Source organism: Helianthus annuus, chromosome 11 (genome assembly GCF_002127325.2).
Source record: "Helianthus annuus cultivar XRQ/B chromosome 11, HanXRQr2.0-SUNRISE, whole genome shotgun sequence".
Classification (NCBI taxonomy): Eukaryota; Viridiplantae; Streptophyta; class Magnoliopsida; order Asterales; family Asteraceae; genus Helianthus; species Helianthus annuus.
Window position 1 is genome coordinate 141,990,794 of NC_035443.2, and position 144,179 is coordinate 142,134,972.

At 37.5% G+C, this 144,179-nt stretch overlaps 11 protein-coding genes and 2 long non-coding RNA genes across 20 annotated transcripts in view; 4 read left to right on the forward strand and 9 right to left on the reverse strand.

The window, feature by feature from the left end:
- Positions 1-2,159: 2,159 nt before the first annotated feature.
- LOC110890645 lies at positions 2,160-7,370 on the reverse strand. 6 transcript variants are annotated; one of them, XR_004871023.1, is made up of 11 exons: positions 7,089-7,369; positions 6,255-6,410; positions 6,096-6,167; positions 5,835-5,985; positions 5,433-5,520; positions 5,173-5,348; positions 4,391-4,435; positions 4,190-4,322; positions 4,007-4,096; positions 3,380-3,573; positions 2,160-2,904 (listed from the first exon to the last, which is right to left on the reverse strand). It is a non-coding gene; the product is annotated as an uncharacterized LOC110890645 (long non-coding RNA). The 6 variants fall into 6 exon arrangements; XR_004871021.1 differs by having other exon boundaries at positions 4,190-4,435; positions 5,433-5,540; positions 7,089-7,370; XR_004871022.1 differs by having other exon boundaries at positions 4,190-4,435; positions 6,267-6,410.
- A 695-nt stretch (positions 7,371-8,065) lies between these two features.
- Positions 8,066-10,707, reverse strand: LOC110890646 (two-component response regulator ORR9). Its single transcript, XM_022138264.2, has 5 exons — positions 10,415-10,707; positions 10,233-10,327; positions 9,071-9,148; positions 8,849-8,919; positions 8,066-8,726 (listed from the first exon to the last, which is right to left on the reverse strand). The coding sequence occupies exons 1-5, from the start codon at positions 10,521-10,523 to the stop codon at positions 8,360-8,362; spliced, it is 720 nt and encodes a 239-aa protein (XP_021993956.1). The 5' UTR covers positions 10,524-10,707; the 3' UTR covers positions 8,066-8,359.
- Positions 10,708-21,720: 11,013 nt separating this feature from the next.
- Positions 21,721-22,808, forward strand: LOC110888513. The gene is made up of 3 exons (XM_022136037.1): positions 21,721-22,105; positions 22,454-22,579; positions 22,627-22,808. Exons 1-3 carry the CDS (start codon positions 21,721-21,723, stop codon positions 22,806-22,808), a joined length of 693 nt encoding a protein of 230 aa, XP_021991729.1.
- A 1,186-nt stretch (positions 22,809-23,994) lies between these two features.
- On the reverse strand, positions 23,995-31,137 carry LOC110890647 (F-box protein At3g54460). Its single transcript, XM_022138265.2, has 9 exons — positions 30,506-31,137; positions 26,947-29,397; positions 25,923-26,136; positions 25,574-25,828; positions 25,422-25,481; positions 25,211-25,341; positions 24,723-24,837; positions 24,439-24,577; positions 23,995-24,267 (listed from the first exon to the last, which is right to left on the reverse strand). The coding sequence occupies exons 1-8, from the start codon at positions 30,988-30,990 to the stop codon at positions 24,440-24,442; spliced, it is 3,849 nt and encodes a 1,282-aa protein (XP_021993957.1). The 5' UTR covers positions 30,991-31,137; the 3' UTR covers positions 23,995-24,267; position 24,439.
- Positions 31,138-35,319: 4,182 nt separating this feature from the next.
- Positions 35,320-37,080, forward strand: LOC110888514. Its single transcript, XM_022136038.2, has 8 exons — positions 35,320-35,367; positions 35,443-35,499; positions 35,588-35,635; positions 35,718-35,774; positions 35,862-35,903; positions 36,019-36,075; positions 36,152-36,912; positions 37,009-37,080. Exons 2-8 carry the CDS (start codon positions 35,475-35,477, stop codon positions 37,078-37,080), a joined length of 1,062 nt encoding a protein of 353 aa, XP_021991730.2. The 5' UTR covers positions 35,320-35,367; positions 35,443-35,474.
- A 1,838-nt stretch (positions 37,081-38,918) lies between these two features.
- Positions 38,919-40,054, forward strand: LOC110888515. Its single transcript, XM_022136039.2, has 6 exons — positions 38,919-39,053; positions 39,172-39,252; positions 39,343-39,381; positions 39,476-39,659; positions 39,824-39,886; positions 39,982-40,054. Exons 1-6 carry the CDS (start codon positions 38,942-38,944, stop codon positions 40,052-40,054), a joined length of 552 nt encoding a protein of 183 aa, XP_021991731.1. The 5' UTR covers positions 38,919-38,941.
- Positions 40,055-56,436: 16,382 nt separating this feature from the next.
- On the reverse strand, positions 56,437-60,071 carry LOC110888516 (protein FAR1-RELATED SEQUENCE 5-like). The gene is made up of 6 exons (XM_022136040.1): positions 59,873-60,071; positions 59,620-59,700; positions 58,195-58,996; positions 57,858-58,116; positions 57,205-57,774; positions 56,437-57,105 (listed from the first exon to the last, which is right to left on the reverse strand). Exons 1-6 carry the CDS (start codon positions 60,069-60,071, stop codon positions 56,437-56,439), a joined length of 2,580 nt encoding a protein of 859 aa, XP_021991732.1.
- A 2,425-nt stretch (positions 60,072-62,496) lies between these two features.
- Positions 62,497-63,924, reverse strand: LOC110890648 (uncharacterized protein At3g28850). Its single transcript, XM_022138266.2, has one exon. The coding sequence runs from the start codon at positions 63,661-63,663 to the stop codon at positions 62,923-62,925; it is 741 nt and encodes a 246-aa protein (XP_021993958.1). The 5' UTR covers positions 63,664-63,924; the 3' UTR covers positions 62,497-62,922.
- An 11,090-nt stretch (positions 63,925-75,014) lies between these two features.
- On the reverse strand, positions 75,015-75,696 carry LOC110888517. Its single transcript, XR_004871024.1, has 3 exons — positions 75,542-75,696; positions 75,212-75,463; positions 75,015-75,144 (listed from the first exon to the last, which is right to left on the reverse strand). It is a non-coding gene; the product is annotated as an uncharacterized LOC110888517 (long non-coding RNA).
- A 6,552-nt stretch (positions 75,697-82,248) lies between these two features.
- On the reverse strand, positions 82,249-90,088 carry LOC110890649 (F-box protein SKIP5). Its single transcript, XM_022138267.2, has 5 exons — positions 89,829-90,088; positions 84,373-84,517; positions 84,212-84,290; positions 83,421-83,479; positions 82,249-82,729 (listed from the first exon to the last, which is right to left on the reverse strand). The coding sequence occupies exons 1-5, from the start codon at positions 89,935-89,937 to the stop codon at positions 82,375-82,377; spliced, it is 747 nt and encodes a 248-aa protein (XP_021993959.1). The 5' UTR covers positions 89,938-90,088; the 3' UTR covers positions 82,249-82,374.
- A 24,155-nt stretch (positions 90,089-114,243) lies between these two features.
- Positions 114,244-118,336, reverse strand: LOC118484091 (zinc finger BED domain-containing protein RICESLEEPER 2-like). Its single transcript, XM_035979983.1, has 4 exons — positions 117,850-118,336; positions 117,576-117,773; positions 117,398-117,509; positions 114,244-114,271 (listed from the first exon to the last, which is right to left on the reverse strand). Exons 1-4 carry the CDS (start codon positions 118,334-118,336, stop codon positions 114,244-114,246), a joined length of 825 nt encoding a protein of 274 aa, XP_035835876.1.
- A 9,078-nt stretch (positions 118,337-127,414) lies between these two features.
- Positions 127,415-130,979, forward strand: LOC110890650 (E3 ubiquitin-protein ligase DIS1). The gene is made up of 4 exons (XM_022138268.2): positions 127,415-127,687; positions 129,210-129,430; positions 129,540-129,926; positions 130,500-130,979. The coding sequence occupies exons 2-4, from the start codon at positions 129,218-129,220 to the stop codon at positions 130,818-130,820; spliced, it is 921 nt and encodes a 306-aa protein (XP_021993960.1). The 5' UTR covers positions 127,415-127,687; positions 129,210-129,217; the 3' UTR covers positions 130,821-130,979.
- Positions 130,980-139,361: 8,382 nt separating this feature from the next.
- The window catches only part of LOC110890651 (shaggy-related protein kinase eta), a 6,203-nt gene continuing 1,385 nt past the window's right edge, over positions 139,362-144,179 (reverse strand). For all 3 annotated transcript variants that reach the window (XM_022138269.2, XM_022138270.2, XM_035979150.1), the window contains exons 3-12: positions 144,079-144,138; positions 143,666-143,938; positions 143,463-143,537; positions 143,321-143,377; positions 142,606-142,746; positions 142,464-142,514; positions 142,293-142,388; positions 142,116-142,199; positions 141,853-141,954; positions 139,362-139,927 (exon numbers count right to left, since the gene is read on the reverse strand). In XM_022138269.2, coding sequence (XP_021993961.1) covers positions 139,820-139,927; positions 141,853-141,954; positions 142,116-142,199; positions 142,293-142,388; positions 142,464-142,514; positions 142,606-142,746; positions 143,321-143,377; positions 143,463-143,537; positions 143,666-143,938; positions 144,079-144,138 — 1,047 coding nt within the window. In that variant the 3' untranslated portion in view covers positions 139,362-139,819. The remainder of the gene's footprint in view (positions 139,928-141,852; positions 141,955-142,115; positions 142,200-142,292; positions 142,389-142,463; positions 142,515-142,605; positions 142,747-143,320; positions 143,378-143,462; positions 143,538-143,665; positions 143,939-144,078; positions 144,139-144,179) is intronic.

Sequence of the window (144,179 nt, forward strand, 5' to 3'; positions counted from 1 at the left end):
CTAGAATCTTTGTTTGTCCAGTTGTCCTCAAGAAAAATTCTTATATTATTGCTTACACTCCCAAATAGAATGGGTAGAAGAGAAGTTTTGGGTCTTGTGTATAGAGTGTCGGGAATCCAAGTTCATTATTTATTCTCGTTTTTATTTTATTTACAATCCTATTTGACATGATTTATTTGGAACTTTTTAAGAAAAATAATTATTTATAAGCATAACATATATTTTAAAATTTCATTAAACTATATTTACATTCACATAGTGGCCATTCAACACTCTAGCCGAAAATGTATAAGTGAAACACTCGGTCCCGGTACGGAACTTACTCCTACCATAAGCTTGACAATCAATCAAACCTCTTCCTTTTTGACTTAATCTTTGCAAATATCAAGAGGACTTTGAAATGGTAGGTTTTTGGTTAAGGGTAGGGAAGTTTTATTAAAAGTGGCTAAAAGCGAAAAAGGTTGGTTTTCTTTTGAAAATTTTATTTGTGACTCTATGAACTAACTAAGTGTTTTTAAGCAATATATTTGCTTATTTATTTCAAGCGCTTTAAAGGGGGTGACCTCGGGGAGGTCGACACCATACAAGTTGCTCTCATCAACTATCGGCACGATGTTGGATGTGAATTCTAACACATTTTAAAGTGGCAAATCATTAGGTTTTTTTATATAAGTTGTGCGTTTTTTAATTTTTATATTATGTAACTAGTTTAAGAACCCGCGAGGTTCGCGGGTGGACTAAAACACAAATGAATAAGTTTAATTTATTGAAGTAATCGTTTGAATTAAATAACCGTTCAAGTAATAATAAATTAGTAAACTACAATGAGACAAATAATGTAATATCTCGAGATACATGATGATGCAAATTTGTGTAATATTGTGTTTATGGAAGATAATGGATAGCGAATTATAAGTGAACGTACTGTTTATTTATGTAGAATTTTAGGTTAATAATTAAGTATGTGTATGAGTATACATGTTTTGTATTACATTAACAAAACTGATTAAAAAACAACAAAAAATAAACATTAAATGACTTCAAAAAAATGTTATGATGATTTTTAGGGAACAGTTACATGGAGTGAATGATCGAACGATAATTGAGTACATGGAGATCACAAGTCACGAAATACTTCTTTGTAAACTACATTTGTCGTTTTATTAGTAGGTTTGTCGTCATTGTCCAAAATCAGAAGTTTAACTCCTTGTCTGGTTTTTTATTTCATATAATTGGATAACCTCTTCATAATAACATTTTATTGGTTTTTGATATTTTTTTTTTAAAAAACACCACTTTAACGTCCTTTCTACCACGTGTTTTTCTTACCACGCCGCCTTGCTAACGTGACTGCTACGTGACGCTTAATGTCTCCTCTTTATACCCTCCCACGCTTAATGTTTGAACCTCAAAGCACACCCAACAGTTTATATACCCATGACCTTCACGGGTTATGGGCTATGTTAAAAAAATCTGTCTATAAAAGTATTTTTACTTATGATTTATAACCTGATATCTTTTTCATACTAACACCCATGTTTGGCAAACCTTACCAATAAGAAAAAAAAAACAAAAATTGAATTACTTAGGGCATTTACTTCAATATGGCAATAAGTAATAGAAATTGCAATACTATTAATTCTCTACAAAATACCTATTTAATATTAGATGGATACGGATCCGAACGAAACATATAATATCTACTGGCATTAAAGCCCATGTAGATCATTATTTTTGTTCTAGGCCTTTCCAAAGTTAGGCTTCACGTGTAAGGGTTTAAACTACATGATTAATTTAAACTAAGGTCCAAAATCTTTTACTATTTTCTAAAATGCTTTCAATATAAGATATAAAGCAAATGAGAACTTATAAGCAAACTCCCCTGCAAAGCATGATATAAACATGTAACAGAAAAAACAAAAATATAAAACCTTTTTTTTTAAGTAGTTAAACGGGTCAACCCAAACCCGGACCTGTTTTCAATACAGGTCAATCCGAACCCGACATGTTTTTTTAAAACGGGTTGTGTTAATTGACCCAAACCTTTTTCTTTCATGTCGGGTTTGTGGATCGTGTCAAGAATTGCCGCCCCTAAAACAATATGTGATACATAAGACATTTTATTCACCAGCACTATGCACAGGTGTTTAGTTCTTGAACAATCACAACCAAAAAACTAAAAGCATTTAAATGGGTAAGAAGCAAATGCAAATGTCAGTGTATTCCCAAATCTATATAGGCTACAAGTCAACCTAAAATCAATGCAACCAACCAAACACGATTACAAAAAAGACCAACATTTTAACACAATCATACCCTCAGAATCTGCAGCTTCGACGCAAAAGCAATGGCAACCAAATCCGGTTGCGAAGACGACCACTGCAACTGTTCAATCTCGGCACCCGCAGTACCCATTAGGGAGAATCCACTTTATCCATTTCAATCTCTGTCATCGAAGGAAAAAGGGCACGCCAAAACCGGATCCAACCCTTCTTCAACCGGCTGCCCCATAGAACTCAAATCCCAAATAAGCGCTTGTGAATCATCACCCGCAATACAAATATGACATGAAGTATGCGGCCCCCACGCAATCGCATTCACAACCGCCTGATGCCTCTGCAGCTCCACAACCGGCAACGTCGGAAACCAAATATCCAACACAGCCAACTTCGCGATATCCATTATAATCGTCGCCATATACCTCGGATCCTGCTTATTCCACCCAAGTCGAACAAACGGCGTATCCGGCTCAGAACTCTCGTAAATAATCGTCGAATGCTCCTAATGCCGTAAATCAAACACCCTCACTGACCCATCAGCCGAAACCGAGCCGAAAAAACTTCATAAAACCGGTTGTTGTTTCTTTATTAACACTTAACACTGGTGGAGGCCCTCGTGCATTCCCTATTCACAAACAATATTTTGAAACAATAAACTGAATTGTATAGAATACAAATTGTAAATGAAACTGAATTGATTAAAACTACCATCGAGCAAAGTCTTAAAACTTCAGTAGAAATTAGAAAACACTCTACACTTTGGAAAGGAGTGTAACCTGGCTTTTATAAAAAATATTTCGACCCATCTTGCAAAGAACAACCAGGAGCGACCCGTTTACCCATAAATGAATCAATCTAATACATATGTTATTGTCAAATGAACATCTTCATATATTGAAGGCATGTTGGGAGAAAGGCTGCAAGTTTGTGTACTTTGCTAGCAGAGCAGCTAATATGGTAGGACCAGATTGCATTCGTTTTGTGTTTGGATTCATAAAATTAAAATTGCAACGCTAAAATTACAACAATATCTTAAGTACCAACACAAATATATAACGTAAAATAATAGACATTATATTGATTATTAATATTATTATTACCTTGTCAAATTGAACGGGTATATTTTTCGTTTGTAATCTCTCGAGCATTTTCATCTCAGTATGCAAGAGAAATAAGACCGACCGCCCTACACAATCATAAAAGGCTGTGCGGCCTACTCTATGTATGTAACTTGCCGCATCCTCCGCATAAGAGAAAAAATAGATTTAAACCCCAAAAATAGTGCATGGTAAGACTGCAAATCAGATGTGAAAAATTCGAGGAATTAAGTTGCGAACGGCACAATGTGAGTCAGATATAAAAACCAGGCTAAAAGAGGAACGTGTCAAACAGACTGTTATTTGTGAGTCATCCAAGGTATACTTCTTTAAATTGTTATTGTAATATTTCTACTCAATTATAATGAACGGATTAACACACTAAACATTAAGAAAAAGTGTACATATGAACTATTTTCCGTTTTGACCCATACGAAAAAAACGTGTTTGAATCATTTTCTATGTGGAATCCTTCTCTTGTTCACAATGACCAAACCATACATGTGGAGGAACAAATGTGTCCTGCTATTATTTAGGCTTCATTATTAGAGACTTCAATATATTTGAATTATTATCAAACTAAATATAGTTATTTTGTTTTACGTATTTAAAACTTAAAAACAAAATTACCAGCTTTGTGAGGGAGAACAATCCAGATACATCTAGTAGCATAGTTTTCAATGAGGTTCTTGAGTTTTGCATCTTCTTCCAATGGCGGATCTAGAAAAACGTCAAGGGGAATGTTTCAAAAATTTCTTTTCTATAGAGGCAGCGAAATCGAAAAAACGTCATTTTTTCCAAAATTTACGCTACCGTTGGAGCGTCAAGGGGTAGCAGGGGCTACCCCTTGTGTCAAGCTATATACGCCCATGTCTTCTTCGGTAGACCAAGGACCCCTCTTTACATTTTCTTTATCATAACATGGAGCCCTGCCCATCTTTCACTTCTACAAAAGATAGCATTTCATATAATGAGGAGTTGCATTTTCATCTTCTCCGATAGCAAGGTAACAACCTGAGGATCTTTATGAATCAAGACCCCATCTTCCCCATATGCATCCTTCAAAAACACAACCCAATTTGAGAAATTAAATCATTTGGCGATACAATCGATGCAGAGATTTAACATAAATTCAAGCGAAATAATCAAAAGATTAACGGATTAGTACATAAATAGTGTTTCAGAAAAAGTAAAATTTAATTAATTAAAAAACAATTCCAATTTACCCATAATATGATAATCTAAGCTTTATAAAGTAAATAAAAGTAACAAATTGTTCATGTTTACATGTAATAGAAGAGGAAACCAGATAGATAAACTAATCTGTAGTCCTGTAGCAACATTTGACTTTTGAGGTTAAGTAGACAAATTTAAAAATTGTTATCTTCGTGCTTTACTCTCAAATCCTAAAAATTTTGTTCCTGTAATCAAGTAAGCAGGTCCTTAAATTCTTTAATGCAATCCTTTGTAGAACAAAATACACCTCAACCATTTTTCCATTTAATTTATAAACATCTTACATATTATGTACAATTAATTGCTCACTTTGATGTAAGGATCCACACTTTTCAACCATTTGCCATCTACTTTTTCAACCATACGTATTGGTAACCAAAGTATCACTCATATGACACAAAATAAAAAATAGACATGTAAAAAAACAAATAGCAATTTTCATGAGATGGAGATATAAGTAATAAAAATACAGGTAACCACAATATCACCCATATAACACAAAATAGATAAATCAAAAACAACTTATTTAAATGAATAGCCAATTAGTAGGTAGGTATCACCTTGATATGAATCTTTCTTTCAATGCTTTAAATCTTGTAAAAGCATAGTGCTTCCCAACTTTTGATGTCACTGTACCTTCAATACCTGAAAATAATTTCTTAGAGGATGATTAGAAAGGTTAAAAAGGTCACCAATACATTCCTAAACCTAAGGGGGCGTTTGGTTCAATAGCAGCCTGCAATCGATTGATCATAAATATTCAGTGAGTTACTCAACCATATGATAGAAATCATGTTATAAAGAAAGAAAAAGTAAATACATGGAATCTTCTTGATGGTAATTCGAGCTCGTTTAGCCCGTTTTAAACTTATATGAGCACTTCTTCCGCCACTGAATCGGTTTTGATCCTACAAAAAAGCAAAGCAAACTAAAAAACATAAACATATAATTTGTACATGAAATAGTAGCTTTAAGCATGAGGGCAGGGCACAAGCTATAGGTGGCAAAAAAGTATGGGCCAAACGGGTCAAAACAAATTAATACTCAGGACATTTTGTTTAGTCCTCATCCAAAATTTCATTTTAGATAATATAATAAATCTGATTTTCAAATACGCGTACTAACATATTTCTTCAATTGTTTTGAGCAGTAAAAACCACTATAGGGTGACTTTTAAACTGTTTGACCCGTTTCTTTGTGAGTTTTAAGAAAAGAAAAATACCATATTGTAATCTTCAAGCCAGATGTCCTCCTCACAAGCAGAGAGCCACCGATCTATGCGGTCCATGATTTCTTTTCGGCTCAAAGCTGCATTTGATACTTCACTTATTTGCGCTTCAATTTTCGCTAAAAGTTCACCCGGTCCACCAGCCCTAAAACACAAAACACTTGGGCTTCAGTTTTCTAACATTTAACAGGTATATTATTTGCAAAAATATAAAAAAAGGACAGAAGATATGTTTGCAGGCCCAAACAGCCCGACCTATACTAAAAGATTATTCATTTTCATCCTGCTTGTTTTGAGTTTATTGAGCCTCTCGACCTCTTGTGACGCCTGCCAAGATTGAGGTTTGTTTAATAATATAACCAATAAATATACAACAAAATAATAATTAAAAAAAACTGAGACATGGGTACGAACTTGTTTAATAACCTCGGTTGAAAGATATCCTGGTTCAACAACTTCGGCTTCCGACACTCGAATAATGGATGTTACTCTTGAAAAGTGTTGTTTTTCTTATCTTCTTGTGTTCATTATATTCCAAAGTTCAAATAGGGATGTTACAATATCTTTTAGCTGTATTTTATATGAAAACAGATTATTGTTTGCTATTGAAGTAAAAATATAAAAGCTAAAACTTTTATTCCTATCAAAATTATAACAAATGGATAAAAAGATGTTTTTTATGACCGTAGCCCGTTACCAGCCCGAAACATCCATCTTGCCACCTCTAATGAAAACTTCAACTAATGTAGGATCAAAGGGTTAAACAATACCTTCTCAAACCGGACTTTTGTCTCTGTTTGCTTTAATAAACTAATAAAGTATATATCAAACTACTTCCATCTCAACAGTCACTGCCAAAATACATCATTACTCCTAATCATATTAAAAACAATTATGTTCTTTATATTAATTCCTCTATTCCAGAAAAAAAAATATTGGCTTGTTTAGTTTCTATATGATCACAAAGACAACAGTAATCCACTATAAACTGTTTGCATATGCATAATAAAATAAGTACACATTTAAGCTACTTAAATTGTTGAAATGGCCAAACAATTGTCAAACAGAAACCAAATTTCCTTATAGTTATCTCTGAAACCCCTAATTCCCCGCTTGTTTCAGGTTTTCTTGTCTACTGAAACCACACAAATTGAACAAAAATAAATTGGTAAGTGCTTAAATCAACAAAAATCAAAACCCTAACCCTAGTTTTTGCAATCAAATAGGAAGCAAGAGAGATGAACTCACGGGAGTAATCCAACCAGCTCCTGAGGAATCCGTATTTATGCTTGAATCAACAAAATAAATACAATTTGTATTTTCTTCAACAAAACCCTAACGCCGCCGATTCTATTTGAAGATTAATAGAATTTATGCTTGGTCGGTGTATGGATCTGTAGGAATCATTGGGAGAAGGGTTTATGCGACAGGGGATTGAAGAAGAAGATCTAGCAATGAGGATGAATTCAAAGAAGATGCAGAGATAGATCTATGAGTATCACAAAGCGGCGTGAAGGAGAAGAATGAGACATTTAGGTTTTGAGAACAATTATATATGATCCAAAATCCGACCCGAAGAATCATGGATCCCGCGTCCCATATGTATTGCCGCTCAAATGAAAAAAAGAGGAGAGCATCAGAAGCCACGTGGCATCAAGCAGCCTAAGTACATGCCAAGTGGCACCAAAATGTATTGTTTTAATATACATAATAGATGTTTATTTTGTGTGTTTTTTAGTTTTAATTTTATGTAAGGTTTTTTTTTTTAATTTTAATGTTATGTAATGTTTATATATTAATGTTATTAGTTTAATTTCTAGTAATGTTTTTTTTAACAAAATTTTAATAGATTTTATAATTTGAATTATAAAATAAGCACAAAGGTTGTGCCACATGTCGAAAAACGCCAAGCATCAACGTCGCGTGCCACACCGTCGGTTTAAACACCACGCCATGTTATGAGGTTTGGTCCACGTGTCGCATAATGCCCCGTCTTCAAGCTCCTCCACACCGTGTGGTCTAAGAGGGGAGTTGACATGACAGGGTATGATTGGAAGGGATGGAAAGGTGACTCCTCCCCTCGAGGGGAGCAACCCTTACACCTTAGGGAACCATGACAACGTTTTGTTGAAACAATACAACTCTTCGTGAAAGCGTGTGTACAAAATAGGTATCTACATGAATATCATATCACAGAAGACTTGAAGTATAAAGCAACATATAAATTGTGGAACAATTATAAGATTGTATTGTAATCCAGGTGGTTAAAAGCAGCAGTAGCATGTAGAAATCTTAACAGTCTTATGGTGTTTTCCACTTTTCCTAGACCCGGACAAAAAGCGCGAAGCAAAAGTAATAACAAAACGTACGAATAACGAATAGTAGATTCAAAGTTCAAAATGACAACTTTTACCAGTTTCTTCTATAATAAGTTGTATAACCATAAATGTTCAAATATAGCACATCCATCAACTTCATGGAACAGCATCTTCTATCTTCAACATCTTATGGTCGCAATGTCAGCAAGATTGATCCTTAGAAAACCGCTGTGTTTGTTCATCTTCATCGGACCATGCTTCCACCTCATCATCATCATCTTTATGATCATCATTGTGCATTGCTCTAGAGATGTCGTTTAAAACACATTGTTCCTCAATTGTCTTCCTCAACATCTGTATTTGTTCATCTTCATCGGTCGATGCTTCCACCTCATCATCGTCATCATTATGATCATCATTGTACGTTGCTCTGGAGCTGTCATTTGAAACACATTCTTCCTCCTCGGTTGTCTTCCTCTCGTTCTTCGACAAATAAGGTTTCAGCTTCCCAACATCTGACAATCGCACCGGTTTGAGGAAGAACTCTTCAGCTCCTTCTTCTAAGCATCTGTCAAAAAGACCAAGTTACATAAGTTTCAAAATGACTAAAACACCCTTCAATGACGCCAGACTGACAAATCGCATGAGATTTCAAAAATGGAAATAGTTTGTATGGGAATCTTGATTCACCTATTTATCCTTGCCGGAATATTATCAGAAGACATGATCACAACTGGTATGTCTTTCAATGATTTTGATTCCTGCAAGTACCATAAACATTTTAAGGTTAGTTCATGTCAAGAACCGACAAGATTTTACTCAAATGGAAACATGATCTACGTCATCTACGAAAGATCTTCGAATAAGACGATTTTTTGACACAAATAGTAAGTAAACAAGATCAAATCTCACCTTGATCTTCTTCAAGAGTTCAAAACCAGTCATCCCAGGCATACAATAATCCGTAATAACCATGTTCACCTCCACTTCCTGGATTCATTCAAGAACATAACAAAACCAATATAAGAAAAAACAAAAAGACCCATGTAACAGATTCAAAAAAGAAAAGAAAATCGGATAAAAGGGTTCATTTTGACTTTTGGGAGTCAACCCTAGGCTTCAAATTCAGGTGTAATACAGGATTCTTTTTGTTTTTTCATTAATTTTTTATATTCCTAAGTGATATTAACAATTTTTCCTACAAAAACAATAATTCTTGTAGATCTTCAAGATGAAGAAACTATAATCATTTGAACATTAGAAGTCACATGTTGACTTGACTTCTTCTAGATTGTAGGTAAAGATTCATAGAATTCATATACAAGAACATGAAACAAAGATCATAAACCTTAACTAAAACATAGATAAAAAGAAGATCCAAAATTGAATGAAGATCAGAAAAAAGGGTTCATTTTGACTTTTAGGAGTCAACCCTAGGCTTCAAATTCTATTATAATACAGAGTTCTTTTATGTGTCTTTTACCTAAGTGACTATCAATTTGTAAATCTTGTAGATTTTCAAGATGAATAAACTATAGTCATTTGAACATCAAAAGTCACAGGTAGACTAGTAAAAAGATCCATAGAATTCATATGCAAGAACATTAAAAAAGACAAAAAAGATAATGAACTTTAACTCTTTAACAAAAAACTGAGATAAAAAAAAAAGATCCATACTGGATTGAAGGGACAAGAACATCAAACAAGGATCATAAACTTTAACTAAAACAGAGATTAAAAAAAAAGATTCAGAATTATAAGAAAATCATAAAAAGAGTTCATTTTGACTTTTAGGAGTCAACCTAAGGCTTCAAATTCTTGTATAATACAGAGTTCTTTTAGTTTCTTTTACCTAAGTGACATTATCAATTTGTCTTACATCAAACAATAATTCCTTGTAGATTTTAAAGATCAATAAACAATAAGCATTTAAACATCAAAAGTCACAGGTTGACTAGTAAAAGATCCACATATTTCATATGCAGCAATGCAAGAAAATTAAAAAAGACTAAAAAGATCATAAAAACATGAACTCTAACAAATTAAACAGACAAAAAAAAAAAAAGATCCATACTGGATTAGGAGAAAAAGATGAAATCTTTTCCATCTTTTCAACATCTTTGAGACCCAGAAACTCCAAAGCCTTACTTCCAGAATCCACAGCAGTAACTGCAACAAAACATCAGAAAAAAAAAACATCAAATCTGAATGTTTAAAACATACCCATTTGATAAACTAACAAATGTATGATCTTACCATGATAAGAAAAGGTTTTCAAGAGGCGCTCTATGAGCTTCCTGTCAAGATTGCTGTCATCAACAGCAAGAACATGAAGAGGTGTTTCAGAGATAGCAATGAGACCCATTTTGATCACTTTTTTGAAGAAAAAATGGGAACTTTGTGGGTTATAAAAGGACCCATTTTGATATTGTGATTTGTGGAGGTGTGATTTGAAGATTTTGACAGTTTGGAAAAGAAGATTTGGCCAGATATGATTTTCCGGATCGTTTTGGGATATTTTTTTATTTTATTTTATTTTTCAGTCATGGAGAACAAGCAAGGAAGTTTCAAATGTTTTTTTATTTGATTTGCATTTGCTAGTCATGTTTGATTTTTTGTCCAAATCAACCACTTACTTATGCTTTTCACCATTAAATTTAAATTTATGAACGTGATATACATCTAGTGTTAAAGAGAAAATTAGGGTTGTTTACGTATCTGGTTTTAGAAAAAAAAAATTAAGTTGAATTGTGAATTATGGTTTCAGAAAACAATAAATTATGGTTTCAGAAAACAATAAATTAAACATGTTATGTTTAGTTTGATGATTTGACTTGTTTTTCCCCTAAAAAATCGTAGTTTGTATTAGTTTTTTAAATGATATTAATCGATTGATAAGTGGGTCATACAAATTTCTATACGACTAAACTAATTGATTTATATCGATTAGAATGATAAGTCGAATTCAGTTGTTTATGAAATTTTGATGAAATCTTGATTTTTTTTTGATCGACAAGAAGAGAATAACAAGATAAATAAAGAGATACACTTGGGATTTGTTAAATACTTTTTTTATTATTTGAAATATATAATTAATTTTATTTTTTTAGTGACTAACTCATAAACCATCTAATTTACTTTTAAAGCTACACTTTGGGCGAAAATCTTCAACCAAATAATTTTTATACAATTTGATAATGCTAGTCTACAAGCCACTTTGTAGTACGTAATTAAAGAAAATCATTATTAATCAAGTATTTATTATCTAAATATCGAAGGGGAGCCCACTTCTAGAAAACGAGACCGAAGCCCTGATCCCGTAGAGGACGTCGGTCCTTCCTCGGGAAGGCGACAAGTAGATTCGGAAAGTAAAAATCTTGTGGTAGGCCCGTCACAGCAGGTTCCATTATCGGACTCAAGCACATGTAACAGTTTCGAGGAGCGTGTGCTTCTCGAGCCCATGCCGGATTCGTCAGCTTGCGAATTTGTGGCACCGTAGTAGAATCATTACCAATGGCACGCAGTGCGCCTAAGTGCGAAAAGACAGTGCAAGCTTTGTTATGCCGAAACCTAAATGTTAAGTCAGCAACACTTCCAAATGCCACTTCTTCCCGTCGCATCCGTCTTCAGGACGATCTAGTCACAGGTTTTCACTTCTCAGTGAGTGAAAGATTTGTCCCCGGGTCTACGTTGAAAGCTTCTATAGTAGAACTCATTCGGGAGGGCTTGGTGGAGAAAAACCTAATTTTTGGTTTGTTGAACCTAATTTTTGGGTTTTTTTTAATATTGTTAGTGTACTTTGGGAATTTAATAACGTGCTTTATCATTTTATCTACTTTGATCATCATACCTTTTTATGTGATTTGATTATTTAAGATATTATATTACAATGGAAATGGATTTATAAACGCACCATATAAAAATTTAAAATGCTAAACTAATCAATTTATATCGATTTGAATTATTGGACTAGTTAAAATTTTTATGATATATAGAGAAAATCTTGATTCTTTTCTACTCAATCCTTAGAAAAGAAGAAGAGAATAACAAGATCAACAAATAAAGATACATTTAGGATTTGTGAAATGCCTTTTTTAGTACGTAATCAAATAAAAATATTAATCAAATCTTTATTGTTTAAATAGACGTAAAAAATAACCTAATTGTGGTTTGTTTTTTATTTTTTATTTTGTTAGTGTACTTTATCACTTTATCTATTTTGATGATTATCCTTTTTTATGTGATTCGATAACTTGCCATTTTATTCATGATAAGAAAAATATTGAAAATCTCAACAAAACATAATAATATATCATAGAACACACTCAATACGCAACAAACACTATCCTCACCAATAGTTGTCTCCCCACTTTTGTTGTGTCATTGTATTTGCGTGTTTGTTAAATGTCTTGTTCTTTATGTGTGTTTTATTGAGTGTCAATTTGGTGTTTTGTGAAATCAACCTTTAAATTGGTAAGGACATTGTTTGAGAAAATTAATCTTAAACTCGTCCCTCACTTGTTAAATTTAATTGCTTTTCAAACATGAATCAACAAACATAATCAATCGTAATGTGTGACGATAGTTGCGTAATGGAATATTGATGAGTACAATGTGTGTTACTAGAGCCGACCCAGGGGACTATTTGAATGGGAGGGGCTAGGTGGGCGAATGTCCAAGGCCTGATCTCTCATGGGGACTATTTTTTTTATTATTTTTTATATTTATTTCTTATATATATTTTTTATAAACAAAACATAAATATAAATGTCCAAAGCGTATATGTTTTTAAACCCGTTAAGGGGCTGTTTGGCAACATCTGAATGGTTAAGTGCTGAACCAGTAAGATGTCTGAACCATTAAGTGCTGAACCAGTAAGAGGTCTGAACCATTAAGAGCCAGTATAATGTTTAATCGTTCAGATGCAAATGTCTAGCCAATTCAGATTTGAGGTCTTAACCATTCAGACTCTGTATAATGCTTAACCATTCAAAGGCAAATGTCTGAACCATTCAGACATCTGCTTGCGAAACAAACAGTCTGAACCATTATGTGACACCCCAGGAAACCACACAACATAACTAGCTTCCTTAGTGATTACGTGCTAGATTTCGGGACGAAATCCCTTTCAAGTTGGGGATGATGTCACAACTGAGCAAAACCCGCAACAACTCTGATTTCTTACTTCGTTTCTCTCACACTTGACGCTTGCCAATTTCGGGACGAAATTTTCTTCAAGTTGGGGATGATGTGACAACCCGAACTTTTAAGGTTAATCTCACTAACTTTGATTCCTCGTTATTCCTCCTTCACTTTCATTACGACTAGTAAACGCGTCACATTTATGTTTAAAGGTATTAGTGAAGCCTATCATGTGGCCTTTGTTAATCAGGCCCAACTCATGTGTTGTAATCTAAGCCGGCCCCAACTTGAGTATTAATCGGCCCACAAATGCTCATCAGCCCACATTTATATATATCGAATATATATACACTGTTAGTTAGGCTGTTTACTTGGGCTTGAGCCCATGACCCACAACCGGCCCCAAGACCCTTGTTTATTAGCTAATCAACCCAATCCCTTTATAATGTGATTAACCGGCCCAACACCTATACGAATTATAATCTAAGTCAAATCTAATCTAGTTTAAAAGCTATAACAAACCCCATATTCCTCTCTACCTCTCCCATACGTTCGGCAGCAGAAGATTTACCCACCCCCTCTCGACTTCTGTGTTCTTGGATACATTAATCAGGTTAGCATATGTTCTAAGTTAATTATATGACTGTGTGATTTTAAATGTATAAAGGTTTATGCCATGCTACTTGCTTGTTAAACGATGATTAGGGTTCATGCTAGCCTATGCGTAAATTATGAGGATGTTAGGGTGGGTTAAGTCAAAGGGGTATCTAGTAAATGGCGGCCATGTGAGGGTATCATACTAGTCAACATCTATTCATCCTGGTTGAATAATCGGTGGTCCATGCATCAATTAAATAAAAGTATTTGATAAAGGGTTTAGGGGGCTGTGTGTCATGCAAGGGTTGGACCGTTCAAGGGCCCAATGGGGCGGCTGGTCTAACCATGTGTGTGTAGTTTGTATTGTTTAATTATACATGGAAACAAAAGAATTAAATAATGTTGATATATATAAGTGTCTTAGAGGTCCAATGAATAGGTAGTTAAGTGATCTGATGGATTGGATAGTTGTATGTTAGATGGCGACATATGTATTTAAAGGATAGTGATGTTATTATGCATGGATGTGTGTGCTGTTTTGGAAAGTTTAGGCAATTAAATAAGGGACCTTCATAATTGGCGGCTGCATGTGTTAAAAGAATAGCATGACTACCCTGAATGTTCAGAACAAATGTCGGCCATAGTTTCTTAATATGAGTATTTTGGTTGTTACTTGGTTATTGTGAAAAAGAAAGAAACTTGTTTACACAAACTGATAAAATAAGTGCTCGGTCATATGCAACAAAAATAGGTGGTTATATTATTGTGAATTGGAATACATAGCAACCGAGAAATTATGTTGGGCCACGAGAATTGTTGCGGGGGCCCAAGTTCACAAACGTTAACAGGCCGCACAGTTGATTTGATTATATGTGTGTTATTGGGTTGTTAACTGTTAATGGTTTGATATATAACGTGTTAACTGTTAAGTCAAGAGTATGGGGCAATAAATACTAAAACATGTATACTTATTCATTTCTTGCTAAGTGGAATAAAACCTGTTGTGCTGATTAGTATGTGCAATTATCATAGGCCGTGGTTGACCAATTTCGTTTAACGAGTAAATTAATCTTACCGAGCAAAACTAAGGTGAGTTCACTGCACTTTTCTCAAGCATGCGTCCCGGTGGTTTGGGACAACGGGTAAACATTTGGAAGGGAAACATTGGGTAAACAACTTAATCGGTTTTGGTTATTGCCTGGAGGGCAATGGGGGTGATTAGTTGATAGCGCTATTAGGTGGGAAACCTCACACCGGGCCGTAAGGACGGGCGTGAACTAATTATCTGGGTATGGCTATGGTTGTTAGAGGCACACTCCTCGGATACATATGGGCACTCTCCCTAGGGTATCTAACGAAGGCAACATAGCAATCGGTCGTTAAGGGGTACCCACTCCCCGGATACACATGGGCACATTCCCTAGGGTATCTAACATGAGCAACATTGTAACGCAACATTGAATCGCATTAACATACATATGGTAACATAACTTGTTAACAAAACCTTGAACTCACCAGCGTAGTCTGACACACTTGTTTACATGCTTGTAGGTGATTACTGAAGGGACTTGGGAGCTTGCTGTCTGATGCTGTTGGAGTGGTTGTGGTCATAATAAACCGTTATCTTAATTTGCTTTTGATACATTACACATTGATACTTTTATGCTTCCGCTCAGTACTTGGTTTTGATTTAACTTTTCAGACGTTACATTAATTTCAATTGGGTATTTCAATACATTATAACTTGTGTTTGTTATGATTGGTGGCTCTTTGTGAATCGTTACACCTCCATCAGGGACACGCCTTAGGTGGTAATTTGGGGGTGTGACAGTTTGGTATCAGAGCCACTGGTTATAGAGAACTCGGTTTTAAAATGTTTTCATAAAACCAGACTATAACCGAATTGATCCAAACGATGACCATGACACTCAGCTTCAGACTGCAAGGTTCGTTCCTCCTTAGCTTATGCTTATATGTCTAGTAAACGTAACTATATATATAGCATGCACAATACGACATGGTAGACATCATGACACATTGATAGTGTAACATAACACTTACATCTAGTAAATTCTCATCTTGTTGGTAGTGCTTAATTTGTGTTGATTGGAGTGGGAGAAACTTCGAACATAAGTTAAGAAGCATTGAGAGGAGCATGCAAACCGCCTTATTATCATGGGTGCACACATAATAATAACGCGTGGTGCATGCAAATCCCAATGAGGCTTAACGAGTGTAAGAGGGGTTCTTCCCTGTTTGTGTACGAACATAGTAGTTAATCGCCCTTAACGTGATAACACTGAATACTTTTCTCGTTCTCGACTTCTAAATTCGTTCCCTTCTCCTATTATAGAAACATGAGTGGACGAGGACACGGTCGTGGTAGCATCAACATGACTCAGGCTGAGTTAACCAACCTGATAAACACACGTGTGGCTGAGGCTCTGGCAGCCTACCAAGCTGCGCACCCAAACAACCAGCCTGTCTGTACGTTCAAAATGTTTATGGATTGCAAGCCACAGACCTTCAGCGGGACGGAAGGGGCTGTGGGACTTATAAGGTGGTTCGAGAAAGCTGAGTCAGTGTTTGCTATGTGCAACTGCCCTGTGGGGGACCGCGTGAAGTATGCAACAGGCACGCTTGAGGATGGTGCCTTGACCTGGTGGAATGCCCAGGTCCAACTGCTAGGTATTGAGGCGGCGAACGCCACTACGTGGGATGATTTTAAAGAACTGATGAGAGAGGAATACTGTCCTCGAGATGAAATAGCGAAGTTAGAGAATGAGTACTATCATCTGACAATGGTGGGGTCTGAAATCGAGGCGTATGTGAAGCGGTCGTATGAGTTAGCTGATTTGTGTCCGAACTTGTCCCGACCCATGTCCCGAAGAATCGAGTTGTTTATTAAGGGGTTACCTCCACGGGTGAAGGGTTTAGTTACAGCAGCAAACCTCAATAACCTAACCCAGATCGTTAGACTGGCACATAAAATCGTTGACCAGGAGGTGGAGAGCGACTCACTGCCACCACGTATTTCTAAAGCTACTACTGCCGCCACCACCGCCACTACTCCTGTCACTGATAGTAAACGCAAGTGGGGTGAAATGGACAAAGCGCCCAACTCGGCTCAGCCCCAAAAGAAGACAGACACTGGCAGTACTCGCGGCTTTAGCCAGTCATCCTCAGTGAACCAAAGTCAGAGGTCTTATGCAGGAAAGAAGCCTCAGTGTGGCAAGTGCGGCTATCATCACTTCGGGCAGTGTGGACGAACATGTAACAGGTGTGGTAAAGCAGGCCACGAAGCCAAAGATTGTAGAGCCCCACAGCCCGGACATCAGCAACAACAGAACCAGCAGCAGCAGCAAGAGCAAGGCAACAGGGGATGCTTTCAGTGTGGTGCGGAAGACCATTTCAAAAGAGACTGCCCCCAGCTGAATCAGAATCAGAACAACAACAACCAAGGAAATGGGAACAACAATGGGGGTAACAACGACGACAATGGTGCTAGGGGACGTGTCTTCGTGATCGGTCAGGGTGAGTTTCTACTTGGCGACTTTTGTGTTACTGTTTTATTTTATTCGGGTGCCGATACTAGTTTCGTGTCTTTAAAGGTTAGTCAAATGCTTAATCGTGCCCCAACACTTTTGAACACCAAGCACATAGTAGAACTAGCAAGCGGTAAAAGTCGAGAGGCCACACACATAGTTTAGGGTTGCAATCTTGTTCTTGCTAATCAGACCTTTTCCATCGACCTCATTCTTATTGTTCTGCGGAATTTCGGGACGAAATTCCAAACCAACAGGGGGATGATGTGACACCCCAGGAAACCACACAACATAACTAGCTTCCTTAGTGATTACGTGCTAGATTTCGGGACGAAATCCCTTTCAAGTTGGGGATGATGTCACAACTGAGCAAAACCCGCAACAACTCTGATTTCTTACTTCGTTTCTCTCACACTTGACGCTTGCCAATTTCGGGACGAAATTTTCTTCAAGTTGGGGATGATGTGACAACCCGAACTTTTAAGGTTAATCTCACTAACTTTGATTCCTCGTTATTCCTCCTTCACTTTCATTACGACTAGTAAACGCGTCACATTTATGTTTAAAGGTATTAGTGAAGCCTATCATGTGGCCTTTGTTAATCAGGCCCAACTCATGTGTTGTAATCTAAGCCGGCCCCAACTTGAGTATTAATCGGCCCACAAATGCTCATCAGCCCACATTTATATATATCGAATATATATACACTGTTAGTTAGGCTGTTTACTTGGGCTTGAGCCCATGACCCACAACCGGCCCCAAGACCCTTGTTTATTAGCTAATCAACCCAATCCCTTTATAATGTGATTAACCGGCCCAACACCTATACGAATTATAATCTAAGTCAAATCTAATCTAGTTTAAAAGCTATAACAAACCCCATATTCCTCTCTACCTCTCCCATACGTTCGGCAGCAGAAGATTTACCCACCCCCTCTCGACTTCTGTGTTCTTGGATACATTAATCAGGTTAGCATATGTTCTAAGTTAATTATATGACTGTGTGATTTTAAATGTATAAAGGTTTATGCCATGCTACTTGCTTGTTAAACGATGATTAGGGTTCATGCTAGCCTATGCGTAAATTATGAGGATGTTAGGGTGGGTTAAGTCAAAGGGGTATCTAGTAAATGGCGGCCATGTGAGGGTATCATACTAGTCAACATCTATTCATCCTGGTTGAATAATCGGTGGTCCATGCATCAATTAAATAAAAGTATTTGATAAAGGGTTTAGGGGGCTGTGTGTCATGCAAGGGTTGGACCGTTCAAGGGCCCAATGGGGCGGCTGGTCTAACCATGTGTGTGTAGTTTGTATTGTTTAATTATACATGGAAACAAAAGAATTAAATAATGTTGATATATATAAGTGTCTTAGAGGTCCAATGAATAGGTAGTTAAGTGATCTGATGGATTGGATAGTTGTATGTTAGATGGCGACATATGTATTTAAAGGATAGTGATGTTATTATGCATGGATGTGTGTGCTGTTTTGGAAAGTTTAGGCAATTAAATAAGGGACCTTCATAATTGGCGGCTGCATGTGTTAAAAGAATAGCATGACTACCCTGAATGTTCAGAACAAATGTCGGCCATAGTTTCTTAATATGAGTATTTTGGTTGTTACTTGGTTATTGTGAAAAAGAAAGAAACTTGTTTACACAAACTGATAAAATAAGTGCTCGGTCATATGCAACAAAAATAGGTGGTTATATTATTGTGAATTGGAATACATAGCAACCGAGAAATTATGTTGGGCCACGAGAATTGTTGCGGGGGCCCAAGTTCACAAACGTTAACAGGCCGCACAGTTGATTTGATTATATGTGTGTTATTGGGTTGTTAACTGTTAATGGTTTGATATATAACGTGTTAACTGTTAAGTCAAGAGTATGGGGCAATAAATACTAAAACATGTATACTTATTCATTTCTTGCTAAGTGGAATAAAACCTGTTGTGCTGATTAGTATGTGCAATTATCATAGGCCGTGGTTGACCAATTTCGTTTAACGAGTAAATTAATCTTACCGAGCAAAACTAAGGTGAGTTCACTGCACTTTTCTCAAGCATGCGTCCCGGTGGTTTGGGACAACGGGTAAACATTTGGAAGGGAAACATTGGGTAAACAACTTAATCGGTTTTGGTTATTGCCTGGAGGGCAATGGGGGTGATTAGTTGATAGCGCTATTAGGTGGGAAACCTCACACCGGGCCGTAAGGACGGGCGTGAACTAATTATCTGGGTATGGCTATGGTTGTTAGAGGCACACTCCTCGGATACATATGGGCACTCTCCCTAGGGTATCTAACGAAGGCAACATAGCAATCGGTCGTTAAGGGGTACCCACTCCCCGGATACACATGGGCACATTCCCTAGGGTATCTAACATGAGCAACATTGTAACGCAACATTGAATCGCATTAACATACATATGGTAACATAACTTGTTAACAAAACCTTGAACTCACCAGCGTAGTCTGACACACTTGTTTACATGCTTGTAGGTGATTACTGAAGGGACTTGGGAGCTTGCTGTCTGATGCTGCTGGAGTGGTTGTGGTCATAATAAACCGTTATCTTAATTTGCTTTTGATACATTACACATTGATACTTTTATGCTTCCGCTCAGTACTTGGTTTTGATTTAACTTTTCAGACGTTACATTAATTTCAATTGGGTATTTCAATACATTATAACTTGTGTTTGTTATGATTGGTGGCTCTTTGTGAATCGTTACACCTCCATCAGGGACACGCCCTAGGTGGTAATTTGGGGGTGTGACACATTAACTGTTGAACCAGTAAGAGGTCTAAATCATTAAGAGTCTCATTAAGAGGTAAACAAACAACCCCTAACTTATCCTATTTAGTTTTTGCCTATATGGGAATAAATCCAATTCTCATTTAACCCAGTTAAACCCAGTAATGTTTTAAAATTTAAACACATTTTAAAACACATAAAAGGGTAAAGTCTAAAAATCAAAGCAACGGCAAATTGGCAAAAGGGGTGGTAATCGCCTGAGAGCTCATTTTTTTCCTACTCGCCTAGGGCCTAGAGATTCTCAGTGATAGACTTGTGTGTTGCATGATCTAAGATATGTCGATATGTGTTTGTTTTGTTATGGTAGCGGTAGTAACTAGTAAGATGATACTTATGCATGTAGCTTTTATACATGGTTAGCTAAAAGTACTATATTTTGTTAACAAGAACATGTTTGTTGATATGCTAGAATCGCAAGGATAAGACAAGTAGATGAAAAATATAATAAAAGTACACATTGGTAAAGAGAGAACATGCGGATGCAAATATAAAAGTAAAAAAGATCCAATCCCAAAAATTCCAAAGATGAGGGGAGATCCGAAAGGATTTTGTATATAAAAAGTAATGCTTTAAAAAAAGAACAAGAGGAGGCTATACATGGGACTATTATAATGACTGTTGGAGGTTTTGAAAAGCTAATTAGAAGATTTTTTCTAACAAAAACTTAAGATTGAAGATATTATTGAAAATGTGAAATCGCTAGGGTTTCTATGGTTCAATAATGGATAGAAATTCAAGTCCGTTCAATGGGACAAATGGCGTAAGTTAGTTTTGATGTAGGTCTTTTTGTTAGGGTCAGTGGTGTTTGTTTGGGTTTTAAATGGCTTTGTTAGCATCGACGATCTTCGAAGTTGACACTCTAAACTTGTTCACCAATGACCCTTCGAAGATGATGATGGAGACCAAAGAAAATAACATGAAAGCTAAAGTGGTATCATCTCATAAACTACGAGTAAGAAGAATTAGGTTAACGTTTGAGAAATCTAAGGGTGAAAGGAGTGGGAGCAGTGAAGCATGCGGCAAACGGTTTTACCGAAGGGGAACACCGCCGCAAATAGGCAACTCACCGTGCGGTGATGATTATATTGGTGACTACTCACCGCACCTCCACTTGACCGTTTGGAGAATTATAGCCGTTGGAATTGGTAGGTGGGCAACAGCTTTGTTGCCGTTTTTATAAAAAAAAATTAATTTCATATTTTTACACTATATAAACCCAACCCAGTTTTAAACCTCTCATTTCTCCAAAACTAATCTCTATACCTATTTTTATTTAAAATGGCGGATGAAATACCATTGTTTTTCCACCCGATAGCAGTGACGACGAGTTAGCTTGAACCGATAGTAGCATAATTTTTTTTCCAAAATCTCATCGAGCAAGCCGAACTACAAGACACGGGCACATCTAGCAAGAAACGATATGTTCGTCGTGATCGTGAGAGTGACCACGGAACCCTTATGGCGGATTATTTTGTCGAGGACCCGAAATACAACGATGATATTTTTCGTCATAGGTTCCTTATGTCAAAACGTTTGTTTCTAAAAATTGTGAGTGAAGTGGAAGCGAATAACCCGTGGTTTGAAGAAGGCGTGGATGCGAGAATGAAGAAGAGTTTTACACAGTTGCAAAAAGTTACTTCGGCTATTAAACAACTTGCAATCGGTAACCCTCCAGACGAGAACGACGAGTATTTACATATGGCCGAAAGGACTTCCCGCGAGTGTCTAGAATATTTCTGCGAAACGGTATGTAAAATATACGCTCCCGAGTTATTACGTAGACCAACAAGCCACGACATGGCGCTTTTGTACCAAGCTCATGAGGAGAAACATCACCTTCCCGGTATGGTCGGTAGCCTTGATTGCACCCATTTCGTTTGGAGAATGTGTCCCACAGAGTTTTGAGGCCAATATATGAGAGTAGATCACCAATACCCGACAGTTATGCTCGAAGCGATGACCTCTCAAGATTTGTGGGTTTGGCATGCTTTTTGCGGTCCTCCAGGTGCACAAAACGACATCAATGTGCTTCAGCAATCTCCATTATTTCTTACCGAATGAAATGGAACTGCGCCAAAATGTCCATTTTACGTTAATAACCACTTATACAAACGTGGTTATTATCTCGTGGATGGAATCTACCCTACATGGTACGTGTTTGTCAAATCATTTCCATATCTTCACCTACTAGACGAAAAGAAGTTTAAGAAGCAACACGAGGCGGCAAGAAAAGACGTGGAACGGACTTTTGGTGTTTTGGAGTCAAAATGGGGTATAATGAATTGGCCAATGCGTGCTAGGAGTGTGAAAAAAATAGGTATGTGGTGTATACATCTATTATTTTACACAACATGATTTTAAAAGATGACGGAAACGCGATAGCACCAGTACACATTCGGGATCCTCCAATCGAGTCCACTCTCAATGACAGTGTGTTAAACGAGCTTATGGATGAAGATACGCATTGGAGACTAAAACATGATCTCGTTGAGCATCTCGGAAGACTAGATTTACCCCATCTATTGGTGGAATCCGACAAAGAGTAGTAATTTTATTTAGTTTAATTAAATGTAATTTTAATTATTTTTAATTTAATATAATGTTTTTTTTAATTTATTGTACTTTATTTTGTTAAAAATATGTTTTATTTATTAATTAATAGTTTATAAAAAAGGATAAAAAAATTACCTCTACCCAAGAGAGGTGACCACCCTTATGTTTTTTTGGGAAGAGAGAACTTAAAGAGAGAAGTTGACATGACAAAAGATGATTGGGTGGGTGAAAAGGTTACCTCTTCCCATGAGGTGACCACCCCTTTCACCATAACAAGTATTTCACAAACACTTCGTCGACTTGAAATAAAGGATAAGATACTCGACATATCACACAAATCCCTTTATGGTTTCAAATCAACAAAAGTCGTAGTAGTAAATAGTGGTGCATGCTAAAAGCAAACATTTTATGTTACACATGTTTAAAATACGCTCATCTCCCTCCTGAAATGTCTTCCTTTGAAAACCCATCTCCATTAACATCGCCAGAAAGGTATCGATTTCATGTGGGAGGTAGCAGGATGTGAGAAAGGACGAAGGGGCAACAATCATTTTCTTCTTTTTTCTGTAGAGATGAGCTCGGTACCACCAAAAGTACCGATTCGGAAAACACCAAAAATGGGTACCGGTACCAGTACGGTATTTTAATATAAAAAGTGGGTAAAATATCGTACCATACCAAACGGAAAGTACCGACCCTGAAAAAATGCCAAAAATGGTTACCGAAATATAATCTGTACAATACAATTTGGTACTAGTGTTTTTCAGTGCCTAGTACCGATTGCTCATTCCTATTTTTCTCTGTGTTTTTTTTTAATTCGTTGCCATTTCATTCAAAAAACCATATGGGTTGGTGGTCTATTGAAAAACATTTAGCACAGTGCACATAAACTCAAGCTTCAAGTGTGTTTTATAGCATTTGTTGGCACTTCACCAAGAAAACCACATGGGTCAGTTGTATATAAAAAAACCTTATTTACCATAATAACACATAAACTCACACTTCATGTGCTATATCCGCATAAGAAAGAAAAAAAATGTACACGCCCACCTTAGAACATTTTTAACTTTTTATGAAAACATAAAATTACTTCATGGGTGTTTTACTTTTAGGGGGCGACATCAGGACATTGAAAAATGATAAAAGGGTCATATTGACTTCCGATGCTTCTCATTCATGAGATGTTTAACTAAAAGATGCAATTAAAATTTATAAAAGTTAACAATTAGTAGACCAAAAGTCATCCCGTTACATAAAGTAAAATGCTAGAGAGAAACAAAAATAAATGGTAATTATCATATGAGACTGCAGATCCATCAGGCAATACACAGTTTCAAGATTAAATCAACATAATCATCATCAGCCAGACTAGGATTAGCCAATAGTGCCCACTGAAGAATATTTCCACAATTAAACCACTGAGTCATGGGTTATTTACAGTTATTCAAGCGCCTGCAAAAGACGCACACAGTGAGGGTTGGGTAATGCAGATTCCATTTAAAAAAATGTTTTGTCCAATTAGAATTCAGTTGTTTGAATTCATAAAAACTCGTATTAATATATGGAAAATCATTTCAAACATAAGTGTGTATCACAAAAGCTAAATTTTAAAAAAAATAATACCTTAATTTTTACTACATTTTCGCACAAAACCGAGTTGAGCCAGATAATTGCTTTCAGCAAAATCATGTAATGTTCGTCGAGCTCGAGCACCCTCATGCACATACTCTTCCTTCAACAACTCTCCACATTCAGCAGTATCCTGCAATCAATACGCCATTGAAAATAAATGCACATAGCAGAGTATTAGCAACAAAACTTTACTTAAATTTCAACAACCCTGCCCCTCTATATGTATGGATTAAATGCAGAAAGTTATCATAAACTAAAAGAATTGTGGTTGGTACCTGCAAGAATTTCAACATCTGTTCTTCAATTGTACCATGCATAGCCAAAGTTTCTACATGGATAGGTCGTGTAGCACCCATCCTGTGAGCCCGACTGATCACCTGCTCTTCCATGCTGTAAAAATTCCAAAAGAATTACTAGAATGCTACTTCTTATAAGAGACACATTAACACTGCTTGAGCCAAAAAGCAAACATTTTTATTAACTTTGTACTGACTACTGATGCCTTGACTACCTGGGTGCAATTATAAAACTATACCATTAAAATAACAATCTACACTTTCTTAATTAAAATGTTTAATGAATTTTAATACAACGTGTTACATTGGCCCATTTCATATTTAGTTAAATCTTTAATGTGAACAGATTTTCATATAGGAGGAAAAAGTTTCCGTATGTTAAAACAAGGAGTTGCAACAATTTTGGGAAATTATATATTGCAAAATTAATACAATAAAATAGTAAGATTCTAAACAGAAACAGATACCTTTTATCCCAAATGGGCTCCATCAGAAAGACATGCGTCACAAAACTCAGATCAAGACCAAGCGCTGCACTTCCGTCCATCAGAAGAGCCAGACACTCATCATCATGCTGGAAGGTAGCCAGTGATTTCACCTACATACATGCAACTCACTTAAACTTTGTATTTAATATATAACTCCATTAAATAATGCATTAAATAACTAGATTATTACCTTGTTAACAGAATGCATTGGACTGTACATTCCCACGAATTTGATGCCAGCAACCATCAACTGAAGAATGATTTAAAAACATGATAAACATCACATTGTTTTTCAAGAATTTGAATTAAAAAAGTTTGTGCTCCATAGAAGTTAAGAATTACCTGCTGTTCAATAACATGTATATGCTCAAGAAACTGAGAAAATATTAGCACTTTCTCTAGAGATCTGTTGTTAGATCTAGCAGAAGCCTCGCTTCTCCTAACAGGAGACAGAAGTTCATCGATCTCTTTTGCATCGTTGTCCGCACTGATACGGTTCTCCGTTTTTTTATTAGCTTCCTGCAGATCTTTCAGCTTCTCCACTAGATATGAAACTTTACTGCTGGAGGTTGACTGCCAATCAGGATTCCAGTCGTCCTAGACGTACAGTTATAGTTACATAGTTCAGAACAGACGGTATAAACAATAATAATAACACTAACAACGAAACTTGTAGATAATGGAAGCTTGCCTGTTTGTAGGAGGGCTGTAACTCGATCAGATCCTTCGGAACGGGCCACTTTGGATTGGGGTTTTCAGGACGGGCTAACGTTTCGGGACTTTGCATCTCGTATAAATTGTCACAGCCGGGGAATGTACACTTTTCACTATTTAAAGCCACACAATCCAGACACAATAGATGCCTACATGGTGTTATGACAGGTAAGCGACACCACTCGTCACATCTGTAGAGAACGGTCAATCACGATAAACATTATCAGGTTAACGCTTGATCAAAGTGGCATGATAACCATGAACTAGATGCAGGAAAATGAGGTCACGCAGATTGAGTAACGGGTCAATGGATTAGGGGTTTGCAAACACATTCTGTAATTCTGTTCCAACTTTTTAGAGTAAAATGCCATTTTTGTCCCTGAGGTTTGGCCACTTTTGCGACTTTCGTCCAAAGGTTTTTTTTTCGCATCTGGATCCAAAAGGTTTGAAATTTTGCCATTTTCATCCGACTCATTAACTCCATCCATTTTCTCTGTTAAATCAGGGGCTTTTCCGTCTTTTTAGGCATTTTTATTAAAATAATAAACACTATAAGAAATAAAGATCCACCTCTGTTGGCTTTCTCCCCACCCAAACCGTTTAATCATCACAAAAATGTCTAAAAAGACAAAAATACCCTTGACTTAACGTTAAAAAATGGATGGAGTTAACGAGTCGGATGAAAATGGCAAGATATTAAACCTTTTGGATCCAGATGCGGAAAAACAAACATTTGGATGAAAGTCGCAAAAGTAGCCAAACCTCAGGGACGAAAATGGCATTTTACTCCAACTTTTTATATAAAGAAACAAAATAATAATAATATTATCTGATGATAAAAAAGTAATTTAATTATGATAATAATATATCTTTCTGAATAAAGAAAGTGGTGCAAGTGGTTGTATGCACTAAAAAAAACCCTTTGGGCATCCGTTGAACCCATTTCCATTATAACTTAATTGAGCCGTTAAAGACAAAAACATAAAATGAAAAAAACGTACCTCATACAGTTTCCACCGAATAAAATGTTATATCTTATGAAAGAATATTCCTCGGAAGCAGGATCCAAACCATTTTCCACCAAGATATCCATTGTTTCCTGAATATCTTGTCCGGCTTCGGTTACTTTTATATGTCCAGCAACACAGCAAGATAGCCGCACGTTTCTGATCGTAGTGCTTCTGAACTTCCATTGCTTCGGATTCAGCAAACTCTCAACATGTGAAGGATCATTCCAGTCAGCCATTAGTATATTCCTCCGCACCGTAACCACTAACTCATTGTAACTTTTCGCATGCTCTTCGTTAAAGTTAATAAAAGTAACCTTTTTAATGCAGGGAGGAATCATTCGTAAGTCTTTTTTTCTAGCACTTATCATGCACCGACTGAGTAACTGTAATAATCGCGTTCGACCCTCTTCCATTTTCGCCTCAAATGGCCTAAGAATGCCGGATTCCCACGAACTTTGATCCAATCCATACGCTTCTTCACGGAGGAACTTAAGCATGGGTTGAAGATTCGAGAGTTGACTGTTTGGAGTATTTGGAGTCGGTGTTCCGGTCAACAACCAACGGTTAGAAGCGGTCAAAGAAACCGATAACTGTAACTTGTTAGTCAAATTCAAACTCGACCCAAGTGTATGCCCTTCATCGAACATAACTCTGAGCCAGTGAACTTGCATCAAAACACTTCGCTTTTTCGGGCTCCACTCGGCGCTTAAACGACTGAAAGTAGTAATAACCACATCATAATCCCATGCGATATTATGCACCAAAGGCTTCTTATGATCAGCCCATACATACACACGCAACTGACCGGATTTCACATGCCTTTGAATTTGATTCTTCCAATGGTCAACCAGATTCGCCGGAACTACAATTAACGTTGCCCGGGATAAATAGAATCTGACCGAATCAAGCGGCTCACAGAGAGCGATTTTGAGTGCAGCTACATCGAAAGCTAGGTTGACTAAATTTTTCGGATAGTGCCAACTTATTGTTTCCTTGTATAACTTTTTTACTAAACCGAACGCTTTAAAAATTTTATGAAAACCGCGAACTTCGCCAGTGGCTAGCACGCGAGTTCCGGTTAAAGGGTGGACTAATCCAGTTGTTTCCATTTTTAAAAGTTTATCTTGTGTTAGTTTAGCCAACCAAAATAACTCCTGTTCAGTATCCTTATCAATCGATGAATAGTGCTCTTTCAGAACACTAGCAAAAAACGAAACGTTTTCCTCTTTCCCTTGTTTAGTACCTTTGGTGTAAAATCCAGGCAAGTATGTTACCGAATGATGAGTGTCAAAAGGCTCTTCGGGAACCTTACAACTCTGGTAAGAAGGATCGGTGTTCATACTACAAAACCACGCAGCCGAAGAATCTGTGAATTGTGAATCCACTAGCTTCCGCCATTTTCGACAAGCATCACACTGAACCCACATTTCGTTAAGTTGAACGTAGTCTCCAGTTGCCTTTTTATGTCTCTTTTGTAATTTTCTTGATAGTACAAATGATGGTGAATCATCATTGTTATCATCATCATATTCATTCAGAAGATTTCTCTTAACCGTCCAGCTTCGGGTGCACTGAACCGTACTAGATTCAGCTGTGAAACACAGTGTCGGTTCCTTCTCGGAAGAATTCAACTTCGATTCCTCCATACATCTAAGCCCTCTTCGACCAGTACGACCCGATGAGGTCTTTTTAGCGGTGAGCACACTACCACAGCTGACGCTATCACCGCCAAGCTCATAATAGCCACATTTCTGGTCATCTTTTTGCTTACACCAGATTATTTCTACCCCTTCTGGCGGGTCCGCAAGAGTTCCTAAAGTTTTCAAAATCAGCGACAATGCGGTAATAGTCTTACCTAGCCCGGGTTCGTCACAAAACATACCCCCGCGAAAGTCTCGAATCGTAGGAACGGTGCCGATTAGGATTTGTCCGGAAACGATGTTTATACTGAAATTAAATCCGTCTTTGGTTTCGAATTTCATGTACATCGGATTTGAAAAAGTTTCCGGGTCTCGCTCTCGTTTTAACATCCACTCGACTGCTGACTGTTGATGGGGATAAAGTTTAAGCTTCATAGACGGCATTATCGTTGATGCTAATAGTCTTAGATGCCTACAAGTAGAGGAAACCCTAAGAAGTTCAAGAGGGTCAAGTGCGGTTAAAATATTAATCAGAACATCATCTGGAAAAAGCCAAAAACCAGTTGTGGAACCGTCATCTGCGGGATTTACGCTGGAATGGACGAGATTTCCTTGCGTTGACACGCTAGGTAGACTGCTAAAGATCTCGTGAAGTTCGAAGAGTTTTTTCCGACTTGCATCGGGTGCATTACAATGCTGGTTGCATCCAAGAACATGGCAATCTGAAATATTCCATATACGATCAATATCGAGATCAGATTTGTCAAAATTCAACATCCTGTCCCTCGCTTGCCAATCACAACTGCAAAGGAACTCACACTAGGTTAGCATTCATCATACACAAATTTCAAATTTTAAGTTTCAAACTCAAGTGGCTTTTCGTTTTTCATAAATACACAAATTTCAAATTTTTAAGTTTCAAACTCAAGTGGCTTTTCGTTTTTCATGAAGGTAAGATGTCATTTAGTGTCTCTCTGTACTCAAGAAGATGTCATTTACTTTATGTCAGGGTCCTTTTAGTAAAATTAACAACTGACATTTTTGATCGAGTAGAAATTAGCAACACATTTTAACTTCAAATATATCACTTATTCCATATTTCCGTTCTTGTCAGAACTAAATAAGAAAGAAACTAATGCTCTTATGTTTCTTAAAATTTCACCAAAATTAGCAATTACTCTTCTTATTCTCAGTGAGATACTTGAGGTGTTGATGTATGCTTTGATTTCATCCTCTATGTTTTCATGATTTTAACCACTTACCAGAGATAATATAATTACATAGTTGCCCCTGCTTAGCAACCTAGGATTATGTGTACCGGTGACTACGTATGTATTATGTGTACCGGTGACTACTTACGTATGCGAGACAAAAACCACATTAAACTTGTTGTAATTTGGTTCATTTGCTACAATGCTGTGTGTAACCGACTAACGCCCACCGGCATACCTAAGGGTGTTTCCGGGGGCAGATCATGCCGATGAAGGAGGAGATTTGGTGGGCCCCAATGTAATCAACCAATCAAATCCTCCCATTTCTTTTTAATTTATTTCTTTAAATATTATTTTAATGGGTTGCGTGTAGTGAAAACTTGCGAAACCATTTCACATTAAAGGTGAAAAAAAGTGATTGAGAGCTCATGTCTATGTCGCAGTGAAAACAGATTAAACCAGTACACAGCCTAAGCTTTCACAAACTAACTAGTAACTACTCATTTTCACTAAATCCAATAGCTGGTTTACCCTCTATGGTACATTCTCCACCAAAATCAACATTATATAAGCACTTAAAAGTAACAAATAACGTCACCAGAACTCACATAACCACACGAAACCACAGTCCTAGGGCAAATCAATCAATGTAGTAAACTAATGCAGCATCAGATAACCAACATTATCGAAACTACTAACCTCAAATGACGAAACAGAGCTGCAGCAGTCGACTTCGACCGCGGAAACTGCCATCCGGACCACACCGCAATCGGCAAATACACATCAACCACCACCACAGCCCTAACCTCACCTCCACCATCTCGTTTTAAAACTCTCACCACTCTAGAAACCACCTCCACACACTTGCTATTCACCAACGCCTGAATCTGATGCACCACACTCACACTCCCCTGCACTAACCCTAACTTCCTCAACTTCTTCTCCGATCTCTGAACTTTTCGCTGCTGCTTACTCGTACCTTCACCGTCCGAATTTATCAACGACAGAACGACGCCGTTCGACGTTACAAAACCTAATTCCGATCCAACTCGTGAACTATCGATGCTTAGGGTTTGTGTAATCGCATTGTGGACGATCTGATTACGATTATCAGAAGGTGAAATTGAAAGAACAATGCATACATAACCGCAGAGCTTGTGATCCGGAATGTTGTGATCGTCCATTAATGGAAAATGATAATTGGGGGTTTTTCGGAATTGAAGGGTGTGAAGGCTAATTCATGATTTGGAGAATCGAATTTGTTATTGGATTGAGGTTCCTGTGGGTGGGTTTTTGTTACGAAGGCTATTTGGGAATTTGGGTTATAATATCGGGGATGTATGATATGATATATATGGACGGTTGGTTATTGTTTGTAAAAGTACAGAAACGGTCCTTGTGGTTAGACTTTTTTGTTAAATATGGTACCTACTATTTTTTTCTCACTTTTTTTAGTCCATGCTATATTGGGTAGTATCCTTTTAGATGAAACTTATTAGGTAACTTTTATATTTGCATCGAGATTTTTGCTGTTTATATCATTGATGCGAATTTATATTTATTTTCTTAATTTTTAGTATAATTACTATTTTATAAAAATTATATGAGTTTATCCATATTTTGATATAAATTATACTTTCTTAATCTTTCGTATAAATTTTATAAAAACAGAGCCATATTATGTTTAAAATTTATCAGTCGATATTTTTTTTTACTAACTAGAGTATTTATAAAATTTATATCGAATTGAAAATAAAAGTAAACATAATGTAATTGTCTTATTTTTTATAATTTATACTATATAATAAAAGAAACCATTTTAGGGACACGTGGCGCTCTATGAGATAGTCTTAATAGTTTTTCTAAATATTTATTATGGAAAATCAGTTATTGATAATATTAAATTTAAAATTTAAAATTTACAGAAGAGATTTTAATAATAAAGACAAAGATAACTGATAATAATTATAATAATTATAATCATATATTAATTATTAAAATCTAAAAAATATATTAGCGTTTTAAATATTTATAAAGATAAAGATTTTATTTAATTGGTAGTTTTAATTGTTTTTATATTTTGATAATAAGGACACGGATAACTGATAATCACATATTATAATAAAAAATTATTTTAATCAACTGTTTCGTTAAAAGGATTTATTCAATACATGTAGAACATATATATTTTTTATACATGTGGTATATTTAGAATCCTACTTTTAATAAAGGGTCTTATTATCCCGTTTTAACTCCAATGAAATAAAAATATTAAATCATAATATCCAGCTTATCTCTTGTATATTTAATATTTTTACTAAAATATTTCTTTTCTTTTTTTTCTGTTGATTATCCAACATCAGGTATTACGTAAGTTTCTAAACTAATAATAAATAAAAAAAACAAAGTAAAATGTTATAAACCATGTAATACACAACTCTCTAACCTAATAAAAAATAAAGTGAGACGTTACAATAAGTAAATATTACCTCAAGTCATTTTGTTAGAAAACACAATGTGATGACTAAATGTATTACCGGATTACATTATTCGTGTAAGACACGTGTTTATTCAAAGCGTGCAATACACGAGTTTTTAAAAAATGTAACTATTTTATTACTTAGTATATAAAATTATATTTATTCAACCCGTGTAATACACGGGGTTCTAACCTAGTGTATTATAGATTAAAGTTATAAAGAATATATATAGGGGAAAGTTCTCATTTAAACCTTCTCACATATGTATGTATGTATGTATGTATGTATGTATGTATGTATGTATGTATGTATATATATATATATATATATATATATATATATAGAGAGAGAGAGGGGCTCATGCGAGAACCACCCTTATTGTGAGAACCTTGAGAACCAATGTGAACACAACCTAAAATAGCTAAAAAAACCTAACCCCCACCCCCCAAAAAACAATAAAGGGTCTTATTATCCCGTTTTAACTCCAATGAAATAAAAATATTAAATCATAATATCCAGCTTATCTCTTGTATATTTAATATTTTTACTAAAATATTTCTTTTCTTTTTTTTCTGTTGATTATCCAACATCAGGTATTACGTAAGTTTCTAAACTAATAATAAATAAAAAAACAAAGTAAAATGTTATAAACCATGTAATACACAACTCTCTAACCTAATAAAAAATAAAGTGAGACGTTACAATAAGTAAATAGTACCTCAAGTCATTTTGTTAGAAAACACAATGTGATGACTAAATGTATTACTGGATTACATTATTCGTGTAAGACACGTGTTTATTCAAAGCGTGCAATACACGAGTTTTTAAAAAATGTAACTATTTTATTACTTAGTATATAAAATTATATTTATTCAACCCGTGTAATACACGGGGTTCTAACCTAGTGTATTATAGATTAAAGTTATAAAGAATATATATAGGGGAAAGTTCTCATTTAAACCTTCTCACATATGTATGTATATATATATATATATATATATATATAGAGAGAGAGAGAGAGGGGCTCATGCGAGAACCACCCTTATTGTGAGAACCTTGAGAACCAATGTGAACACAACCTAAAATAGCTAAAAAAACCTAACCCCCACCCCCACCCCCCAAAAAACCTAAACCCCCCCCCCCCAAAAAAAAAAAAAAAAAAAAAACCTAACCCCCCCCCACCCCCACCCCCTCCCCCCAAGCTAAAATGCTAAAAACTAAACCCCTAAAAAACTTAAAAAAAATCTAATTTTTTTTTAAATATTTTTTATGCTCAAATCGCTACTTTTAGTGGCAAAATTTTTTTTTTTCCTTTTTTGGCTTCGAAAAGTAGCGATTTTTATATAAAAAATATTAAAAAAAAACTGTGTGATTTTTAGCTATTTTTAGACATTTTTAGTGTGTTCACATTGGTTCTCGCGGTTCTCACAATAAGAGGTGGTTCTCGCATGATCTTCTCCCTATATATATAGAGTAAGGTTAACATACAAAAAGCCTTATCATACATCACGTAGGAGACAATGGTAACCGTTAGATCAGGGGTATAATCACGCATGGGACCACATAATCACGCATGGGACCACATAATCACGCATAGGACTATAATCACGCACGTTCTATGATAATAACGCACGTTATATTTTTTGTCATGTATGTTAATGTAGGTTAAGCCTTGAAGTACATTATACTTTCTCTATATATATATATATATATATAGGGCAAGGATAAATCGAAAACCCGGTTGAGTTGACTAAACCCTGAAAACCCATTAACCACCATTGATTAAGCTTGATGGATGGTTGAGATTCATTTTGGGCACTAGTGAAATTTGAATTCCTTTGTGACTATTTTTTAATATAAATCATGTACCTAGAGGGGTAATATGGGAAAAGCTTAATATACTCTCGTAGAAGAGACAAAAGTCTGCATGAGTGTAAGAAGCTTTACATCAATCAGCTGCATCATTACACCCCTAATCCTAAAAACCCTACATCAGTCTACAATTTCAAAAACCACAAAATATTACCAGAGACTCACATAACTCTCTCATACTCTTCAACAACCCCTCTCAAATTAACACCAAAATCACCGGAGAGTCACTCTCTCTCATCATCTTCACCGGAGAGTCGCTCTCTCTCATCATCTTCATCAAGCGTATAACTTCATCGACGAAGATATTCAACAAATCACCGTAGAATTTCAACGTTCACCGGAAGAAAAAAATCAGGCTAAAAACGAGAGGGGTTCAGGTGCGTCGCTCTCTTGGTTGACTAAAATCATCAACTTTGTTTTAGCTATTCAGAATTAGGGAGTTTTATAATAGAGATTATAGGGTTTTTTAAGACTTTTGAAAATGCTGGATTGCTTTATACCCATTTGGGTTTTTCTTAATTACAGGTACCATTAGGGGTTTTTGTTGGTTTTAAATAATCTCACTTGTTAAAAAAGAAAGTTGAAAATTTTAAGTAGTTATGAATTTTCTTTTAGAGATACAGAGCTGGGATGTGTGAAAATAAAGAATATAAACTTTTAAACAGTTTTCAAAGTGCTCGGTTTCTTCATACATCTGGCTTTTCTGTTAATGACAGGGTAACATTAGGGGGTTTTGGGGATGAACACATGATCAATTTGGGGGTGGGGTGGGGGTGGGGGTGTGGTTTGTGGGTTAATTTTGATTGAGAAAAAAAAATTACACTGATAGTGTGTACTTGTTCATTCTAAGGAAACAAAACTCTGCTTGCTATAAACTGATCTGGGCCATAGTGATCTACTGTTGATTGGAGTCCTATATTTGTTATCTACTGGTGATATGTGTCTGTTAGAAAAGTCATGTGGTCCATATATTGACTGCCTCTTTATCTCATACTTTTGCAGGAATCCGTTGTAACAGCTAAGAATAGCAAAACAAATCCAACCAAAAAAATGACCACATGTGCTTATAAATTACAAAAACTATGATCAATTATGCTTACAGATTAAAATCCATTTGTCTTTATTGATGTTGATTACAAATAAAAAATGCAGCTAAAAAGGTTCGTGATACCCCAGTGCTTGAGAAGCGCAAAAACAGGCAACAAATATGTACGTAACTACTTTTAATTCATTACATGTTTGTTGTCATGTTATGTCTAATTTCCATAAGCTTTCTAAAAACAGTGACACCGGATACTAATACATGCGGACCAGCAATGCGGACAAGGGGGGCTAAAAAAGGTTTAAATTTAGTCTTTTTTTTGTTAAGAAATATTTTGGTAAAGGTTGTTAGTAGTTCGTGATCTATATAAAACTTGTACAAATGTAGTTAAGGAAGCACATTGTGAGGAGAAGGTACGCAGAAGAAAGCTAATAAGTACGTAAAAAAGCATTTTCTTTCTTTCGATTGTCTAATAGTTATGTTTTATATAAATAATAAAACAAATATGGTGCCTCAGTTTTACCAGATAGTGACTTGGACACTCCCATGGAAAACATTGAGAAAAGAAATAAAGGTACATTTTTTAATGTATGGAAGCTTTGGTTACATTCTTCTTGAATCTAATATTTATGTGTACATGACTTTGTAAAACATTTGTAAGGCGAGGGCGATCAGGACGGGCCGGCAACACGTACAAGAGGAGGTACAAAACTGTACTAGACATGATCTTTGAGAGTCTAAATAAAATGAATATATGTTTCAATACTTGGCTTAGGTACTTTAATGCTAATTGTTTACAAAAAAATGTATATTTACAGCTCAGCGATGGCGTGAGGATAGCAAACCAAAGAAAAATGTCAAAAGGAAACTAATAAGTACGTAAACACACCCCACTACTACTTTCCTTCTTTTATAAAATATGAAAATCGTAACCAAAAGTTGTTATCTTAGTTTCAGCAGATGGTGACTCACAGATGACTGCAGATACAGCTCTACCAAAACAGGATGCAATTGCTGTAAAAAAAACAAAAAAAGTAAAACATGATCGGGTGGAAACCCGAAGTGGCAAACACGCAAAAACGACGCATAAGTGGCCTAAATTAAAAACACGTTCGTCACCTATGCAGTTGTTCAAATGCATCAAGTCTCTAACGAGGAACCAACAAGAAGACGTTAATAGGATGGGTTTTGGAAAAATGTTGTCATTCAACATCAGTGGGATACCTCTAAAAATTGCCCACTATGTTGTGGACCACTTTAACCCAGAAGAAATGGCTATTGAAATGCCATGTGGGTCAATAGATGTTGATGTTGAGTCTGTCCATGACCTTCTAGGGATTCCTAAGAAGGGCATAGACATGCAAAATGTACGAACATATTCAAAGCTTGATGTTGCTGTTGAAGCATGGAGAAAACGATATCGTAAACGATTTGTGGCACCAACGAACCTGGCACAATCTATACTCACAAGTGATGAAGCCAACAGTTTTCATTTCCGATTGGACTTCCTGATGTTATTCTTAACCGTCATGGTTGAGTGTAACAAAAATGGGCGAATGAAAGAGTGGATTTTGAAAACTTTTACTGGAGACACGGATTTCAGTAAAATCAATTGGTGTGCCTATCTGATCCAACAAATCAAATCATGTAAAGATGGCTGGAAGAGTTTTGATCCTGAATCTCCATTTTCTGGACCACTCACACTTTTGGCTGTAAGTGTCCTGTTTAACAAAACTTACTAACAATATAGGCATACAACATTTGTTTTGTTATCTTACCACTTGTTTTTTTTTTTCGCCGTTATACAGTTGCTATATGTCGACAGAGTTAAATGCACAGGATTTCCAGTTGACCGGACAATATACCCAATCGTATTCTGAAACAAATACGAACTGAAAAAAAGAGAACGGTTTGAGATAAAAAGAGGTGGCTTTGGTGGAGAGGATTTGCATGAAGTTGGTGTGGTTAGACGGGATCCAAGAAAAACAGAGTTACATGCTAATGATGAAGTTCTGAGTGTAAGATTAATAATTATAACCAATTACAAAATAATTATGTTCTTTCGAAAATTAGTTAAAAACGTATTTTATAACTTTGTTTGTAGAATGAGATTGCATTGATAGAAAAACATTTGGACGTGATGGAGGCGAAAATAGTTACGGTGGAAAAAAAATTGGAAGTAGTGTTCAATGCTCATCCAGACAACGAGCAAGTTAAAAAATTGATACAACGATTTGAGAAAATTGTACACTCAAAAAAAACAAGCATATGGCTGTGGCCTGATTCCCCAAGGAAAAAAATTGCTGGGGTCCTCATGTCTCTTAACAAGACAGTCCAAAACCCAGATAATGATTACACAGAAGGTACAACGGGAAAACGGATATATATCACTTCATTGAATATGTACTCAGTTTTTCTACAAGCTGTTACTAATTTGAATATTTTTTTTAAATGCAGACCCTGAAGATGATGTGCCAAAAGCGGCTGCAGTGGCAAAGATCAATGGTATGACCTTTTTTACAAAACATATTTATCTTTTTTTATTTGCAAATAATCGTTTACACGAAAAAACTATTCATATGTATTTGTAGCTCAAAAAAATAGAGTGCGAGATAACTTTTTTGGTAAGACTTACTGGAACAAGAATGTACTTATCGTACTTCGTTCAGATTCGTTGAGCCATAAACTGCTTTTTACATTCTTCGTACAATCAATTTACTCCTACACGTTAAAAATTTATTTAAAAGATGGATTAACAAGCTCCATTTTGATTACATTTCCCCGAAAAAAATAACAGTACCATTAAAAACGCCTATGTATAGTAGTTCAAAAACTTAGGGTACATTTAATGTATCATGGGCATGTACTGACTCTTTAAACCCAATCATTTCTAACACAAAAATAATGATAATTGACATATTCGAATAAACAGAATCATGTGGATGTGCGAAATAAAAAACGCAGTGCAGCGACTGATAATTTACTGAAAAAAGGTAAGGTGCAAAAAAAATATAATACACGCGCGTGTGATAATAAACTGATACTATTTTTTTTAAACGTATATAACATCTGGCAATGATCGGGGGAATGGCGATGGTAAGCGAATGAAGAATGATGTGTCGGCAAAAGGTAACTTTAGTGATGACAATCCTAACAAAAACGTTATGTGAGGAAAAGCTAACAATAATAAACTGATACTATTTTTTTAAACGTATATAGCATCTGGCAATGATCGGGGGAATGGCGATGGTAAGCGAATGAAGAATGATGTGTCGGCAAAAGGTAACTTTAGTGATGACAATCCTAACAAAAACGTCTTGTGTGATAATAAACTGATACTATTTTTTTTAAACGTATATAGCATCTGGCAATGATCGGGGGATGGCGATGGTAAGCGAATGAAGAATGATGTGTCGGCAAAAGGTAACTTTAGTGATGACAATCCTAACAAAAACGTTATGTGAGGAAAAGCTAACTTTAATTTCTTTATTTGAAATAGAAACTCCACTATAGAAACATACACGACAACATACACGTGCAGTAATTGTAGATAGAAAAATAATAAAAAAAAATAATGACATCAATGTTACATTTCTCTACAGATGAAAAAATGTAAAATGTTTAACTAACAATAAAGTAAACCACCAAATGTATGTCCTAAATTGCAAACTAAGCGTAACATGTGTGTATGTGACCACATTAAAATAAATAGATCGGGGTAAGGCTGACAAAACACCAGAGATGATAGATGGAGAAAGGTGCGGAGATGCCACTACAAAAAAAAATGCTACATGTGGAGACATAGGCAACAAAGAAAATGAGGCAAAAGATCAAGAGACGATAACTACAACAAGTAAGTTTTACATCTTACATATAACCCGTCACAAGTGTAGAAAAATCAAGAAAACCCAATCATACACAAAACAAACTAACACGTATGTGTCTGTGTACATGTGAATGAATATAAATAGACAAGAACAACGAAACACAAAACATGCAAGGATTGTTTGATGCGCCTACCTTTCACCTGCTCACACAAGACACCGAATTAGGTGACTCATGATTCCCCAAAAAAAATGAACATGTGTTATTTCTGTACACAACGGATAATCCGACTTATCAAAACCAAAAAAAAATTGCAGGTGATGATGTCGATGATACGCATGACAAAAATCAAGAAGGTGAGTTCTACATTTTTTTTACTTCTTTCGAAGATTATAATAAACTTGGCATTTTTTTATTAAATACTAACAAACAAAAACTAAAATTGAGCAGGGAAGGGAACGGCTGAAAATGATATCACACGTAATGCTTGGATAAAGGAACTTGAATCAAGACGAAGAAAACCAGTTGGTAGGTTCAACCGCTCATGTGATGACCATGAACACGAAATGGGAATAGACATTACAACGGAAGAACAGCGTATTTGGGATTTTCTATTCGATGTGAAGTACTCAATGTAAGCTTCAGTTTAAAAATATTAAAAATATTACTTGTTACATTATGCAAAACTTTGGTCCTCTGATAGATTATGGAATGTTTTTGCTCCAAATAGTATGTTTTTTTTAAAAGTAGTCTATTATGTTTTAAATGTATAACTGCATATGATTTTTCATAAAACAGGACACGGGGAATGGTCATCTCCTTGTCTAGCGGGGTAACAAAAAAATTTGGTCAATCTGCTGGGTAAGTTCAGCTATAAAAGATATACATAAAACATAATAGTCCTAGTTTCTTGATATCCAGAATCTAATTTACATATCTAACATTGTCTTGCGCAGAGATGTTATCTTCGAGAGTATATACGGCTTAGAACTCACAAAAACGCTGATGCGCACTTTGAGGAGGAAGTGAAGGTCTGCTCTGATGTAGTTGATGCTTGGGTAGATGTGATGAATTTTGAAGAACTTGACAGAACCGACGGCTGCCCGACGCGGGTTTATTTTAGCACAACTGTGATAGTAAGTATTCATACTATATTACTTGATCTTTGACTGTGATTTTGGATTTATTAAGTCTTTGGGAACGTTGTAAGTATGTCTATCTAAATGCATCTTTTGAATTATGGTAATTCGGGGCTTGCACCACCTTATTGACACAACTTATTTGAAAAAAAAAAAAACAGGACAGCTGGCTTTTGACGGATTCTACTTGTGATGATGATGAACGTATGCAAACGTTCGGCGAAAGGATGGTCGTCGGCGGCGCATATGATTTCATTGGGATCAAAATGGGTTTCTTTCCAATCCTCGAGAATGATGAATATTACATGCTTGTTTTCGATCTGGAAAACGGTGAAATAACCGTCATAGACCACAAGCCTGATCGCACACCCTTAGCTGGCATTAGGGATCATCAAGACTACTACAAAAAAGATACACCATACAAAGTGGTTAGTCATTTTCTTTTCCCATAAAACATTAGGATGAAAAACAAGAACTCATACAAAAACTGATTAGTTTATCGTTTTTTTTACAGAAGCATATGCTGGACAATTATTTGGAGCATTGCAAACATCCGTTAAAGGATAAAATTGCACCAGCCAAGATTAAGAGGTGTGATATCCATTGGGCGACAAGTGCACATCCAATGGATAGTGCAGTATTCCTTATGCACCACATGCAGAATTTTAACGGCGTTGGTAAACACTTTGAATGTGGTTTTAGTAGCAACTGGAAGCAAAAGCAAAAACAGATTCTTACCCTCCGAAAAAAATTCGCTACACGCATACTACTCTGTGATGTGAATGTGATGAAGGGAAAGGTTCGTGATGCTGCATTATCAGTGTAAGTTGCTGCTCCGTATGGTAATGTTATGTTTTTTTGTGGATGGGACTATGGTGTACAACTTAAACAATTTAAACTCGTACTTTGTCAGTTGCCTATATGTATCTAACTATTAATGTCTGTCGTTGATCCGGACAGCTTAAACATTTTGGTGAAGCATAAGTAAACTACTGGAAAGTTTGACAAGCGACCATAACTATCAATATGTGTGTTCTTTGCTATAATAATTAGCGTTAGTCAAGCGGCCATAACTATCATTACAAATTACTTTGTTACAAAAAAATACCTTTCTTTGTACAACAAACAGTACCAAAAATAATGTAACAAGATATATTAAATCGAGGGGCGAGTTACCTGCTATGCAAACCTAACTACTCATTATAATATATTTTCATAAATAGCAGCTTTGAATTGTCAAATCTGCAAAAAAAGTACACGCATGTACCCAAACCATATCCAAGAAATATATGATAGTACCCATTATTATAATAATATATATAAAGTACAATCTCGTATAAATGCCACGTTATGGGGAATACTCTTATAGTATTTTTATAAAGAAACAAAAAGTGAAGTCTTACAAAGTAGTTGTTATGGGGAATCTAAGATGGACAAAAAGCCAAGATAGTTCTCAAAATTGTACTTATGGGAAACGTTGTACTTATATCTTATCTCAATTGTAATACTCTTATAGTATTTTTATAAAGAAAAAAAAAAGTGAAGTCTTACAAAGTAGTTGTGCCAACTTGGAAGTGACTAATCTGCATAAGAAGTACATACATATCGAACACTATATCCAAGAAATATATAAAAGTACAGTCTCATAAATTGCCCCATTATGGGGAATCTAAATTGGACAAAAAGAAAGCTTATCACTTATTAATGTTTACACCAATGAAAAGGCATAAATAATAAAAAGGAAAAATATGTGTACTTCTATCTCTATCTTATGTCCAATTAAAAAAGGAATAAATCACTACTTCTATCTCTAACTATATTCATTGTTAATGTATCTCTGTCATGATTTCATAACTATAGTACATGCATCTAATAAATTCGAAATTGACTCTTTGCGTGTAATAATAAAAATATAAAATATATATATACACCTATCACATTTGGGTAAACAAAAAACGATGGAAAAAACCAAAAGTTCAAATCTTTAAAGAAAATTGTAACTCCTTAAATCAATAAAATAATTATCTTCTATGTTGGTCAGTGTAGTACATTTAATGTTGATGTAAACTGATGTAAACAATCTAATTAATTTTTCCACCTAACATCATTTTATTGTCTATAAATTAAGGTGAAATGTAAACATTAGTTTCATCACTTGTTCACCATAAAGAACTAAAAAAAACCACCTTATTATGTCTAGTCCATCATCACCATCGAACTCAAAACGGGTTACCAAACGATTACGGAGAACTCTTTCATTCGAACTCCAAACTCCAAAATCGGATTGCAACCCAGAGTGTTCTCAAATCACAAAAACCCCTTCCATTCCGTCAACGCCGCACACTGTTGAAGAAAATCTGGATATCGATGCTAAGCTTATAAGTGATCTCCTTACTAACACTAAACCTAAAGTAACAACACATGATGAGATGTCGCTAGATGATGCACTTTTGGATGTTGACTGGGAATCATTTTACTTCACCGCACAAGTTACCCCTGTCAAAAAGTCTTCATCTGTGGTGCTCGCAAACCAAGCAAAACCAGTCAACGGCACCCAGGAGACCTCCCCGGCAGTTGATCCAAAAACTATCGATGATCCTGAAGATGATCCTATAGATGATGATTACTCTTGTTACTCTCAAAACACCCTTATCTCATGGGCCAACCACAACCCGTGGGAGAGTGAGCTTAGCCCAGAACCACTTAGCGCTGAAATTGAGTATGGCACACCAAGATCGTTTCTTGACTAAATAGTGGTGTTTACATCAAGTTGCTATTATCGGTGTGAAAAAAAAATGTGCCCCAATTTTCCCTCTCTCTTACAATATAGGGGCTACTTTACTTATCCTATGTTGTTTACCATATCTAGTGTTGAAGTTATTATGTACTCAACTATTGAGTTAAATCTATGTTTTTTCCAGTGTATCTTATTCAATAATTCGTGTCATTATTATATGATTTAAAAAAAATGATATCTTAAAAAAAGGGCATACATAGGTTACACACTTTAGGGGAAAAAAATAAATAAATAAAAAAGAGTCACGTGATCAAATCTAAAAAAACATACAACGTTGTTGGGGAAAAAAATATATTCAAGGAACGTTCAAACAAAGGCACATGATCAGACACACATAGAACAAAAATGTACAAAAAAATCTCGCTGATAAAAATGTATCTCGGATACACCAAAAATGTACAAAAATCAGAGGCAAAAAAAAATGTAACATGGTAAAGACAAAAACCAAAAAAACACTAACATAAAAAATTCTCAGATTCAAAACATCAGAAGTCTACATAAAATCTTAGGGGGAAAAAATGTAATATGGTAAAAACAAAACCCAAAAACCCATAACATAGAAAAATCTCAGATTCAACCAAACATCAACAAGTACATACTAGAAAATGTCATTAAACATACTAATTAGCATAATCCAACTAAGTACTAACTAATTCTTAATCATAACAAACAATCCTAACAAGTAAGCTGCCAAACACTAACGCTAATATCAGTAACCATATAACCCTATTCTTCTTCCGAATTTCTTGTTCGCGGGTAAACAGTTCAGCTTGCAGGTTGTTGATGTTCCTCAAAAGACCTGGTATGATCCTAGTTGACCGTAAGCACATCGGTGGGTCGACCCAACCAATGAAAGGGCAGTTGCTAGGCTACATTAAAAATAATGGGCAAAAAACACGATTAGAACACACATTTACTTATTAAAACCAGGGTTCGAATTTTTTACCTTAAATGGACATGAATAGAACCTTCTTCCTGGGTTATCGTCGGTCCATGATGTCCGGATAACAGCAATCCTCCCACATGAACACCTTTTCATCTTTTTTGAGAGATAGATGAATTGTATACGAAAAAGAGAGATGAGAAAATCATATATTTAAATATAGTTTGGGTAGTTGGAGATGGAGATAGTTGGAAGCCTGTAGTTGAAATGATGGATGTAATATAAAGATATGAACCAAACATTTGTAGGTCTCATTGTAAATATATCCTTTTGTCATTACCCACGTCCATGTACTTCCTACTTTTTTTACTTTTCATTACTTTTTTTAACAAATGGGGCTTACCCCCCTAGGAAAAAGTTTACCACATATCTACTTGAATAAACCAAAAACATAATAAAAAAAAAATAATAATACATCCCAACAAAGAAAGTAACAACACACAAACTAGATAGTTTTTTTTTCCATTAGATATTACACCACAAAAGATTACAAAAACATTAGACACATAAATTACTCCTTAGATAATGTTGATAACCTGATACTACACCTAATTTCTAATTAACCTAAAAACATACATACATCTTAAAAAACAACATAATTAATAAAACACACCAACAACACCTAATTTCTACTTGAGCTTATTCATGTGAACCATTTTTTGCACTTGCATGGGTTTGCTGGCACAGGGGAAACTGATATGTTTATTGGGAAATATGAATCCCACTCAATTTACTCATCCACGAGACATCATCAACCCAATCGCTGGTTGTGGGATCTTCAACATCTCTTTTTTTTGGGTATATTGTAGGCTCACCCTTGGGCACTACTCTTGGCTCCATCTTGACTGTAGCGTTAACAGTAGGCTCGTTTTTCGGTATTGCTCGCGCCGTAGGCTTCACATCGGGTTCAACCTTGGGGGTCGAAAAACTACTTCTCTTCCCGCGGGGGTGCCCATCACTGGTAAAAATCTCCCTAAGCGTAGGTATGGGCATAGCGGGTAGAGGGGTTGTTTCAGGAATATCGCCAACGCCGACTGGAGTCGATGCATACTTTCGAAGTCTCTTGCCAACATTAATGAACTCATTTTTTTTAGGCTTGAGATCGATCGCCTCAACATCCGGAACTTTGGAAACCAAACATGGCCTCTTGTACATTGTTATGCTTTGTGTGTGATAAGTAGGTAACAATGCTTTGGGGATATACACATTGGGGGATGCTGAAACTTATTTATAATGAAAAAGGATGGTGGTGATTAGATATGAAAGTAAATGACAAATTAAATGCATCGCCAGGTAAAAAAAGGAAAAAGTAACAAAAAGATACATCTTGTTGTATGTATTATGTAAAAATGTATCTACGGCTAGTGTTTTGTAAAAAAAAATACAAACAGAAAAAAAAAACAAACTACTATATGTGCTTAGAATTTTTTTTTTTGTTACTGGCTTTTGTAACGAAAAGGGTCATTTTCTAACTAATTATATACGTAAAATGGATGTAACGACCAAAATATGTAACATGGTATAAAAAAAAAACAAAAAATCCATAAGATTGAAAAATCTCAGATTCAAACACAGCAAAGAATCTACAAAAATACTCATGGTAAAAAAAATGTAACATAGTAAAAAAAAAAAAAACTAAAAAATCCATAGCATAAAAAGGTATCAGCTTCAACGAAACATCAATGTAACACCTCGAATTTTTGTGCCCAATAATGTGCTAACACGTGTCATTTGTTTACACGTGACATTGATATTAAATAAAGGACTAATTTTGACAAACCTTGAAAGTATATAAATTCGAGGGTTATAAATGTCAACAAGGGTAAATATACTGTATAGTAACCCTAAATAAATGCTTGAACCTTCAAACGAATGTATCATAGATCGTACGAAAGCGAAACACGAAAGAAAGTGAGAGATTACAAGCTACAGGGGTTAACTGTGTCAACATGTTTAATTATACCTCTGAGTGACCCTTTAACGTTCCCAAGGCTTTGTAACGGTATTATACACTCACTAAAATATAATATATAAATTTCGCGAAGTTTCGTTATGAAACGAGAAAGTTACGATCGAATTCGTAGGAGAAGGGTTAAAAGCGTCAATAATGAAAGTTAAGGCTTTCTGAATAATTAATAAACTAATCAGGGACTTAACAACGCGGGTAAATAATACGAGGTCCTTAGTTGTAATTAACCGAGGGCCAAACCGCAAAGTTACCCCTTCAAACCCGAAAGGTCAGGTAAATCATTACGAAAGATTTCGTTATTAATTACTGGATTCTGATAATCATGACAAAAGATTTAAAAATCCTGAAATTTTAACCTCTCGCGACCCGCGTGAAAGATTGGGTTAAGTTGAGGCGGGCCGCGAGCCCCCTAAGATACGCGTCTGATATTTGAAACTCAGGCGACCCGCATTAAACATGCATGGAACTCTCATGCGGGCCGCGTGGGACGCCCAGATGCAGAAACATTGTGTTTTCTTGCCTTTTGAGCTTGTGAATGATCAAATCTCCAATAAATGAGGCATGGGCACCCTACACTTGACCCATAGCTCCAGGAGACACATGCCCATCATCCATACTCCTCTGTAGTGTGAGTTGTAATGATCTCATGGCCTTGTGAACACTATAAATAAGCACATTTGGTTCATAACATTCACCACAACACAAACACTTCTATCTGATCATTCTAAGAGCTCTCTAGCATTCTCTTCTGCTCTCTAAGCAAGATACCACTTCTGTAAGTCGTTCATAACCATTTTGGTCTTACATTTCCATAGTTGTAGCTTATAAACTCAACCGTCGTAACTAACGGTTGTTATAGCAATAACTCACAAATGGTCCAGTGAATTGTCGGATCAAAAGTAGTTTTGAGTTGGTATTTATGTGGGTAATAAACCTCCAATACCTCCCAGACCCCCAGTTCCGCAACAAGCGCCACAACCACGTTTCTCTCCTCCTGAACAGGAAGAGATACTCCATCGACTAGATCGTGTGGAGAGAGAGTTTGAAGAAGAGAAAAAGAGCCACCGAGGATTTCTCAAAGGCTTGGCGAACCTACTAAAGGGCAAAAAGAAGAAACGTGACCATTAGCCCTTAATAGTTGTACTAATGTAATTTCTATTTTGAAATAAGTCCCTGCGTGGACACTTATCGTATTTCAGTCCCTACGTGGACTTATCTTTTAGTCCTTACATGGACTCCTATCTTGTATTAGTCCCTGCGTGGACTTGTCACTCATTTTAAACCTCTATGGAGGTATGTACTATTTGAAAGACCCGTTTTAGGCAATATGTAATTGTATTTGAGATTTTGGAATGTATGTTATGAGTTTTGTTTTAATATATATGAAATAAATCAAAACCATTCCTTTTAAATTGATCTGCCTAAATAAAGAATCTTATGAGTGAAACCTAGCCTGGTGTCTTTTAAGATCCGGTCAAGATGGTAGGACTTAATTAAAAGATTCAGATTCCTTGTTAACCGCTGCAAGCATGTTAACAACCATGGCAGATGTGATTCGTTAAAATCACGCGCGTCATTCTTATACAATAATCCTTTAAGGATTTCAAAGCCCAACTAAATGATTTATAAATCGTGGGTTAAATCACCTATGCAAGTGATCAATCGTATTAAAACATCCATTAGTGATGTAGTGCCTACGGGCCAATCTTATTAAAACATCCATTAGTGATGTAGTGCCTACGGGCCAATCTTATTAAAACATCCATTAGTGATGTAGTGCCTACGGGCCAATCTTATTAAAACATCCATTAGTGATGTAGTGCCTACGGGCCAACCATATTGAAACATCCATTAGAGGTGTAGTACCTATGGGCCATAATAATTGTCTTATAAAGACAAAAGGCAGTGGTGGTCTATGACTCTCTGTCAGAAAGAGATAAAAGAACTACGGTTCAAATCTCTATGCCTTTGATTCTCTGAAATCTCGGCTAATAATATAAAACATCCTCGTAATTAGGCTTTACGCCGCCAATATTATTGTTATAGCTAAAATAGGATGTATTCAAATCCTAAGATTTAATGAGTAATAAGTTAACCAAATATGGTCTCTGTTACCATGGTCGACAAATTGTCATAAAAGACAATTATATAATAATCTCCTAAATAAAATTTTGTTATCTTCTGTAGCAGATTCAAGTTACAATGGCGGATCCCAATGGAGAGAACAGCCACACAAATGAAGATGACTACGACAATGCGCCAGTGCATCTAACAGGCGCACAGCTAAAGGCTCTGATTGACAATGCTGTTCAGGCAGCTCTTGATCGTCAATATACTGAGTCCCAAGGCAGAACCGTATCAAAACCACCCTCTAAACCAAAGACACACTCCAAACCACCCTCTCAACCCAAGAAAGATGACGACAAACACTCGTCCACTGAGAACAGCGTTCATCGCGATAGAGAATATACTGATGCATCCAATGCTAAGGGTTGCACCTACAAATACTTTGTATCTTGTAAGCCCCGGGAATTTACAGGGGAGAAAGGTGCTGTTGATTGTATCACCTGGCTAGATGAGATGGACACTATTGTGGACATCAGCGGGTGTGCAGAGAGGGATGTGGTGAAGTATGTGTCCCAGTCATTTAAGGGCGAGGCCCTGGCATGGTGGAGAGCGTTGGTGCAGGCATCGGGTAAGTCTGCTTTGTACAAAATGACATGGGAGGAATTTATTGCTCTCATTAAGGAAAACTACTGCCCTCAGCATGAGGTTGAGAAGATCGAGGCTGACTTTGTGTCACTGGTAATGACGAACCTGGACAGCCAGGCATATTTGACGAGCTTCAATACGATGTCTCGCCTGGTCCCATACCTTGTGACGCCAGAACCCCGAAGAATTGCCCGTTTCATTGGGGGCTTGGAGCCCGCAATAAAGGCGAGTGTAAAGGCCTCTCGGCCGACGACCTTCAGGTCAGTTACTGACCTCTCCTTGTCTCTCACCTTAGACGCTGTCCGTCTGAGGACACTAAGGAACAAGGAGGCTGAGAAGAGAAAACGTGAGGATGATACCTCACGAAGATCAGGGAAGAAGCACCGTGGAAACGGTGAAGGCAAAAGAGGGTCGGAGGCAAAGAAAGATGGGCAAGCTGGTGAAAGGCCCAACTGCAAAATCTGCAAGAAACCCCACTCTGGGAAATGTAGATTTGCATCGAACTCACAGTCGCAATCAAAGACTCCTTCCTGTGGACTATGCAAGTCCAAGGATCATAAGACTGTGGAGTGCAAAAAGATCAAGGATGCAACCTGCTATGGTTGTAATGAAAAGGGGCACATCAAGAGTAACTGCCCTAAGTATGCCAAGAAGGCGGAAGAGACCAAGAAGTCAAATGCGAGAGTTTTTCGCATGGATGCAAAGGAAGCGGTCCAGAACGACAACGTGCTTACAAGTACTTTTCTCGTAAATAATATATTTGCAAGAGTACTATTCGATTCTGGCGCTGATAAATCCTTTGTAGACCAGAAATTTTGCCAACTACTAAATATGCCTATCAAAACCCTTGATGCGAAATACGAAGTAGAGTTAGCAGACGGCACGATAGAAACCGTCTCAACTGTTCTAGAAGGATGTGAAATGTCCATTAGGAACCATTCTTTTCCTTTATCTCTACTTCCCTTCAAATTAGCGGGTTTCGACATTGTGCTAGGCATGGACTGGTTATCCCATAATCAGGCCCAAATCATTTGCGGCAAAAGGCACATAGTATTAAAGACTCCGAGTGGTGAATCGCTTACCATTCGAGGAGATACGCAGTACGGATTACCCGAGGACGTATCTATGCTCAAAGCTTCAAGGTGTTTAAACAGAGGCTGTGTAATTTACATGGCTCAGGTGATAATAGAAGAACCTAAGCCGAAGATCGAGGATCTTCCGGTCATTTCTGAATACCCTGAAGTTTTTCCTGAAGAACTACCTGGTTTGCCACCAGATAGACAAGTGGAGTTCAGAATAGACATCATCCCTGGAGCGGCTCCGATAGCAAGAGCGCCTTACAGGCTAGCTCCAACGGAAATGAAAGAACTGAGGACCCAGTTGGATGAACTGCTGACGAAAGGTTTTATCAGACCTAGTTCATCTCCCTGGGGAGCACCAGTCCTATTTGTAAAGAAGAAGGACGGATCGATGCGGTTGTGCATCGACTATCGAGAGCTAAATAAAGTTACCATAAAGAACAGATATCCTTTGCCAAGGATCGATGATCTGTTCGACCAACTGCAAGGAGCAAGCTATTTCTCGAAGATCGACTTGAGATCGGGCTATCATCAGCTAAGGGTCAGAGATGAGGATGTACATAAGACAGCATTTAGGACTCGCTATGGTCATTACGAGTTCCTAGTGATGCCTTTTGGGCTCACGAATGCACCGGCTGCGTTCATGGATCTCATGAATCGCGCCTGCAAGCCGTATTTAGACAAATTTGTCATAGTCTTCATCGACGATATCCTTATATATTCCAAGAACCAAGCTGACCACGAGAAGCACCTCCGTTGCATTCTCAAATTACTACAGCATGAAAAACTCTACGCCAAATTCTCGAAATGTGAATTCTGGCTACGAGAGGTTCAGTTTTTAGGTCACGTTGTGAGTGAGCGTGGTATCCAAGTGGATCCCGCTAAGGTAGAGGCGGTCATGAACTGGCAAGAGCCAAAGACGCCTACCAAAATCCGTAGCTTCCTGGGGTTAGCAGGATACTACCGGAGGTTTATTGAAAATTTTTCGAGGATTGCTGCGCCCTTGACTTCCTTAACCAAGAAGAAAGAAAAATTTATTTGGGGCCCAAAGCAGCAAGAGTCCTTCGAAATACTGAAGCAAAAGCTAAGCAACGCACCTGTGTTGACCTTACCTGAGGGTACAGAAGAATTCGTAGTTTACTGCGATGCATCACACACAGGCATGGGGTGTGTGCTTATGCAGAAGGGCAAGGTGATTGCCTATGCTTCAAGACAATTAAAGGTGCATGAAAAGAATTACACCACCCATGACTTGGAGTTGGGTGCCGTTGTATTTGCACTAAAATTGTGGAGGCACTACCTTTATGGTATTAAATTTGTGATTTATTCTGATCACAAAAGCCTCCAGCACCTGTTCGACCAGAGGGAGTTGAACATGAGGCAGCGTCGTTGGATGGAAACCTTGAATGACTATGATTGCAAGATCAGGTACCATCCCGGCAAAGCGAATGTGGTCGCTGATGCCTTAAGCAGGAAAGAAAGGGTAAAACCTATTCGAATCAATGCCAAGAGCATTGAGGTCAAGAACAATTTGATTGAGAGGATATTAGCTGCACAGCGAGAGGCTGTGTTGGAAGCTAATTATCCTAAAGAAAAGTTAGGAGTAACTGAGGAGCAGTTGACTCTTAGCAAGGATGGAATCCTTAGACTGAACGGACGTATATGGGTTCCGATTTATGGAGGACTACGAGATGTTATCCTCCAGGAAGCCCATAGTTCCAAATATTCAGTCCATCCTGGTGCTGACAAGATGTATCAAGATTTAAAGGCAAATTATTGGTGGATAGGCTTGAAAAAGTCTGTGGCCGCCCACGTAGCAAAGTGCTTGACTTGTGCTCAAGTCAAAGCCGAGCACCAAAAGCCGTCCGGCTTGCTACAACAGCCTGAACTTCCCGAGTGGAAGTGGGAATGCGTAACTATGGACTTCATAACCAAGTTACCCAAAACCAGGAAAGGAAATGATACAATATGGGTCATAGTTGATAGGCTGACTAAATCAGCTCATTTTCTACCCATCAAGGAGACGTATAGCTCCGATATGTTAGCCCAACTTTATGTGGATAAGATTGTAGCCTTACACGGCATACCTGTGTCTATTATCTCCGACCGGGATACTAGATACACGTCTCACTTCTGGAAGAGTTTCCAGCAATCTTTGGGCACGCGTTTGAACTTCAGTACGGCTTACCATCCACAGACGGACGGTCAGAGTGAGCGTACCATTCAAACGTTGGAAGACATGCTTCGTGCATGTGCGATCGATTTAGGTGGTAACTGGGATAAGAACCTACCCCTAATCGAATTCTCCTACAATAATAGCTACCACACCAGCATAAAGGCTGCGCCTTTCGAGGCATTATACGGTAGGAAATGTAGATCGCCTGTTTGTTGGGCGGAAGTAGGAGAGGTCCAATTATCAGGACCAGAGATTGTTTTCCAGACAACGGACAAGATTGTCCAGATCCGGGAACGTCTCAAGGCTGCCCGCGATAGGCAGAAAAGCTACGCTGATCCAAAACGTAAGGATCTTCACTTCGAAGTAGGTGAAAAAGTGTTGCTTAAGGTATCACCCTGGAAGGGGGTGATGCGTTTCGGCAAGAAAGGCAAACTGAGTCCGAGATACATAGGACCTTTTGAGGTCATTGAACGTGTCGGATCGGTCGCCTATAAGTTGAACTTGCCTGAAGAGCTCAATGGAATTCACAATGTGTTCCACATCTGCAATCTCAAAAAGTGCTTCGCCGATGAATCATTGGTGATTCCACACACAGACGTGCATATAGATGAGAGCTTAAAGTTTATAGAAAAACCTTTGTCGATTGAAGATCGACAGGTGAAAAAGCTTCGAAGAAAGCACGTACCGATTGTAAAGGTCAAATGGGATGCTCGTAGAGGTCCCGAATATACGTGGGAAGTCGAAGACACAATGAAAGAAAAGTACCCCTATTTATTTGAGTAAATCTCGGGTCGAGATTTATTTTAAGGGGGTGAGGATGTAACACCTCGAATTTTTGTGCCCAATAATGTGCTAACACGTGTCATTTGTTTACACGTGGCATTGATATTAAATAAAGGACTAATTTTGACAAACCTTGAAAGTATATAAATTCGAGGGTTATAAATGTCAACAAGGGTAAATATACTGTATAGTAACCCTAAATAAATGCTTGAACCTTCAAACGAATGTATCATAGATCGTACGAAAGCGAAACACGAAAGAAAGTGAGAGATTACAAGCTACAGGGGTTAACTGTGTCAACATGTTTAATTATACCTCTGAGTGACCCTTTAACGTTCCCAAGGCTTTGTAACGGTATTATACACTCACTAAAATATAATATATAAATTTCGCGAAGTTTCGTTATGAAACGAGAAAGTTACGATCGAATTCGTAGGAGAAGGGTTAAAAGCGTCAATAATGAAAGTTAAGGCTTTCTGAATAATTAATAAACTAATCAGGGACTTAACAACGTGGGTAAATAATACGAGGTCCTTAGTTGTAATTAACCGAGGGCCAAACCGCAAAGTTACCCCTTCAAACCCGAAAGGTCATGTAAATCATTACGAAAGATTTCGTTATTAATTACCGGATTCTGATAATCATGACAAAAGATTTAAAAATCCTGAAATTTTAACCTCTCGCGACCCGCGTGAAGGATTGGGTTAAGTTGAGGCGGGCCGCGAGCCCCCTAAGATACGCGTCTGATATTTGAAACTCAGGCGACCCGCATTAAACATGCATGGAACTCCCATGCGGGCCGCGTGGGACGCCCAGATGCAGAAACATTGTGTTTTCTTGCCTTTTGAGCTTGTGAATGATCAAATCTCCAATAAATGAGGCATGGGCACCCTACACTTGACCCATAGCTCCAGGAGACACATGCCCATCATCCATACTCCTCTGTAGTGTGAGTTGTAATGATCTCATGGCCTTGTGAACACTATAAATAAGCACATTTGGTTCATAACATTCACCACAACACAAACACTTCTATCTGATCATTCTAAGAGCTCTCTAGCATTCTCTTCTGCTCTCTAAGCAAGATACCACTTCTGTAAGTCGTTCATAACCATTTTGGTCTTACATTTCCATAGTTGTAGCTTATAAACTCAACCGTCGTAACTAACGGTTGTTATAGCAATAACTCACAAATGGTCCAGTGAATTGTCGGATCAAAAGTAGTTTTGAGTTGGTATTTATGTGGGTAATAAACCTCTAAAAGGGTTCCCTCTGATCACCACTCTAACTATGTCAAATATCGAGTCAAACGCGCACTTAAAAAGTCAACAGAAAGTCATTTTGCCGTTTTCTACATAATCTGTAATGTATACGTTATGAAACCTGTTTTGATGTTCATAAATCATGATATTAAGCATATAAACTTGTTTGCGCTCGTTTGAATCGACCATTTGCTATATTGACCCGGTTCGGAGCCGAATGTCGCAAAAGTTTGACTTTTGCTTTGACTTCAGTTCTGACCCGTTTTAGTGAGGTATAGATATACCTTAGGACTCTCTTAGGACCAGGTTACATGGTGGTATAAACCTCTGTGATCGGTTCATGAGTTATCCGAGTCTTTTGCGCATTTCCGTTAGTCGCCTAAAAGTTGACCGTAACGCCATTTAGAAAATAAAACGAGTATTCCGGACACGTGAACGGACCAGAACCTTGCTTATTAAATTATAAGCATGTCCTTAAAGTTTCACGTCAATCCGAGGTCTAGAATGAGAGTTATGCTAATTAGCGCAATTAAAGTAAACTTTTGTAAATAACGGCGCAATTAGCATAACGCCTATCTAAACCAAGATTTCGTCACCAAAACTTTTACCCACTGTATTAAAATAATATTTTGGGAATTTTAAAGATTTTTAATAATTTTTACCTCGCTCATAACCTGCGGTTATGGCTACGGTTCGGTAAATACCGAATATGCCCTTTTCGGCCAAAACTTGAGTTCCACAAGGTCTTTTGACCCGATTCCAGTTGCTACTGATTTTAAATAATAAATAAAGTATTTTAGACCTTATAAACTGATCGGGAAACTCAGATTTCCTGTAGAACTCGAAAAGCCCTTTTAAAGTCTTTAAAATGACCGAAAAGTCCCTACGGGGCGTAATATTAACTTAAACTCGTTACGGGCATCACGGAAGGTATCCTACTGATACCACAACCTCTTTGAGGCATATCGACTTAGGAAATAAGCGTAAGACTCTCATGGTTAACTGTTTCGCCTATTGCACGTCCGGTTCGGCTTATGAAACTAGTTTTCATAAATTAGCCGATACGGGTCAAATTATATTATTTGAACCCCAAAATCCAGAGTGTGAACCTTGAACCCATATAAAACAAGTCTCTGAACTTGTTTGGGGCAGAATCACATTCCATTCTCGGTTTTCGCCTTTCGCGCGATTAAACCATATCTATATATATCGGAACCAACCGGTCTAGGCTACGGCTAATATAAGGACCCGTTAGGATTCTAAGAGGTTAATTAAAACCTTCGTTCCAGATTAGGAGCCCCGGTAAAAGCTATCGGCGATTTAATCGAACTAAGGATATATACTTGCAAAGGTAAATACTTTAACTTATTTCCCCTATATGGGCTTGGGTTACGGTATATTAATACCGCTTGATTGAGCATTATATTTTTCCATCGCTTAGGTGGTTAATTAAATAATATGATCGGCTCATTTAAACAGTTTTGTTTCTTAAAAGCCTTTGGGGGGTTTAATGACCGTTGTCCCGGATATCCTTGGCATCATTTTACGAAATGGCCATGACCATCGACATCCCGGTGTAGGCGTACACCCGGTATATATTGTCGACATTAAATTAAAAGACGTAGCCGTTGGTTTTTATACTACGGTTTTACGCAATGTGGTGTGTCTATAAATCTTTAACCCGGCACGACCCGGGCTACTGAACGCATAAAAGAACATGTAAAACGTTCACAAGATTTTAATAATTTTCCCAAGTTATAAAAGAGTTTGTGCCTTGTGCATTCAAATCAATTTTAAATAAACATTTTCAAATGTGTCAGTTGAATGTATTTACCAGTGTAAACTGACGTATTTTCCCCAAAAAGATTAAGTGCAGGTACTATACGAAATGGGCTGGTATAGGCGTCCTAAGCATCGTACATAGTCTCGCAAACTCGATGCTGCATCTGAATGAACAATATTTATTATTTTTGATCCGCTGTGGATATATTCAACTTCTGTAATACATTTGATATTACAACCAGAGGTTGAAGTTTATATATTTATCTTATGCTTCCGTTGTGCGTTATATAATTGTGTGGTTTGACTATATTGTTGCCAACATCGTCACGGTAATCCCCCACCGGGCCCACTGGTGAGACACGTGGAAATCGGGGTGTGACAATCAACAAGTACATACTAACGAAAATATCATTAGCATACTAACAAAGGATAAATCCAACTAAGTACCACCCATTTCTTAATCTCAACAAACAATGCAACGTTTACTTCTAACACAAAACATTAGGGATATCATTTCATAATGCAACTGATCAGTTAAACCATAGTCATTAAACTTAAAACCATACGACATACTAAAACCACATACATCCTAACATGCAAACATATGCATGTGCATCGATTTTCAGATAATCTACACATGCAAACATGTGCATGTCCAAAAGGGGTGATCAAAGTTTACTTGTGCTCCACTAAATTGGAGACCAAAAAGCTGGCGTCATAAAAGTTTTCAAAACACGCACATCAAACACATCAACATAAAAATACCAAATCAAGTGGACTCCTGACTCGCAGAGCTTGAGTCCTCGTCCTCTTCCTCGTTACCCGATTTATTCTTGTTCTTCTTTTTCTTGCAATTTCTTGAATCATGCCCAGTCACGTACTTCATATAGGTTCGGCAAAGCCTGGGTGTTTTGGGAGGTTTGACAGCAGAGTTGCTCGTTCCATCCTGAGGTGCTCTAGACAATCGCCGGCGTTTGCCGCGTCCTTTGTTCCTGATCCTGTCTGGATTGTCGAGAGTTACCTCCCCATCTAAAGAAACACCAAGCAATTCTTCAACAGCAGCATAGTTATCATTGTTGGCTTCGTCATCAACTGGTCCTCCATTTAGTAACTTGCATTTCAGTTCCTTTATCTGCTCAGCGAAAGAGGAAAGTCCTCCAACATCGCTTCTTAATGCGTCCACACATTCAGTTACGATCTCAAGAATCTGACTTCTTGCAGCAGCTTGTGGACGAGTGTCAACGCCATATCGACTCTCAATAGAAAATAAACTTTTAGGAAGCACGTCCCTAGACCAACGCTTAACAACATACTGGGCCGGGATTCTTTCAATATTGTTTACCCGGTAAACACAAAAAATGTGCCTACACAGATATCCAATACGGATGAAGTTGTTGCATGAACAGGATACCGACTGGTTACTCAACTCAAGTATAACCTATAAAAACACCAAAACACATAATTAAGCTTCTATGAAAAAAAGCATAATGAATAGCTTAAAACAAAAAATGCAACTATAAGGATACAACAAAGTTACCGTGAATGTGTTGGTTGCATTGTTACGTTTGTCCAATTGATTCACATAGTAAACACAACCATCATCACAATCCTCCGTTTTAACAATGTAACAAAACAGCTTCCCCTTGTATATCTCTTTTCTTACTTCTGTAGAAATTGCATGTGTATACAACTCAAAAGCATGCTTCTCAATAGCTAGGTCAGTACTGTCCATGAATACACTAGATGAAGTTTTAAACTCTGCAACACGTTGCCTGTAACGCTGATTGTCTATCCTAGTCTCGTAACATAGCATGAACTGAACTAGTGTGTTAGCGCTAGAAGAGTTGACCTTGAAGCTTGAGTTAGAGCTTTCACATCTTGATGTAGTCTTCATCAGACAACACATTGGGATGTCACGGAAGTAGGCAGGTACCCATTGGTCCCTAATTGAGTACATGTCATTCAACCAGTCGTGATCTTGTAACCCATATTCCTCCATCAAAAGTTGCCAACGCGTCTCAAATGTAGATGGCTTCATGTGAATACTCCACACCAAACGATGCATCAATGCTCTTAGCTCAGAGTTTTGTAACAGGTCTCCAGCAATCTATACATATGAAAACACAAAAACTGTTAAAATAAATGAAACAAAAAAAAACTTCTCAAAATAGATTCATAAATTAATAAAACCTTGGTGGGAAGTTTCTTCATAATATGCCACATGCAAAGGCGGTGACGAGAGTCTGTGAAAACCTCTGAAATGGCAGCTTTCATTGAAGGATCCTGGTCCGTCAGAACTAACTTTGGTTGCTTCTTGTGTGCCTTCAGAAATGATTCAAGTAACCACTTGTAAGACTCAGTGGTTTCATTGAATAACAAGCCAGCACCGAATGTCACACATTGTTTATGATTATCAACGCCTGTGAAAGGAACAAAAATCATGTTGTACCTGTGCGACAAAGAAAAAAAAAACAAAAGTTAAATAATATGTTAAAGGGAAAAAAAGTGCAACTATCCAAAACCTTACTTGTTAGTGTGATAAGTCGCATCAAAAGCTAACACATCCCCAAACACCTCGTAGTTTATCTTGGAAATTTCGTCTGCCCAAAAAATCGATCTCAATTGCCCTTTCTCAACAACAAACTCATAGTAAAAGTCTGGTAAGCTCTCAGATCTTTCTTTGAGACGATCTATAACAAGTTGCGCATCACGATCGCCAATATAAAGCCTAACCGACTGGCTCCAGTTCTTAAAATCAGTTGGCGTGCCACGTACATTGTGATGTCCACCCATCAGGGACACTAAAACTCTGTGAGAAACAATCGGACCAATTCTGTTCAAACTCATGTTATGGATAAACTGTTTGGATGCAAATGGTAGTTTCCTTGAAGTCCTACTTAGGTCACGATTGAAACGCTCAACAAACGGATGATTATGGTGCTCATTGAACCCTACCACTGTGCACGTAGAGCTGCCCTCACAAAACTTAACCAGTATACTAGCCTTGCAATCTGTCACTGTGAAATTACTTTGCCTAATAGTCAAGCTTGAATGCTCCAAAGTATCAGTTTTACGCTTAATCTGTGGTTTTGAATATTTAGTACACCTTATGTACTGGTGAGTGACAACCCCCTTCCATCTCTTGGTTTGCCCCTTACGAATAGAAAACCCAGAATACACAGCATAGTCCTTGTACATACTGAACACATCCTTCCACGTTTCATAAACAGAACCAACAACAGGCTTTAAAACAATAGGAACATTAGGACACCACATTCTAGTCCCATTGGGTGTGTGGTGAACATAAAATTCCTCGTCCGCATGAACACCTAGAAAAAATGTATTGTTTAATAAATTATAACACGTATAGGTTAAAAAACAAATTTACTTGTAACATGAAAACATAACAAACTGATACTGTAGTTTCCAAAAATACAACATTAACACGTTTTCCAAAAAATTCAAATAAAACGTGGAAGTACATTTTATTGATGACGCCAAAAAGTGTAGATGCTATTGCATTTTTTTTATGGTGACCATATGTCATACTTTGTTAACGTATCCTTACTAAATTATTATTATGGTATGCGATAGTGTCACCTTTTCAATACATACTATCATATATAACCTAACCATAGTACCAAGTTCAAGTCCTTTGTTTCCAAAAAAATATAAAAACTTAATACAAGTGTAACGACATGTTTTCTAAAAGCTTGTTTCTTAAAAAAAATGGTTACACTTGTTTTTGCCTTGGAAAAAAAATACCACATTTTCAACCAAACTACCCAAAACATCATCTGTTTAATAATAATAATAATAATAATAATAATAATAATAATAATAATAATAATAATAATAATAATAATAATAATAGTAATAATAATAATAATAATAAACTACAAACATTAAAAAAATGGGGTGTTACAATAAAACTATAGATAAAAACAATGACCTGTGGATAGCAACTGAGTAAAAGTACAATCTTGAACACCATCTTCATCATCATTTGGTCCATTTTGATTCAGAAGTGAGGCTACACATAAAAAACAAAAAAAAATAAGCAACAAGAATCCAATGTACATCTAAACAAAGAAATCCTTAATTTACACAACAGAAAAAAGAAAGGAACCAACATGAATCGAACGAAAATCTACACAAGCATTTAAAGCTGTACATTTAATGAAACAGAAAATAAAATCACTCACGTGGAATCTCTGAAGAAATAGGTTCAGGATCTGGAGAAACTCTACCCTCACCCAAAGCATCTTCATCTTCATTAAATGCAAAATGAAGTGAAAGATTATGTGGGACAACATTTAAGGGTGAACCGGGATCATCATTGAGGTTGGGTAACTCCGTACCGCCGGCAACAGTTAGATGTTGTTGGCTGTTCGAATCAGCCATGTTAAATGCAAAATCTCTTCAATGGTGAGTAAGGATTCTCTCTTTAACACATTCTCTATCTATGGTGTTAATAAATGAAATGAAAAAGCTGATGAGAAGATATGATATTGGAAGGTTGTGAGAGTAAGAAGGGAGAGAAGAAGAAAATCTACAAAGTACTATAAGCATTTATTAAAAAGCATGACAAGAAGGAGGTTTGAAACAAGGAGAAAGTCTGCGTGTGCAGACATCACCAACCCCATCAATAGATGTCAAAAATGAAACATATAAAATTACTATCATGCCCTTGCTTCTTTCAAATAACAATTTAAACGTGGATCAATCCTAGCCACATATTAGAGTTTTCAGGGTTTAGTCAACTGGATTGAGTTTTCTCATTATAATTAGCCTATATATATATATATATATATATATATATATATATATATATATATATATATATATATATAGGGTAAGGTTCATGCGAGAACCACCTTATTGCGAGAACCGCGAGAAGCAATGTGAACACAACCTAAAATAGCTAAAAAAACCTAAAAAAAACCTAACCCCCACCCCCCAAAAACCTAAACCCCCCAACCCCCCCCCCCCCCCCCAAAAAAAAACCTAACCCCCCCCCCCAAGCTAAATGCTAAAAACTAAAACCCTTAAAAAACCTAAAAAAAACCTACCCCCCCCCCAAAAAAAAAAAAAAAAAAAAACCTAAACCCCCCTCCCCCACCCCCCCCCCCCCCAAAAAAACCTAAACCCCCCCACCCCCAAGCTAAAATGCTAAAAACTAAACTCTCAAAAAACCTAAAAAATCTAATTTTTTTTTTATTTTTTTTTATTTTTTTTACTATTTTTTATGTTCAAATCGCTACTTTTAGTAGCCAAAAAAAAAATTTTAAAAAAAAATTTTTTTTTTTTGGATACTAAAAGTAGCGATTTTTATATAAAAAATAGTAAAAAAAATAAAAAAAAATTTTTGGGTGTTTTTTAGATTTTTTTAGGTATTACTGTTTGTGTTCACACTAGTTCTCGCGGTTCTCGCAATAATGGGTGGTTCCTAACGGATCTTTGTCCTATATATATATATATATATATATAGAGAGAGAGAGAGAGAGAGAGAGAAAGGGGGTGTATGTTATTTTCTGAAAAGCTCTTCTTGTCCTCTTATGTCTGCGTCGCGCAGATGTTTGGGTCTGCAGATTGTTTGTTTTCTCGAAGACATTTCATTAAAATAGCTCTATGCATCCTCTTTTTAGTGTAGATGTGGGATGATCTCTTCTAACCTCTTCTTGCCCTCAAACCCAAACATAACAAGAAACCCTAGCCCCATCTCCTCCACCCCTCTCCTCCCCATCGTCAACCCCTCCACTACCGCCGCCACCCCTTCACAGCCGCCAACCCTTCACCTCCGCCAACCCCTACTGTAGCCACCCCTTCCACCGTCTCCCTCCCACGGCCGCCACCCCTTCACAACCGGCCTCCTTCCTTCACAGACAGCCTTCATAGGTTTGATTTCTAGATGTTCATTTATATGAAATGCTTATTAGTCTAGATGTTCATTATTATTCAGCAGCCTGCATAAGTTAAAAAAACAAACGGTCTTCTTTTTGCAGATTGTAGAGGTTTGGTCCACCTCTTCTGCTACAGATGTAGTCCACAGACTGCAGACGTTTTACCTCTGAAAAAACAAACAGCACCAAAGTGTATCTTACAAAATACCTTAACGTACGAAGCGTACAAAATACCAGAAAGGAAATCTCGCATGTTGAAAAAAAAACAAAAGATCGCATGTTAAAAAAAATAATAATTTCGCATGTTGCTGAAAAAGAAAAAACAAACTCGCATGTTCAAAAAAATCGCATGTTTATACTGCATCTCGTACGCAGCGTACGTTAAGGCAATTTGTACAATAACCGGCCTCTATATATATATATATAGAGAGAGAGAGAGAGATAGAGAGACTATCTCCAACGCTAGAGAAAAATGGAGGCCTGCCACCGCCCTTGATGGCCTGGGATGATGTGGTTGGATGACTTGGATGAGAGAGACGGAAAAGATCCGAAGGGAAGGGCGGCAAGAGAAGGAAAGGGACAAAGGGTAGTTGTGAGAGGGGAGATGGGACCCATAGGTCCGGCGCCCGTTGCAGAGGAGGGGGGAAGGGCGGGGCAGATAAGTTGGCATCAGGCAGGGGAGACTGGCGAAGCGGAAGGGCTTATGCGATGTGGATAGTCTAATAACTAACAAGCCCTTCCAGGCTTCCACCATCTCCTCCTTGGGTGGTGGCAGCAATGGCTACACAAAAACTTGCACCAAAACTGTATCAATTGTCAATTTCAAAACCACCACTAACATCCATTAACGTGACACTACAACTCAATCATGTGCACAAGAAACTTAACCATAACAAACTATGAAGATTCAACATCAAACTTGATCATTGTAATCAAACAAATCTCAATTATGTAAAGTTATAGACCCTCACTTGATATAACACTAACTATTACATACTTATCCAAACTTAGTGGCTACAATACATACACTAAAACAGTAACCTTAACTTAATTTCAAAGTGCATCATTACATTAAATCATTAGCCATGATTCAATAACCAACTCAACACATCTCTCCTAGGTAGAGAGTGCACCTACATACATACCAGTGCAACATATTACAACACGCGTTATCGAATATACATTATCCGAACTACCAACTATACATTTCAACAAAGTTGAACATAACGAACCAACATTATACGCAGGAAACGCAGAGCTCCAATCCCTGGTTCCAATTCTTAAACTTATAAATCATATGCATATTAAAATTAACCATAACCGATTAATCGCTTAAAATCAACCAATCAGATTCAAGACGAAGAACATAGAGGGCAACGAACCAGCCCGTTTTCGTTACAGTCAGGACACCTCACCAACCGATCTTCATCTTCATCTAACACCTTCTTACTCCCACTACAATTCGCGCACGGCATGAACCTAACATCCCCACACGCGTCACACACCTGCCACGCCCCGGTTGACCTAACCCGAACCCCGGTCAACACCTTCGCCAGCTGGCCAGTCTCATGTAACTGCCTGATGACGTCAGCACCACCAACATACTCCCCCTTGATAAACACCTGAGGCAAGGTAACTTGCTTCACACGCAACACGTTTAACAACTCATTTCTATACGCAGAGTCCATTGAAACATCTCGTTCGTCGATATAAACCCTAAAGAACTTCAAAATCATTCTTACTGCGTAACAATCTTCGTACGTTCTTCGGATTCCACGTAAGCTCGTGAAGTAGATCACCACACGATCCTCTGTTCCAGCTAATCGAATTGCAGACGGTCCGTTTGATGAAATTGACTTTTCTGGTTTCAATTTCGTTTGCGTTTTGGATTTTGGTGCCCTACGAGCTTCGAATATGCTGCATAGGCTCTTGACTTTGCCTTTGATTGAATCGGGGAAGTTCTTGACGGAATCGGAGCGTTGTAGTGAAGAATTAGGGTTAGGTTTTGTGGAATCGGTGGGTGTAGAGTGAATAGTGTACGATCGGTTGAAGATTGAGGAAGATGATGATTTGGGGTCATCGGAACCGATCATGTTTAGGGTTAATTGAATGGAAAACTGGATTTCTGGTTAATTGAATTCGTAAAGTGGATTTCGGGTGCAATTGAATTAGGGATTTCGATAGAATTGGGGAAATTTAGGTGAATTTTGGGTGAAATTCTGATTAGGATGCTTGAATTTGTGGTAGAGATTGAAGGGTTTTGGCGTGTATTCAAAGAGAGAGAGAGAGATGCCGGTGAGCTTTTTGAAAAGGTGTGATGTTTTTGTTTTGGGGTTTTTTATCATGTGGATTTGGTTACAAGTCAATTTGAGTTGCTATAGCCTATATCTATTTTTATGACTGCGAACTGTTACTAACGGTTAGGTTTTTATAAAACTAGGTGTTGCCCGCCTGTGTTACGGGGCACTAAGCTAAATATTTCTCTTTCATATACGTCAGTGTTTCGGTTACTTGTACATACTACTTATAACACAATCTCAAAAAACATTACATCGAGAAAACCAATTAAAATAAAACACTATCAATACTTTTGCAAAAAAACTGAAACGATGGAAAGACTATAATTTTTAACATGGGCAAAACTGTAATTTTTCAGAACAAATGAGCGTGTGCCACGCAACCGCCTGACAGGAATAAAAATTACACCGAGTCAATAATTAAAACAAAACACTACCATAGATTTGTCAAAAAAAAAGTAAAACGAAAGCATGACTGTAATTTTACACTGGGGGCAAAATCATAATTTGACAGAAAAAAACAAAAAAAATGGCAAACCTGTAAATTTGAAACCGAGGTCAAAATCGTAATTAGGATGGAGAGAGAAAACAAAACCAATGGCAAAACTATAAATTTAAAAGGGGCAAAATCGTAAATTGACTAGACCAATGGGGAAGTGCCAGGCAGTTGTGGGAACAAAATCATAATTTTTGAAATGGGAACAAAATCATAATTTTGAAAAGAGTGCAAAATCGTTATTATATTTTAAACTGGGTGCGAAATCATAATTTTAAACTGAGCGCAAAATCAAAATTTTGAGATATGGGGAAAAACAGAATTTTATTTTGAACTGTAGGCAAAAACGTAATTTTGAGCTGAGGGCAAAATTGTAATTTTGAGCTAGGGGAAAAACATATTTTTATTTTGAGCTGGTGGCAAAACCGTAATTTTAAACGGAGGGCGAAACCGTAATTTTAAACTGAGAATAAAATTAAAAATGAGTTTTTGAACTGAGGGCAAAATCGTAATTTTGAGCCAGGGGCAAAAATATAATTTTGTTTTAAACTGTGGGCGAAAATATAATTTTAAGTAAAGACCAAAACCGTAAATTTAAACTGGGAATAAAATTAAATTAAAAATAGGTTGGTCCAATAGGGAAGTGCCAGGCAAGCTGCCTGGCACTATTCCCTGAACTTGAGATTGTATATGTAGTAAATCCTATAATTTAAAATAAATAAAATGTTACAGGAGTATCGGTTTGGATAATACTGATGATGGTAGTAATGTTATTTGATCGGTATCGATTCGTTTCGTTTCCTTATTGGCATTGAATTAACAATCAGTATAGTTTATGACAAAAAATATAATGTTATTCTGAACACAACTCGGTCTGTTATGATACCACTACTTGATATTGTTTACGATACACAAAATGCTTATGTATAATAGTTTAATTACACATCGATTGAAAACAATAAAAACAAGTATTAGTTTCGGTTCCGATAATACACATAACGGTGTTAATGTTGTTCGGTCGGTATTAGTTTTGTTTTTCACCGTACGGATACCGTATCGGCACCTGATATAGCTTACTGTCATGGAGTCATCTTTTCAGGCCCCGAGTGTCAGCCATTTTGTCTCTCTAATGATATGGGTCATTGGTTTCGTCTTACCTTGAACTTAATAGGAGAGTGGCGACAACTCTCGACGAGTGGTGTGTTCGTCATGTAAACACAACTAGTCACCTACACCTTTCAAAAAAAAACATTGATGTCATTTGAAAATTTTCTATTACACATTCTATATAAACCGTAAGTTTGATTGGTGTCGATGAACTTGTATCGCCCAATGAGACTACGCCACTGCTCAACATATGTTGGTTTTTAAAAGAACTACTCTCTTTCTATAGACACACAATAATACATGTCTTGTGCGTCTACTTTCCCGTCTAACAACATTGATTAACTTAAGGGTAAAAGTTTATATCGTAACACATGTATAGTATGTGGTTGTTGTAATAAAAAAAAGATTAACACATGTAATAGTATGTGGTAGTTGTAATAAAAATAAAAGATGAATATATAACTTACAGAAATAATTATTTAATTGATGACTCAGGAGAGGTTAATAACAAAATATAAATATTGTATATATCTAGGATCCTTCTTTAAATTATATACAAAGCAAATGGTCCTTTCATCCTCACTTTAATCTAATTTGACCCAATTTTAACGTGCTATTACAACTATTTTACTCTCAATATCATCACGAGGGTTGACTCTTTTTTACTTTAATCAAAACACCTAATTCATTCCTCTCCTTTTTTCCAAAAATTAATCATCAAATTCTTAACCACCGCATGATTGTTTTTTTAGAACGGTAACCACCCTAATTTGGATCACTAACGAATCACTAGAGTATTATCGTGCTATCAGCGGAACCATTCGATTATATTCATCTCCACTAGGCAGTATCATCGTGCCACCAGCAGAACCATTTGATTATATCAATCTCCACTAGGCAAAAATGCATATACATCAATTCAGAAGGAAACCCAATAAATTTGAGAAAAAAACCCTCTTGTGGGAATCGAACCCACGACCTAATGGTCATAAGCCTTATCTCACTCCAAAGATGTCACTAGGCTATAATGCCATGGGCACTACCGCATGATTGTGATGATTAATTGATAAAAGTTCTTTTCTAGCTTCCCTATTAGAAGTTGATTTTCTTACCTTATGCCTATTTTTATCAACACGCCTTTGTGTCATTAACTCATAATCAATTGTTTCGTAAGCTCTATAACCGGTTGTTTTATAATTGGACCAGATCAACGGTCCAATTGGTTAAACCGGGTTGATTTCAATGCAGCAGTCCGATTATAGGCCAATAGACCGGGCATCAATGAACCAGCCTGCTCTTTCCAAAGTGGAAACAAAAAACCAGAAGAATCGGTCTATAAAAAAGAAATAAAAACTAGGGTATAACATAGAACCTCATCGCAACAAGACACCTTTTTTTATAGTAGATAAATTCTCCTTTGGCTTCCTTCCACACATGAGTGACGCGATGTGGAATAAAAAAATAATAATAATAGTTTTGTTTAATAATTAAGCATTTAGTCGTTCACATACATACATACATATACATTATACGTGTAGATTGCTACTTTATAATTAATAATATTTTTAATCAAGTCGTTACACAACGTAATTTTTCATTATTGAAGGGGTATGGTTCCAAAAAGTCCCTAATTAGATCATTGTTTCTTCATTGGCGCCCACCGATTTTTTCTATAACCACCCTCATCTTCTTTTATTTGAGCCTTTGACACCTCTTTCTTCCTTCGACTATGACTGGTCAAGGAATCATCCCAGAGTTCGGTTTCGGAACCAACTCTAACACGGCGTTGGGCGAAGGAATCCAAAACTTCCAAGCCCAACAAATCGAAGAAATCGGCGAAGTTGAAATCAACAATACTGGGGGTCCGCGCGGGAGCTTCACCCGCATCACCCAAGTGGTCACCCCAGGGAACGGAGAAGGACCTTCGAACACAGCGCCACCTCAAAATGTATCTGCATTACTTGGCTTACCAGAAGGCGAAACCCCAGCCTCGTGGTATGCCAAGAACATCGCCACTATCAATGCAGCATACCAATCGCTCATCGCGCAGCAAGCAGTTTTGACGGCAGAACCGTCCTTGGTCACCCCTCAGAGTCAGGGGGTGCGCCAAATGCCCCCACCAGCCAATATACAAGGCAGAATCAACAGGCCTCCCCCTACAAGACGTTTAAGCGTACAAGACACGCGCGATACAAGAGGGGAAACGGATAGTTACTACGACTATCCGTCGAACCTTCAACGAGGCCCTGTTCACAGCCGGCTCACGCCGCGCAACATGAACAACGAATGGGAAGAAACGAACCCATATGATCCCACATGGGAAGGTGACGAAGAATCGTCAGTCTTTAATCGTTTACAAAAAAACCATGAGTACTACAAGCCAAGACAACACATTGGCTACACAGAAGAAGCTGAAAGAGATTTCCGCCTGGCATACAGACCAGCGGAAGCTGCGGAACACTCCAAGTTTATCCCGAAAATTGCACTCGCGCCGCTTTCACGAGAGAAGCTACCCCCAACTGTTGGGAAATTCAATGGGTTGACTGACCCAGACGATCACGTCAGAACATTCACGAGTGTGGGCTGCATGGGAGGTTGGAACATGCCCATGTGGTGCCACCTGTTCATTCAAACTCTTACCGGAGCGGCTCGCGCCTGGTTTGACAGCCTTCCGCCTGGGAAGATTAAATCATGGACAGATTTCAAGACGCAATTCTTAAGCTACTTTAGCCAACAACGTCGCTACCAACGTGACACAGCCGAAGTAGAAGATATTTGGCGAAGAGATGGTGAAGGTCTGGAGGACTTCATCACGCGTTTTAACAAAGAGTGTCTGGAAATAGGCGGCGTCAGTGAGCAACTCATGCGCTGTCACTTCAAAAAGGCTATACGCTGCGATAGTCTCATTAGAACCATCACAGGCAAAGATGGAATGCCAAAGGAGTGGGATAAACTAATGGAAGCCGCAAAAATCGTCGCGCAAACTGAGGAGTCCCTTGCTGGTGGAAAGGGCTACTACCCAGAAGATCGATTTTCAAGAGGAAGTACGCGCGATAACAACAACAAGCGTAACAAATATAAGAGTCATGACTGGAAGTCTGAGAGACCAAGAGGCCGTGACGACAGGCCGCGCTACAGAGAAGATGCGCGAGAAACGATTGACCGAATCGGTTACAAGAAGGCGGTCAGAGACGACAATCGTGACACACACTGGACTCCGCTCACAAAAACTCCAAAGAAGGTATTGATGACGGAGAATGTCGATTTCAAGGCGCCCAGACCAATGACAAACAAGAAAGGGCAAGACCCCAACTTGTACTGCGATTTTCACAAAGATTCAGGGCACCTGACCGACGACTGTTATAGCTTGCGCCAAGAAATCGAGAGAGCGCTCAAAAGCGGTAAGCTAAGCCATTTAGTGAAGAATGTACGCAAGGAAACCCGTCAACTCCAGCGCCACGATGAAGGGAACCACAAAAAGGTCCGACGACTAGAGACTCACATGGTCAACGGACCCAGGTATAGCGCGAAAGAGAAAGGCAAACGCCCTTATGAACCTTCTTGGCAAGAGCAGCAAGTTATATTTCCGATAGTGCGCGGCGGACCTCGCGCCACACGTCCTGTGGTCATCACCGGCATAATCGGGCATTATGAAACTGACTACATATTCATAGACCCGGGAAGTACTGCCGACATCATTTACGAACAGTGTTTCAATCAGTTGGATGAAGAGGATAAAGCGCGACTCGAACCTGTCGATTATCCTTTGTCTGGATTTTGCAACGAGATGGTTTTTCCTCTCGGACAGATCAGTTTCCCCGTCACGCTCTCTGACGGGAAACACTCAAGAACAACAAATGTGAACTTCATGGTAATGCCAGTGAAATCGAGGCATGATGTGCTTATTGGTAGGGAAACACAAGGCGAGCTAAACATGGTGACTTCAACGCCTCATTCTGCGATAGGTTTCCCAACCAAGACAGGAGTAGCAATCATATATGCCAAGAAAGAAGTAATGTCAACTGAAGAGCTGCGCCCAACAAAGGCGGCAAAGGTCTCCACGACCGAGCCAGAGAAATGGGTTTTAAACCGAAAATACCCTGAGCAGACTGTGACAATTGGCCACGCCATTTCGTCAGACATCAGAACACGTCTAAAGCAACTGCTGTTTCGAAACATGGATATATTTGCCTGGACACCGGCAGACATGACCGGTGTCCCGCGCAACATCACCGAGCATTGCTTAAACACGTACCCATCTGTCGAGCCAAAGGTCCAAAGAAGGCGCAGCCTAGGGGCAGACAAGACAAAAGCAATGAACGAGCAGGTATGTGAGCTGCTTAAAGCCGGGATCTTGCGAGAGGTAAGATATCAGAGTTGGGTGGCGAACCCCGTGATGGTCGAAAAATCAAACGGCGGATGGCGCATGTGCGTAGACTACACAGATCTCAACAAGGCGTGCCCAAAGGATTACTATTCCTTGCCTGAGATCGATAAAAAAATAGATTCTCTCGCGCCATACCGATGGAAGTGCTTTTTGGATTGCTACAAAGGATACCATCAAGTGCAGATGAAGCTAGAAGATGAAGACAAGACAGCGTTCAGAACAGATCTTGGAATCTTCTGCTACACAAAGATGCCTTTTGGCCTGAAGAATGCAGGCGCGACATATCAACGCTTGATGGACAAGACCTTTGCAGGTGACATCGGAAAGCATATTGAGGTTTATATCGATGATCTAGTGGTTAAAAGTCCTGAGGAGGACCAAATGTTGAAAGACATCGAGAAAACGTTCAACTCATTGCGCAGCGTAAATATGAAGCTAAATCCAGCCAAGTGTTCCTTTGGCATGGAAGAAGGGAAGTTTCTAGGCTTCATTGTCACAAACGGCGGTTTCAAGGTGAATCCAGAGAAAGTACAAGCTATTGAGCGAATGCCCTCACCGCGAAACATCAAAGAGATGCAACGCCTGGCCGGCCGACTGGCCGCGCTTAATCGTTTTCTCTCCAATCACGCCGCAAAATCGTATCCCTTCATCAGCACATTGCGCAACTGCGTAAAGAAGCAAGAGTTCAAGTGGACACCGGAGGCAGAAACAGCTTTTCAACAAATGAAAGCATGTCTGATTGAACTGCCCACCCTAACGGCGCCATTTGAAAAAGAGCCCCTTGTGCTGTACTTGTCCTCCTCGGATAAGGCAGTAGGGTCGGTATTGCTGGTAGACAGGAACGGAGTGCAAACCCCGATCTATTACGTCAGCAGGGTACTCACAGACCCAGAAACAAGATATTCCACAATGGAAAAGTTGGTTTTTGCGCTACTACACGCCTCTCGAAGGCTGCGCCGATACTTCACAGGGCATGTGATAACTGTGTTGACAAACTTCCACATTGGTACTATATTACAGAAGCCTGAGACATCAGGAAGGTTGGCTAAGTGGGCCATCGAACTGGGAGGCCATAACATCTTGTATAGGCCACGCCCAGCCATCAAGGGTCAGGTCTTAGCCGACTTCATCACAGAAGTGCCGGCTGATAAAATCAAGGAATGCGAGATGATAGAGACTCCCAAGGAAAATACAACAGAGGAGACTTGGATGCTTTACACCGACGGGGCATCAAATGAAGATGGCGCGGGAGCAGGTTTACGCCTAGTGAGCCCAGAAAAGCACGAGTTTACTTACGCCATTAAGCTAGACTTCAAAAACACCAACAATGAAGCTGAGTACGAAGCTTTCCTGGCAGGCTTACACCTCGCCATCAAGATGGGAGCAAAAAACTTGCGCGCACACGTTGACTCACTCCTGATAGCCAGTCAAGTAAATGGCATATACGACGCGAAGGGAGAAGTCATGGCTCTATATCTGGAACAAGCGAAAGAATTGCTCCAACAATTCGAAACTCACAAGGTTATACATATCAATCGCTCAGAAAACAAGCCTGCCGATGCCTTGAGCAAGCTTGCCTCGACTTCCTTTCAACATCTCGCCAAGGATGTAAGGATAGAGGTACTCAAGAATCCATCGGTATTACTGCGACAAGTGAACGTGATCGAAACAGGGCAGCCATCGTGGATGACCCCAATCATCCAATACTTGCAAGAAGGGGTGCTCCCTGAAAACAAAGCGGAAGCAAGGAAGATCCAAAACAAAGCCCTACAATACGAAATGAACGGCGGTATTTTGTACCGAAAATCCTTCCTAGGGCCACTGCTACGCTGTGTGGACCCTCAGGATGCGAATTACCTGATAAGGGAGATCCACGAGGGGATCTGCGGCATTCACTCCGGACCACGGATGGTTGTCGCGAAGATCATGAGCGCCGGTTACTACTGGCCTGGTATGCATGTCGACGCAATGAAGGAGATCCGCAAATGTGACTCTTGCCAGAGGCATTCTCCAAAAACACTGCGCCCTAAAAATGATCTTATCCCTGTATCCACCGCATGGCCCTTTCAGCAATGGGGAATTGACATGGTGGGACCCTTCCCGGATGCTCCCGGCGCCGTAAAGTTTATCATAGTGGCTGTCGACTACTTCACCAAGTGGGTAGAGGCCAAAGCCCTTGCATCCACCACAGCTATGATTGTGCGCAAGTTCATCTGGGAGCACATCATATGCAGATTTGGCCTTCCGCTCAAGATCGTAACTGACAATGGCACCAACTTCGCATCAGATGATCTCAAGAAGTGGATGAAGGAGATGAACATTGAACACACTTTCACATCCGTTGCGCACCCCCAAGGCAACGGACAAGTGGAAAGCGTGAACAAATGCATCGTCGAGGGAATAAAGGCCAGATTGGGAACAAGGCGACGAGGATGGGTTGATGAGCTCCCAAGCATTTTATGGGCTCATCGAACCATGCCAAAGACGAGTACCGGCGAAACCCCCTTTAGCTTGGTATATGGCTCAGAGGCGGTTATCCCGGCGGAGATTGGCCTACCCTCACCACGCATGGCAGCGGTCAACTCAGTTGACAATGAAGCAGAAAGGCGCCTGGACTTGGACCTGTTAGAAGAAAGGCGCGAACTCGCGCGAATCAAAGAGGCCAAGTACAAAACCCAGCTGGAAAGGTACTACAACACAAAGGTCCGCATTTGTACCTTCACCCCAGGGGAATACGTCTTTCGCGACAATGAAGCGTCAAATGCGGAACGTCCAGGGAAGTTGGCACCTAAATGGGAAGGCCCATATCTGATACATGAGGTCTTGGGCAAAGGGGCCTACAAGTTACGCACCCTAGATGGCCACATCTTACCAAGGACATGGAATGCGCAGCAACTGCGCAAATGTTATATGTAATCTATTCCGGCCTTGCGCCCCATTTTAATTCCCTACGTCGGCTATAAGCCACTAGCAATTATGTACGAAGGCCTACGCGCCCACTTTTGACTTAATGAACGCATACGACATGTTTTTCTATTACATTTTTTCGTTACAAATGCATGCTAAACTTCTGATTAGCGCGAAAACACTCCAGCATCTCAGAGTTTGTTCAAATCGCCTCCAAGGTCCTCCGCAAACAAAGCGCGAGACCGGGCGGTAACCTTTTATATAAAGGACACTTCCATTTATTCGAGCTAATTTAACCTAAGTTTTATAGCAATGCAATAATTGCAACGGAAAAAACGAAAATCTTTCATATCATTTAAAACTTGCGCAACAGCGCAGCATTGTACATTCAACTACCAAAAGAAAATTACAAGGTGCATAAAAGCCTATCAACAGCCCACCCTTATCAACATGACGGTCACCATCATCATCGCCGTCATCATCGCCATCATCATCGCTATCATCATCATTGCCATCATCATCGCCATCGCCACCATCACCAGCTGGCTCTTCATCGGATAACTCGACAGTAACTGGTGGATCGAGGACCGCTTTAAGGCGCTGGCACCAGTCGTCTTTCTTCAAGGATTCCACAACCAGATCCATGATAGGCAAGGAAAGGTTGTCATACGAGTTTTCAGCTTGTGCAAGCGCAGCATCAGCACGATCAGTCACCGAGCAATGGCTTACATCAAATTCTTGCCCTAGTATCTGCTCAACGTGACTGGCACATTCTAAGTAACCACCTCGGTGACCCACCGCACGCGCTGCATCCGTAAGACCAGCAACGGCGCGATCTAGCTCACCAGCATTCAAGATGGAGTTGGCAACCTTCAACAAAAGAAAAGCGTTAAAGATAACCCTTAACAAGATAGAAGCATAAAAAGTACTCACCAGCACTACTCCACGAGTGCGCATCCATTCAGCTTCTGAGACAAGCGTATCGACGATGCCTTGAGCCTCGGAGTAGTTGGTTTGGGCCACATTCAGCGCAGCAGTGCTAACAGCACGCGCCTCATCAGCTGTAGCAGCCTTAACCCTCTCAGCTTCCAGGTCGATCTCCAACGACTCGCATCTGTCAATTTGCTCGTTTAAGCGACGTTTGAGCTCCGCAATCTCAGCGTCCTTGGCGTGGAGATCTCTGTCCTTGCTGGACAGCTGTAGTTTGACCTCAGACAATTCAACCTGAAGGCCGACAAAACAACTTAGGCCGATTTGTTAACAACACAGCAAGAATAAAGGAAAACAAATAAACTAACCTCCACCTGCTGTTTGGCAGCCTTCTCTCCCTGCGCCTCCTCTACCTTCGAGGTCAAGTCAGCAACTTTAGCCTCAAGATCAACTATCTTCTGTCGAGCCGCATAGGCGCGCTCGTTGTCTTGGGCACAAATACGTTTAAACTCGGCCTTCTCTTTGGCCAGTTGCTCTTCAACATTATGAAGTTTCTTTTGCAGGCCCTCGCGGCCCCATGCTTCGGCCTTCTTATCAGCTTCAAATTTGGCTCTCTCCTCACCAAGAGCAGCCTTGGACTTTTCAAACTCAACAATACGTTTTAACGAGCGCTCACGATAAGCCTCCCAGTCGGCGCGCTCTCTAACCATCGTTCGCCATTCACGGACTATCTGGTGGTTGGCAGCACGAGCGTTGGCCTCTCCAAGTATAAAGGTGCGATATAACATTTCATGGGGTTTCGCCCTTTGCCGGTTAACTTCTGCAGGGGTAAACGAATTCAAGAACCACTCGCGGCAAGGGGCAAATTCATGAAATGTATCTTTCTGCTTTAAGCTCCAAGGGGCTTGGTGAGGAGCATCGCCGCGTTCTTCTTCATTATAAGTCTTATAATAGATATCGCCGACGGTATCCTTCGCCCCGATCACGTTTGGGTTAAAACCCCCTGCACCACCAGAGCTCGCGCTGCTTGAAGCATGTCGACCCGCACCCTTAGAAGTAATGACAGGAGCGGAGTGGGTAGGGTTTGTAACCTCAGGCCCTTGAACATTAACAGGCTGCTCCATAGCCTTCTTTTTTTCTAACTCCTCAAGGGCCCTCTTCTTCGCCGCTTCGGCCACCCTCTCCTCCTCCGCCTTCCTTTTCCTCTCCTCCTCTTTCTTTTTCTCCTCTTCCTCCTTCCTCTTCCTCTCTTCTTCATCCTTCCTCTTCTTCTCGGCAACCCTCTTCTTCTCTTCCTCTCTCTTCCGACCCTCCTCCACCTTTCGCTGTGCCTCAGCAGCCTTCGCGGCATCCTGAGCAGCAGTGTCAGTGGACTTGATGGTAATCTTGGGCCTCTTCGCCGCAGCCTCACTGAACGTGACACCCTTCTCAGGGGTCTTCTTCTTGATTTCTGAAAAAATAAAGCAAGTGCATTTAAACAAAGAGAAAAGTATTAAGAAGAGAAGCGAAGAACATACCAGGAGAAAATTTGTATAACGAGCGCAGCTTGCTCGTTTTCCCAACCGCGGGAATCACAACAGATGTAGGGGCGGAAGCCACACCAGTCGTGGCTTCGCTCCTACCCCTCTTCCGCCCAATAAGCTGGGCACCAGCATCTTCTTCTTCAGCTTCGTCATCTTCAGGAAAAGATGGAGTCGCGCCAGCTTCAGGGTTACGAGAACCCGCGCTCCCAGAGCTTTTCGACCCACCAGCACCAGTTTTTCCCTTAGCTACACGTGACAAGCCTTCAAATGAGTCACTGATGATCACATAATCATCTAAGTCACGTTGACGAAGGCGAAGAGTACCTTTGACAGCAGCAGTTGTCGCGCGACTAGGGCCAGTGCCCTTGCTGGTCACTTCAGGCTCCACCTTCTTCTTCTTCTTCACAGGTTTCTTTTTCTTCTCCTCAGGGTCAATCCCCAGGTCGCGCAACACACCTGCAAAGATTTTAGACCAGGAACTTAGCTCGCCGCTGGAAGAACCTACTGACTCCTCGCTGGAAAGATAGAGAGTCTCTTTCCCAGCGAAAGTCACAGAGCGCAAAGGACGAGGTTTAGGGTATTGCGCACCTTCAGTAGTGGTTGGCGGCGAAGCAAAGGCATCAGCAGCTGGGAACATGAAGTTGCCTCTAATCTGGTCATACCAGCTTTCCTCATCATCGCGCAACGGGCGAACGCCCATGGAGCCACCAAATGTCGAGAAGGCAGCTTGATAGAGTTGCGCTTCTACACATGGAAGTAAGTAAGTAACAATTAAAGCAAACTTACTTGGAAAAAGAACAAAGAAATAACTAACCTTGATCGCCAAGCTTCAACACCGGAACCTCCCTGCTGCTAGGTGACCACTGGTCACTCATCTTCGCTGCGACCAAAACGTTTTCCCCAAATACCCGATTCGGGGTTGGGGTTAGCTGCTGGTACCACAGGGCGTTTTTGGGAATCGGTAGGTCTTCCTTCGGTATTGCCTCGGTCCAGTCCCTAAAGGGCATGGCAATCGGCAAAACCTCCTCCCGGATAAAGAAGAACTTAGGTTTCCAGTCGTGGAAACTCTTCGGTGGGTTTAACAAGATCTTCTTAGCCGCACCACGGCTCGCAAAGGAGAAGAAGCCCATCGTCCTTTGCAACTGATAAAAGGCCCGGAATTTATCCACCAACGGCTCAATGCCATGAGAATGGCACAAAAACTCGAAGTGTCGTATCCTAACCATCCCCGGTGGGCTCATCTGCGATAGATGGAAGTTGTAGTGATGGAGGATATTGCCCAGGAAGTTGGTCGCCGGCAGCCGGAAATTGCCCTGAAGAAAGAAGTCTTCATATAAAGTAATATATCCGGGTGGTGCATCAGCCGCGGTTTGGCCCTGAGCCGGATACCGGGCATCCCACTCCGACGGGAATCGAAAGCTTCAAACAATTTGTTCAAAAAGCCCTAGATCCCATCTGAGGACAGGAACTGGCCCCTCCTCAGTAACAGCAACTTCTTGGTGTTCTTCGCTCATATCTGAAAATTCTGGGAAAAATTTTGAAGATTTGAAGAAATCTTGAAGATATGAAGAACAGATTTGAAGATTCAAAGAGAAGTTGAGAAGAGAATAGAGAAGAAACGAAAAGAAGTGAAGAGTCTCTCACCTCTCTTCGGATATATATACCCATCGCATTTAATGCGATGGGTAACCGTGCCGCGTTCGCCGCTAGGCTAACCAACGAGGGGCTGCCACGTCAAGCGGGAAACCAGGGGTGACGGTTACCACGCGCGCGTGGGCCTCACTCTCCTGACACGAAGTGCAACCGCCGCAGACGGCATGATGACACCCGTGCCAGAGGTCAACTCAAACGTCGCACTCAACGACTTATCCCACCAACTTGTCAGAAGTTCAAATTTCGAAGTTTCCCGCCATAAAAACAACAAGTAACTTCATGCAAAAGTTACATGAGCTGCGCCAGCTACATGTCACCTCCAATAAACCCGCGCACCGATCAGACAAACGGCAATCCCTAAAGACCTGCATTGGTACTTGCGCAATTGAAAATAACATTTTCCACATGCGCCACACCAATCAGGATCAAAAGAACATTTCCCCTATTATACTTATTTATCCTAATTTTATTAAGTCCAGAGCTACAACCACTTGCGTTGCGCATGGTGCAGCACTGGACTGGGGGGACTTGAAGGGGTATGGTCCCAAAAAGTCGCGCAAACCTCCGCCCAGGTTGCGCGCGGAACCATACTCCTTATTTCAGAAAACTTATTAACAGTATCCACGCGCGACTTACACGCGTTGGAATTTGTCCCGCGCGAGGCAAGGCTCACAAGAGGCCCAGATATCAGCACTTAGCATAAAACAATGGAACAAATGAGCATGCTAACCCCGCGCGGGTTAGTTTGTTGTCCAACAAGAGCCACTCAGTAGGGAAGCGCACGGCTACCTACAGTGGTACATAAGGTACAAGTGGCAGTAAAGGAGCCAATGAGCGTCTAGCAGGCTCTGGTCAATCGTGCGCCACGATCGCCTGACGAGAAGTACACAAGGACGCCTACGTGGCACCAATCAGAGGACGGAGACAACTGTCCCACGATCTCCACTTGTCTGCTGATGACAGAAGGACAACAAGGCCGACAACAATGACACGTGGCTCCAATCAAGGTGCGCCAGCACCGACGAGCATCTAGAAGCCACTAAGCGGTCAACGCCAGTGAGACAAAGAGCATATCCGTTTTGTTGTCCGCTTCTGGCCCAAGGCCCATCAGCCCATAACCCCTTACACCTCTCCGGCTATAAATAGAGACCTCATCCCACAGGTTAAACATTCTATTCCCTCGGCTCTCACTCTTTACACTTAATTACTATCAAAGCAATCGCTTATTCTCACGCCGGAGCCTGGTTAAGAGGGAAACCCCCACATTCCCCTCTTAACGAGTAACGGTGTTCTGTTTTGCAGGATTGATTACCAAGTCGGAGCTCAAATATCCTTAAGAAGATTAACCATCATGAAAGGAACATAAACCAATCTAATTAACTCCCTAATTAGATCATTGTTTCTTCAATTATTTAAGGGGAAATGGACTGTATCACCCTCAACTAAGCAAAATTGGCCAATACCACGCCCAACTTTCAAGTTGGCTCCCACCACCCCCAACTGGACATTTGGGTTGCTATGTCACCCCGTCGTTACTTAGCCACTAACCTGGTTAGTTTTTTATCCTACGTGGCAGTTTTTTATCCCACGTGGCACGCTGACGTGGATCTGAAGCATATCATTTTAGCTATTTATATTTAACAAAACAATAACACAAGGACTAAACATATCACTTAAAACATACTACAAGGACCAAATAGCAACTATTTCCATACATCTATTATTTCACCACTGATTTTGAGTTTCAAAATCTCCAAATTCTCTCACAACAAAATCCAATTTCTAGAGAGAGAAACAAACAGGTTCGTCCCCACCACCACGTCCTTCTCACCACAGCCACCACCACTTCATTCTCACCGCAACCACCACCACCTTTGCACCACCGCCACCACCATCTTGTCACCACCGCCACCACCACCTTGTCACCGCAGCCACCACCACTTCATTCTCACAGCAACCACCTGATCACCATCACCATCCCCTTTTTTCCCCAAAATCAAAACCCTATATTCAACTCTCGATCCACCAAATCCGCCCAAAATCAAAATCCTAAATTCAACCCTCATCCCCATTTTCCCCAAAATCAAAACCCTAAAGAAAAAGCAACGTTTTTGCCTGGTTTTGACTCCATCGCTGCTGCCGGAGAACGGAAGCCAAAGAGACCATTTCCTGTGGCGGTGATGGTGGTTGTGGTTGTCGAAGTAGTTGTCGCTGCCGCTGCAGAACTAAAGCCAAAAAGACCACTTCCTGTGGTGGCCGTAGTGGTGGTTGAAGTAGCTGCTGTGCCTGTTGGTGGTTGATAAGGGAGCCATGGTGGTGGTGGTGGTGGCGGTACTTGAACATGGGAGTATGGTGGTGAGGTAGATGACAGAGGAGGATGGTGGTTCTTGAACAGGGGAGTATGGTGGTGGGGTGGATGGCAGCAGAGGATGGTGGTGGGGTAGATGACAGGATGGTGGTGTAGGGTGGGGCGGATGGTGGTGGTGCTATGTGTGTATGAGAGAGAGATGGGTGAAAAAACATATATACACACCTAAACTGATTTGTGTGTATATATAAGAGTTTTTTTATTTTTAATCACTTTTTTTTATTTATTAAATATAAATAGCTAAAATGATATGCTTCAGATCCACGTCAGCATGCCACGTAGGATAAAAAACTGCCACATAGGATAAAAAACTAACCAGGTTAGTGGCTAAGTAACGACAGGGTGACATAGCAACCTAAGTGTCCAGTTGGGGGTGGTGGGAGCCAACTTGAAAGTTGGGTGTGATATTGACCAATTTTGCTTAGTTGAGGGTGATACAGTCCATTTCCCCATTATTTAAAGAGTGCTAAACAAATAAGGTTGGTGTATAATTGTTTAAAGTGTGTGAGTCATGTAAAACACGTGTTAAAACATTAAATAGATATGTAATGTCAGGGGTTGGTTCCGATACAAACTATATTTATCCTACAAACCGTAAGAACTAATCCTAGCACTAAAAAAAGTTAAAGTAGCACATACCAAAACAATACATACATAAAAGTAGCACTTTTGAATTATATTAGCACATGAAAATTAATCAAGATAATTGATTTTAGCACATATTTGAATGATAACAGCACTTTTCTTAATCAGCACATTGAAAACAAAAGGAAAATCCAAATAAAGAATTAGTTGTTTGTTAGCATATTTATACGGGAATTCAATATAATTGATATTATTTAGTATATTATTTTATCATTTCTCTATAATTGGTTTGATGCCACATGACACTTTTTAAATGGTTCTTACCGTTTGTATGCGAAATGTGGTTTGTATTTGATCCTACTCCTGTAATGTCATTCGATTTTTTAAACCAGTTCGATCATCGTACCAGTACAACTTATTTAATAACTAATTTGGTTATGAAAACATTGTTAATAACCATCTTTTCATGCTTTATAAGGAGATTTGGCCAGGTTATAGTTTTATTAAAAATTATTTACCAGCTTATTTATTTACCAGCTTATTTATTTAGTTTTATTAAGAATATGAAATAGGACACATCTTGGAAATTCTAGTTTAAAAATGTCTTAATCAATAATTTAACCGATTAATCAAGCTATCTATACATGATATGAATAATTTAAAGATTATTATTCTCAAATTAGCTAGATATTTAAATGTAACACACACGTCCAAACAAAGTAATTGTAACGAGCATACAAAAAATTTCAAATACTTCGCGAGTCCAAAATAGTCTCAACCGCAAAATTTTGGTTCCAAATGACTACTGTATACGTCTTTATCATACAAAAATCTTTTTTTTTTTCAATAAAACTGTTTATTAATTGTCTTGGTAGATCATATTTCAAATATGGGTTTTAGATTAAAACAATGAGCTCGGTAGTTAATTATTTTGTGCTTTATTAGTGCATACATTGCTCATAATTACAAAGCATCTTTCTATTGTAATAAAAACAAGATGTGATTTAACTATTATACCACTAGGGTTGGTGGTCCAGTGGCAAGACAAATCCTTTTAAAACACTAAGTGTGAGATCTTTGGTTCAAGTCTCACAAGAAGCAACAAATTCGTCGTTAAAAAGAATTATTTAACTATTCGTTGCAGTGACAATCAACTAGGTTACTAAGTATAATGTTACAAGAAATATGACAATCAATATAAAACGGGGAACAAAAGACATACGTGCGATAAAAGGATCTAGTGTTGATCGACCTTGGTTACATTCTATGGTCACACACGGTATCCCTTAATGGCTTAATCATCTATATAGAACGTCTAGCGACTAATTTTTGCTTCCACATACACCCTTTGAGATAATTGTGGAACTAGATATGATTATTTCATGATTAGTTATCCACATGATCTTTTCTATTTTGCCTTTAGATCTTCAAAGTGTCTGTGAATAACTTCTGACTCGTCACCACATGGTAAGTCTACATGGTCAATGTAAGATGCGCTTGAGAGCTTCATCTTATTGACCAAAAGGGTTAGTGTGGCTCACTACTCACAAAATTTATATATAAGGTTGACTCAACAAAAAAAATTTGAAAAAAAAAATTATGCAACATATTCAACTTTTTAAAAATACTGCTAAATTTTTATTTAAACTTACAACTTTTTAAAAATACTGCTAAATTTTTATTTAAACTTACAAGTGCATTAACTTTTTTTTTGAAGAGTGTAGATCAGATGGAAAACCCACTACCGACTTGCAACCGAGACGGCAAGCCACCCGGGTTCGAGACGGGCACCCTACCAAAGCAGAGCTAGGCCGCCCTCTGGAGCACATGTATTCCAGCGGTGCCACAACAGAGGCTCGAACTCGGAACCCATCGTGCGGGAACCTCCCTAAGGAGTAAACCCTCACACCTCACCTGCAGACCACGGGGATCGAACCTGGCTCTCCAAGGAGAAACCAAATCCTTTCCACCGCTGTACCAAAGGGTCATCGGCTACAAGTGCATTAACTAGTTGGAAGAATCTTAGTAAGTCATCCTGAATACATACACCACTTTTTAATGCAAGACTTTGCCTTTTGAAAAAATGACAATAAGTTTGTCTAACTTTACCCAAATAAATGTTTATATCCTCTTTCCATCAATTCTGTACTTTTCAAGATACCTTAAAATTCAACTACCTATTTTGGTAATATCTTAAAATGACTTTTAACATAATATATGTCATAGAGCAAAATTTTCAAAAGATTGTTGTTTATAGTTCAATCGTCGGCCGTCGATTGGCTATGGATGACCATGGACCATTCGTCAACTTTCGAATTGTTACGGGTTTGTTATATATCTCCATGTTGACTTATCAACACTAATATGAAGTCTTACAACTTAACAAACTTGAAAGCTTTTCCTTCCTAGAAGCACATGAATTGTATGTTTCCAACACACATTTGATTACTTAGTTACATTACATTGTAAAACAAGATAAATAAATAATCATTACAAATAAAAAAGGCAGTCTACATCACAAATATGGTACAAAATAGGTTGAACAATACCACTATAACTGGTGGACAACATCAAACCAGAATAATATTGACGTCGGTGCATATATGGCACGTACCCGTTGCAATGCAAGTGTTCCGCTAGTCAAAACTGCTTTCGCGCCACCTTTGATTCGAGTTTGAGAAACACACACACTGTCACCATTCTTCTGTGCAGCGGATGACAATGCCGCCTCGCAGCCGCCAGCGGTGGTGATAATAGCATAGGAGAGATAGTCTAAGGGGTTCGATTCACATTGCAGATTGCAGTCCTCGATGATCAGTCTACCGCTCCTATGAAGCAAGCAGCACCCCAGCTCCGCCTTTACTGTTAGGTTCGCCAATTTGCAAGTCGACAGACACTCCAATGCGCTGTAAATCATAACAAGTGATGCCTACATATTCTAGCAGATTACATCCCAAAATGCCTATGACAATAATGTCTAGATTTTTTTGGGTTAATAACTTAATAGTTAATATAATTAAAACTGATATACTTTCTATTTTCACAAAAAAAATGTCACTCGAATTATTTTTGTAAAAAGTATACAAAATAATCACTAAACTAGCTTGTGTATATTAAATTCCCTAAACTTGTCTTAAATGCATGTAATTTTGAGAAAAAATAATGATTTGTTAACTCTTAAACTGGGCAAAATAAGATGGTATATATATTTTTTTCTGCAAGAATGGTGATGTGATTTTATCAATTTTTGACCAATGTAAAGAGTTAACAAGTTATTACATTTATAAAAGAACATCACAAGTACGTACATTTTAGAATAGTTTAGAGACTTTAATATACAAAAACTAGTTTAAAAACATTTTTTGTGTATGGCATTTTTATAGTATTAACCTTTTTATTAAATAATGGAACTTTGGGCAACTTTCGACACGTCTAGGGGGGGGGGGGGGTCTTTGACAAAGTAACATGTGCTCGAATACCTTTGGAAGATTACTTCTGTCCTTCTTTTAATCTTTTTTTTTTTTCCTTTTAATATTCACGAAAGTCTTGCTAAACAATAATTAGGTAAGGCAAATAAAGATACGGAAATATGCGAACCTGTCTGATCCACGGGAACATACAAGTGTTGTATCATCAGGAACATCACCTCCTCCAATCTAAACATTTGAATCGTAGGAAATAGTAATATTTTATCTTGGAAATCAACTTAAGTGAAATCTAGCTAAAGGTCATTATGCAGATGTTATGCAAGAAACGCAACACAGAAAATAATAAAGACTCTGATAGGGAACAGATTTGATGTGTCGAAGTTAACATAACGTAACATAACCAACATAACGTATTGTTGAAGAACATTTTTCTATAAATAAAAGAAAGAGTAAATTACAAAAATCATCCTTTATATATGTCACTTATTGCAAACTGTGTCCTTTATCTTCAATAATTACAAAAAACGTACTCGATGTTTGCAAACCCTTGCAAGTTATGTCCTTTAGCCCTAACTCAGTTAATTTTTGTGGTTAAATCTGACCAAATAGACCCCACATGAGGGTATTTTTGTGGTTAAATCTGACTAAATGGACCCCACATGAGAGTAAAATGACCAACATACCCTCATGTGGGGTCCATTTGGTCAGATTTAACCACAAAAAATTAACTGAGTTAGGGCTAAAGGACATAACTTGCAAGGGTTTGCAAACATCGAGTATGTTTTCTGTAATTATTGAAGATAAAGGACACAGTTTGCAATAAGTGACATACATAAAGGACGATTTTTGTAATTTACTCTAAAAGAAAGCACAATGTTCTCGAAGTAAAGATTAACATTTGGCCAAAAACGACAAGAGGGTAAGTAAGTAAATGAAGGTTTGACAAAGCAAATAACATACCAAGCACAATGGTTTATTGATTTGAATATTCGAAGCAAAATGGAATCCCCCTGCTCCAATCAATATGGTGTCCCCTGGCCTGAGTGGTTGTAATTTGAATTCCGGCTTAATATTTATCTTGTAATTATAGAAATCGAGACCCATCAAAGCAAACTACATACCTTGCAGCAGAAACAGCTTCTTCAATACTTGGAAAGACCCCGGATTCCGTTAAGCTTTTGACAGCGCGGTCCACTCTCAACCATAGGCGAGGGTGACATGCCAAGAACAGCCATCTGTGGCAAACGAGGGCTGTGTTATACCGATCTGCAAACTCAACACCAGTTTGTGACATTATATGAAATCATAACAATTCTACTTGGTCCTCTATTAGATGGCATACTGTGACTTCAAACATCAAGCTGACTACTTTAAGTTTCAATAAATTCACTAATACCAATATACCATACTATGTAAGTTTTGAAGAAAAGATCACCAACTACGTCAGTCATTTAAATAGAAAGAGTTGACGTGGAATAAGTAAATAACATATACTAATAATTTTGGGAGAGAGAGGTCTTGGGTTCAAGTCCCAAGTTTTCACCATTGTTGTCGAAGGAAGTGAAGGAGTGAACTAACTGAAACGCAAGACTGATTTAACTATAAATACAAGTTTGTCTTTAGTGTTTTTCTTTAATATTAGGCCTCTTTGTTCCTGCTAACCGATAAAAACATGAAAAAAAAAGTTGAGTTGCTGTAAGAGATCAAGGTTATTAATGGTGGGCACTGGGCAGATCAGGAGGGTTGGGTAATGACACAAAATGAATAAGTGTTGCGTGTGCCAAAACAGATTGGATTGTGCCTACACATTACACAAAACACCTTTTTTAACCATGTTTCTCAGTTGGATTAAACAATCATCCGTAAAAATGTAAAACAGGGTTACAAAAACAAAATTATTACAATAATCATAAACTTCTTATATAAAATGCAATATAGGAGAATTTATGCATTCCGAATACACTTCGAATGGCTTTCAAGTTTCGACCAGTCATCTTACTTGGCTTTTAGTTAAATTCTTGAACTTAATCCGTTAGACATTCAAACAGAAGTACAGAATAGAACCCGAAGTAACCCATTTGTAGGTAAACGCTATGCAGTTAATATCGGTGATATATCGGTTATATCGGTCCCTTAGTAAAATATCGGTGTCAAATATCGGTCAAAATATTGGTACCGATATTATCGGTGATATTGACCGATATAACCGATATATCACTGAATAATCCGTTGACATTAAAACAGAAGTACAGAATAGAACACGAAGTAACCCATTTGTAGGTAAACGCTATGTAGTTAATATCGGTGATATATCAGTCCCTTAGTAAAATATCGGTGTCAAATATCCAGTCAAAATATCGGTACCGATATTATTGGTGATATTGACCGATATAACTGATATATCACTGAATTATTGGTATTAAATTGCTATATATATAAATTCTGCATTATATTAAAATTACCAATACCCCACGGATATCTCACCGAGATAACCAATATTTCAAATATCGATCCTTGACCGATATCCGATATTTTACTGCATCAACTGCATAGGGTAAACACTGAAAACTGCCACCAATAATCCAGTATTTGCATAAGCATGTACAGGGACGAGAACCGTCTCGCAGCCTATTAAAGGGGACATGTTTGGGTTATTCATTGAACATGTTCCGCTAGGGTCCTGTAACGAGTCAGAATTGCCTAGGTGCCCCTAAAACTGGTAATGCAGTCTCAAGGTTCTTCCTTTATTAAATGGCCATAGATTTTAAAAGGGATAGGGAGGTATAATTCTTTCCTTTCTTCAAATGACAGGCTTATATAACTAACTATTTACGTTCTGGTGAAGTATATATCAAGAAAATTGACATGATCACGTCTGAAAATACTGCAAACCCAAAAGAAACCAAGACAAACGCACATACTGAACATGAAGATCCAACAAAACATCAACCAACCCCATTCCATTACCCAAACATAACAAAAGGATAGACCGATATAAGAAAAAAAACAAAGAGCTGCAGATGAAAGCAAAGTCTAGGAAAATGACAAGTGAGCGGGACCAACGTCGCCTATTATTTTGAGAACAATTGGACACAAACCCTGATTTAAATCCATAACGAATTGTCAAAGTGAGCCTGGAATGATTGGCTAAAAGTTCCACCACTTATAAGTTAACTAAGATTTGATAACCCACCAAGAATGCAAGAAACGATTGGAACTTGGAACGTGTTTTCTTGTCTCACACGTATCAAGTCCAAGACAAACCGACAGGTAGCCTTCAAAGAAGCCGATCCACTTAACAAGCACCCGTCAACCATCGGCTTCCATACTGTTCTATCCAACATAGTTGGACCTAACCAAGAATCATCAAGAAGTACCCTACGTAACATTATCAACTTACTTCTCTGCACTACATTCTGATACTAATACACCTTGAAAATTAGCAGATAGTTTACTTGGGTTTAATTCCGTGTTGTACCTGGCAAAGTTGATGTTTCATCAGTTCTATACTTCTATTTAGTTCTCAACTAGTTGCATTGTTTGGCACTTTCGCTATCTTGGTTATCAATAAAGAAATTTTCGTATTTTACTAAAGTGTTTTTAGTGTTTTTCTTTAATATTAGGCCTCTTTGTTCCTGCTAACCGATAAAAACACAAAAAAAAAAGTCGAGTTGCTGTAAGAGATCAAGGTTATTAATGGTGGGCAGATCAGGAGGGTTGGGTAATGACACAAAATGAATAAGTGTTACGTGTGCCAAAACAGATTGGATTGTGCCTAAACATTACACAAAACACCTTTTTTAACCATGTTTCTCAGTTGGATTAAATAATCATCCGTAAAATAGGGTTATAAAAATAAATTACAATAATCATAAACTTCTTATATAAAATGCAATATAGGAGAATTTATGCATTCCTAATACACTTCGAATGGCTTTCAAGTTTCGACCAGTCATCTTACTTGGCTTTTAGTTAAATTCTTGAACATAATCCGTTAGACATTAAAACAGAAGTACAGAACAGAACCCGAAGTAACCCATTTGTAGGTAAACGCTATGCAGTTAATATCGGTGATATATCGGTTATATCGGTCCCTTAGTAAAATATCGGTGTCAAATATCGGTCAAAATATCGGTACCGATATTATCGGCGATATTGACCGATATAACCGATATATCACTGATATATCACTGAATAATCCGTTAGACATTAAAACAGAAGTACAGAATAGAACACGAAGTAACCCATTTGTAGGTAAACGCTATGCAGTTAATATCGGTGATATGTCGGTTATATCGGTCCCTTAGTAAAATTAACACAACCAATTACTAATAGGATTAAACAACAGACGACTGGATTTCTTAGTATTAATTGAAGGATTATAAACTGCAACTATAGGAATCGATAAAGTAAGCTAAACAATAAGAGATTAAGAAGATGGTGGGAAGATAGAGACAGATCTGAGATGGGAAGAGAGACTCAATTTTCATAAACATTCATCATGCCTCCTTCCTTCTTCCCTTTTGATTATATTATGTAGCATTCCGTTGTGTGCCCCTGATTCCATTTACTTTGATGGGCCGCATGAACCGGGCTAGTTAATTGGGCCTTGTATGGGCTTGGTTCATGACACGGTGTCAAATATCAGTCAAAATACCGGTACCGGTATTATTGGCGATATTGACCGATATAACTGATATAACCGATATATCACTGAATTATTGGTGTTAAATTGCTATATATATAAATTCTGCATTATATTAAATTACCGATATCCCACGGATATCTCACCGAGATAACCTATATTTCAAATATCGGTCCTTGACTGATATCCGATATTTTACCGCATTAACTGCATAGGGTAAACGCTGAAAACTGCCACCTCTAATACAGTATTAGCATAAGCATGTACAGGAACGAGAACTGTCTCGCAGCCTGTTAAAGGGGACATGTTTGGGTTACTATTTGTACATGTTCCGCTAGGGTCCTGTAACGAGTCAGAATTGCCTAGGTGCCCCCAAAACTGGTAATGTAGTCTCAAGGTTCTTCCTTTATTAAATGGCCATATATTTTAAAAGGGATAGGGAGGTATAATTCTTTCCTTTCTTCAAATGGCAGGCTTATATAACTAACTATTGACATGATCAAGTCTGAAAATCTGCGAACCCAAAAGAAACCAAGACAAACGCACATACTGAACATGAAGATCCAACGAAACATCAACCAACCCCATTCCATTACCCAAACATAACAAAAGGATAGACCGAGATAAGAAAAAAACAAAGAGCTGCAGATGAAAGCAAAGTCTAGGAGAATGACAAGTGCGCGGGACCAATGTCGCCTAAAGTTTTGTGAACAACTGGACACAAACCCTGATTTAAATCCGTAAGGAATTGTCAATGTGAGCCTGGAATGATTGGCTAAAAGTTCCACCACTTATAAGTTAACTAAGATTTGATAACCCACCAAGAATGCAAGAAACTTGGAACGCGTTTTCTTGTCTCACGCGTATCAAGTCCAAGACAAACCGACAGGTAACCTTCAAAGAAGCTGATCCACTTAACAAGCACCCGTCAACCATCGGCTTCCATACTGTTCTATCCAACAAAGTTGGACCTAACCAAGAATCATCAAGAAGTACCCTACGTAACATTATCAACTTACTTCTCTGCACTACATTCTGATACTAATTTCTATAAAAACTTATCAACCAGTAAGACTCAACTTATTATAGTCATTAAACATATAACTGCCCCTATATCTAAACTCAACCTCAAAACTTCAATCAAAACTCCCAATTCCGAAAAAAAGGCAAATTGGATTTAAATAATCCCAGCTTTCTCAATTTGGCCGATAATAATCCCAACTCAGTTATTGGCCTATAATAATCCGAACTGGTCCACTTTGGCCGATAATAGTCTGCGTTAAATATAGCTTAATGGAGTTAAGTTTTTTTCCGAATTACAAACTGATGTTTTAGGGCTTTTGATTTAGAACAAGGATACGAGTTGATTGATGTAAAATTTACCTCAAAATACTGCCCCCAAACGACGAAAATGATGCTTCAATTCGGGTGTTTAAACTTCTAATTAACAAAAATCAAGCCAAGCATCGTTTCGAGGTAAGTTTTACATAAATCGACTCGTATCCTCATTCTGATCAAAAACCATAAAACATCAGTTTGTAATTCGGGAAAAAGCTCAACTCCGTTAAGCTATTTTTAACGGCGGACTATTATCGGCCAAAAGTGGACCAGTTCGGATTATTATCGGCCAATAAATGAGTTGAGATTATTATCGGCCAAATTGAGAAAGCTGAGATTATTTAAATCCAATTTGCCAAAAAAAATGATACTGGCATAAAATTGTAACAGACTCATAACCTAAAAAGTTAAAAAATGGGCACATAGATTGCAAATTAACAAGCTTTTTACTATAAAAATCGAAAACATATGACACTAGCATAATATTTTAACAAACCCATAACCTAGAAAGTTAAAAATTGGGCAAATAAACTGCAAATTAAGAAGCTTTTTACTATAAAGATAGGAGATGAAACAAAATTAGGGAAAACAAACCTGGGATTGGGGATAAGAAGCTGAAGATGTGCATCAAACAACCATCATCAAGAGTGTTCACATGAGTAGAACGAGATGACCGTCGGATCCTCGGTGTGTTTCCGTCCATGTAACCGACGGCGGTACTTGACGCCGTTAAGTGGGGGTTTGGTTTCGGAGGGATTGATGAAGAAGATGCAACCACCGCCTTTAGTTTTAGTTTCACATCGATTGACCGAGAAAGTGTTGTGTGTACGGTACACACAACAGTTAAACGAGCCAAGCCCGAGTTTGACCAGGCTTGAGCTCGTTTAACATATGAAAACTCGAGCTTGAGTTTGGCTCGATTCAAGCGTTTATTTCTAGAAGCTCGAGCTCGGCTCGTGGGTAATTTTTATACATATAATTTAGTTATTTTTTATATTTATATAAATGGTAGTTATTATTATATAAATATTGTTTAATATATTAATAAAAAAATATATAAACAAAAAGCTCGTTTAGGCTCGCGAGTCGGCTCGAGCTCGATAAGCGAAGCTCGGGTTCGGGCTCGTTTACTAAGTGAACTTGTTTTTAGGCTCGGGCTCGAGTTCGAGCTCATTTAAGCTCGACTCATTCGAGCTTTTTTTCGAGCCGAGCTCGAGTAGCTCGGCTCGTTTACACCCCTATGTGTACGTCACCTATGGAGTTAGTTTACGTCATGTATGGAAAAAAAATATTTTTTTAAAGTAGATTACCAAAATCATCTCAGGGTTTAACTAATTTTGTTATTTCAGTCCAAAAATATATCTTTTGTATCCGGGTCCCTAATGTTTCATTTGTGTTGTCATTTTGTCATTTTCATTCAACTGATAAATCGGGATAGGATTTCCTGTTAACTTGTCTTTTATATTGTCATTTTCTCATTTAATTAAAATATATTATGGCATAAAATGACGATTATACCCTTCATTTAAATAAGGAAAACGACAAAAATGAAATAAGTTAACAGAAAGTTGTAACATAATTTGCCAATTTATTGAAAGTGACAAAAAAATTATAACCTCATAGACCCAAATAACGCGTATGTTAGTTTGTTAAAAACTCGAGTGGATTTAGTTTAAACTAGTTTGTGTTGAACTTGTTGGCTTGTATAAGGGTCTGAGTTGAGATCGAGCGGAAAGTAGTTTGCTTGTATGATAAATCGAGTTGACTTGCTCGTATAAATAATTATTTTTTCTGTATATTGAAAGTTTGTTGAGTCTTGTATAATTATATTTTTTTTGTTCAATATTGTCATTAAAAAACCATACAAAGAACATCAATATGGAGAAAAAAATAGTCAAATCACCAGGTACAAGGTTGGCTTGAGTTAACCAGTCGGATATGAGTTTAGTTTTTACTCGACTGAAAATATCGAATCGAGTTGTGTCTTGGCTCGTTTTATTACTGGTTCCTTGAACACAACTCGCCCAAGTATAACTAAAAATAAATAAATAGCTTTTAACAATAGTAGTGGTTAGGTTTTTCCACTTATTTTCTTATAAAAATTAATCTTATAAGAAGTAGATATTTAGATTGGTGAATCATGGGTGTTCATCAGGATTTGTGTTCGAACTTATTCGAATCCAAAACTCCAAGTAACGATTTGAATAAAAAAAAAAAAAAAAAAAAAAAAAAAAAAGAAAAACTAGTTTCATTCAAATCATGTGAGTTATGAGAATACAGATAATAAAAAAATAAACAAAAATGTTTGTATTTTTATAAAAAAAAAAAAAAAAGTTAAAAAAACTATACAATCTGCTTAAGTAGGCCTGTAAACGAACCGAACGTTCATGAACTGTCCATGAACTTGTTCGGCGGGAAGTTCGTTTATGTTCGTTTATTTAATAAACGAACGGACACGAACAAAAAAAATTGTTCGTTTAATTAAATGAACGAACATGAACACACCTTGTGTTCGTTCATTTATGTTCGTGAACGTTCGTTTGTGTTTGTTCATTTATGTTCATGAACATTTGTTTAAATTTTAGTAAATACATAAATAGTTAGATTTATATAAATATTAGGTTTTCTAACTACTTATATTAAAATGACTAATTAGTATATTTATGAACTCTAATTTAGATGTGTTTTCGGATGAATTGTAATATATTAAACTTGTTTGTTCAATCATGCTAATTTATGTTTGTTTATATTTATTCAAATATGTTCAGTTAATTTTTTTATTTATGTTCGTTTGTGTTCGTTAATGTTTGTGAACTGTTCGTTTAGGCTTTAAACGAACGAACATGAACGAACATGAACATGTTCGATTTCTTAATGAACGAACACGAACAAAAAAATGTGTTCGATTATATGTTCGTGTTCGGTTAAAGTTAAATGAACGAACATGAACATGCCTATGTTCGTGTTCGTTCGATTCGTTTACAGGCCTATGCTTAAGTTCATATATGATTCAAATCAAATTTGATTTTAGTTCAGATTTTAGTTCGGATAAAAACCTCATTTAAATGTTGCAAACTAGAAGTCAAATTTGATTCAAATCAAATTTCTATTTCTAAATTCGATTCAAATAACTAACATCATAAAATCCCTAATTCATTGACCCCTTGTCATTATCAAAAATTTCACCCTCGATCTTGAGAAGTTGCCGTACATAACACCGTGGGTATGGTGGGGTGGGGGTTTGAGGCATGGGTTGACACGTTTGAAAACTCAATTCACAAACCCACTTTGTAGGTGGTATGGTGGGCGTGGCTTGGCTGGCGTGGCCAAGCCACATCAGCTTTTTTTTAATATATATATATATATATATATATATATATATATATATATATATATATTTATAACCATTGAAAACTACATAAACATACAAAATAATTATCAAAATAAAAAACTATCATTCTTCGTTGGTTTCGAACCCAGAAATCGTTGATACATGATCCACTAAATCAGATCGAAGGTTGTGATGTATATCCCTTGACTTGATCGAAAATTCATTTGCCGCTTTATCTTCGTCTGTTACGTTACCTGGTTGGGGGGTCATCGTCATCATAGTAGGTAACGGTCGCTCTACCTTCATCCTCCAAAATCATGTTGTGAAGAATGATACATGCGTGCATCACGTTTCCAATCTGATCCTTGTCCCATATTCGACAAGGCATTGCCAATATTCGCCACCTTTTATTCAAAACACCGAATGCTCGCTCGACGTCTTTACGTGCAGCCATTTGGACCCTGTTAAACTTTAATCTCTTTGGATCTATGGTACCGTGTTTTGTGAACAATTTTACGAAAACCCTCCACTCTGGGTAAATCTCATCAACTAGGTAGTACCCATACACGTACTCAACCCCGTTTACAAAGAAAGTTCCTTTGGGTCCTATACTATTTACCCGATCATTGAAAAGGGGCGAGTGGTTTATGATGGTAATATCATTATGTGAACCTGGCATACTGAAGAACGCATGCCATATCCAAATATCTTGGGACGCAACTGCTTCAAGCATGATGGCTGGCATCCCGTGAAATACACTCGTGTGAGCGCCTTGCCATTGGGTAGGACAAAGTTACCAAGCCCATTTCATACAATCTAAACTACCTAGCATCCCGGGTAGCCCATGATAATCTGCGTGATGTTCCAATATTTGTTGCATGTCACTGAACGAGGGCTTTCTCAAATATCTTTTCCTATAAAGTTCTAGAATACACGAACAAAAGTTGTGAAGCCTTTCTCTAGCTACACGTGCAGACATTTTTAAATAGTCATCCATAATGTCCGAACTATTGTCGTACGCTAACTGCCTAAGTGCGGCCGTGACCTTTTGCCATGTACTAAATCCTAATTGCCCGGTTACATCCGGTTTTTGTTGGAAAAAAACATACTTCTCCTCAAGATCTTTAGATATTCTTAAAAATAAGTTTCTACTTATACGAAAACGATGCCTAAACATTTTTTCATCATACTTAGGTTCCGCTGAGAAGTAATCGCTTACCAACAAATTGTTAGCGGTGTGCCGTTCACGAGCGATGTACCTTCTCCTCCGTTTAGGTTGTTGAGTCTTTTCCTCATCGTCTTCGTCTTCCACAATAGCTTTCACCACCGCCGCGATCGTTTGTAGAAATATTTCCGCATCATCGTCAGATGATGATGACGATTCACTATAACTTGAAGAACTCATGGCAAGATTGTGTTTTATATGTTTGATATTGTGTGAGAAAAATGTTAAATATGGTAAGGTATTTATAAAGAAATTTTTTTTTTAAAATAGCCCCCAACGGCTAGTTTGGTTTGGCCATTGAGAGCCCGCTATGTCAGCTTGCTAGACCTGCCTCACGCCCGGCTTGAAACCCAAGCCCCAAGGGCCACGCCCTAACTCAAGCCCACCTAAGATGATGAGTTTTCCCCCAACCCAAGCCCCATACCCATAGTCTAAGCCACAATAGTGACATGTCGCTGTAAATCTCGAAAAGAATCTATCGATTTTATTTCTTTTAAACATTACCAGGCAGTTTTATCAAGATTAAAATTTTATTTTATTTTATTTGATCACAAACATATTACTTTGATTCATTATTGTTAAAACTCCTCATAACATATTAGTTAGTTACCTTTTTGTTATCGGGTTATTTTTCGACCCCTGTGTGGTGTCCCAAAATCCCCAGGGACAAGTCAACTTATCCCGCTTTTTTGTGTGGGTCATTAATTTCGTTCTGTCTTAGACTCATTAAAAGAGCGGCGTCAGCTCTCGACCAGTGGTGCGTTCGTCGTAGACACGACTAGGCACGTACTCTTCTTCATTGACACTGATTCAATCCCCTAATAAAGTCATGAACTAGCCAGTGCCCGTAGCATTCCGACCTTTAAACAGTTAGGCCTGTAAAATATTAAATATTGATACCTTCCAAGTTAGAAACCACATTTTAATAATAAAAAAAAAACAAAAATAAAAACTCGTCAAAACTATACTAGAATTTAGAACTCTTTTTAAGCAATACTTATTATAACAACACATGTTTTTATGCTTCTCCAATTTATCAAACATAACCACAAGCATTAAGCGGGGTAAAAAAAAATAAAAATAAACGGCAAATAAAGTAGGAGTCAGTGGTGAAGCTTCTTCACCTACTATATAAAATTTTTTAGAGTTTTTGGGTAAAATTTACATTACGAAACGAAAAAACAGGGGAGGTCGGGACACCCTGGCCCGTATTATGCTTCACCCATGTTAGGAGTTTATAGAATGACACGTTACCACGATATAAATCGACACGAATTTAAATGAGTTCGGGTTATAAACGGGTCGCACATTAATGACATGACTAACAACGTGTCTAAACAGGTTCAACCTGCTTAACCTGTTTTTATGACATGCCATAGCATTTTAACTTATCGTGTTATATGTTTTAAGGAATATTAGATTTTAATAATCCCAACTATTCGTCGTTGGCCGCTAACATTCCCAATTTTAAAAATAATCAATGACGGTCCCAACTATTGACATATTGGCCACCAATGGACCCTGGCTAACAGAACCCTAACCCCGTTAGTCTTCGGCCGCCGAAAAAACGTTTTTGTCACACCCAAACCGATGGCGGAATCATCGGGGCGAGGCACTGAGCGAAACAGATTGTCCAGAAGTTTCCACAACAACTATTATATAAATTCAGTTTACATGACACGTCCCATACCGTGTCCCAAATAAATAACAAGTTATCATAGAAGGCAACTAGGCAAATAACTCCGTTCGACAACTCAGATTCAATTATTACAGACAATTGTTTATTATTTCTAGACTCCCTAGCCTCGATTTCATCACCATGCGCCTAAGCATCCTAGCAACTTAAGCACCTGTCACATACGTTAAAATAATGTCAATACATAAAATGTAAAGGTGAGCACACAAGTTTAATAATAGCATATAGAGTTCGAATAGTTTACGCATAACCAGGTACGTACACAGAGGAAAACGATGCATGTTTATTATCGACATGGGACCATCGATACCAACGATTGCGGGTTGACCGTCCGAGACGGTTCGCAATACATGATTACCACCGTAATCCATGCAAGTAATTGTCCTTAACAACCCCCGTATGAACGGGTGCTGAGTCCAAACTATAGTACTATGTTGCTAAGGCAGGTAGATAGCACTCCACGTGTAAATATAATAAACATCATTCATTTAGTCAAGTAGCACATGCAATTTGGTTAGCGTTCAAATAGTATTGGTTTGATTGTGATTTGATAGGTAACGTATGTAACACCCAAAAGTGCTAAAAGCAAAAAGGGATCGAGTATACTCACAGTGATTGATTGTGGATTGAAGGGAGCGCTGAGAGTAAGATTAGCTTGAATAGTTCGATAGCATAACGATAAGTAACGCAGAAAAAGTAAACGAGTATGGATGGATCGAATGGGCTGGTCGATCGAACGGCCGGCAGGCTCGATCGGCTGGGCCATTCGAGTGGATTGTTTCTTCCTCTGGTGTGTTTGTGTTAGAGGATTTGAACTTTTGAAGTTTTTGTTGCAGTATTTGAGAACACTGAAGTGTTCCTATCTTTCAAGTCGTTCGATCGAACGGTTCGTTCGATCGGCTAGCTCACTCGATCGGCTAGCTCACTCGATCGGCTAGGAGCTTCAAAGTTAGTCCCCAACTGAATGTCACTCGATCGAACAGTATGTTCGATCGGCTGGCATTCCCTACTACGGGCGACTGTAGGGGTGTGCATAAAACCGAATTAACCGACCCATGACCGAAATAACCGAAAAAACCGAACCAAAAAAACCGAACCGAACGGAAAACCGACGGGTCGGTTTTTAATTTTTTGATAACCGATAATAATGGGTCGGTTATGGTTTTCAACACAAGGTACAACGAGAGTTCCATTCAAAGTTCTACTTCCAGTTCAGAGTTCCAGGTTTTGTTCTCGATTACGTATTCCAAACGATTCTGATTGTTCTCGACTGATTCTCGTTCTTGTTTATAAAGTTGTATGATCTTGTATGACTGATTCTCGTTCTCGTTTACAAATGTGTTGACTGATTCTCCTCTAATTATTCTCTTTTGTGTTGACTGCATATTGCACCTTTACGTTTATGATTCTCCTCTGATTCTTGTATGACTGATTGTTGTATGACTGATTGTTCTCGTTTGTGTTGATTGATTCTCCTCTAATTCTTGTATGACTGATTGTTCTCGTTTATGATTCCCTCTGATTACGTATAAAAGTTGTATGATTAGTTTATTATTCAATATTGCACCTTTACGTTGTATGATACATCGCTGCTTAGAGTTTAAACCTTATTTGTACCGACACAAGGTACAACTGTGGAAGCAGTTGGTACATATATGAACATGAATATAGTGAATAAACCATGTGCAAATTTTGGCCCAATGCAATGCATTTATTGGGTATATAGAATGAATTGTCATATGTTAATGGTTGTGGTACAAATGTGGAAGCAGTTGGTACATATATGAACATGAATATAGTGAATAAACCAGGTGCAAATATCGTTTTATTCGTTGATTAAAGGTTTTAATATTTATAGATAATATTGTTTTGAGCTAAGTTTTGCTATGCCCAAGTTCATGGTTAACCGACCCATAACCGACCACCATAACCACCAAAACCGCCATAACCGAAACCGCCATAACCACCGGTTATGGTTATGACTTTTCAATAACCGATATCTCGGTTATGGTTATGGTTATGACCCAAAACCGACCCAAACCGACCCATGCACACCCTACGGGCGAGTTATGAAAACGATTAAGTGTTGAAGCATAGTATCTCATGATCCGAACAGTGATGTTTACCAATTGAGTGACTTATTCGATCGAACATCACTTCGTCAATACTATACTTCAAAAGTTTGGAGAAGTGAGACACCATGTGCTAGCCGATCGGCTGGCCCGGTCGATCGGCTGGTGTGTCCGACCGGCTGGGCTGTTCGAACAGCCTAGCCGTTCGGCCAGGGAGTCTGACCTGGTCGGCTTTTCGTCTAACACTTGGCTGTTTGATTATTTGTCATTCTTTCAAGGTATCTTGACAATGTGTTCAACTATAATAACCTCCGTTCCTACTCGTTTCCTTGGCTCGAACAGGAATCACCCAAGTCCGGCCGGTGAACGGTTCGGAATGTCGGTTTAGAGTTTAACCCAAAATCGGTGAACCTTGTTCATAGATCCCGAATCTTGAACCTTTTAACCGTTTGAATGATTAGTTAGCCGGTTCAAGCTCCGTTTCTATTGATTTGAAGGCATTGAGTGTAAAAGAGTTGAAAGAAAGTTGAGATTCCTTCTTTCAATCCTTCACAACTTGGGGATGTTTAGATCTTTGGTGGACCTTAACTTGTTTATATGGAAATCGGTTAGAACTAAGCCAATCATAGTGGAATGAGGCCAAAACATGATGTTCTTCAAGAACACCATGATGACATCACCCAAGAACACTTAAATCTTGGTGATTTCACGGTTAGAATCCAAGTTTTGAAAGATAAAGAGGTGTAGAATCAAGTAATGATAAAAAACGTACAAGAATTAAAGTGGAAACTTACCGGGATTGAAGGAAATCTGAGAAAAGGTGAAGAAGATGGCTGGTTCGGTCGGAGCTTTCCAAAAATGGAAAGTATGACAATGACAGCCCTATTTACAGGCTCCAAAAGAGGAAAGTGGCAGCCGATCGGCCAGGAGCTCCGATCGAGTGGGCTGCTCGATCGGCTGGCCTGTTCGATCAGGTTGCCTCCTGTTCGATCCGCGACACACTTTGGGTATTTTGCGACGATTTCCGATGTTTCGATTTCGATGGACGCTGATACGAATACGATAGGGTTCCTAGTCAAATTACTTTTAATCCCAACCACTATATCTAACATACAATCTTCTATAAGTCACGTTTCGATGTCGTTTTTGATGGTGTTTGATTGCTTTTCGAGTTTCGATTCGATCTTCGATTGATTTGCTTGAATACCACACCAGATATAAAGTAAAACACGCACAAGTAACACATAAAGCACACACACACGTATAATCAATACCACAATTCGTATAATTCGAGTCTCGAGTTCGATGATTGTTAGATCGGTTTAATTGCTGATTAGTTAACTTTATCGCATTGTTACTTCCTATCATTCACAGTCGTAGATCGGTTCGCGTTAAAACACATTCGATTACTTCGATTCTTGCTGATTACAACACTTACTCCACATAATACAACTAAAACACAAAATCGACTATTTACAGTCAAGGAAGGTCAAAGTTGACTTGGACTTTGACTTTGACTTTGACATTCGAAAACACGGGGTGTTACAGCCTCCCCTTGTTTAGGGAATTTCGTCCCGAAATTAGGCTCGAAGGCTACACAACGCCGTGATTTACCAATTTGATGCTTCAGATCTATTTATTTAAACAACTGTGGATACTTGGCCTTCATGTCGCTTTCGAGTTCCCAAGTGAACTCCGCGCCTCGTTTGCCTTCCCATCGGACCTTTACAATCGGGCTGCGAGAGCGCCTGAGCTGCTTGGTTTGGCGATCCATGATTTCGACAGGATTTTCCACGAAGTGTAACGTTTCATTGACCTGAAGATCGTCGAGCGGTACAATTAGATCATGATCAGCAAGGCATTTTCGGAGGTTAGAGACGTGGAAAGTCGGGTGGACGTTACTGAGTTCCTCCGGAAATTCGAGTCTGTAGGCGACTTTTCCGATTCTTTCCAGAATCATAAAAGGTCCAACGTATCGAGGCGCTAGTTTCCCTTCCTTGCCGAATCGAACTACACCCTTCCAAGGTGATACCTTTAGGAGTACGTAGTCACCAACGGCGAATTCCAGGGGCTTGCGTCTTTTATCGGCGTAACTTTTCTATCTGTTCCGAGCTTTTACCAAGTTGTCTCTTATCTGGTGGATTTTTTCAGTCGTTTCTTGTAGAATCTCGGGACCGGTTAGTTGCGAGTGACCGATCTCGTGCCACACAATAGGCGATCGACATCTTCTACCATACAAAGCCTCGAAGGGTGCCATTTGGATGCTGGCATGATAGCTGTTATTGTACGAGAATTCCACCAATGGCAGGTGTTTGTTCCAACTACCACCAAAATCTATAACACACGCTCGGAGCATGTCTTCAAGAGTACGGATCGTTCTTTCAGTTTGTCCGTCGGTCTGAGGATGGAATGCAGTAATCAGATTAAGCGACGTACCAAGGGCCGCTTGAAACGTTTCCCACAATCGCGAAGTGAACCGAGCGTCACGATCTGAAATGATATCACGAGGTGTACCATGATTACGAATGATCTCATCAGTGTAGATTTGAACTAGTCGTTCCACCTTGTAGTCTTCTCGTATTGGCAAAAAGTGGGCTGACTTCGTGAGACGATCAACTATGACCCAAATACTGTCGTGACCTGATGGCGTGGGCGGGAGTTTCATTATGAACTCCATAGCTATACTCTCCCACTTCCATATAGGTATCGGCGGTTGTTCGAGTAAGCCAGAAGGTCTTTGATGTTCAGCCTTGACTCTTGCGCAAGTTAAACAGCTTCCAACGTACAGAGCGATATCCCTTTTCATACCCGGCCACCAGTACTTATAACGAAGATCCTGGTACATCTTGTCTGCGCCGGGATGAATAGAATACCGGGATTTGTGGGCTTCATTCATGATAATCTTTCGTAAGTCAGTCCGCTTAGGAATCCAAATTCGGTCCAGATAATAGAATATCCCATCTGGTTTACTTACTAACTGAGCCCCATCGTGATAGATCATCTCTCTCTTCAATGTACGCTCGTTAAAGCAAGCATGTTGAGCTTCTCGGATGAGGGTTTCGAGGTTATGCTGGGCTTGGATGTTTCGGGTACTGAGCACGTAACTCTTTCTGCTGAGCGCGTCGGCAACCACATTCGCCTTGCCTGGGTGATAACGAATCTCACAGTCGTAATCGTTGAGAAGTTCTACCCATCGGCGTTGACGCATATTAAGCTCTCTCTGATTAAAGATGTGTTGTAAACTCCTGTGATCAGTGTAGATCGTACACTTAGTGCCATACAGGTAGTGTCGCCAAATCTTCAATGCAAAGACAACCGTGCCTAGCTCGAGGTCATGGGTTGTATAGTTCTTCTCGTGGATCTTGAGCTGACGAGATGCGTAGGCTATAACCTTATCTCGCTGCAAAAGAACACAGCCGAGACCAAGGTTAGAAGCATCACAGTAGACAATGAAGTTGTCGCTTCCGTCGGGCAGCGTAAGAGTCGGTGCGTTGCACAGCATATGTTTGAGAGTTTGAAAGGCAGTCTCTTGTGCGTCTCCCCACACAAAAGGCTTGTCCTTATGCGTAAAAGCAGTAAGCGGCACAGCGATCTTAGAGAATCCCTCAATGAACCGTCGATAATAGCCCGCTAGTCCGAGAAAAGAACGAACTTCTGACGGGTTCTTAGGCGTAATCCAGCTTTTGACAGCTTCAATCTTCGCAGGATCGACATGGATACCTCAACTATTCACTATGTGACCCAGAAATTGAACCTCCTCCAACCAGAATTCGCACTTGGAGAACTTGGCATAGAGTTGGTTTCCCTGAAGTAACTCGAGAACCAAACGTAGATGTTGCGCGTGTTCGGCTTTCGATTTGGAATAAATCAAGACATCGTCGATGAACACGATGACGAAACAGTCAAGATAAGGCTTACACACGCGATTCATGAGGTCCATAAAAACCGCGGGTGCGTTGGTTAGACCAAAGGGCATAACAACAAATTCGTAATGGCCATAACGGGTTCGAAAAGCAGTTTTGGGAATGTCTTCCTCTTGAATCCGTAGTTGATGATATCCTGAACGTAGGTCGATCTTAGAGAAGCATGCTGCACCTTGTAGTTGATCAAACAAATCGTCAATTCGTGGCAAGCGGTATCGGTTCTTAATGGTTAGCTTATTCAACTCCCGATAGTCGATGCACATCCGGAACGATCCATCCTTCTTTTTGACAAAAAGGACTGGCGCGCCACAAGGAGAGGTGCTTGGGCGAATAAAGCCTTTTCCGAGTAATTCCTGGAGTTGGTTCGAGAGTTCCCTCATTTCGGATGGAGCGAGTCGATAAGGGGCTTTGCAACGGGGTTAGCTCCAGGAATGAGGTCGATACGAAAGTCGATATCACGACTAGGTGGTAGTCCGGGAAGATCATCAGGGAACACCTGAGGAAATTCACGAACCACTGGAACATCTTTAACTTCAACTTTCTTTTTCTTTCCCTTCTCCGCTACTACAATGTTGGCCAGGAAGGCTCGGTATTCCTTGCAGAGATACTTGCTGGCTTGAATACACGACATAAGCTTGAGACCTTTCGACGATGTTTCACCGTACACACACAATACATCACCATTCGCGAGTGAGAATCGAATCATCTTCTCGAAGCACACAACTTCAGCATGGTTTTCACGAAGAAAGTCCATGCCTATTATGACATCAAAGCTTCCGAGTTGTATCGGAATAAGGTCAATTGGGAAGATGTGATTGTTGAGTTCGAGGGTACAATCACGGAGTACTGAATTAACGGCAATAGTTCTTCCTGTAGCGACTTCGACTTCGAATGACGAGGACAGATAAGAGCGCTTACGACTAAGGAGCTTCTTGAATTCAAATGACACAAAGCAGTTATCGGCTCCAGTATCAAACAAACATGATGCATAAATACCATTCACAAGGAACGTACCATTAACCACGTTGTTATCCGCCTGAGCCTGACGGGCATTGATGTTGAAGGTTCGGGCATGGGCTGCTTGCTGCTGTTGCTGAGGCTGCTGTTGTTGCTGCTGCTGCTGGGGCTCTTGCTTAACCACCCTGTTTGGGCACCTGTTTGCAAAGTGGTTAGGGTCACCACATGCAAAGCAGACTCGAGCATTGACTGCTGGTGCTGGAGCTGCTGGTTGGCCTTGAGGGGCGGGGAGTAGAGCTTGGTTGACAGTAGCTTGAACTAGGGCTTGACGAGGACCATAGCGACAGTTCGCAGTGAAATGACCGTAAAGGTTGCAGTGAGCGCAAAAACGACAAGCTAGACCCACTGGATGGTGATACGAACATGTCGGGCAGAGTGGGTGAGGGCCTGTGTATGCACGTTTTGCTGGCGGTGCATTGATCACTGGAGCTGAGCGCTGGTGCTGCTGCTGTTGAACTGGTACAGCTTGTAGAGGAGTAGCAGTGGTTGCGGCAGCACAGCTCTTGTTGCTGGAGCTATTGTTGTTCTTCTTCTTCCTTCTCGAAGACTTGGAGGATTGAGCAGATGAGTCGGTGGGTGTTGCAGTGGCTTGATGCAGAGACTTGGTTGGCTTATCCCAGAAACCAGCCTTTACTCGCTTATCATTGATCTCAGCGGCGAGTAGGTAGGTTTCTTCGATCGTTGCTGGCTTGGCGGCGTGAACAAAGTCGGCTACACAGTCGGGTAGGGCTCGGATATACTTCTTGATGGCTTGATCTAAGGTTTTGACTTAGTCAGGACAGCTAATGCTAAGCTGCTTGAAGCGAGCAGTGAGAGCAGCGTTGTCTCCATCCTTCTGCTTGATTCCCCAGAACTCGTCCTCCAGCTTTTGGCGCTCATGAGGAGGGCAGAATTCTTCGATCATAATCGCTTTCAACTCCTTCCATGATAGCCCGTAAGCTGCATCATTTCCGCGCTTGTTTCGTTCGGCCGTCCACCAGTCTAGAGCACGGGACTGGAAGACGCCTGTAGCATTGAGGGTGCGGAGATGTTTAGGACATCCGCTCTGGCGCAGAGTGACTTCGACTGAGTCGAACCAGTGAAACATGGCTGTTGGACCATCTTCGCCAGTGAACTCCTTTGGTCCGCATGCTTTGAACTGCTTGAAGCTGAAAGCAGCCTTGCTCGATTCCTTGGGGATTTCAGCTCGGGATTCTTCGGACGATTTGCTAGCGTTTTCATACACCTCACTCACAGCTTTCGCCACGGTTTTGGAGATGATCGCAGCGAGGCGTCGGTCTCTCTTCTCTTGGCGAGTCAAACGGTGTCGGGATCCAAACGACGACATGGTCTGCATTAGACAGCATCACGAGACTCAACACAACGAAATCGAATCTCACCTCACACGTCTAGACTACTAAAGCTTAGAATTACGTCGAATCACATATTTCGCATCATACAAGCACATAATCACAGATACACATAATCATGGAACACAGAATCACAGAAGCAAAGAAGCACATAAGTACCTAAAGCGCAAAACACAGAAACATGTAAATACCTAAGCCCTTAATCACCGAAGCAGTCAGAAAACAGAAACCTATCCTTCAAAGTTCGCGTGTCGTTCGAATAGTATGTTGAATAGCATCGTATAGTATAGTTTGACTTAGTCGCATAGTATAACATAGTATGATACTGTCTAGATTCGTGATAACTGGGTGTCGAATTGAGACAGAATCAGCAAATGCGAGTCGTGTGTGTTGATCTTAGTGGTAGTAAAATCGAATATTACCTCAAAATAAACAGAGGAAGCGTATATAAACACAAAACAGAGAAAGCACACAAAAACACATAAAAACAACAAGTCATCAGAGTACGCGACTGCGGTTCTCAAAATCGAAACACATAGAAATCGAGAGGTAGATTGTCTGCGGCTACTAGACATCGACTACCCAAGGCAACTCGACTATTCACAGTAAACTTGTCATCACTTTCGACTCTAGAGGTCGTGTTTCTGCCTCGATTCTTAGGCATTCCACACGCGTTCCCTAGGTCATACTTGTGATTTCAGGTCGTTGGAGTCCGTCGGAGCCTTGGTGAGATGAATAAAACACGGAACAAACTGCTAAGGTGGGGGTTTCACCCCTTGGCTTAGCAATTTCTTCCTTGTTTTTAGTAAAATTCGAGAAGAATTTTCATCAAAATGGGGGTTTCACACCTGATTTGGTATAATTCTCCTCGTTTATTGGCGAAAATATTGAGATGAAGGAGTAAAATCCCCATAAGTCAGGAAATTTAGTCGGGAGTTTGCGGTTTTCACACATATTCCTGACTGAATCGCCTGACGTTAGTTAAAAATTTGAGTTCAGTGATAGTGAAGGATTACAGAATAAGGCACATAACTGGGTCTGATGGTTCCTAACAATAGTCTAGGTCTCTAAGACAGCGACCCGGACTAGGTTGTGTTCGCCTAATTCCCTATAGTTATGGCTCTGATACCAATCTGTCAAACCCCAACCGATGGCGGAATCATCGGGGCGCGGCACTGAGCGAAACAAATTGTCCAGAAGTTTCCACAACAACTATTATATAAATTCAGTTTACATGACACGTCCCATACCGTGTCCCAAATAAATAACAAGTTATCATAGAAGGCAACTAGGCAAATAATTCCGTTCCGACAACTCAGATTCAATTATTACAGACAATTGTTTATTATTTCTAGACTCCCTAGCCTCGATTTCATCACCATGCGCCTAAGCATCCTAGCAACTTAAGTACCTGTCACATACGTTAAAATAATGTCAATACATAAAATGTAAAGGTGAGCACACAAGTTTAATAATAGCATATAGAGTTCGAATAGTTTACGCATAACCAGGCACGTACACAGAGGAAAACTATGCATGTTAATTATCGACATGGGACCATCGATACCAACGACTGCGGGTTGACCGTCCGAGAGGGTTTGCAATCCATGATTACCACCGTAATCCATGCAAGTAATTGTCCTTAACAACCCCCGTATGAACGGGTGCTGAGTCTAAACTATGGTACTATGTTGCTAAGGCAGGTAGATAGCACTCCACGTGTAAACATAATAAACAGCATTCATTTAGTCAAGTAGCACATGCAATTTGGTTAGCGTTCAAATAGTTTGTGTTTGATTGTGATTTGATAGGTAACGTATGTAACACCCAAAAGTGCTAAAAGCAAAAAGGGATCGAGTATACTCACAGTGATTGATTGTGGATTGAAGGGAGCGCTGAGAGTAAGATTAGCTTGAATAGTTCGATAGCATAACGATAAGTAACGCAGAAAAAGTAAACAAGTATGGATGGATCGAATGGGCTGGTCGATCGAACGGCAGGTTCGATTGAACGGGCTGTTCGGTCGGCTGGTGTGTTCGGTTGGACAGTCCTGTTCGATTAGCCGGCAGGCTCGATCGGCTGGGCCATTCGAGTGGATTGTTTCTTCCTCTGGTGTGTTTGTGTTAGAGGATTTGAACTTTAGAAGTTTTTGTTGCAGTATTTGAGAACACTGAAGTGTTCCTATCTTTCAAGTCGTTCGATCGAACGGTTCGTTCGATCGGCTAGCTCACTCGATCGGCTAGGAGCTTCAAAGTTAGTCCCCAACTGAATGTCACTCGATCGAACAGTATGTTCGATCGGCTGGCATTCCCTACTACGGGCGAGTTATGAAAACGATTAAGTGTTGAAGCATAGTATCTCATGATCCGAACAGTGATGTTTACCAATTGAGTGACTTATTCGATCGAACATCACTTCGTCAATACTATACTTCAAAAGTTTGGAGAAGTGAGACACCATGTGCTAGCCGATCGGCTGGCCCGGTCGATCGGCTGGTGTGTCTGACCTGGTCGGCTTTTCGTCTAACACTTGGCTATTTGATTATTTGTCATTCTTTCAAGGTATCTTGACAACGTGTTGAACTATAATAACCTCTGTTCCTACTCGATTCCTTGGCTCGAACAGGAATCACCCAAGTCCGGCCGGTGAACGGTTCGGAATGTCGGTTTAGAGTTTAACCCGAAATCGGTGAACCTTGTTCATAGATCCCGAATCTTGAACCTTTCAACCATTTGAATGATTAGTTAGCCGGTTCAAGCTCCGTTTCTATTGATTTGAAGGCATTGAGTGTAAAAGAGTTGAAAGAAAGTTGAGATTCCTTCTTTCAATCCTTCACAACTTGGGGATGTTTAGATCTTTGGTGGACCTTAACTTGTTTATGTGGAATTCGGTTAGATCTAAGCTAATCATAGTGGAATGAGGCCAAAACATGATGTTCTTCAAGAACACCATGATGACATCACCCAAGAACACTTAGATCTTGGTGATTTCACGGTTAGAATCTAAGTTTTGAAAGATAAAGAGGTGTAGAATCAAGTAATGATAAAAAACGTACAAGAATTAAAGTGGAAACTTACCGGGATTGAGGGAAATCTGAGAAAAGGTGAAGAAAATGGTTGATTCGGTCAGAGTTTTCCAAAAATGGAAAGTATGACAATGACAGCCCTATTTATAGGCTCCAAAAGAGGAAAGTGGCAGCCGATCGGCCAGGAGCTCCGATCGAGTGGGCTGCTCGATCGGCTGGCAAGATGCGAGCCGATCGGCTGGCCTGTTCGATTAGGTTGCCTCCTGTTCGATCCGCGACACACTTTGGGTATTTTGCGACGATTTCCGATGTTTCGATTTCGATGGACGCTGATACGAATACGATAGGGTTCCTAGTCAAATTACTTTTAATCCCAACCACTATATCTAACATACAATCTTCTATAAGTCACGTTTCGATGTCGTTTTCAATGGTGTTTGATTGCTTTTCGAGTTTCGATTTGATCTTCGATTGATTTGCTTGAATACCACACCAAATATAAAGTAAAACACGCACAAGTAACACATAAAGCACACACACACGTATAATCAATACCACAATTCGTATAATTCGAGTCTCGAGTTCGATGATTGTTAGATCGGTTTGATTGCTGATTAGTTAACTTTATCGCATTGTTACTTCCTATCATTCACAGTCGTAGATCGGTTCGCGTTAAAACACATTCGATTACTTCGATTCTTGCTGATTACAACACTTACTCCACATAATACAACTAAAACACAAAATCGACTATTTACAGTCAAGGAAGGTCAAAGTTGACTTGGACTTTGACTTTGACTTTGACATTCGAAAACACGAGGTGTTACAGTTATTGTCTAGAAAAAGGTTTTTAAAGGTTCGATCTAAGGTTACAAAGAGGTTTGAGACAAAAATGTTGAGTTTTCCGGCCAAAAAGAAGTTTCTCGGCGAAAAAGGAGTTTTCCGGCGAATTTAATAAGTGGCGCTTTTAGTAGAAAAAGGTTCCTAAAGGTCCGAAATAAGGTTACAAAGAGGTTTGGGATGAAAATGTTGAGGTTTCCGGCCAAAAAATGAGTTTTCCGGCAACAAACGTTTTTTCCGGCGACCAGAGACTAACGGCGTTAGGGTTCTGTTAGTCAGGATCCATTGGAGGCCAATATGTTAATAGTTGGGACCGCCAGTGGTTATTTTTAAAGTTGAGACTGATGACGACCAACAACGAATAGTTGAGATTATTAAAATCCAATATTCCATGTTTTAATAGGTGGACCCAACACGTTTATGACCCTTTTATCAAAATAACATAGTTTTATAATTTTATGTCTACTTAAATATATTGTATTTTGTGGTAACTTTAGTGTTTCATGTTATCTTGTTATATTTTTATCTGTGTTTTGTGAATTGTATAAATAATCATGTTAAATGTGTCATGTTATTGATCTAGTATATTTAATTATGTTAAATGAGTTGTATTGTGCCATTCATGTCATTGAACAAGTTATCTTTAATCGTGTTAAACTTCGTATACATGTTTATTAAACATGTTTGTGTTGGATTTTTAAGAATATGACACGCTTAATTAAACATGTCATTTTCAGATTCCCTAGTTGTCGTGTTGTATTTGATGCGTTTAATACGACACAAAACATCTTACCAGCTCTGTCTTTTATCTAGTTTAGACTTACATAAGCCTAAGGGCGTAGCTTTCTGGGGGCGGGAGGGGGCGGCCGACCCCCCGAACTTTTCGCTCAGTAGTGGAGGGTATGTAGTTTTCGTATAGAAACTTTTGGGTATATACGTTTTGACCCCCCGGTTTTATAGAAATTTTTGGTATATACATTTTCGACCCCGCGGTCGAAAATCTCAAGCTTCGCCACTGCATAAGCCAACCAAAAATAAGTCAATGACTAACCTAAACATTTTGTGTTTGATCTTTAAAAGTTAACACCATGGCATTCAAGTTGTCAACCTCTGATCTTTGCACGACCGTGATCAAGTATTGATCATTTTGATTTCCTTTAATCGTATTATTTTATAGACAAAATTGCAGAAAACAACCTTTATGTTTACCCCAAACTGCACTTTATACCTTTTACTATGAAATCCGCCAAAACCAACCTTTACGTTCATGTTTTGTTACAAATCACAACCTTTACACCTAACCCAGTCAAAAAAGTCAGTTAAGTTGCCCCACGTGCGATGCACGTGAGGGCATTTATGTCTTTTCCTTTGTTTTTAGGTTCCCTTTTAAATGAAAAACCCTAGCTGTTATCCTCCATCTTTCTTTATTCCTTTCTGTGTTCAAGAAACCCTAGGTTTGCATCAACAACTCGAAAAAATCATTCATGGAGACGATCTACTGCAGATGTGGTGGGGAGGGCATAATTCTAACATCAACAACTCGAAAAAATCCAGGCAGAAGATTCTACTCATGCTCTAATTTTAGGTGTCGATCATTTCTTGGATGGGTGGATCGAAGCCAACCTCAAATGAATGCAATGCAAGAGATGGAAGCTGCAAAACAAGAAATTGAAGCCGTGAATGTAATCCTATTGGACAAATTGAAAGCTAAAGAAGATGAATCAAAACGTAGGAAGACTTATCTGGTTTATAGTTGGTTATTTTTTGGTCTTGTTGCAATTTTTAGGTTAGCTTTTGTTAAGGATGTGTAGTGCAAATGATGAAGTCTTTGAATGTTTGTAATTTTTAGGTTGAAATGAATTGAGGTCTTTTGTAATCCAATTGATGTTTGCTGAAATGAAATAAAGTCTTTGAATGTTTGTATATGGTAATTGTCATGAATGTAGTGCAAACAATGTAATGAACAAATTACCAAAGGTTTGACATCCGACAAATGACAAAAAGACCAAACATTTATGCATTCAACAAATGACCACTGCAAACCAAAAGACCAAACATAATGAACCGGTGACCATCCCTAACAAAAGCAAGCAACTTCTTAATATCTTCATCATTACTTAATAATGTGAGTCCATTATCAAGGTCATTCATTGATGGATTAGATAAGTGAAAGTAATGAGGGACATCATGGTTATAACCTAGCTTATCCCTAATCGACTCTAATTGTGCAAACCTAAACTTGTCACTGTCAAGCAAATCGAAGAAATCTAGGTCATCATTCATATACAATCGTCCTGGAGGATCAGTAAAATACCCTCCATGATACAAGTGTATACTAAACAACGTTGGATAATCACCTACAATGCAAGTTACAGGACATAATCAGTGATTAATAACAACTTAATTTTGACCTAATACACATAATTGGAGTGAAGAAGTATTACCGTATATAAGGTCTAGTGCAAGATCATCATCAGCACGACGTACTTGAATCGGATCAGGATCCATTTCACCTCTGCTATAAACGATTGTGATGAAGATGAGGGTTTACGATTCTTGTGGGTGGGAATTTGATAAGTCTCTTACAATTGGGGGTAATTTGATATCAGTTAGGTGAAGGAAATAAATACAAAGGTTTAAATATAATATTCATTGTAAAAGGGGTCAAAAGAAAAGACATAAATGCCCTCACGTGCATCGCACGTGGGGCAACTTGACTGACTTTTTTGACTGTGTTAGGTGTAAAGGTTGTGATGTGTAACAAAACATGAACGTAAAGGTTGGTTTTGACGGATTTCATAGTGAAAGGTATAAAGTGCAGTTTGGGGTAAACATAAAGGTTGTTTTCTGCAATTTTGTCTATTTTATATAAACAATAATTTCTAACACTAGATTCCTAGTCATATATAAATTCTAAAACCAAGAACTTAGTGTTGTGCATAAACCCGAATATAACCAACGATTTAGTTTTTTTTTTTTTTTTTTTTTTTTTTTTTTTTTTTTTGTCAAACGGTTTTTCGGTTCGGTTTTAAATACATGCATCCACAACATCGATTTAATCTAGCCGACGACAACTATTTAGCCTAATTGAATTGATCTAAGGCTATGGGGTCTGGGGCTTGGGTTGGGGCGTGAGTTGGAGGAAAACGTCCAAGCCACCACCCCGGGTGGGCTTGGGTTGGGTGTGGCCCTTGGGGCTTGGGTTTGAAGCCGGGCGTGGGACAGGCTAGCAAGGTGACATAGCAGGCTCTCAATGGCCAAACCAAACTAGCCATTTCACATGCCCCTATGTGTCAACTCATGCCCCCATCCCAAGCCCCATCATACCCCATGGGCGTGGATTTGAGTTTGTTTTCCACGTGTAACTCATGCCCCAACCCAAGCCCCAACTCAAATCCACCATACCCCACGTACTAACCAAACAAAACCAATCTTCTATATTTACTACGTGTCACAATACCGAGTATGGTTGTATCATGTTTGCTCAAAGCATTACAATACTAAAGTTTGTTATACCAATCCTTTACTATCATTAAAGATTGCGATTGAAGCTTCAGTTTTTATCATGGCTTGCAACAAGCACATTTAGGTGGGTATTTAAACTTTTAGGTGACTATTTTTCATCATGTTATATATGCTATGAACTAGGTTATAACCCACGAACTTTGCGGGTAGAAAAATTTACTTTATGTTAATCGAACTATGTCAGAAACTTGTTTTATAATTGTTTTGAATTGAAAGTTGTCGTCATTAGGGTTGTGAGTAGGGTCAGAAACTTTGGGCAAGAACCGGAGGCAGAAACTTGCCTCACTGAATGACCCACGACACAATGAAAAACTTTTATTTATTATAATAGATTATTAGAACTTTATTAATGTTGTGTCCGTTCTTTATTATAACACTTAACATGTACCAAAAACTAAAAAAACTATCATGAATTCTCCAAGGCTTTAATACCACCACCGTTACCAACCTTTGAAACACACAAACACGATAATTTTGACATGCACAATCACATTGGATTTCAATATTGGCTTACGAATAACATAAAATATCAACTCCTAGTCTCTTATAAAAGAGCTAACCAACACATTTTTTTAGGAGAGGTTGGAAGGAAAAGAATCGGATAACATGCAAATTTTATGTTTGTTGTTTAAAGGGCATGTGGTGGAAGGATGACGCAGAGCCGCATAAGATGGGTGCGACATGGTGGTGATAGCAAAGATTGCGGTTGTATTTATAGACAATGTAATGGTTTGAAATGAACATATATGCTTTTCAGATTATTATTCGAATACATGAATAATTAATGTATATTTTTTACTTTGTAAACTTATTAAAATAATTAAATTATAAAAAAGGTTAGAAATATAAAGGTCGGAGAGTAGATTGGTTATTTTATCTCTAAAATGCAGGACAATCTATAACATACACCAAACCATATAAAGGTCGATGGTAGTAAACACCAAGCAAAAAAACAATTTGTGTCATAAAAAATACATAAGATTGGGCTATGTTAACCTAGGTATCGATGTGGTTCCTAAGAAAAGAGGCGAGTGACTAACAACAGTGATCAAGAGTCGGGTGGTTCTTGACCATTCACGTATGTTTTAGTCTTTTAAGTGGAGTCGAGCACATAATGATGTGGACGACAAAGTTATGCAAAAATGGTATTGCCCAAGTCCGAATATCCTTTAATTGCTAAAAAAATTGTGGCATTTCCAACTGTCCAACATATAAAATAAAGACACTATATGGTCAAATATATTTGAAATCGCTACAATAGATTTATATAGTATAATTGAGTTATGGATAGAATTTAGAAAACTGACATCAAAACGATGTAGTTCAACCCTCAAAATGACTTGTTTATTACCAAAGCATAAATGCCTCAGCAAGTTGCTAAGGGAACAATACAACCAAACAAAAAACACAGTCACAACCAAAGAAAAACAAAAGGAACATAAAGTGGCTGTACCACATCAGACAAGCCAAGTTTGGTCCAGATCTTCCAACAGGTAAGCAGGAGTATCGCGTAAACCACTGTAAATACATGTTTCATGCTTTCTCCCTGAGCCTCGTGTTGTGAGACTTCGGTCTCAAAACGTTGCAACAAATCTCTCTCCCGTAACCATCTTCAACACTAATGACATTGTGATAACTGGGTCAACACTGTATCACCAAAGCTAACATGTTATATATGCTATGAATAAGCAGCATTAAAGTTCATTTCTTTCTTTTCAAGTTATTTTTTTTAATTAAAAGTATCAGATGCTGATTTTTTATTATTATAATAACTAGGTTAGAACCCCCTGTATTACACGGGTTGAATAAATGTAATTTTATATATTCAATAATAAAAAAATATCTTAAAAAACCATGTGTATTACACAGATTAAATAAATGTAATTTTGTATACTAAATAGTAAATACTAAAAATGTCGTATCGTTAAAAAACCCATGTATAATCGGGTTGATTAAATCTACCAAATGATAAAAAAATTACATCCTTAAAAACCCCGTATATTACACGTGTTGAATAGATCTAAAAAGAGTTATATCTTTAAAAACCATGTTTATTACACATATTAAATAAATGTAATTTTGTATATTAAATACTAAAAATGTCGTATCTTTAAAAAAAACCCGTGTATAGTAGGGTTGAAAAATTTACCAAATAATAAAAAAAATTATATCCTTAAAAACCCTGTGTATTACACGTGTTGAATAAATCTAATTTTACATAGCAGATGATAAAAAGTTATATCTTTAAAAACTTTGTGTATTACACGGGTTATATAAATGTAACTTTGTATAGTAAATAATAAAAAAAATTAATTTTTAAAAACCCCGCATTTTACACGAGTTGAATAAATATAATTTTGTATACCAAATAATAAAAAAGTTATATTTTTAATAAATTAAGATAACATTTAATATTAATTTATTATTTATCTTCTATATCTAATAAAAGAAACCTTTTTGTGTACGCGTGTCATTCTATTAGATATTCTATTAGATGATCTTGATGTGCTTTTCCCGCCTAAATGTATTTTATCATGGGTGATCATAACCCTTTATTTTCAAATGGATCTTATCGATATCTTTATCCCTGCTTTGACATTCATATCCCTAATAACATCATAAGAAACCCTAATGTTCTCAACTGCCATATCCTCTATCCAGACTCTAATCTGCAAAATCTTCACAACATTTGATCTTTTCGTACGCCAATTTCCCACTTTCTCCTAACCTCAAATCGACCACTTCATCAATCAAGCATCCGATTCCAAGGGTTCTCATTGGTGCCGCCACTTTCACATCTGTCACACCCCAATCGATGGCGTCAGGATGAGACGAACAAATTGCTCAAACTTCATAACGCTATGTGACAATATAGATTAAATTCAAATTTCGTAAAATTGCTAAAAATGTCATACAAAAATCAAATAAGACAACATTGTTTCAAAGATACATTGACAAAATAGATTTATCTAAATGTGTTTCTAAGTCCACCTAAATCTTGTTTCTTCACCCGGCATCATCTTGTCTATCGAACCTGCAACATGTATTAAAATAGAGTTCAATGCAAAAGCAAAGGCGAGTATACAAGTTTGATACATAGTATAATATAGAATAAAATTGTTTAACATGCTCGTATCCAACATGAACAACAATATGCAAGTTACTAGTACGCTGAGATTGTGTAATAATATGTTCAAACCCAAGTTTCCAATGCGTTAAAATAGCCTATCCCAATAGTTTCACGGGAGGTAAAACAGTTTAACTTAACAATACCCCAAGTCTCGTGGGCGGTGCATTACTCCTATAGCGCTATAATTGTTAAGGTGGGCTAGCAAAGTTAATGAGCATATATCAACACAAATAGTTTACGTAGCATACGAGATTAACAAGCATCAAATTGTTCAAAGTTTCACTCCCAATAGTCTAGCGGGAGATTAACATGTTTCAATATGGATAAAGTGTGCTTCAAATAGTTTCAAGTGTTTTCGTGTTTTTACATAGAATACATGTTGCACCCAAAAGTGTTTAAAAGTAAAATGGGTTCGAGTATACTCACAAAATTGCATATTCTTTCCGATTATCCAATGTGACGAAGTTGTTGAGACTAAAAGGTTGAATATGTTCGATTCGGAATTCTAAGGGATAATGACATTAGGGTTTACGGGTTTGAAGTTTATGAAATTAGACATATGAAAATAACCATCTATCACATATGATGCCTAGATGATAAACTTACTAACTTGACAATGTCCACTTGTTCATCATCAAGAGTTCGGTTTGTTTGAATGTTATATAGGTATTACATAGAGTATACTATATCATATATGTTAAGCGTGAGGTAGAAGATTAAAGTCTTCATTTAGGTACCTCTAAGTGTCATAGAATTCATACATACGGTAGCAAGAACAAAGCTTCCATTTAGGTACCTCTATTGTTCACCACTACACTTGTTGTTATAAACAACAAGGAGGATCATGAACTTACAAGAAATAATGATATAACAACTAATCTATGGAAAAACATCAAGCAATGTGTGGATTTTTAAGTAGGATAGCCCAAGCTAATCCTAAATCACACAATCATCAAGCTTTATACTTGAACATCACTTGTGGGTTAAACCCTTGAACAAAACAAAAAAGTTTGTGAGGTTTTAACCTCTGATTTAACATGTCTCAACCTTGTTTTTAAGCCTAACTAACCATAGATGAGGTTATAAGCATTAGGACATAGGTTTGAGATGAGTTAGACTCAAGTTCAACTAAGATTAACAATGTTTTAGATGAAAACAGAAAAGTCAGTCAACTTTGGAGCCTTTTTAGTGACGTTCCAGGGCCTGGTTTTCCATGGAAAACCAATGGAAACGTAGCTAAGGTCAAACCAAAGAAGTAGGAAAAAGAACGAGTGAATCGGATAAGAAATGAGTGAGTTATGCATATTTTTGTGAAGGTTGGTGTTTCTACTCGAACTTGAGATTTGCAGTTGATTAGAGACTAATTTGGGAGAGTTTAGAGTGATTAGAAAAGTGTCAAATGCTTGGAGAATGATGGGTTTCTATAGGGAAGAGTTTGGTTAGTTGTTAGGTGAGTAATTAATGTTAAAACCAAGTTTAAAACTCAAAAATACTCAAAATCGCGCTAAAAAAACGAGCTGGTAAAGGGTCTGGTCATAACTTACGCGCTGGGCTAGTTTGGCGGGCCGCGGAGACAGGTTGGGCCTGTTTGCGGGCCGCCTGGGCTCCAGGTAGCGAGTGTTTAAAGGATTAAATGGGCCGGGTTTGCGTGTGTGCTTGTGAAGCTGCCGACCCGGGTTCGAGTCCCGTGGTCTAGGAGTGAGCAAATGGGTCTGACCCACAGGAACCGGACCGACCCGACCCGGAACCGGGAACCGTTTTGTATCAATATCAAGTAGGGCTGTTCGAAAAGCTCGCGGCTCGGAGCTCGCTCGAAGCTCGCTCGGATTTAGCTCGGAAAAAGCTCGCTCGATTTGGCTCGGTTTAAAAGTGAGCCGAGCCGGCTCGGCTCGGTTACAAAGTGAGCCTAGCTCGGCTCGGCTCGTAACGAGCCGAGCTGGCTCGGTTCGACTCGCTTTGTAGCTCGGCTCGGTTTAGCTCGAATTATTTTACTTATAATAAGTTTTAATTTTATATACATTATAATATATTACAAAAAAAAACTGATTATTATTTACATGTATATAGGTTTGTAATTTGATATTTATAGCATATTTGAAGATTGATTACCATACTAATGAACTAGTATTGTATTTTATTGAAATTAAAACTTATTTTGCGTTGTTAAACTTGATTTTGGTTTGAATTGTGTTAGGTTGAACTTATTTTGAATATATTCTTTTAAATTATTGAATAATATTTTAGGCTATTAAATTTTAAGATGTATATATTAGTTTTTTTTATAAAATCAAGCTAAACCAAGCCGAGCCGAGCTAGCTCGGTTTAAAACCAAGCCGAGCCCGAGCTTAGATTTTCAGCTCGGTTTCAAATCCGAGCCGAGCCGAGCCAGCTCGGTTTATAATCGAGCCGAGCCCGAGCTTGGCCTGGCTCGGCTCGGTTCGGCTCATGAACAGCCCTAATATCAAGAACCTTAACCGACCCCTTTTATGTGGGTGCGGGTCGGTTCCGTAAACGGGTCTGATGGTTCCCAGAACCGAATTTAAGGCCCAGAACCGTATAAAGGCCATAAACAATTTTGAATGGACTGTGCATCAAATATATCAAAGTAACAAAAACATAAACTTGTAAATTAATTTAGCTGCTATGTTGCCTTTATAATTATAAGTATTAATAAATTAATTTAGTTTTTGACCCAAACTAATCTAGCTGTCATGTTGCCACTGCCACATACCTATCCCTCATTTTGACCGAAACCAATGAACCATATAATATAAACAACATACAGCAGATCATCAAAAATTATAGCAGCCTAAATTGGAAACACCAGAAGCAATGTAGACCCAAGTAATGAACAGTCAACCAAAACCCGACGACTACACGGAATATCAAATTCAAAGGAAACGAAAAAACCGAAACAAAGTCATTGCGAAAGAACGAAACACAGACCGACTCAAAGGAAACGAAAAAAACCGAAACAAAGTCTTTGCGAAAGAACGAACAAATTAAACCATAAATAAAAATTTCAAATACGTGTTCAAACAAAAGATTTGTTTGGTCTTTCTCCAATCCTCTCTATCGTTGTTATACACTTTTGCCGTTAACCTTAATTCAATCTTCATCTTTTCAATCCTCTCATAAACATCTAAATAAAAGTAACAGTTAGAAAAAAAAAACAAACGAATATGGTTAACAAAATAATAACACATACCTTTTGTGAACTCATCAAATTTCTCATATTCTTCCTCTTCATTTATTTCTTTTCTCCCGGGTCGAATCCAGTCCTGTGTGCAAATTAACGCCTCAACAATGGTGGGTGATAACGAACTTCTGTAGCATTCTACTACTCGCCCGCCAGTGCTAAAAGCAGACTCAGAAGCTACGGTTGAAACTGGGATAGCCAATATATCTGAAAAAAAAACAAAACATTTTAGTTGAATATACATTTACAAAATATATAAATTTATAAAATAAATAATTACTACCTTTTGCCATCCGTGCCAAGGTTGGATATCTAGTGGAATTTACCTTCCACCAAAGCAATATATCAAACTCGTCATTCATTAATTCAAGATCTTCTAAGAGATATTTTTCTAATTCTGTCTTCTTACTAGAAGACTGTCCAGCAACACCACGAAACTGTTCAAGCTTACCCATCCATTGTTTCTTACCCCGACCTTGTTCAACTGTATTAACTGGAATGCTTGAACTGGCTGGTTCCAAATCCTCATATTCTCGTAGCAGTTTGTGCATCTCAGATTCCACCCCATCAACCATTTCTTTGACCTTTTCTTTAAATTCTTTATCTGTCTTTAACTTACCGTCTTTTTTCATCAACTCACAATTTTTCGCACAACCGTACTCTATTATTGTAAGTTTCACACGGGGATCCAAGATAGCCGCAAACTCAAACAACTTATTACTCTTACTATTATCATAATCTTCATAATATTTATCAAATTTGTGTTTCATCGTTGATACCATATTCAAAAATTCAAAATGTAGTCCCGGTTCATTAAACATTTGATTAAGGTTATCACCAATATCTATAACCTCGGCATATACCTCATGTGCTATCACGTAATTTGAACAAGACAAATCTATTGTTTTTCTTTTGAAAAGTTCTAGTATTGTTGTCATTTTTTTTTGCATACATCCAGTCACTACGACATGGTATATCTTTACTAAAACTAGCATCCTTGCGGCCATACATATCAATTGCCTTTTCTAGTTCAATAGCTCTCTCCAACATATCATAGGTGCTATTCCATCTAGTGCTAACATCTAGAGATAACAAACCTTTTGTCTCTACTTTTGAAGCAGCAACACATGCTTTAAAGTTGTCAAGCCTAGTTGGTGATGCTCGTATGTGTTTAACGGCATTATGTATAACCTCAATGGTGTCATTTTGTACTTTCAAACCATCCTGGACTATTAGGTTAATAACATGGGCTACACATCTAACATGCAAATGCTTCCCTTTATCAATTAAATTTGGTAGCCTATTTTTTAATATTGTAACCGCAGCATCGTTTGATGACGCATTATCCATGGTAATGGTCATAACCAGTTCTATCCCCCATTCCTCAATACACTCCTGAAGGGCCCTCGCTATATCATCACCCTTATGACTAAGAATTGGCTTGAAGTTTATAATTCTCTTATGGTATCGCCAGTTTTCATCAATGAAGTGAGCAGTTAAACACATATAATTAATACGTTGGACCGATGTCCATGTATCCGTTGTAAAAGATACTCTTTGCTTATTTTTAACAAAAAAATCTCTTAGTTTCTTTTTCTCATCCAAGTATAAATCAAGTATGTCACGAGCTACAGTGAAACGTGAGGGGACATTAAAACTAGGGCACAATGCTTCCATAAACTCTCTAAACCCTTCCCGTTCAACAAAAGAAAACGGAAGCTCATCCACAATAATCATTTTAATCAGTAACTTTCTAACCTTAGTGGGATCGAACTTCCAAGTTTTTAACGTACCTTGGCCATCTTCAGTTTTTTTTAACCACCAAGTTAGGTTGATCTTTTGCCTGATTTTCCGGATTTTCTTTACAGTTTCTAACATGCTTATTTAAGGATGAGGTTCCGTTCGGTCCAGAATCTGCACACAACTCCGCGGAACAATAGTTGCATCTACCTTTTCTTCTACCATCCTCATCATAGAATTCTGTCATATGGCTCCAACAAAACCTTTAAGCTTCCTTTTTCTTGTACTCACTTTTTCCTTCCCAGCTTTTGCTCTTTTAATGTTTTCTTCGTTCTCGCCACTCGAAACATTATGCGGATCCATTCTATTCGAAACATATACAACATTATGATTAAGTATCAAATAGCGTCAAATTACACTACATTACATTATAAATTTACATGTGTCACTAGCAAATTCATTCGGTTATAATGAATAAATTTAGTCAAACGTAAATTAATTAAATTCTATTGTTAGTCAAACATATGTCACGAGCTACATATTGTTAGTCAAACATCTATGTGTAAATGCCTGGAACTGACTCACATAGATAACCAACCGATCCGAACAGTAAAACACCGAAAAACAAAGTGGCAAGTTGAAGACCATTGCTGGAAGTAGCCATTGTTGGTTGGTTCGTTGATGATAAAGTGTTAATAATGGTTGTGAAGGAAACCATGATTAGAGCAGCAATGGGAATTTTGTTTCGGTGTTTGAGTTAAACCGTGATTCCATGCATCCTAACTTATGGTTTATCCGAATATCTAATATTTTTATTTAAGTTAAACCGTGATTCCATGCATCCTAACTTATGAGTTGCAGTTTTACATACATGAACACACATATACATACAATAATAATTTGCATACATACATACCTCTGCCTACAATATAACCTCTTGAAGAAGAACTTGGATGAAGATGAGAAGTCGAATGAGTTGGTTTTCAACTGTCGTATGTTTATTGGTATAAATAAGGGTTGATTTCTTTGTTTTGTAATTTGATAAGGATTGCTTTCCTTAACGTTGATCTGTTTCCTTTAATAAGGGATATTTATCAATTTTTTAATAAAGTATCCTTATCAATTTAAAAAAAAATGTTTTGATTGGGTTTATGTAAATCGGTTCCAATGGTTCTTAATCGGGTCTTTGACAGGTTTACCCAGAACCGACCCGGAACCGTAAAAAGGGCATTTACCAGAACCGAGACCCGAACCATGAAATACATATATGGGTAACATGGGTCGGTTCCAAACGGGTTTCATGGGTTTCGCGGTTCCGACCCGTTTAATGCTCACCCCTACCGTGGTCTACAGTCTTTCCTTTTTGATGGTTTTTGTGTTTTAAAACATTACTTTCAGCAATTACATAATCAGCCCCTGAGGTTTAGTTTAGACAATTTGCACAAATAACCCTTGACTTTAATTAACCAAGTTATATTATAAAAGAAGGAAAATTAACTTTATAGTTTTAAACTAAGTTAATTTACTAACTTTTATTTTTAACGAGACTAACTAGATATTATAAAATAAACTTTTAGATAACAAAATTAATTAATTTAATTAATCTGAATAATGACCATATTTATAACGAATAAAAATCTTTAAACGATTATTTATTTCACGAAGCTTTCGAGTCTCATTCTTTTCAGAGTTTTAACTAGTTTAACGAGTATCAAGTATCGATAAATATAGAATCAAGAATAATATTTCATTCAAACGAGAATTTCATTGTGATTCAAGTCTCGGATTCTACAAAGGTTACATCGAAACGATGATTACAAGAACGCAAAGTTTCCAAGAATAGGATTATACACAAAGGTTTCCAAATATAGAGGGTGCGAAATAGCAGGGCGTTACAATATCCTTCACAATTGTTAAATCAAGGTATGAAACTCATTTAAATCAATTGTTAGATGTTGGTTCTTTAATTAAGGCTCATGTGAATTTTTTATTACTAAGATTTTAGGGGGTTTTTGGTTCTGGAGTTAGGGCATCACAGACTTCTTAAAAAGCTTGCACATGTATGTCAATCACTTTGGTTAGGAAGTATTTATAGCTTCTATTATAGCTCTCCTGTTGGGTTGTTATCCAATGTTAATTAACCAACTGGTACAGATTACTGTGTTTACATTGTGCTTATTACCTTTTTTTAATCTTGGGAAGCATGTAAAATGTATGCATTTGGTAAAAGTTAATAGCTGGGTATTTGTTAAAAACTTATAATATCCTAAGTAGCAGTAAATTTGAAGTTTGTTTGTCTATTACAGGATAGCGTGGATGCTATGCTGTTTGCTGAGGTATCGAAGACGTTCATGGTTAGAACCTGTATAACTGTATTATCCCGAGGTATCAATTATCAAAGACGTTCGTGATTATGATTTTGACAGTTGTTAATCTATATTTGTATAAAATTATTATAATCATGGTTAGAACCTGTTTTATTGTTTAATTTTATGTACTGTTATCGATCTTACTTCCATCCTGATATTAGACAAAATGATAGGTGATCTTGCAACAATTCCAAGCTGATTATCTGTAGCTCACAATCAACCACCATTTATGTGTTTTGCTTCAAGAATATGCATGTAACATCAACCAGCAGAGAGTAAAGACATGCAATGTTAGTATTTATTCGCCAAAATGACCTGACATGTGAGTGCATTGTTCATTATGTTTTATTAATGTAACGAGGAATTGATAATATAATGTAATTTACCGTTTTATAATCATAATAAATTTATTTGAGCAATTGGAGTGTCAGGAAGACTAATTTATTAAGCCTATGTAGATAAGCAATCTTTCAAAAACAGAGGTGCAAACTCAGACCAACCAACAAGTCATACGAAGGAGAACATTGGCGCGTCTATGGACTCGAAACAACTTCTTACACATTCCGTTAGATACAAATCATGGAGTAAACTCTTAATAAAATATCTCCGTTTACATGATGGAGAACAGAGTTTTATGTTTTCTTAAGCAAATGGTGCTTCAATGGTTATATTTAGATTACAAGTGGTGCTTCTTGGATTTGAACATGGTGTAATATTCAACTTTGTATGACATTTTCTCGCTGTTTGATTTTTTTATATCTTTCTTCGCTGGTTAAAAGAAAAAACAAAATAAGGGTTAAATTACATTGTACAACCCGTGTATTTACACGGGCAACTAACCTAGTATATTTAATATAAGATAAGTAGGAAAGAGAGGTATTTGTTTTAAAAATATATTAAATTAATAATTTAGATTTGAGGATAATATTTTATTAAAGTACGATAAGATTTAATATTAATTTATTATTTATTTAGTTAATATAAGATAAGCATAGATTTGAGAATACCTTCAATAAATGACACGTATCCAAAAATTGGTTTCTTTTATTATAGTAAATAGATTAACTGCTATGGTTCCACATAGACAAGTAATCTGCTAACTTATGGTAAAGCCAAAATAATAATAATAATAATAATAATAATAATAATAATAATAATAATAATAATAATAATAATAATAATAATAATAATAATAATAATAATAATAATAATAATAATAATAATAACAACAAGCTCAAATGTTCATCAATGACCGATTAACTAAAATTTTAAACCCAAAACTTCATATCCAGATTCATTATCCATGTCCAGTTTTTGTTGGTTTAAAAAAAATTCAAGCCCAAATTCCTTAGCTGTTAAATGGTCCATATATTAAACTAAATGGTCCATATATTAAACTAAACTCATACAAAAAGCCGATTGACTGAAAATAAATTGGTTAACATCCTCCAATAATTATTTTTTATTGGTTAGGGCTCAAAACAGAACAAGTCGACCCGTGCACATCCTAACACAACTTATTCACAACACTGCTAATAACATATTGCACATCCTAACACAGCTTATTCACAACACTGCTAATAACATATTATTCTATAAGATCATACACTAATCAACTTGAACAACTCAAATGTGCTTTAAACTTCACCAACTCAATCAACACTAGACTATCTTTATTGGTAGAGAGAAAATGAAATCATTTGAGGCGTAGGTGATATGGAGATGAGACGGAGGTGAAAGAGAGGAGAGAGACGAATATTTTTTTTAGCTCATGTAAAGAAGTGTTTGTAATGCCCTGCTTTTTCCCTACTTTCCATAATTAGAAAGCTCGCCTTGTAATGCTATTCTTGGAAATCTTGTATTCCTTGTAATCTTCGTAATCGTTGTAAAATCCGAGACTTGAATCATAAATAAAAATTCGTATTTCTTTAAATTCATACATGCTTCATACATTCGAATCCTTATTCGTAATTCATACGCGTACGATACTTATTTACGATGCATATACTTAACCATACATGTCCATACCTGTCCTTATATTGTTGATACTAAAAAACCCTAATAATATGCTTTATTACACAACGATTAATCATCTAATATGTGACATATACTTGTCACTTACAAACATGTTATATACTTATACATCACACTTTTTACCTAGTTAAATCATATTTTATTTCATATTATACCTTGTTACAAGTTAGGGGGAACATTGTTGCATATTATTACACAACTTAATTAACAAAATTACTCATTATAATTTTTTTTTTTAAAATAAAGAAATATGGCAACCCCAAATCAGCGAAATTCAGCCCCATATGGTTGGGTTTTGTGGGCTTGTTTCAAGGTTTAACCCCTTCTAAACACTTCCAAAGCCCAACCCATTGAAACCCTAATCCCTGCCCTATATAATAAGCACTTCCCCACTCCTTATTCCACTTTTACAAGCCTCCAAACACTTTAAAAACTCTCCCAAACTCAGCTGAGTTTCAGCCACATTTTTTAAAGTTCCAGCCATAAAAAGTGAGTTTTAACTCACTTCCACTTCAATTTTCTTCTTGTTTCTTCTTCTACAACACTTGGATAACCTCTAGAAAGGTTCTCACAAGTTTGTTTGGGCAAACTAAGGTGAAACCTCACCATTTTTGAGGTCCAAATTGCACCTAAATTCTGCTCATTTTTATCTTTATGTTTTGGAAGAAAACTCATGTTTTCTTCATACATTCCTATGTCCTTATGTCACTAATCAAGACTATGACTATGTGTGCTTAAAAACAAGGTTGTAACATGTAAATCCAGAGGTTTAATCCTCAAAAAAACTTTCTGTGTTAATAAGGTTTTAACCTACAAGTGATGAACAAGTCCTACACTTGAAGTTGTGTGATTATTTGGATAGCTTGGGTTATCCTACCTACAAATCCACACATCACTTGATGTTTTCTTAGTTAGATAGTATGTATTTCAATTCCTTAATGTAAGTTCATGACCATCCTTGTTGCCTTATGACAACTTGTGTATTGATGAAACACAAGAGGTTCCTAAATGGAAGATTTATCTTCCTACCTCATGCATGACTTCTATGACATTCTTGTATGATAATGGACTAGAACTTATAAATATATACTATATAGAATATATAATACTTATAGTAACCAAACTTTTGATTATAATCTAATGGTTACTTGTCAAAATGATAGGTTACACCATCTAAGAACATAGTACTCGTTACGATTCTAATGGGTACTTTAACCCATGAAAACATTCAAACCCACATGGGTTTCATAGTGTCAATAACGAGTGTTATATTCTAGATGGTTATTTTCTCATATATTTACTTTCCATATACTTTTAAATTCTGAATTCCAACTCTACACATACCTTGAACTCCAAACCGTATACATTCAACTTCCTAAACTCATTCAATCGTCAACACTTGGATAATCAGAAGAATTAGCAATTTTGTGAGTATACTTGAACCCCCTTTTTCGTTTACCACCTTTTGGGGTGTAACATGTTCATCTATAAAACTTACACTTAAACTTTATTCTTAAATGCACAAACATTCCTGATACATGCATGCCTTACTTGATTACTTGATACTTTAAACTTGGAGTTATACGTTTTGTGTTAGACTTATCATTAACTTCGTACGAGCCTATCCTTGACATATATAGTGCTATAGGATTAACGCACCGCCTGTAAACTTTGGGTTATGTTAAGAGCTTATTGCGTTTCATCATTGGTTTGATTAGTTAAACACATGCTCATTTTGTTGTTTATCTTGTTTCAATAACTTGCCATGTGGAATTGTTTAAAACTTATCTTTTTATGCTATGTATGAAGACCTATATACTCGCCAATACATATTGGTATGAACTATACTTTTTAACATGTTACAGGTTGATGATGACGATGCCATGAAACTGAAGTAGTGATGATGCCTAGATACACATATAGACGTTTTAGGCTTTAATATGTTGTATAAATTTTTGTACTTGTTTGTTTTATTGTTTTTCTTGTATTGAACATGTTGTATTTCAAGTTCCATATATTGTAACATTTTGTTATGAATGAAATCAATCTATTTTTAATTCTATTGCCACAATTAGCGTTATGTGTGATAACAATCTTTTTTCGTCTTATTCCGATGTTTCCGCCATCAGTTGGGGTGTGACAGTGTTGATGAGAAAGAATGAACGAGTAGAGAGAGAAATAAAGTGGATGATGAGGCGGGTGCTTTTGTTTGGGGGGGGGGTGGGGAAGGTTAAGGACATGTTTTCTCTCTTTCTACCAATGTGGATAGTCTTATGTTTACACTTTACGAAAGCCTTCGCCAACTATCACATCATCCCACTCACCACATACTTTCTTCCCTTCTCTCTCTCTTTTAACTTCTCATCACAAAACTTATCTGGTTATTACTCCTCCTATTCATAATTCCAAACAAACTCATTACCGGATGCCAATCACAGGCAGACCGAGATAGAGAGTAGCGGGTTTTGTTAAGCTACTATTGCCTCTGATACCTTCTAAAAATTTGATTAAGCTCTCTCACTGCCTCTCATGAAAAATAATAATGAGTCCACCGCTGATGACAATCCCACCTCCCATTAAAGATCCTCTTATTAGAATGACATAATAATAATCGTAATAATATAATATACACTTAATATAAGTTGTATCCGATCACCAAAATATCACTGAATAGTAATATCCATATCGGGTTAAGTTATTCTACAAAGGCTTCTAATTGTAAGAAGTGTAAGAAGGATTTATAGAGTGACAAGTGTCCAATAAGCTAAACTAAACCCACTACATCACCACCAAAAACCTAAACACCCACCCCACCCCACCCCACCACCACCCAAAAACCTAACCCCCCTACCACCCAAAAACCTAAACCCCCCCACCACCACCCCCCCCCCTTCCGGGCAAAAAAAACTATACCTCACCAAAAAAAACCCCCAAAAAACCTAACCTAACCCACCCCCCACCCCCACCCCCCAAAAACCTAACCCCCCACCCCCACCCCCAAAAACCTAACCCCCTCTCCCCCCCCCCCCCAAAAAAAAAAAAAAAAAAAACCCTAAAAAAACCTTAAAAAAAACTAAACACCCGCCTCCACCCCCACCACCACCCAAAAACCTAAACCCCCTCCCCTCCCCCCACCCCCTCGGCAAAAAAAAAAAAAAAAATTTTTTTTTGGGGGTGGGTGATGTGGGGGGGGGGTTTAGGTTTTTGGTGGTGGTGGATGTTTAAGGTTTTTTTTTTTTTTTTTTTTTTAGTGGGGTTTTTTTTGTATAGTGGGTTTTTTTAGGTTATTGGACACTTGTCACTCTATAAATCCTTCTTACACTTCTTACAATTAGGATCCTTTGTATTTGATCCTAATCCATATCTATAGAATGACATAATAATAATAATCGTAATAGTATAATACACTTAATATAAGTCACATCCAATCACCAAAATATCAATGGATAATAATATATATAGCTATATGATCTCACTAACCTTATTTTATTTTCCCTATTAATATCTAATTTTGCTTCAACTTATCACATAAATCATTATTAGCTGTCGGTGACCAATCCTTCCCTCCACAAAATTGTATTTTTTTTTCCATTCACTCATTACCCCAATTCACACTTATCTCAGTTCATTTGACCAAACTAACAACATTTTAGTAGCATTTGAAAATAAATATTGTAAGAATGAGAAAATAAGATTTGTTTTATTTGAAGTTTGAACAAGTATATGTTGGTCCCACCTTCGTCAAGCCTCCTTCTTTGTATTCTCTCGAGAACTACCTCTGTCCTTACTGCACACGCTTGACGCTCCTCTTGAATATCCAACCCTCTCACCCTCTTTATTTTGAATCTTTTCTTCTGTTTCCAGTACACCATTCAATTTTCTTGCTCAATATTCATTATTATTTACCATTTTACCCTCAACCACCCGCATTCATTAGGTTTTTTACCCGGTCTACCCCAATTTTGGGTTCGATTTCAGGTACCCTCTTTCTTGTTTCTCAATCTTTTTGGTTGTTTGTGGGTTAATTGATACGGGTTTGTGGTTTTCTGAGTGATTGAGTGTTAAAAATGGAAACTTTTTTTGTGGGTTGATTGTTTTGGGATGAATCTTGAATTTGGGGTTGTGGGTTTTCTTGAATTTTGTTTGTTTCGATCTTTAGCTTTTTAAGTCATATAAGTGTTAAAAATTGAAACTTTTTTTTGTGGGTTATTTTTTTGGGATGAGTCTTGAATTTGGGTTTGTGGGTTTTCTTGATTTTTGTTTGTTTTGTGATCATTTTTATTGATGTACGTTTATGGTTTTGCGGCTGTTTGGGTGTTGGGTTTATGTATTTTAAGTGATAGAAGTGTTAAAAATTGTAACTTTTTTTTCGGGTTTATTATTTTGGGCTGAATTTTGAAATTGGGGTTGTGGGTTTTCTTGATTTTTGTTTGTTATATGATCTTTAAGTTTAGTGTAGTTGAGTGCAGGTGGGGTGGATATAGGTTTAGGTATTCATGGTAATCTTGGTTATGAAATTGGAGAATTTGTGTTTGTTTTGGTGTTATTTTGATTCATTTTGCTATGAACAATTGTTAGTGGAATTATTTTGTGTGAATGAATAGATTTTGAATGCTTGGTGGGTGGCTTTTTGATTCATGTTTTAGTCATGTTTTAAGGGTTAACTGTTAGGTAGAGTTTAAAGATTGATGAGGATGTCCATCATATTTGCTGTGATCATCATGGTGACCTATCATGCCATTAGGTTTGCTCAAGGTTTAAAAGTACGGAATCGTGCCTCGAGACGAACCGATACAAAAAGTCAAAAACAGCAAAAACATACATCATAACTCCCTGAGGCGCAGCTTTTCTTAGCGCCTCAACCCTATGAGGCGCACGTACAATATAACCCCCTGAGGCGCCGCCTCAGACTCGTTTTTCGGGCTGCCTTAGCCTTTTTTTTAGACCGTGGGTTTGCTAGGTTGATCATGTTGACAGACAAACAAACGTACTGAGTAAAATCCCACTCATGGCAAGCTATTGGTAGGGTCTGGGGAGGGTAGGATGTGGGCAAACATTTTCTCTATCCCGGGAGATAGAGAGGCTGCTCTTGCTGAGATCCCTAGCTCCAAAAACCTTTTCTTGGCGTGTAAAGTATAGTATCCTCTATCCAGATAACATAAAAGTGTGGCACTGGGAATTAAAACAACAACAGAAGAAAAAGTTCTAAAGAAAATAGCAGTAAACTATCGATAACACAAAATGGTGAGAAAACTAATAGTAACAGATAAAAGTTCTAAAAGTCTGCCATGAGTGGAAGCAAACTTCTAAAAATTCTAACTAAATGAAAATTACGAAGTTTGTTTGGAAGTAAGTAAGAAAACGTGTTAAATTCAGATCATGGTGAAACTTTGTGGTATATAATTGTGATCTTGCTAAATTTGTTGCATGTATCTTTATGATTATATTAGTATGTCTGTTGGCTGACACTGTTGGTTTTATTGGCATATATGAACGGAAGAGCGTATCATGTCGGCAATATCTTATTTCGACGACTTGCGAGAGAATCCGGAGGTTATTGATCCTCCTCAAGTTGAAGATGCAATGGATGTAACAGAACACGTACATGTTCATGACCCTGTTCAAAACGCTTTAAAACCTAATCAACTCGCAACTAGTAGTGTGCGTGATCTATTGGAGTGTCCGGTTTGCTTGAATGCCATGTACCCTCCTATCCATCAGGTCATAAAATGTTTACAAAAATCATAGTTAATCAAGTTCCCATTTTTACAATTTTTTTTTTTATTTTGAAATGCATGTAAACTGATATTTTTCTTTTTTTTTTTTGTAGTGCTCGAATGGTCACACATTATGTTCGGGCTGCAAACCGCGTGTGCACAACCGTTGTCCAACATGCAGGCATGAACTCGGAAACATTAGATGTCTAGCCCTTGAGAAGGTGGCCGCATCGCTTGAACTTCCTTGTAAATATCAGAGCTACGGGTGTTTCGGAATCTATCCGTATTACAGCAAGTTAAAACATGAATCTCAATGCATTTTCCGACCCTATAACTGTCCTTACGCCGGCTCAGAATGCACTGTTATCGGCGACATCCCGTATCTCGTAGCCCATCTAAAAGACGGCCATAAAGTTGACATGCATAATGGCAGTACGTTTAACCATCGTTATGTCAAATCAAACCCTCATGAGGTTGAGAATGCGACATGGATGCTTACGGTATGTTCAACTGTCTTTGTTTCTACTAAGGGTGTGAATTTCTGACACGACCCAAAAACACGACACAAACCTAACACGAATTCGTGGGTTTTGGGTTTAGTCCAAACAGGTTCGGGTCAATTTCAGGTTGAATCCGGGTCCCATTTAGCTAAATAGGTTGGCTGTTTGGCCCGTTTAACCCATTTATATTATATTTTATTTTATTTTTTACTACATGTATTTTGTCATTAATTATATTGGGTGGGTGTTTTCTTCCGTAATTATAGTATTTTATACATTTGTGTTTTTTTAGTAAATTTTGATTTTAATATATTAATTTGCGAAAAAAAAAAAAATTCAGGTTGAATGGGTCGTGTTCGGGTTCTTCATATGTATGACACGATTTTTGGGTTTGGGTCGTCTTCAAGTTCATCTAAACTTTTCGGGATCAGGTCGGGTTGGACCCACCAACCCGTGAACACGGCCCGTTTAGCACCCCTAGTTTCTATTGATTTTGAAGGGTATGTTAGACATTTAGTTGATGATCAAACATGAGTTAATTAAAGATCTTGTTTTTTTTTTCTGACACTTCAGGTATTTAGTTGTTATGGCCAGTACTTCTGTCTCCATTTTGAGGCGTTCCAGCTGGGAATGGCGCCCGTTTATATCGCGTTCTTGAGATTTATGGGGGACGATGACGAGGCGAAGAACTACAGCTACAGCCTGGAGGTTGGAGGGAACGGGAGGAAGATGACGTGGCAAGGAGTCCCAAGAAGCATACGAGACAGTCATAGAAAGGTTCGTGATAGCTTCGACGGTCTGATTATTCAGCGTAATATGGCGCTTTTCTTTTCGGGAGGTGATAGGAAGGAACTGAAGCTGAGAGTTACTGGTAAGATATGGAAAGAACAGTAAAATGAGTTGTGAATTTGCTAGTGTTGGTGTTAGGTTGTTGTAAGGAGCAAACTCTCTTTGCTAGTGTGTGTGTGTGTGTGTGTTGGAATATTTATTTGGGATGAAAATGAAATTTTGGACTATGGAAATTAGAAGGTTTAAGAAGTGTATGACTAGTTATTATGTGAGTTTATAAACATTGATATATATTAGAGTTTGCGCGTTATGTGGTGGTAATGAGAAAGGAGGCCGTTGGTGGTGGCTTACGTTATAACACCCCGACCCGGATAGAGCTGACATGTCATGAAGATGATAGACAATTGCGATAATGAAAGACTTCTGTGTAAACGGAATACGGAAAATTTAACTCACTCTCCAATTTGAATACTAAGATCTTTTTCCTCTTTGAATTTCCTCTTGAATTTTTAATTTCGTTTTATTAAAAAAACACAAGTTTAAGGTTTACAAATGTACAAATTAAAATCAAAATTTAAGAAGTGTAAAGCATGTTTTTATTTAACTATTTCGAGATTCTCTAATAAGTTACTAGAATTACCACCCGCCGCAATGTGGCGGGGATTCATTAATTATATATCATGTTAGATGAAAGATAAATGTTTATCATATGACTACGAGTCTGTGTGTAAAACCGAAAAAAAAAATAACTAAGTCGATCTCTGACTCGCACGTTGCGACAGACCTATCAAACGGGGGAAAATCGACGCGCTAGAACGGACATGTCAAACAGGAAAAATAGATGAATAAACGTTGAACCCCACACGCACGTTGCAGCGTGTTAACTCGGAAATTTAGAACGACACGTTAAACGGAGAGCTTATTAAAGATGAAAAGTACATAAGAGACTAAAGTTGAAATTAAAAAAGTGTTGAAACGGAGAGCTTATTAAAGATGAAAAATACATAAGAGACTAAAGTTGAAATTAAAAAAGTGTTGAAATTAAATTGCAAAAGATGAAAAGCTTTGGGTTGAAAGTAAAAAAAATTAAATGGGTTAAATTTCAAAAGATGAAAACTTTTGAATTAGAAGTGAAAAATCAAATTAATCAAAGGGGTTAAAATACCAAATATTGAAACTTTAGACTTAAATTGCCAAAGATTGAAACTTTAGAGTTAAAAAAGAAATCAATTTCAGATTATGAAAACAAAAGAGATAAATAGATTTAGTTAAATTGATGTTTAAATTTATTATTATTATTATTATTATTATTATTATTATTTAATAAAAGAGATAAATAAAAAAATTAAGGGTGAGAAATTACCAGAGAATGACACGTGTCCAAAAAAGATTTTTGTTTATTTGTATAGAAAGATTTGCACATAAATGATATCTTTAATTCTAATATATATATATAACTAGGTTATATTACACGGGTATAACGAAGATTTAACAATTATAAAACGATATTTTAAGACATTTTTTCTGATATCTAAACAAAATTTTGTTTTATGTATGATCAAAACTTGTGATAAGCATTTGAACCATTGATTAGAAGACAAACTCTATCATCGACTTTCTCACGACGTGAACCCAGGTTTTATTTAAATAACAGTGGTCTTAATTTATTAGTTCTAAAAATATTGTTGAAATGTTTAGATTAGGCATGCAGCAATTAGCCAATTAGATAAACTTATAGCTACAAAATAAAATTTAAATTATTTCGATAAGTATAAATTATCGATAATTATTAAGTTATATAACTTTAAAATTTAAATATATGGACTTGAGTTCCATCTCAAAAGGATGGTTGTTTTTGGATAAATTTATTAGTATGATAAATGTAGTTACTATTCTTCTTGTATTCTAAATATATTAAATAAATAAAATATTTGTTAAGCAAGAAAATCGTTCCCTCCGATCCACCCTCGTTATGAAAATGCTCAATATTTGTTTCAATTATTAAGATATAATTTCTAATCTAGTAATTAATATAAATAAGATATGGACTTGAGTTCCATCTCAAAAGGATGGTTGTTTTTGGATAAATTTATTAGTATGATAAATGTAGTTACTATTCTTCTTGTATTCTAAATATATTAAATAAATAAAATATTTGTTAAGCAAGAAAATCGTTCCCTCCGATCCACCCTCGTTATGAAAATGCTCAATATTTGTTTCAATTATTAAGATATAATTTCTAATCTAGTAATTAATATAAATAAGATATGGACTTGAGTTCCATCTCAAAAGGATGGTTGTTTTTGGATAAATTTATTAGTATGATAAATGTAGTTACTATTCTTCTTGTATTCTAAATATATTAAATAAATAAAATATTTGTTAAGCAAGAAAATCGTTCCCTCCGATCCACCCTCGTTATGAAAATGCTCAATATTTGTTTCAATTATTAAGATATAATTTCTAATCTAGTAATTAATATAAATAAGAAAATCATTCTCTCCACCCCCGTTATGAAAATGTTCGATATTTGTTTCAATTATTAAGATATAATTTCTAACCTAGTAATTAATATAAATAAATAATAAGATAATTTATGCAACTTTATCCGTAATTTCTTAAATGTTTGAAACAAATATTAAATTAAATAATAATTATTTACAATTAAGTAAGAGTAGATGGTCTAGAAGAATAACCTAGTAATTAATATAAATAAATAATAAGATAACTAATGGAATTTTATCTGTAATTTCTTAAATATTTGAAATATATATTAAATTTAATAATGTAAATTAAATAATAATTATCTACAATTATAGATATAGACTATGCATGTCATTTTTTATATATTTAATACGTATGTATTCGATAATATTTTGACCTTTATAGAATTATAGTCATAGAATAGGTGAAATTATATTGTGACTCCACCGTTTTTTATTAAATCGTGCCAGAAAAAAAAATTCACATACTTGAAAACAAAGTAAAAATAAAAGGTTGGGCTTTCGAAGAATAACATGACAAATCATGATAATTATGTTAAACAAAATTGGTTCACGTGTTTGATAGTTTATACATATAACACTTGTCTAACATCAATATTATATTATATAATAATTTATGGAACTTTATCTGTAATTTCTTAAATGTTTGAAACATATATTAAATTTAATAATGTAAATTAAATAATAATTAAAACCTTATTAAAAAGCAACTCTTTTATGCATATAGTAGATGTACACTTGGCTTTGGGAGTTTTTCAAAAAAAATTTGAAATTTTCATTTGTAACCCTAAAGTTCCAATCTTTGACAAGTTAAGTTTAAAATTTTAATCTTTGTTTCCTTTTAAACCCTAAAGTTTTAATCTTTGACAATTTGAGTTTAAAGTTTTAATCTTTGGTAATTTAACCCCTTTCATTATTTGATTTTTCACTTCTAATTCAAAAGTTTCCATCTTATACAATTTAACCCTAAAGTTTCAATCTTTGGCAAGTTAAGTTTAAAATTTTAATCTTTATTTCCTTTTTAACCCTAAAGTTTTAATCTTTGACAATTTGAGTTTAAAGTTTTAATCTTTGGTAATTTAACCCCTTTCATTATTTGATTTTTCACTTCTAATTCAAAAGTTTCCATCTTATACAATTTAACCCGTTTGATTAATTTGATTTTTCATTTCTAATTCAAAAGTTTCCACTTTTGTGATTTAACCACTTTGATTTTTTTACTTATGTGTTGTAATCTTGGCTTTGTGGGTTTTTCAAAGAAAAAATTGTTATGCATATGATTGTTGCAATCTATCCTCATAACTTTTTTTTTATTTTCAACGTTGGCCCTTTAAAGTTTTCATTTTCTACAATTTTTTCGTTTATGCTTCGTTCTAAATTTTGTGACTTAACACATCGCAACGTGCGTCTTTTGTTTAACGTTTTTACGTTTCGTTCTAAATTTTGCGAGTTAACACGATGCAACGTGCGTGTGTGGGTGAACGTTTTTATACCGTCTATTTTTTTCCCGTTTGACAGGTTCAACATAACGTGCGCGTCCTAAATCGACTTAGTTATAACTAAAGAATCCCTGCCGCAATGCGGCGGGTCGTAATTCTAGTTATTTACAATTAAGTAATAGTAGATGATCTAAAATCATCACAAGTGTCCTTTTATTGGTTTCTTTTATTATATAGTATATAGAATATAGATTAGTAATTAATGAAATATTTGCTTGCTAGTCTTGAATAATGTCTATCGTTTCGAAGCTAATTTATAAAGCATGATTAATAACAACTTTTATTAATTACATATATAGTTCATAGTTAGATATAAAATCAATTTTAATAAACCTATTATAATAATTTTCAATTGATAATATAGAAATTCAAATTGTCTAAAATACTCCTATATATTAATAAACGGATGGAATGAACAGTAAAGTTGAGGGGGTATTTAAGGGTATTTTTTAATACATAAAAAAACCATCGCTTCCCATTCTGGCGGTAGAAAGAGATAGAGAGAGAGAGTACGTGACGGAGGGAGAGAGAGAGCGCGACGGAGGCAGAGTGAGATAGAGAGAGGCGCATGGTGATGGAGGAACCGGCTATGGTCTCCGCCGACGGTAGTGTTGTCAATCGTCCCAGAATTCACTTTTAGGCAGAGTGAGATAGAGAGAGGCGCATGGTGATGGAGGAACCGGCTATGGTCTCCGTCGACGGTAATGTTGCCGATCGTCCCTGAATTCACTTTTAATAACAAACTTCAAACTATCTTAAGATAACTATGAGTTTTAGCAGTGTATGAATGAGCCATTATTGTTAAGTACACACGACCTGATAAATTCATGGTATGATAAAAACAGTAAGGTGTTTGTTTTTTCAGAGGTAAAACGGCTGTAGTCTGTGGACCACATCTACATACATCTGTAACTGAAGAGGTGGATCAGACCTCTGCAGTCTGCAATAAGAAGACTGTTTTTTAACTTCTGCAAGCTGCTAAAATAAATTCACATAATCATAATAATGGACTAAAATCAGAAGAGTCGATTCACTCAAAACAACAAAAACAATCGATTTGTATAAACAACAAGAACAATCAATTACGGTCTAACCCGCACTAATATGTCTAGTTGCAACCTATTACAATCTTTAAGGTTTAGAAAAAAAATCATAAAAAGCTTTATTTTCAATCAGAACCTTTGAATCTCCTAAAAAGGCCAATCTATGCTATATAATAAAAGAAACCATTTATGGGACACTTGTCATCATATTAGGCCATGTCTTATGGATAATTATCATTTTAGTTTAATCTCTTCTAATTAATTATAGATATCCTTGCTAATAAATATTATTTAGTTTAATACCTTATAGATAATTATTATTTAGTCTAGAGTAAATTGCCAAAATTGTACCTGAGGTTTGGGTATGTTTGTCATTTTCATCCAAAACAATTTTTTTTGTACTATATAGTCCTTCACTTTTGAGATTTTTTGTCATTTTCATCCAAATGTCTGACTTTTTTTTTTTTGCCAAAATCGTCCCTGAGATTTGGGATTTTTCCCCATTTTCATCCAAATGTTTGATAGAAAAAATAAAGCAACTTAGATGTTTGGATGAAAATGTCAAAAAATCTCAAAAGTGAATGGCTATATAGTACAAAAAAGTTGTTTTGGATGAAAAAGAAAAACATGCCCAAACCTCATGGACGATTTTGGCAATTTACTCTTTAATCTCTTCTATTTAATTATAGATAACTCCCCTACTAAATATTATTTTGTTTAATTTTTTCTACTTAGCTATAGATAATTCTTATTTAGTTTAAATTTAAAGTATACTTCTCATTTATAATATTAATATTACTTTATATATAAAATTAGATTTATTACAGGTTTTTTTAAATATAATTTATATTTTATCACTCAAATGGCTGCTTATTTACTTCTTGAATAACATGTTTGACCACTATATTTTATTTTCAATAATCATCTCCGTACTCACCATATCAATCGCGTACCGAGTATATCCATTAGTTTTTTTAATATAATTTTCTTATTATTTGGTATATAAGTCATATTTATTCAATCCGTGTAATACACGAGGGTTTTTTTTAAGATGTAACTTTTTTATTATTTGGTAAACAATATTACGTTTATTCAACCCGTATAATACATATGGTTTTAAAGATATAACTTTTTTATTATTTGTTATATAAAATTACATTTATTCAACCGTACAATAGGGTTCTTATAAATATAACTTTCTATTATTTAATATATAAAATTACATTTGTTTAACCCGTGCAATAAATGGGGTTTTTAAAGATATATTGTTTTAGTATTTTGTATATAAAATTCATGTATTCAACCCGTGTAATACACGGGGTTATATCCTAGTTTAATATAATTCAAACAACTAACAAACTGAGATATTCGCCATAATTTAAACAATCAAGTGACAAATTAAGTAAAATGAGGAACACTTGCCATCATAAATATAACTTTCTAGGATATAACCCCGTGTATTATACGGGTTGAATAAATGAATTTTATATACAAAATACTAAAACAATATATCTTTAAAAACCCCATTTATTGCACGGGTTAAACAAATGTAATTTTATATATTAAATAATAGAAAGTTATATTTATAAGAACCCTATTGTACGGTTGAATAAATGTAATTTTATATAACAAATAATAAAAAAGTTATATCTTTAAAACCATATGTATTATACGGGTTGAATAAACGTAATATTGTTTACCAAATAATAAAAAGTTACATCTTAAAAAAACCCTCGTGTATTACACGGATTGAATAAATATGACTTATATACCAAATAATAAGAAAATTATATTAAAAAAACTAATGGATATACTCGGTACGCAATTGATATGGTGAGTACGGAGATGATTATTGAAAATAAAATATAGTGGTCAAACATGTTATTCAAGAAGTAAATAAGCAGCCATTTGAGTGATAAAATATAAATTATATTTAAAAAAACCTGTAATAAATCTAATTTTATATATAAAGTAATATTAATATTATAAATGAGAAGTATACTTTAAATTTAAACTAAATAAGAATTATCTATAGCTAAGTAGAAAAAATTAAACAAAATAATATTTAGTAGGAAGTTATCTATAATTAAATAGAAGAGATTAAAGAGTAAATTGCCAAAATCGTCCATGAGGTTTGGGCATGTTTTTCATTTTCATCCAAAACAACTTTTTTGTACTATATAGCCATTCACTTTTGAGATTTTTTGCCATTTTCATCCAAACATCTAAGTTGCTTTATTTTTTCTATCAAACATTTGGATGAAAATGGGGAAAAAATCCCAAATCTCAGGGACGATTTTGGCAAAAAAAAAAAAAAAAAGGTCAGACATTTGGATAAAAATGACAAAAAATCTCAAAAGTGAAGGACTATATAGTACAAAAAAATTGTTTTGGATGAAAATGACAAACATACTCAAACCTCAGGTACAATTTTGGCAATTTACTCTAGACTAAATAATAATTATCTATAAGGTATTAAACTAAATAAGAGTTAATTACGTAGTTAGTCCCTGTGGTTTGCACAAAATAACATACTTAGGTACTAATAGTTTAAAATCACCTTCTAGGGTATTAACTTTTCATTTTGTAACGTCTGGAGGTATTAACTTCTAGGGTATTAACATAGTTAGTCCTTGTGGTTTGCACAAAATAACATACTTAGGTACTAATAAAATGTGATTATAAACCTACAAATAACGTTAATACCTCCAAATGTTACAAAATGAAAAGTTAATACCCTAGAATGTGATTTTAAACTATTAGTACCTAAGTATGTTACTTTGTGCAAATCACAGGGACTAACTATGTAATTAACTCACTAAATAATATTTATTAGCAAGGATATCTATAATTAATTAGAAGAGATTAAACTAAAATGATAATTATCCATAAGACATGGCCTAATATGATGACAAGTGTCCCATAAATGGTTTCTTTTATTATATAGTATGATGACATGGCCTAATATGGCCTAATATGATAATTATCCATTGGAGATGGCAGAAATGGAGCTTTCAGCGGAGGATGGAGGAGGCGGCGGCGGAAGGTGGCTGTGGTGGAAGGTGGAGGAGGCGCTAAGGTGAACGGTAGAGGGGTGCTGTGGGGGGAACGACGGAGGAAGGGAGGACGGCGGGGAGGAAGAGATGGGTGGAGGTGAAGGTGTTAGGGTTTTTGATGAGGTCTGATGTTAGAGAAATAATACAAGAGGTTTGAACTTTGAAGTGGGAAGTCCACCTCATTTTGGGGAAGTGGTCGAGCAGAGCAGACCTTTTTAAATGAAATCTCTTCTGAAAAACAAATAATCTGCAAAACAAAAGGTCTGCGCGTGATCTGCGCCGCGCAGACAAAAGAGGCCAGTAAGCTCTTATCTGAAAGAAAATACAGCCCCCAAGTGTTGTAGCAATACAAGTTGTTCAATAACATACTTTAAACTCACTTAAGATAACTACGAGTTTTTAACAGCAAGTGTTGTAAACAAATTTAGTTTTTGAAAATACCGGACTTTCAAGGTATGACAGCCACGGTACCTCCATCAGAACAACAGGTCGCAACCAAAGGGCTTAGAGCCTAATGACACTAAGGTGTGATGGACAAAAGAGCAAGACCATAAGCAAGCAAATGTTTTAAAAACAAGTCAAATAGGTTATCATTTACACAAGCAAAGTTAAAACACAATAGAGCTACATAACAAATTACACAAGTAAAAAGAAACATCTCCTTCCATAATCGGTTCGTTCGTTTGTTTTCAGAAACACGGAAGAAAAAAGTATAAAACCCACCGTCAGACAGCCAAAACTTCAACTTTGGTTCTTCTGCCTCGGTCTTTCTTCTTCTTCTTCTACTTTTTACTACTACACTTGGGCCCGATCGTAGCTATTCATACTATAATAAAAATGGCCTTACTTTCTCTCTCCTTTTGGCCAGGCTAGAGAGAGAGCGGGAGAGAGAGATGATAAGGTAACCGTACTCTGTACTTGTGGTCGTGAAAGAAGATATGATGCCACCGCTTCATCAGCTTCGTCGATTGGAATCCCACAGCAGATCTCTATACATGTATATTATGTAATGGTGGCACCAGTAACCGGAGGTACAAATTGTAGACCAATCTGCCTCTTCACATGATCCGGAATTAGCCTGTTCACAAGCTCCGGAGACGCTGCCGACAACTGGACCATAAATATAGTAAATCCGTAAGTAAAAACGACCATGATTCGAATATATAGGTCTAAAGGTGGCAAACCAGGCGGGTCTAGGAGTGCTAAGCAAGTCATGTTCACGGGTTAGCGGGTCCAACCCGAACCCGAAATAGTGTCAAAACACATGAACCGAACACAACATGAATATTCACGGGTTGGCCCGAACACGACCCATTTAACCGAATTTTTTTATTTTTTTCACACAAATATTTTCAAATAAAAAATTATAACAAAAAATAAAAAATCTGTAGAAAACTACATTTTAGTTGTAAGATCTTATGTCAATTTCTATTTTAACACAATTATAGCATAAAATAACCAATTTAACTTAAGACATATAAACACACTATGAAAAATATTAAATATAACATAAATGGGTAAAACGGGTCAACCCACCAACCTGACGGTTTGACACAAACCCAACCCGTTTAGCTAAACAGGTTCGTGGATTCAACCTGAAACTGACGTGAACCTATTTAGACTAACCCAAACCCGTGAATTTCGTATTAGGTCTGTGTCGTGTTTTCGGGTCGTGTTAGAGACTTACACTCCTAGGCGGGTCAGGTCAGGTTGGGTTGACCCGCTTCATAATCTTCCTGTGTTCTGTCCCAACATTTTTAATCTTTTTTATAAATAATACACAGGTTAGATGTATGCATTCTTAAAAAAGGCTCTTGAGATGAGGGTGACCTTAAACAATAAAATTAATGGTGGATTTGCTAATTAGAAATGATTAACAGATAGACAAATTGAGCGAAAGTTGGTATGTGATTAATTTTTTTTCCAAACTAGTGGTCCAAAAAGTGGCACATCAACTTGACTTTAGTGAGGTAAAGTAAACACTTTATCAACACACACTCACAAAAAGTGTTGTATGAAGATAAAAGGTTGCAATTAATTAGGATAGCTCACTAAGAGGGTGCACCACTAGTGTTTTTAATTTCTTAACTAATACAAATCTAATGATTTGCATACATCTTGAAGTATAATTTATTACATGAGAGCATCATCGCATGTCAAGAAAACTTAATAAAGGGTTAGAGACGTAAACGTGAAGTTAATCTACTGTGTGGAATTTACGACTTGAGTCAATTTTTTTCACCTTTAACCGACAAAAACTTGCTTGCTAAATATGAAATGAGTCCAACATGTTGAAAGTCAACACAAAGTGATTTTTAATGCATAAAACCTCCCAACTCATGTCATTAAAAAAAAAACTCAACATTGATATTCTAATAAACTAGTTTTCAATTCCTATTTACAGAGGTGTTCAAAAAGCTCGAGACTTGCTCGAAAAAATGCTCATTTTGTTTTCGAGCCAAGCCGAGCCAACTCGTTTTGAAATCAAGTCGAGCTCGAGTCAGGGGTGCTCAGCTCGTGATGGTTGGGTTCTAAGGATCGACTCGATGGCTTGGCTCTATGGCTATATATTTTTGAAATGTCTGTTAACTTTTTTAATTTTCATTTTTTATGTTATCAATATTTGAAAAAAAAAACTTAATAAAAAATAAAAAACAATAAACGAGCTGGCTCGAAGTTTTTACAAGCCAAGCTCGAGCTCGACTTTTCAGCTCGAAAAAATAAACAAGCCGAGCCGGCTCGTTTAAGTTCGAGCTCGAGCCCAGCCAGGCTCGATTACAGCCCTACCTATTTATGGCACTAGAATTTATATAAAAAATATGAAATTTTTGGACAAAAAAAGTGTATGGGGTCAACATAACTTCCCACACACCAAAAATTTACGCTTTCTTGACCCTACCCGTCCATTTTGCCATCTTTAAACTAGCCTGGTGGGATTTTCCCACAATTCCATGTATGCAACTATACATATTGAGAAGATCTAATTATAGGTGCAAGACAAGAGGCATGTCTTAAGAGTAACAACATATGCATACCTCCTGTTTGAAGTCAAATAGAGGTGGTAACGGTCGACCGTTTGTTAAGCGAGCATTAGGTTGCCGAATCTCATCAAAGAAAGGATGCGCAATGGCTTCAAGCTGTACAATAATAATAAAATAAAAATGTTTAATTCCAAATGGAAGATAACATAACACGTACCATATGGCTTCAGCCATCGTAGTTCAATAATTTGCAATCACATATACAGTTATCGGATCCATAATGAAATAAATAAACAGAATAGATTGTTAAAGCTCACAGCATTGCAACGAAGACTTGGAGAGTACTGCAGGAGACGTGAAGCGAGATCAATTGCTTCCGGAGGCATCCGCTTATGAAATACCTGAAACACGATAAACGAGCAATTAGAAATGGCACCATGACGTTGATCCTCTATATATTGTATAAAATCATAATAAACAAAATAAAAACATACCTTGTGCCAAGGGTGGGCCTTTACTTGCGGAAACCGAAAATCAGTGTAGTTCGGATTCATACAGCGAAGTTCTTCTCGAGTCGGTGTGCCCAGGACCTGACCAGTTAAACGAAACACGTTATAAACTTATAAGCCCGTTAAAAAGCTCGGATAAACTATAGAGAACCGTACCTTAATAATTTCCACAAGCTGATCGACTGCGTTTTCTCCAGGAAATAGTGGCTGCAAATAACCAGAAAATTTCAATACATTAAGGTCTTACATGATGGCTTTATATAAGGTTATATTAACAACGGTTTCGGAAAATGCGAACCTGTCCCAGAAGAAGTTCAGCGAGAATGCAACCAGCCGACCATATATCAATCGAGGTTGTATACTCTGTGGCACCAAAGATGAGTTCGGGTGCACGATAAAACCGGGAGCAAATGTATGATATATTTGCTTCTCCCCTCACCTGACGACAACAAAAATATCAATATGGTCAGATATAAATTATGATGTGAATGAATATCTCAACTACATAAAAAGGGGCAAAAAACAAGTTATGTATAAGCAAAGTAAAAGTAACTAAAAAATTAACCTACACACACACAGATATATATAAAACATTGCCACGACTTAAATTTATGACTTTCATTGCTAATAATCTATCATCATGTACTATACAAGATCTTCAAGTAGCAACAGGGAAGCTCATTAATTAAAATTGTTATATACAACATAATATATATTATTTAGTTATAATTATCATATTTTATAATGATAACTAATTATTATTACTATATAAGTACTTAATATATTAAAAAAAATATATAAATGATACGCTTGTTTAGACTCGCGAGCCACATAATCGGGCCCGTTTATTAAACAAGCTTATTATTAGGCTTGAGCTTGTTTTAGCTCGGCTCGATTCAAGCTTTTAGCAAGCCAACCTCGAGTAGCTCACGAGCGTCTTGGCTCATTTACACCCCAAAGTAACTAATAAAAATCCAGAAATATCCCGAGATGTTGAGAAAGGTCGGACATACTAGCATTTTTGCACTTCCGAAGTCACAAATCTTGACTTGATGAGTAACAGGATCAACCTGTGCAAAAAATGGAAAAATAAACGAATGAGAACTAATAATTTATAGCATAATATGAAAAAGAAAGAAAAGTATATATTCACACCAAGACGTTCTGGGGCTTCAAGTCCCTGTGGCATACTCCAGTAACCATATGCATGTACGCTAACCCCCTAAAAATCTGATAAAAGATTTCCACATGTTAATTCTATAACTCTATAATAAAAATAAATAAATAAAAAAATAAATAAAAAAACAGAATATGAAACCGTGCTGAAGTGAAAGAAAACAAAACAAAACAAAACTAACTTGATATGTGTAAAGTTTGACGTAAATGAGAGGCATCCTCTGGCGTGAATCGCTATAATGCTTTAACACTCTAAAAATCGTCTCGGGAACGTATTCCATCACCAGGTTCAGAAAAAGCTCATCCTTGCTTGTCGTTGAATAAAAACAATGCTTCAACGACACCACGTTTGGATGGTCCATTGTTCGCATTAACTGCAACTCACGGTTCTTGTATCTTTTATCTTGCAAAACCTTTTTTATAGCCACAGTTTCTCCCGTTTCTAGACATTTTGCCTGGAATGACAATACTCGGATCAAATTAGATATATAATTTTCATATTTATATGGTCACGTTGGTTTAAAATAGCGTGAGGCGCTTTTCTGATCCGAACGCGCCTTTTTAAACCAAGATGGTGACAGAATTAATTATATACCTGGAAAACTATACCGAACGATCCAGCCCCTACCACGCGCTCTGCCATGTAACTGACCGTCTACACAAGTAAATGGTAGCCATAAATTAAATTTGAGCAAC

What these genes read in the sequence shown, in the direction of transcription:
- LOC110890646 (XM_022138264.2), bottom strand. Translation starts at nt 10,523, where the DNA reads ATGGGTCTCATTGCTATCTCTGAAACACCTCTTCATGTTCTTGCTGTT. An exon ending in GAAAACCTTTTCTTATCATG is followed by an intron (nt 10,328 to 10,414) that starts GTAAGATCATAC and finishes GTTTTGTTGCAG; the next exon opens with TTACTGCTGTGGATTCTGGA. An exon ending in CATCTTTTTCTCCTAATCCA is followed by an intron (nt 9,149 to 10,232) that starts GTATGGATCTTT and finishes GAATGAATCCAG; the next exon opens with GAAGTGGAGGTGAACATGGT.
- LOC110888513 (XM_022136037.1), top strand. Translation starts at nt 21,721, where the DNA reads ATGGCGGATTATTTTGTCGAGGACCCGAAATACAACGATGATATTTTT. An exon ending in GGAGAAACATCACCTTCCCG is followed by an intron (nt 22,106 to 22,453) that starts GTATGGTCGGTA and finishes TTCACCTACTAG; the next exon opens with ACGAAAAGAAGTTTAAGAAG. An exon ending in TAGGAGTGTGAAAAAAATAG is followed by an intron (nt 22,580 to 22,626) that starts GTATGTGGTGTA and finishes TGATTTTAAAAG; the next exon opens with ATGACGGAAACGCGATAGCA.
- LOC110890647 (XM_022138265.2), bottom strand. Translation starts at nt 30,990, where the DNA reads ATGGACGATCACAACATTCCGGATCACAAGCTCTGCGGTTATGTATGC. An exon ending in TACAGCCCTCCTACAAACAG is followed by an intron (nt 25,829 to 25,922) that starts GCAAGCTTCCAT and finishes CTGTACGTCTAG; the next exon opens with GACGACTGGAATCCTGATTG. An exon ending in CAATGCATTCTGTTAACAAG is followed by an intron (nt 25,342 to 25,421) that starts GTAATAATCTAG and finishes GCATGTATGTAG; the next exon opens with GTGAAATCACTGGCTACCTT.
- LOC110888514 (XM_022136038.2), top strand. Translation starts at nt 35,475, where the DNA reads ATGCGGACAAGGGGGGCTAAAAAAG. An exon ending in GACAAGGGGGGCTAAAAAAG is followed by an intron (nt 35,500 to 35,587) that starts GTTTAAATTTAG and finishes GTACAAATGTAG; the next exon opens with TTAAGGAAGCACATTGTGAG. An exon ending in CATTGAGAAAAGAAATAAAG is followed by an intron (nt 35,775 to 35,861) that starts GTACATTTTTTA and finishes AACATTTGTAAG; the next exon opens with GCGAGGGCGATCAGGACGGG.
- LOC110888515 (XM_022136039.2), top strand. Translation starts at nt 38,942, where the DNA reads ATGATAGATGGAGAAAGGTGCGGAGATGCCACTACAAAAAAAAATGCT. An exon ending in AGAGACGATAACTACAACAA is followed by an intron (nt 39,054 to 39,171) that starts GTAAGTTTTACA and finishes GAATATAAATAG; the next exon opens with ACAAGAACAACGAAACACAA. An exon ending in CACACAAGACACCGAATTAG is followed by an intron (nt 39,253 to 39,342) that starts GTGACTCATGAT and finishes AAAAAATTGCAG; the next exon opens with GTGATGATGTCGATGATACG.
- LOC110888516 (XM_022136040.1), bottom strand. Translation starts at nt 60,071, where the DNA reads ATGGCTGATTCGAACAGCCAACAACATCTAACTGTTGCCGGCGGTACG. An exon ending in TGAAGAAACTTCCCACCAAG is followed by an intron (nt 57,775 to 57,857) that starts GTTTTATTAATT and finishes TCATATGTATAG; the next exon opens with ATTGCTGGAGACCTGTTACA. An exon ending in ATGCAACCAACACATTCACG is followed by an intron (nt 57,106 to 57,204) that starts GTAACTTTGTTG and finishes GTGTTTTTATAG; the next exon opens with GTTATACTTGAGTTGAGTAA.
- LOC110890648 (XM_022138266.2), bottom strand. Translation starts at nt 63,663, where the DNA reads ATGATCGGTTCCGATGACCCCAAATCATCATCTTCCTCAATCTTCAAC.
- LOC110890649 (XM_022138267.2), bottom strand. Translation starts at nt 89,937, where the DNA reads ATGGACGGAAACACACCGAGGATCCGACGGTCATCTCGTTCTACTCAT. An exon ending in CTTCTTATCCCCAATCCCAG is followed by an intron (nt 84,518 to 89,828) that starts GTTTGTTTTCCC and finishes TTGAGTTTGCAG; the next exon opens with ATCGGTATAACACAGCCCTC. An exon ending in TCAATAAACCATTGTGCTTG is followed by an intron (nt 83,480 to 84,211) that starts GTATGTTATTTG and finishes TCAAATGTTTAG; the next exon opens with ATTGGAGGAGGTGATGTTCC.
- LOC118484091 (XM_035979983.1), bottom strand. Translation starts at nt 118,336, where the DNA reads ATGAAACACAAATTTGATAAATATTATGAAGATTATGATAATAGTAAG. An exon ending in CTTGGCACGGATGGCAAAAG is followed by an intron (nt 117,774 to 117,849) that starts GTAGTAATTATT and finishes TTTTTTTTTCAG; the next exon opens with ATATATTGGCTATCCCAGTT. An exon ending in CAAATCTTTTGTTTGAACAC is followed by an intron (nt 114,272 to 117,397) that starts GTATTTGAAATT and finishes TACATGTTGCAG; the next exon opens with GTTCGATAGACAAGATGATG.
- LOC110890650 (XM_022138268.2), top strand. Translation starts at nt 129,218, where the DNA reads ATGTCGGCAATATCTTATTTCGACGACTTGCGAGAGAATCCGGAGGTT. An exon ending in TGTACCCTCCTATCCATCAG is followed by an intron (nt 129,431 to 129,539) that starts GTCATAAAATGT and finishes TTTTTTTTGTAG; the next exon opens with TGCTCGAATGGTCACACATT. An exon ending in ATGCGACATGGATGCTTACG is followed by an intron (nt 129,927 to 130,499) that starts GTATGTTCAACT and finishes CTGACACTTCAG; the next exon opens with GTATTTAGTTGTTATGGCCA.